Raw genomic sequence first — 144,179 nt, forward strand, 5'->3', positions numbered from 1 at the left:
GGTGTGAGCCACTGCGCCCGGCCTGTTTCACTCTTCTTAAATAAAATTTTCAATTTTTTTTTTTTTTTTCTAAATCTTGCTCACCTTAGGCTTTTTCTCCCGCTGTGGCCATGTGTGTTTACACGCGTGGACTCCGCCTGTGTTCCTCGTCTGCTTCCCTCCCCCGGGGTGTGATGGTCCAGGGTGAGCTGCTCGGCTCCATCAGTAAATGAAGGTTCTCAGTTCTGCTGCTTGGACCATCTGGGTTCCAAGGACAGGCTTCAGGGACTCGAGTGTGGGTGGCTCCGGACAGGTCCTACTTATCTTCAGGCTGGGAGCTGCAGGCATAAAGCTGCCCCTATGAGTGCCAGAGCAGGGAGACACAGCACAGTTTGGGGCGACCTTCCTGAGCCTCCCAACATCAACTTGTTCTGCTTCTGTGTCCTCAGACAGGCGAGTTCAGGGCCAACCCCCTTGGACCTACTGAACTAGACCCTGAGTGCAAGGCCTTGGAGCTGCACTTTGACAGCTTCCTAGGTGGTTCTGATAGGGCAGCAGAAAAAGACAAGCAACAGTTTCACCGAGACTGAGCTGCCTGAGGTTCTAGTTCCCACTATGGGGATTTGTTGCTGGAGCCTTTCTCCCTGTTTTAGGAAAGTCAACTAGAAGCTCAGTTGGGGTTAAACTTCAGAAGAGATCCCTCCCCAGCAGCGGATCAAAGTGGTTTGTGGCACAATGCATCCCAGGTGCAGGCAATAAGAGGAGATGCTGTCTGCAGAGAATTTAGAAACAGAATAAAGCTGAGTGAGAGAATGAGAGTAGTCAGCTTTTTTCTTTTGTTTTTATTTTGTCTTGTTTTCTTTTCTTGTTAGATATGGAGTTTTGCTATGTTGGGCAGGTTTGTCTTGAACACCTGGCCTCAAACGATCCTCCCCCCTTGGCCTCCCAAAGTGTTGGGATTACAGTCAGGTGCCATCGCGCCCAGCTGAGAGTTGGTCAGCTTTCAATTATCACCATGCCCCAGCAATTCTACCCACCCTGGTCAGGGCTAAAATCTCCCTCCCTGGGGACCAACCCCGCCCCTCCACCCCTCCCCACACCACCGCCCCTTCCCAACCACGAGGGAGTCTGATGAACAACTCATTTTTGTTGGTTTCTTTTCAGTGTTTTATTTTTCAAAATATACAATTTTTTATTTCACAACTGTAGTTTTGTATATTTATTCCAAAATCCTTAAATAGCTCTGCAGTAAACAGTACAAATCACAAGGTTTGTCAAACTGCTTCTTTTTAGCCTTTATACTCGGCGAGTTTTTTTTTTTTTTAGGTTTCAAGTAGTAATGGTTTGTGGGTGAGAAAGGAACCAAAAACAGGAGGAAACCATGTTTTTTACATAAACTCAACACGTAGGATTAGAAAGGGCCGTCTGACCAGCTCCTTGGTCTGGGACCAGACTAAGAACACGTGTCTGGTTTATAAATAAGACCGTCCTGGGAGCAGCGAGGGTTTTGGTTATGAGGAGGAAGGGGCAGGAGCCTCATCTGCGGAGGCTGGGAGGCAGGGGGAGGTGAGGCACTGAGGGGAGGCTACTTCTGGGGAGGCCCGAGTGGGGGGCCGAGCCCACCTGTGCAGGGTGGAGGCCAAGAATGGCTGGGGACGGGGTGGGGCTGCCACCAGTGGAGAAGGCTCCTCAGCCTCCCTTGGGGAGAAGGGCTGTGATTCTGGAGGCACGGGAGGGACGGCTAGAGAAGCTGCCAGGTTCTAAAGAAAGCGGCTGGGACTCCTGCCAGCCACCCTGGGCCCAACGGCACAGGTAGCTGGCAGGGCCAGAGGGGCTGCCCCAGGGTCTGGGGTGGACTGTGGGAGGCATCATGCTGTCTCGTCTTGTGAGAGCTCTTTGTCCACCTCAGAGCCACCAAAGCCTCCCCAGAAAGGACAGCAGGGAGGACAGGGCCCACAGGTCCCACAGACCCACTCCTGACTATGAACACAGAGCTGTGCCATGCAGGCAGCTCCTAGGCAGTCCATGACGCTAAGGCACAAGGGTGACACAGGTGGCCACAAGGAGTCAGTTTTCTTCATTTCCCCTTGAGGCTGCTACCTGTGGCCAGGTCCTGAAGCAGTCCTGTGGGCTGAGCTCTAGGCAGGGATGCTCCAGGAAGAAGAGGGTCACCAAGGGCCACCTGGCCACCAAGTGGATGTGACCCTCCTGCTAGGGGTCAGGAGGGTGGTCCTGCCTCAGGGCCCCCTCGGCACCTTCCACTAGGCTGCAGGGCCGGACAGAGCCCATCCCGCCTGGCCAAGTCAACCTTCTTAGTGGGGTCTGGATGGCGGGTGGGGGTTGGGAAGGGGCCAGGGCCGGGCTGAGGGCAGGACAGAGCGGGTGGGAGTTGTCACTGCGTCTTCAGGTGGGGTTTCTCTGGAATGAGGGTGTGGAAACAGTAATCCCACAATTTAGTGCTGATGCCAAATCCTAGAGAGGGAGACAACAGGGGAGACGATGAGGCATTGAAGAAGCAGGCGTGCACTGGCTTGGGAAGGGTGCCAGGGTAGGGATAATAGGTGGAGACAATGTCAATATCTGTCCCCTTGGCCTTCCCAACCCCCAAGGTCATCCTGGCAGAAGTCAAGGGCGGGGAACCTGTGTTTTTTATTGTCTCCAGCATGAAGCTGGAATAAATCCCAATTCCTTATCTGGCCTGCGTTTCTAGGTTACCTGGCCCCCACCCACCCCCCACCTCCATCTTCTTCCCCTTCCTTTTGGACCAAGTTCATTCCTGCCTCAGGGCTTTGCACCAGTCACTCCTGGGATGCCAGATGCTGGTTTCTCTTCATTAGGGTCTCAGCTCTAATGGCACCTCTGCAATGACACCTGGACCATTTAATCTCTCTGCTGTCCAACTAGCCCCTAGCCACACGTGGCTACTGAGCACTAGAAATGTGGCTAGAGCTCCAGAGAAACTGAATTTCTAACTTCATTTAATTCTGATGAATTAACATGTCAATGTAAAAACTGATGCTTGATTCAGTTACTGGAATTTTTAAATTTTTATTTATTTTTAGTTATTTATTTTTGAGACGGAGTTTCGCTCCTGTTGCCCAGGCTGGAGTGCAGTGGCATGATCTTGGCTCACTGCAACCTCCGCCTCCTGGATCCAAGAGATTCTCCTTCCTCAGCCTCCTGAGTAGCTGGGATTACAGGTGCGCACCACCACATCCAGCTAATTTTTTGTATTTTTAGTAGAGAGGGGGTTTCACCATGTTGGCCAGGTTGGTCCTAAACTCCTGACCTCTGGTGATCCGCCCACCTCGGCCTCCTAAAGTGTGTTACTGGACAATTTTTAAGCATGTTTGGAGCAACTTACCTATGTGAACTACTGTTTGCGAATTTATAAAATCTAGATACGGATCTAGTATTTCCAGTGAAACTTTAGTATCTGAATTGATACGGATCTAGTATTTCCAGTGAAACTTTAGCATCTGAATTGAGATGTGCTGTAAGTGCAAAATACACCTTAGATTTCAAAGACATAGTATAAGAGTTGCTAATGACTTTTTTTTTTTTTTTTTTTTTTTGAGACGGAGTCTCGCTCTGTCGCCCAGGCTGGAGTGCAGTGGCGCAATCTCGGCTCACTGCAAGCTCCGCCTCCCGGGTTCACGCCATTCTCCTGCCTCAGCCTCCCGAGTAGCTGGGACTACAGGCGCCCGCCCCTGCGCCTGGCTAATTTTTTCTATTTTTAGTAGAGACGGGGTTTCACCGTGGTCTCGATCTCCCAAAGTGCTGGGATTACAGGCGTGAGCCACCACGCCCGGCCTAGAGTTGCTAATGACTTTTTTTTAAAAAAGAGACTTTACAAAAAGGGTCTCGCTCTGTCACCCAGGCTGGGGTGCGGTGGCATGATCATAGCTCATTATTGCCTCAAACTCCTGGGCTCAAATGATCCTCTTGCCTCAGCCTTCTAGGTAGCTGAGATTACAGGTGCACATCACCACACCCGGATAATTAAAAATTGTTTATGTAGAGACAAGGTCTTGCTGTGTTTCTCAGACTGGTCTGGAACTCCTGGCTTCAAGCAATCCCCTGCCTCAGCCTCCCATAGTGCTGGGATTATAGGCCTGAGCCACTGCGCCCAGCCATTGATGATTTTTTAATGTTGATTACATGTTGAAATAATAATTTGCTTATATTGGGTTAAGTAAATGTTATTAAAATTCTTTTCATCTGTTTATTTTCATGTCTTAGTGTGGCCACTAGAAAATTTAAAATCACTTATGTGGCCCACATAATATTTCAATGGAAATCGCTGGACCCCTCCCACTACCTATGTGATATTCCATCACCTTGATTTATTTTCTTCTTCTTCTTCTTCTTTTTTTTTTTTTTTTTTTTTAAGACAGAGCCTTGCTCTGTCACCCAGCCTGGAGTGCAGTGGTGCAATCTTAGCTCACTGTAGCCTCTGCCTCCTGGATTCAAGCTATTCTCACGCCTCAGCCTCCCAAGTAGCTGAGATTACAGGTGGGCACCACCACACCCTACTAATTTTCGTATTTTTAGTGGAGACAGGTTTCACCATGTTGGCCAGGCTGGTCCCAAACTCCTGACCTCAAGTGATCCACCTGCCTCAGCCTCCCAATCCCCTTGGCTGGGATTACAGGTGTGAGCCACCGCGCCCGGCCCCTTTATTTTCTTTATGGCATTTATCTCAGTTTGAAATCTTTGCCATTTATTGATATCCTTGCCTGTCTCTGCACAGCTGTCTGCACCAGGGAAGAGGGTAGAGGGAACCCTCTGTATATGCCCAGTACACGGAACGGTGCCTCGCCGTTCCCAGGAGCTCAATGGTAGTTGGCAAATAAATCAATGAACACACATAGGGAACTGGGAAACCCAGGCCCGTCCTCACCTGACTTCTGATGTGCAAAGTGGTGCTTGACGTGGTGGGCCTTCAGGTTGTACAGGTAGGAGCCCCTGTGCGGCGAGCCAAAGTGCAGGTAGTAATGGGTCATGTCGTAGAGGACATAGCCCAGAAGGCCCCCCGCAAACACAGTGCCCCCCACCGCCTCGGGCAGGATGAGCTGCAGGCACAAGTAGAAGACGCCGATCACCAGGGAGGCTGGCACAGGGGGGAAGACCAGGCGGGAGCCGTCGAAGGGTGCCTGCAGATGGAGAGGCCTGGGCGTCAGGAGGCAGCCGGGGGCCTTGGCAGCTGGCCAAGCTCGGGCCGCTCCCTGCAGAGGACAGGGACAGAGCGGCCCAGACATTCCACTGCATAGGCTTGGCACTTTTGGTGGCTTTGGGGAGGGCGGGCCACGTCTGCAAGACCTGGAGAGATCGTCTTACTCCCCGTTTGCGAGCCAGGAAGGGACCTGGCAGATTGCAGAGGAACATGGGATGGGCAGGATGGGCGGGGTGTGCTGGCAGCTCAGCACCCATCTCATGCTCTAGAGGCCACTGTGACTCTGGAATTTGTCAGGTGCTAGACAGATATCCCATCCCTAAATACCATGCCCCTGGCTAGAGGGGCATTCTGGAGAAGGCACCTAGACTGAGGCCTGATGTTGTCTGGGTGAGCAAGGCACTGAGGGCGGCTGAGGTTAATGCAGCCTCTGCGGTGGGATGACCCTGAAGTGTCACTAGAGGTGTCCTCCCCACCCCCATGTCCAAACAGGAGGCCTTTTTTGTTCCAAGGGGGTGTCGCCACAGTGAACCAGTGAACACTGCTTTACCATGGCCCTTGAGCTTCAGAAGCCGAGGGCCTGGCATAGAGGTGAGATCTTAGCTATGGCTTGGTCAGGATTCTGAGAAGAGAATCCTGCAGCCTCTCTGGGCTGGAGGAGAGAGAGAGAAAGCAGGTGACAGCGACAGTGAGGTGCTGGCGTGGGCCTCCCTCCCTTCAGACCCAGAACAACAGGACCAGTGGTGTGCTGGAAAACCAGCTCTCAGGAAAAGGAGGAAGGGAGAGAGCTGGGGAACCAGGGAGGGGGAAACGAAGGAGGGGGAACGAAGGAGAGGGGGAGAGCCCTGATTGGTAGTGTTTGCTAATTCCTGCGGTGTAAAACTCCTGCCCTGGTGCTTTCGAGCGCCCAGGTGGCATCACTGGAACGGAAACAGGAAAGGATGTGCACAGGTGCTCTTGTGAGCTGGCATGGGCCAGCTCCAGGTCACAGCTGGATCAGGATCCTTAGATGGATAGGTTTGGGGATCTGAGAACACGTCCCTGATTGGAGCCCACGTGGCTACAGGCCACACAATCTCCTGGGGTCCTTGTGGTGTGGCAGCAGGGGACTGGACAGACTGGGGTGGAAATGTCTCAGGAGAGCGAGCCTGAGACAGCCCCTGGGGCGCCAGAATAGCCTGAGCAGGTCCCCAGAAGGTTCTTGTGCCCCTGTGGGTGGGAAAGACAGCTGACGGGGCAGTGGATCTGAAAAGGCTTCACAAACGGGGCAAGGGACGCAGCAGAGGTGCAGTGAGCTCTGGAGAGCAGAGGCCAGGGGAGGCTGGAGGACACAGGCCAGGCCCGGGTGCGCTACCTCTGACAGTATACCTGAGGATGGGGCACCCACCCCGATTCTGGCCCCTAGGAAAGTCCCCTAGGATGCAGATCAACTCTGGGGAGAGCCGGGGGGACCACAGCCGACCACCCTGAGAACTCCCAGGTGGCCGATTAAACCCTGAATTGGCTCATCGAGATGAACCGGATTAAGTTGCTGCTGGGAAACCAAGATAAAACCCATGTTCAGTTTCAGCAACATCAGGGTCTAAACTGGTGTCCTGAAAGTATCATATCTGCCACATTTTCTGTGATTTACGCCCAGCAGAGAACAGAGTGTGGAGACCAGCCGGGGAACAGCCTGGGACGGGCCAAGGAGAGCACAGTGCAGGGACAGAGAGGCAGTGGGGGGTACAGGGGAGGCAGTGGGGGGTACGGGGGAGGCAGTGGGGGGTACGGGGGAGGCAGTGGGGGGTACGGGGGAGGCAGTGGGGGGTACGGGGGAGGCAGCTTCCTTTGGGCAGACCTGTCTTCTAGGGCCAGCTTCTGGGACTGTCGTGGAGTCCTTGAAGGGCCTCAGGGGAAGGGTGATTGAGAGCGCAGACTCTGGAATCCCCAGAATGGGGTACAATATCCTGGCTGTGCCAAATGTGACCTGGGGCAAGTTCCTTAGTTCCCCTAGGCCTCAGTCTGCTGCTCTGTGGAACAGGGAGAACGATGGGACTGTTTTCAGGACAGGCTCCAGGAGGACAAGGCTTTTTGTTGTTTTGTTCAATGATGTCTAGAACAGTGTCTTGCACACAGGAGGCACTCACTGGGCATTTGCTGAATGAATGAACGAATGAATGAGTTGTTTCGAGGATTAAAGGCGATGCGTAAACAAGGTGCAGAGGGCCTGGGGTCCACACTGTCCCTGCCTGGCTCAGGTTCGGATGCCCAACCCAGTTGCCCCCGTGAATCACATCAAACGTCCTGTCGCTCCCAAACCACAGCCAGACTCCCAGGAGGCTCCGCAGCACCTGAAGCTGCCACCGGCTGCTGGGCCCCCTCGCGCTGCACATGCTAGTTCCAGGCTGGGACCCCACCCCGCTCACCTTGTGGTGCTGGCCATGCATGACGAAGTGCAGCATGATGAGGTAATAGCTGTCGCTGGGGGGCTTCATGTGGAACAGGAAGCGGTGGATGAGGTACTCGATGAGGCTCCAGAGGAATATCCCCAGCATGAAGAGCCCAGGGAACATGGACTTGGGCACTGCCAGCGCGTACTCTGCAGGGTGGCGGGGAGAGCGAGGTGAGGACTGGTGCACAGCAGCCTGTTAGCTCCACGTGTCCCCACCTCACCATCCCCATCAGCTTGGGAGCTGCTGCTCTCTGTTGGACAGCTATGAGGCCAGGCCATACTGCTGGGGCCCTTGGGTCAAAATGGGAAGGAGGCTGCAGGGCTCTGGTCTGGGTCTGGGGGTCCTTTACAGGAGTGATGGACCACTGGTTGGAGGCCTGATGTCCTCTTTACAGAGGCTGTGGGAGGAGTGGCTGTGGCTGGGGCTGGGCTTTACCTGGAAGGGTGACCTTGCCCCAAGGACATTGGAGACGACACTCCTGAGCCAGGGCGTTGTCGTTATTATTTTGAGACAAGGTATCTCTGCCTCCCAGGTTGGAAGACTGGAGCGCTGGAGTGCAGTGGAGTGACTGCAGTTTACTGCAGTCTCCCCTTCCTAGGCTCGAGCGATCCTTCCACCTCAGCCTCTCAAGTAGCTGGGATCATGGGCGCATGCCTCCGCACCCAGCTAATTTTTAATTTATTTTTATTTTTATTTTTTATATTTTTTGTAGAGACAAGATCTTGCTATGTTGCCCAGGCTGGTCTCAAACTCCTGGACTCAAACAATTCTCTCGCCCTGGCCTCCCAAAGTGCTGAGATAACAGGAGTGAGCCACTGTGCCCGGCCTTTAGGGTGTTAATGATGGAAAGTGTGAACCACCAGGGACTGTGGGGTAGGAAGGACAAGAAAAAACAAGCACTGAGATCTCAACAGACAAGACCTGAAATCATAGCACAGGAGGAAGATGTGAGAACGCTGAAGATGATCAGCCTGGGCGGAGAGGAGAAGACTGGAGACAGGGGTACCATCTTCAAGCACAAGTTTCCCACCACCCTCTGGAGACAGCCTGCAGTCCTAGCGGCTTTCAGCTCTTTCCTCCACCTCATTCATTCTTTGACCTCATGGAGATTTCAGCTCTCGTTCCTATTTTCCCCATATTCATCCTCATCCTTTTTTTTTTTGAGATAGAGTCTTGTTCTGTTGCCTAGGCTGGAGTGCCGTGGTGTGATCTGAGCTCACTGCAACTTCCACCTCCCGGGTTCAAGCCATTCTCCTGCCTCAGCTGCCCGAGTAGCTGGGATTACAGGTGTGCGCCACCATACCTGGCTAATTTTTATACTTTTAGTAGAGATGGGGTTTCACCATGCTGTCCAGGCTGGTCTTGAACTCCTGACCTCAAGGGATCTGACCACTTCAGCCTCCCAAATTGCTGGGATTACAGACGTGAGCCACTGTGCCTGGCCCATCCTCATCCTCTTAGCTTTCTTTTCTCCACAAACCATAGCTTTGGCCATATCTTCTCTCTTCTTAAATAACAGCTTTATCAAAATCTAATTCACATCCATATAATTCATCCAAATAAAATACATAATTCAGTGCTTTTGAGTACATTCAGAGTTGTTAAACCATCACCCCAGTCAATTTTACAACATTTTTGTCACTTCCCCCCAAACCCCTGTACCCATTAGCAACCACTCTCCTTTTCTCTCAGACCCTCCCAACCCTAGGAAGCCACAGGTCTACTTTCTCTTTGTTGGATTTGCCTATTCTGGACATTTCACATCAATTGAATCATATGATGTATGGTCTTTTATGACTGGCTTCTCCTACCAAATATATTCAAGGTTCACCCATGTTGTAGCATGTACTAGAACTCCATTCCTTTTTAAGGCTGAATGATATTCAAAATGTATTCATCCATCCATTAGTTGAGGGACACCTGGGCTGTTGGTAGCTCTTGACAATGGTGAATAGTGCTGCTATGCACATTCGTGTAGAGGTTTCGGTGTGAACAGATGTTGTCCTTTCTCTTGGGTACAAGCCCAGGAGTGGTACTGTTGAGTTGTATCATAACTCTATGTTTAACCTTTTGAGGAACAGCCAGACTGTTTTCCAAAGCTAGCCATTCTCTCTTTTTCTTTCTTTGTGAGGCAGAGTTTTGCTCTTGTCACCCAGGCTGGAGTGCAATGGCATGATCTCGGCTCACTGCAACTTCTGCCTCCCAGGTTCAAGTGATTCTCCTGCCTCAGCCTCCCGGGTAGCTGGGATTGTAGGCACCCACCACCATGTCCAGCTAATTTTTGTATTTTTAGTAGAGACGGGGTTTCACCACGTTGGTCAGGCTGGTCTCGAATTCCTGACCTCAAGTGATCCACCCACCTCGGCCTCCGAGAATGCTGGGATTACAGGCGTGAGACACGACACTCGGCCTAGTCATTCTCTTTTAACCCCTACTCCATCTCCCTCACCTGCACCCATGAACCCTCACCCCTGGGTCAGCGCGGGAACCTTTCTCTGTACCCATACCCTAGCTGCTGGGCACGGAGAGTCACACGGCTGTGGGTCTGGCACCTTTGACCTCTGTAAGACCCTAGACCCAGCCTGATGGATGATCCCTGTGCATCTTCAAGTCCAGCTCCCTCCCCACTGCCCTTGGACATTCTCTACTCCCCTTTACCGCCTCTCCTTCCATCCAGCCTCCTACTTCACAGAGAAGAGAGGCCCTGGGGTTGGGGATGAACTATCCCCTCCACATACTCCCCCCAACTTCCAAGCACACCACATTCTGCCGGTACCCTGGTGCATCCTCATTGTTTCTCAGGGCAGAGGCATGCACCGGCACGCGGGCGCTGGATGCTCAGAGCAACAATAACAGCAGATGTGTCCTCACTGATTCCTGTGTGCCAGGCACCCTTCAAGAGTGTTCCATGGATTACTTTCTATTTCATCTCACCACAGCCTTACAAGGGAAGTCCTGCATTGCCTGCATGAGTGAGGATGTGGAGGCCCAAAGTCCATGACTTGCCAGACTCCCCCTGTTTGGCAGTGCAAAGCCCTCAGCCACCTCTTCCCATCCTCCCTCCCAAGGGACTCCTCTAGGCTCCTTCAGTCTCTCCTTTTCTCCTGGCTCTTCTGCTCATCTTTCTGAGCGAGGCAAGACTTTCCCATCATGGATTCAGCCCCTTCTTCATCAAGGCTCTGAAAAAGCCAGGCTAGGCTGAACATGGGGGCTCATGTCTGTAATCTCAAAGTGGCTGAGGTGGGAGGACCGTTTGAGCCCAGGAGTTTGAGGCCGACCTGGGCAACACAGTGAGACCCTGCCTCAACAAAAAGTAAAAAAATTAGCTGCGAGTGGTGGCTCATGCCTGTAGTCCCAGCTACTGAGAAGGCTGAGGCAGGGGGATCACTTGAGCCCGGTAGTTCAAGCCTGCAGTGAGCTGTGACTGCACCACTGCACTCCAGCCTGGATGACAGAGCAAGACCACGTCTCAAAAAGAAAAAAGAAAAAAAGGGTAGTTTGGACTCATGGCTCCACTTTGCCACTTCCCATCGACTTGTCAAGTCCTTAAAAATCTGTCTTCTGGGCCAGGTGCAGTGGGTCATGCCTGTAATTGCAGCACTTTGGGAGGCCAAGGTGGGCGGATCAGCTGAGGCCAGGAGTTCGAGACCAGCCTGACAAACACGGTGAAACCCCGTCCCTAAAAATACAAAAATTAGCTGGGCATGGTGGCGCATGCCTGTAATCTCAGCTTCCCGGGAGGCAGAGGTTGTGGTGAGCCAAGATTGTGCCATTGCACTCCAGCATAGGCAATAAGAGTGAAACTCCATCTCAAAAAAAAAAAAAAAAAAAAAAATCTGTCTTCTGCCCCAAACCACCAGAACTTCAAAGGCTATTCATGATGTCTTTCTTGCCAAATCTAAGCAACTTTTTTAGTCCACCTCTAACCTAGCTGTGGCATAAGACATTAACACTACTCTCTTCTTCAATCTGCAACTGCCTAGGCATTTAACCTAAGGCTTATGAATATCTAAGGGTCCTAAGTTGGATTACAGGGTGTCTGTGAACTTGCTGATATATCAAATTGTACATCTATGGGCATTTTTCCTCTGTAGTGTGTCCACAGTTTCTCAAATTCTCAAAATATCTGGGAGCAATAAGGTCGGAATCCATAGCTCCACCTTCTGCCTGCTGCCACACTTGGCTTTTCTCCTGTTCTCTGGATCCTCCTGCTCAGGCTCCATCTTGGAAACTCTGCCTCTGTCCCCAGGGTCCAAGCCTGGACCCTCTGCCTCTCAGCTCAATCCCTTCCTCTCCCACGTGCTGACGACCGAAGCTCTACACCAACTCCACTGAGCTCTACACCAACTCCACCCTGGGTGGCCACTCCCTACTGGACAGCCCCATGTGGTTGTCCATACCCCCACCTTGAACACCTCCCAAATGAGGCCAACCATCTTCCTCCTTCTTCCCGCCCACCTCCTCTTGGGTTTCCTTTCTGGGGGGCTGGGGTTACTGACATCCACACATTACCAAAGGAGTCAGGTTCAAGTGAGCCCTCTCCCACTGAGTCTTAGCTGGGCTGGGCTGCTTGGTGAGAGACCCTGCTTCCAGGGAAGCTCTGATACCTCTGGGGTCCTTCAGGTCACTTCGGTGAAGTGCAGAGAGCACAGGCATTAAATTTGCAGACCTGGATTCAAATCCTGGCTCGGCACCACCCAGGTGTTACAGTTTTCTCAGGGAAACACCCTACCCATGTTGTAGTTAGGATGGAGGTAACAGAATATCTGATTATATGATGAGTATATATGTCGTATTATATAATAACATTAACATTATATTTTCTTTTCTTTTCCTTTTTTTTTTTTTTTTTTTTTTTTGAGGCAGAATCTCACTCTGTCAGCCAGGCTGGGATGCAGGGGCATGATCTTGGTTCACTGCAACCTCTGCCTCCCGGGTTCAAACGATTCTCCTGCCTCAGCCTCCTGAGTAGCTGGGACTACAGGCATGCACCACCATGCCCAGCTAATTTTTTTATTTTTAGTAGAGACTGGGTTTCACCATGTTGGCCAGGCTTGTTTCAAACTCCTGACCTCAGGTGATCCACCCGCCTAGGTCTCCCAAAGTGCTGAGATTATAGGCGTGAGCTACCGTGCCTGGCCTTAGCTCTCTTATTGGTAAGGAAAGGACTGGACACACAGGAGCACTCTGGCACAGACTCAGGTCCTGGCCTCTGTCGGGCCCTGCACACCACCCCACCAGAGGCCTGCCTGCCCCTCCTCTCCGGGATGCTGCTTGCTCTAACATGCTCTCAGAAGCTGCTCTGGAGCCATCCTGAGTATGCAGCACTGCCCCCTCTCCCCTGTCCCCCCGGCTTTTGAAAGCATTTTCACGTGCGCATCTAGGAATGTCAGCCTTGAACTGGTGTCTTCGTTCAGCTTCCACTGCTTCTTGGCACCCTGACTCTTCTGTATTGATTCCAGCGTGTCCTTTGTCTAGCAGCTGCACTGGGACCCCGCCGAGCCTCTCCTTGCCTTGCTTTGTGAGCTCTTATTTTCTCTGCCTGCGGCTTGTGCCTTGCATGACAAGCTGGGGGCTGAAGGAGGCACGTGGAGACATATCTCTCATGCCCCCATCCCTGGCATCGTGGTCACAGGCTTACTAACCCTCTACACTGGACCTTTATAAGACAGGCACATTTTAGCTCTCTGCCGAGGCCGTGTGGCTGACAGAGCCGTCAAATCATCCTCCTTGCCTCACAGGAAAGTCCTCTCCTATAGGTCAAGCCTCTGCCCGCCCCCTCACCCCAGCATCACCCCTGTCTGCCCATCCGGCCGGAGCTGGTACTGAGTGGCATCTCTGGAGGAATCCGGCAGAGGGACCTGGGCCAAAGCTTCAGCGTCCCCTTCCCCCTCCGGCTGCCAGCCCTGGCGGCCCTGCCACTGTTTGTGATTGTTAGGGGAGTGTTGGGCAGACAGTGGGTGATTCAGCGAGCAGGACTTCTGAGCAACAAGCCCTGTGCTGTGCCTGAGCTATTCAGCGTGGGCAGAACAGGACAACCATGGCTCGAGAGATGCCCGCAGTAACCCTCGGTGACCAGGGGCAGCTCTGGGCTGGATCTGGGGGAACTTTCTGCAACTTGCTCAGCCTTGACTCAGGTGGATAAAAGAAGCTCCTGGTGCCATGACCGCGGCCCCTCTCATCTCAACCATTCAGGCACTTGACTTGCGGACTGCGGGGAAAAGAGGTGCCCCTGGCAGAGTGAGGGCAGCTCAGGAAGCTCATAGCCAGGACAGACAGACCACAGGGCAGGTGGCATGTACCTGGAGGCCCAAGGTAGGCAAGGTGCTTGCCAGGCTGGCTGTCCCAGTGGCCATACCTAAACCCACAGTCATCCTGAAAGACCCAGCTAGAAGCTGGGGTGCACCTGGTATCCACATCCTAGCCACATGACCTTCACCTACTCCCTTGATATATCTGAGGCTCCATTTCCTCAGTTCTAAAAAGGGATAATGACAGGACCCTTCTTATGGGGCTGCTGGGAGGGGTAAATGAGGCAGTCCTGGGAGAGCACATGGCCCTGCACATGGCAAGTGTCCCATAGAGGTTAGTGCGCTGTTACTCCCAGTCTGGGGGTCCGCTGCCTGAACCTTTGCCTTGGACACACTCTAGGACACTCTCAGATCTTTCTCTCCCAAGTTCTCTGCTAATCTGTGCTCGGTTCACAGGCCAGTCTGAGTCTAGCTCTCAGCTGTGTCACCTGACAAAGTGATTTCATTTAGTTTCTTAGCAAAGAATCCCAGATCATGCATTTTTTGGTGTGACACTCAATGAGAAGCACTCTCTGTCTCCCTCTTTTTTTTTTTTTTTTTTTTTTTTTTTTTTTTTTTTTGAGACGGAGTCTCGCTCTGTCGCCCAGGCTGGAGTGCAGTGGCCGGATCTCAGCTCACTGCAAGCTCCGCCTCCCAGGTTCACGCCATTCTCCTGCCTCAGCCCCCCGAGTAGCTGGGACTACAGGCGCCCGCCACCGCGCCCGGCTAGTTTTTTGTATTTTTTAGTAGAGACGGGGTTTCACCGTGTTAGCCAGGATGGTCTTGATCTCCTGACCTCGTGATCCACCCGTCTCGGCCTCCCAAAGTGCTGGGATTACAGGCTTGAGCCACCGCGCCCGGCCTTTTTTTTTTTTTTTATTTCTATGCCACCTGATGATTCCATTTAGTTTTTGCTGATGTGTTGTTGGGTTTTGTATCCATTTGTGGGGGTAGATGGGAGTCTGACAAAATTCTTCTTTGGAAGACTATTTCTACAGAGAGGCTTCACCAAAAAATGTCTGTGATGTGGTTTGGGGTTCTATGCTCTCAGAAACTCTGGGCTAGGGAAAGCACTGAGGTCTCCTTCCTCTAGGATCCTCAGGGCAAGTCAGGAAAGAACCTGGCATTACCTGTTGTAAATGACGTGAAGAGTCGGACGTTCCCCTGGGCAAAGGTTCGGTAGTAGGACCAGCTGAGGTACAGCACCAGGGGCACCCAGATGATGGGGACACTGTACCTGTAGGAAGGCCGTCAGGGTGAGAGAGATACACATACAGGAGCTTGACAGGGTCCAGCTTTCTTTCTTTCTTTTTTTTTTTTTTTTGAGATGGAGTTTCACTCTTGTGGCCCAGGCTGGAGTGCAATGGCGTGATCTTGGCTCACTGCAACCTCTGCCTCCTGGGTTCAAGTGATTCTCCTGCCTCAGCCTCCCAAGTAGCCGGGATTACAGGAATGTGCCACCACACCCAGCTAATTTTATATTTTTAGTAGAGATGGGGTTTCACCATGTTGTCAGGCTGGTCTCGAACTCCAGACCTCAGGTGATCCACCCGCCTTGGCCTCCCAAAGTGATGGGATTACAGGCGTGAGACACTGTGCCTGGCAGGGTCCAGCTTTCTTAGAGAAATATAACTCAACTGGAGGGGGGACAAGATGACAGCAAAGCATATGCAGAATGCCTATGGAGACCTGGGGTCAAAGGGACACTGGTACAGGGAGTGGGGAAGAGAAAAGAGGAGAGAGGCTGTGAGTCCATCTGCCTCCTGTCTCTGAGATGAATTATTGGCAGAAAAGAACTGTGTCCCCAGCGCTACTGACTCTATGCAAATACACAGACGCTGACCTCTTGTGGCAGAGGAGCTAATTGCAGGCAAAATTGTTTCCATGTGCACTGGGGGCAAGAAACTCCTCTTAAGAGTCTGGAATAGACCAGGAGTGGCATTCAACGTAGTTTCTGGCTACATGTTGGGTTGTGACCCACCCAGTGGGCAAAACGATGCATAGGGATGAATTATTCCCATCGTGTGTTCCTCCCTCCCTGAGAGCTTTACAGCATAGACCTGGGCTCTAGGGAGGGACCCAATTGCCCCTTCCCTTTCCATATCTGATTGGCACAATCAGAAGAGAAGGGAAGCCTGCCACAGGCTCAGGGAAGAGCTCACCAGACAGTCTTAGAGAGGCCCTCAATGAGGTCTGAGTGGAAGAGGCGGATGGGCCTGGTCACCGGCTGGTGAACCCACTCATCGTACTTCTCTCCCAAGTGGCCCACCTGCCACAGGAGAGGCTTTTGCCAGTCCACCAGGTCCTGCAAGAGATGAAGCCAAGTGGACATTTGATATTCACGTCTTCCCATATTCCTTCTCTAATTTCCTCGTTACAGCATCCCAATCCCCTGCTCCTACCTCCGCTCATGTGATCTGTGTGGGACCACCCACCCTCCTGCTTCAGTGATCAAGAACTGACCAAGTTGCTCATCCCAGCCCCCAGCCACAGCAATAGGATCCAGTAAAGGTTTACGACCTAAGCTGGTGTGATGAGGCATCAGACACTCCCTCTTTCTGTTGGGCATGCTGAATCGGCAGGGCATGAGCCTGGATTTACTAGCAGAGCCTGCCTGAAGACACCACCAGAACAGAAGATGGCCAAACCAAGAGCTAGAGAGACAGAATCCCAGTGATGATATCTGAGCATCCAGATTCAGCCACATCTGAAGTTTAAAGTCTTGCTTAGGACTCTTGAGGTACAGGAGGCAACACATTTTGTATCAGGAATGAAGTGGGCTCTTTTCCCAGGCTTTCTTCTTGGTGTTGGCCTGGGTAATTAATTCATTCAATCATTTATTCAGCAATTTATTTAATATTTTATATATATTTAAATGCTAGGTGCTGGGAAGAATCAACAGGAATGAAAGAGGCTAACCTTGTTTCATGTAGCTTAGTGCTTAGACTCTGAAGTCAGGCCTGAGTACAAATCCATTTGCCATTTACTGTGTGACTTTAGGAAAATCACTTAACTTCCTTGAGCCTCAGTTTCCCCAGCTATAAAATGGAAGTAATTGTTGGTTGCAGTAGCTCATGCCTGTAAACTCTGCATTTTGGAAGGCTGAGCCAGGATAACTGCTTGAGGCCAGTAGTTCGAGACCAGCCTGGGCAATATTTTGAGACTCCATCTCTACAAAAATAAAAAAATAATAACGGTACCTGCATTAAGTGCTCAGTGAGATGTGGCATGCCAAGTAAGGATAGTTTAGTAGAGACACAAAGCAGACTGAGATCCAGAGGCAGAATGGCTGGCACAAATGCCTGGGTCAGGGTAGGCGAGGAGGGCTTTGCAGAGGACCTGGGGTTTGGGGTGGAGTTCATCAACACAGAGGATTTGACAAGGGGGAGAGAGGAAGGGATGGCGGGGAGTGTGGGCACAGATGTAAAGCTGAATATGGTTGTGGCCTTTCTGGCACCTTAATAGTGCTCTGTGGGCAGCAGGAGGAAAGCTGCTGAAGGCTCAGAGGATGGAACACCCTGTACCACACCCAGGAGTTGCTTATTCTCCAGGCCTGTTGTCTCCAAGGCAAGGATGTACACGTACCCCATTGGTACTCACAGGTTAATCCCCAGAGGCAGGGAGAAAATATTAACCACCCTATTTCTATTTCTATTATTTCTATTTATTTGTGTTTGTAATATATTTATCTCTTTTTTCTTTTTCTTTCTTTCTTTTCTTTTTTTTTTGAGACAGAGTCTCGCTCTGTCGCCAGGCTGGAGTGCAGTGGCATAATCTCGGCTCACTGCAACCTCCGCCTCCCGCGTTCAAGTGATTCTCCTGCCTCAGCCTCCCGAGCAGCTGGGACTACAGGCATGTGCCACCACGCCTAACTGATTTTTGTATTTTTAGTAGAGACGGGGTTTCATCATGTTGGCCAGGATGGTCTCGATCTTTTTTTTTTTGAGACGGAGTCTTACTCTGTCGCCAGGCTGGAGTGCAGTGGCGCGATCTCAGCTCACTGTAACCTCTGCCTCCCGGGTTCAAGTGATTCCCCTGCCTCAGCCTCCCCAGTAGCTAGGATTACAGGCACATGCCACCTCACCCAGCTAATTTTTTGTATTTTAGTAGAGACGGGGTTTCACCATGTTGGCCAAGATAGTCTCGATCTCCTGACCCTCGCGATCCGACCGCCTTGGCCTCCCAAAGTGCTGGGATTACAGACGTGAGCCACCATGCCTGGCCTCTTTTTTGTTTTATTAAGAGGTGGGTCTTGCTATGTTGCTCAGGCTGGACTTGAACTCCTGGGCTCAAGCGATCCTCCTGCCTCAGCCTCTTGGGTAGCTTAGAGTGTGTGTCACTACGCAGGCTTTATCTCACCTTTACACAGCATTTGAATGTTTTCTAACACACAGAATATGAGAGTACGTTAACACATACAAATACTTTAGAAATAATTTAAATGGACACATAATGGAGAGTGTGTGCAGAAAGTGTTACTCATAGGCACACAAGCTCAGAAAAGTTTGCAGGTTTCAGCTCCAGGCAAGGGGAAGCGGTTGGGGATTTCTGACAAGCCAGTGCTAGGTTAATCTGGACCGATTCCAGTAAAGAACAGTGGACCTGGAGTGAGGGGAACTCCATTAAAGCCTGGCTGTGCCTTTGGCCAGTTGTGAGATCATGGACATGCATCTTTTCCTCTCGGGGCCCCTCGGTGCCCTCATCTGTGATGCTGGTGGGCCCCAGTCCACCACCTACAATCGGACTGAGGATGAGGGTGCCGCGGTGGATGCCCAGCCAATCTTCGGCTTGGAGAGTCAGGCAGTCACTGCAGGTGGGAAGTGAGGGAACGATAGGCAGGGAGAGGAAGGGAGAGGAGCAAGGGCTGCACGTGGAAGAGCTTGCAAGCCTGGATGAAACAGCCATCAGTGATTCCAGAAACCCGCCTTCCCCTCACCCTGGCTGCAATCTCATCCTTGTACAGGCCTCTCCACCAAAGCCTGCAGCCCCAGGGGGTCTTCCAGGAACCAGCCCTCACGGGCCCCCAGCTCCTCTGGAGGTGGAGCTAGTCTTGCCATCACAGCCTGGGAGCAGGGGTGTGGGGGTCCCGGGAGCAAGCAGGCAAGGCCACTGGGTTTCTCTCTGTGGCTGTGACCAGGATGAAAGGCCCAAAGAAAGCTGTGGCTTCTGCCATGTGAACTTGGCAGGTCCCAGGTACTGGCTGCCTTCCTGTGGCAGGGGTGGGGGTTGGGAGGTTCACTTCCTGCTTCTCAGGCTGGAAGACAATCCAAGTCAGCCTGGAGCCATCCCGCCCTGGCACTAACAAATCAAGCAATCATCTAAACTGCACCTAGTCGCTGCTCCCTTCCTGACCCCAGTCTCCTTGACCTCAGCCCTGGAGTCTAGCAGCAAGTGGGGTCACTGGAAATGTGCTGTCTCATTCCCTCCAGCCCTCTGCCCTAGGTCTCTAAACACACACACACCCCCCGCACCACCACAACCGCTACCACCACTACCAGGAAAAAGAACTGGAGGAACCAGCTGGTGGCCTGTGTGTACACCTTATCTTGCGGCAGTCTGCAGAGCCCCACCTTAGAAGAAGTTGGACCAGGTTCACGGCGAGAATGCGAGGCTTTGTCCCAGCTGCAGTAGCACTCAGAGCTAATCCCCATGGAGCCCTGCTTATGTGTCAAGCATGGTTCTAAACACCCGACACAGGTTCAGTCACTTGATCCTCGCCATACCCCTAACTAGGTGGGTATTCTAACTATTGTCATTTTGCAGATGGGGAAACTGAGGCTGAGTAATCTGCCCAAGATTGCCCACTTATGTCTCCTTCATGAGTTGGCCCCTTTACCACTGGGAAAGAGCCATCTCGGTCCCTGGAAATACTCCTTGTCCTGAAGTCTGCTTGGGTAGTAATAGAATCACGTTCGTTTCCTGAAGCTTGGTGTGCACAGGATCCATGTTTTCCCATACTTTTCCTTTCAACCTGTGTATGCCTTTACATTTAAGGTGCATCTCTTGCAGACAGAATATAGTTGGATCTTCTTCTTTAATCTAGTCAGACAATCTCTGCCATTTTTTTTTTTTTTTTTTGAGAAGGAGTTTCACTATTTTTGCTTAGGCCAAGATGGCAATGGTGCCATCTCGGCTCACTGCAACCTCTCCCTCCCGGGTTTAAGCAATTCTCCCTGCCTCAGCCTCTGAGTAGCTGGGATTACAGGCACCTGCCACCATGTCTGGCTATTTCTTTTTTCTTTTCTTTTTTTTGTATTTTTAGTAGAGATGGGATTTCACCGTGTTGGCCAGGATAGCCTTGAACTCCTGACCTCAGGTGATCCTACCTGCCTCGGCCTCCCAAAGCGTTGGTATTACAGGCATGAGCCACCACACCTGGCCATCTCTGCCTTTTAATTGAAGCACTAAATCTATTTACATTTAATGTTGGCGTAGCTCTACTCTGGTTTTCTTTTCTCATTCTTTCCTTCTTTTTTTTTTTTTTTTTTTGAGACAGGGCTTGCTCTGTCACCCAGGCTGGAGTGCAGTGGCACGATCTTGGCTCACTACAGCCTTGACCTCTGGAGATCAAATATTCCTCCCGCCTCAGCCTTCCGAGTAGCTAGGATTACAGGTGGGCACCCCCATACCTGGCTGCTATTTTCTATTTGTCTCCTCTGTTCTTCCTTTGTCTTGTTTGAATGAAATATTTTACAATATTCCATACTATCTCCTCTATTGACCTTTCAGCTATGCTTTCGGTATTTTCCTTGCAGTTGTTGCTCCAAAGAGAATAATATACATCTGTAACTCACGACCATCTCTCTCAAATGAATCCCCTGGTCCTTTCCTTTTCTGAGACAGGAGCTTGCTCTGTTGCCCAAGTGAGAGTGTGGTGGCATGGCTATGGCTCACTGCAGCATCAACTTCCTAAGCTCAAGCGATCCTCCCACCTCAGATTCCCGAGTAGCTGGGACTACACGCTCACACCACCATGCCCAGCTAATTTTTTTTTTTTTTTTTTTAGAGACGAAGTATCACTATGTTGCATAGGCTGGTCTCGAATTCCTGGGCTCAAGGACTCAATTGATCCTCCTGCCTCAGCCTCCCAAAATGCTGGGCTTATAAGCATGAGCCACTGTGCCTGGCCAGCGCCCCTGGTTTTTCTATGTCCCACTTTTGCATGCTACACATGACAGAGCCTGCTATCCTGTGATTCAGTGTGCACTTTACACAGACGGAGCCATCTTGAACTATGATCTTTTCCAGCTATAGTACAGGGATATGGCCAGGGGGTCCCTCTCTCAGTCTAGCAGTGGTTTGGGCAAATTTTAATCTATTGATCCATTTTGTCTTTATTTTGTGAAGCAAGTAGAAAATGGCATAGGATTCTTTTCCTTTCTTTTTTCTTTTCTTTTTTTTTTTTTTTGAGATCGAGTCTCACTCTGTCACCCAGGCTGGAGTGGAGTGGCATGATCTCGACTCACTGCAACCTCTGCTTCCCCGGTTGAAGTGATTCTCCTGTCTCAGTCTCCTGAGTAGCTGGGACTACAGGTGTGTATCACCACACCTGGCTAATTGTTTTTGTATTTTTAGTAGAGATGGGGTTTCACCATGTTGGCTAGTTTGGTCTTGAACTCCTGGCTTCAGGTGATCTTGCCTCGGCCTCCCAAAGTGCTGGGATTACAGGTGTGAGCCACTGTGCCCAGCCGAAAATGGCATAGGATTCATACGTTGAATTCAGTTGAACCACAAGAAGAAATGTCTAGGTAAGGGACTTCAGCCTAGCTCTCACACCTGGATGTACAGGAAACAGAACAAAAGCACGGAGCTGGTGTGGAAACCGGAGCTAGACCGTGGAAGATGCGTTTACAGGTGTGGTGGGAACAACCCCAGCACAGGGGTCTGTCGTTTGATTGACTTGATTTCAGTTACTCCCTGGGTAGACACAAGCACTGCCACCTGCACACATGGTGGACTTGTGCTCGAGAGTCAGCCCCAAGCTGCCTCTTGCCTGTCTGGGGCCGTGGAGGGCCTCACACCCGAGCTCTGTATCTAGTCTATGCTGTGTCTCCACAAGGAAGCCCTCCTGGGTGCCCAGGGAAGGTGCGCACTTCACTCTGGGGCTGAAGGACCACCCTGAAGGAATCCCAGGAAGGCCTCGCTCTCCCTTCTGTGAACACTCCCCTCAGTCATCAAAGGCCAACACCTGTAGTTCTACGACTGGGGCCTCAGTCCCGCTATTCCAGGCGAAGCCCCATGAACCTTCCAGAGAAGCTGAGAAATTCAGGCCCGCCAACCCTCGACCCAATTTATAGATCAGGATATTGAGGCCTGAGAGGTCAAGTGACTTTTGAGATAGGATTGGTTGGGCCTGAAGTGGAGGCCTCCCTCCCCCTTCCCCCAGCTTGTAGCAACCTCCATACAGTTTCCCAAGAGCTGGGACTGGCACCCTGTGCACTTGACCTTGATTTAGGTGGTACATGCACTGATAGGGTGTCCTTTCTTAATCGTCTTCCAGTCCTGAGCACTGAAGGAGAAAGGCTCAGCTGGGTGCTGAGAGGTTGGAGACCTCTCACGTGCTGGTTGTTTTCAACATGGCAGCTGGCGGGACCTGGTTTTGAGAAGGGAAGACAACAGAAGATGACAGCTTGGGATCCAATGAGATGGGAAGCGATGCAAGACACATTTCACTTCCTGCTCTGCCTGACCAAACCATTGCCTTCGCTCATCGTCGTGGGGGTGGGCAGTGCCGCTGACACTGAGCAACTATCCCGCCTCCCGCCTGCCCCCACTCACCGCATTCGCCACCTTGGGGAGAAGCAGATTCTGGGCACACCATTCCCCAGGAAAGCATCCTGTGCCACCTGGCCCTGTGCAGCCTGGGAGGAGGGGTCCTGGGGAGGGGGATCCCGGAGGAAAGCAGGGAAGCCCCCTCCTGCCTGGGCACCACACCTTCCGCCCACCCTTTCTACCTGACCAAAGACCCCTCCTACTCCTGCCACATCAGTGGGTCTCTTCCTTCCGGCTCGTTCCCAGTCCTGGCCCCATTTACTCCTTTCTTCCCAAGGCTTGGGGGACAGAGGGAAGGCATGGGCACAGGTTTACGGGCTGTGTTCGTAGCTGGGGTGGGGAGAAGGGGAGATCACGCCACTGATGACGCCTCCACTTCCCAGGCATCTGGGGGCTCCCATGGCTCCCCCTACAGTAACAAGTCCCCTTTTACAGCAGTGGAACTGGACGCCAGAGAGGCATGTCCAGCACTCGGGGCCGCCCAGAGGAAGCTGGCCTGCATGGGCAACAGCACAGTTATGCCCGAAACTGCTCTGGAATGAGCAGCTCATTGGGGTGGAGGGATTTTTTGGTGATTCAAAGACCCGACCAATGGGCCGGGGCCCAGGAAGCGATGCAAGGGAGAGTGGATTTGGCCAAAGCACCTTGTGCCAACTGCGTGGGGTCCATGCCCCACCCCCCAGCCTGCTCTGTTCCCGCCTTAGAGAGACGGGGACGGCCTCTCCCAGGCTATGCCAGGAATGCGGCCCGCAGCAGCATGGGCAGGGGGAAAGGGCAGCCTGCTGCCCAGAAGGTGGGCGGAAGGGCGATGTGCCCGGGTAGGAGGGGGCCTTCCCCGTTTTCCTCCTCTCCATCCCCAGGACCCCTCCTCCGGGCAGCACAGGGCCAGGTGGCATAGGACACTTTCTTGGGGAACGGTGTGCCCAGAATCTGCTTCTCCCCAAGGTGGCAAAGGTGGTGAGCGGGAGTAGGCGGTGGGTGGGGTAGCTGCTCAGGGTCAGCAGCACCGCCCACTCCCACAGCGATAAGCTAAGGCAATTGTTTGAAGAAATGTCCACCCAAACTCAGGGCACATCGTGGAGGGCAGCTTTCTGAGCAGAGAGGTGGAGGACGTGCTTCCAGACAGCCGGGGCCGCGGGAGGGGAGGGGGGCCAGTTTTCTGCAGCCCGGTCGCCGGTCCGCCGGGGCTCAGGCCTCACATCCCTATCCTTCATGAGCCTTAATTCTGGGAGTTGGGGCCGATGATGACCTCCCTTGACAGATGAGAAGACAGGGTCAGATGTTCGGCTGCACGTGCTGTGGCAGGGCCTGGACGCGAGTGCCCCACTCACAGCCCAGGCTCGGCCAGGAGGCCTCCTGCCAGCCAGATCGGGACCCACGGCTGTGACTTCCTCGGCACAGAGGCTGTGAGGAAGCCCAGCGGCGCTCAGTGGGGGCAGCAAGGTGGGGCTTTTGGTGGCGTTGCCGGAGTGACTGCAGGCCCGTCCTGTGCGGTCTAACTGGGACAAGCTCGAGTCCACAGAGGTGGACTTGAGGTTCCGGATCACCTGCCTCCTCCCCCTGAGCCCTGTGACCCTCCCGTGATCCAGGGGATGTGAGGACAGGGAGGTGGCCTCAGGCTCATCCCACGAGGAATCAGGCAGTGGAGAGTGGACAGGGAGCAAAAATGCCAGAGCCGCAGGCAGAAAGGAAACACAGCTTGAGCGCTGGCAGAAAGCAGGCACGACCCTGCCCTTAGGGCTGAAGAGGAGTGAAGGGGGCCTGCCCGGGGCTCCGCCCCAAAACCAGGTAGGGTGGTCTTCCCTTGCAGCACACTTTCTGATATCTCTTAGTACCTTCCACCAGATCCTCCAGATAATCCCACTCAATAATAAGATGCAGGGTTGCAATCCCAGCACCTTGGGAGGCCAAGGTGGGAGGATCACTGAGTCTGCGAGTTTGAGATCAGCCTGGGCAACATAGCGAGACCCTATCTCTACAAAAAAATTTAAGAAAATTAGCCAGGCATGGTGGTATGCACCTGTAGTCCCAGCTACTTAGGAAGCTGAGGTGGGAGGATGGCTTGAGCCTGGGAGGATGGCTTGAGCCTAGGAGGTTGAGGCTGCAGTGAGCTACAATCTTGCCACTGTACTCCAGCCTGGGTGACAGAGTAAGACCCTGTCTCTAAAAAAATTAAAAAGATAGAGGGAAGAGCTTTCTCCATCATACTGGAACACCACGTGGCATCTCTTGCCACCCAGCCTGCCCTGTCTATGCCCTCCTAGGGTGTCCTCTAAGACCACAGAAGCAGAAGGCAGTGCCCAGCCCACCTGCCTGCTTTCTGCCTTGGGGTATTTTTTGAGCACCACTGAGCTCCTCTGAAGAGGGGCCAGGAGCTCTGGGCAAGGAGGCAGGCAGAGAGGAGACTTAGGGACCCTGAGCCCTGTAATGACAGTCTTGGGATGGCCCTTTGGATGTTGGGCCCTCCAGACCCCTACTCTGGCAGGGAGGGATTATAGAGAGAAAGGAGGCCCAAGGGCGCCCAAGGCGACTAGGCAGGCAGGGTGCCTGGAGGAGAGCCAGGCCAGTGCCCACAGTGCCGAGCCTGGTCCCCCTGTGACTGATCTGGGGGTCCTAAACAGGTAAAACACTATGGCCAATATCAATAGCCTTGCCAGGCCCTGGGGACCCTGGTGTCAGGGTGGTGTGTGTTATGCTGGGCAAGGGGCAGGGACAGGGAGTTTGGGGAGCTGACTACTGACACGCCTGCTGGATGGGTCTATCTGTCCCTTGAGGGAAGAGGGTGATCAGACCCATTGGCCAGCCCCAGAGGCTGGAAGGAAGCTGGTTATGCCAGCATCTGGCTTAGCCTGAGGAAGGATGGGGAAGAGGATGTGGCTGGCTTGGGAGACACCACTGGTATCTGCTCAGCTTCCCAGCCCCCCGCCACACCCTCTCCTATTCACGGGTCTTGGGGTCTTATTCATGGTCAGCTGTCAGGGTGGGAAGGTTCTACTACCTTGTGGAGGGGAGGGGCTGCTATCTGGGCTGCTAGTGTGCCCAGAGGTGACTTTGGGCGGGAGATGTAAGCTCTTCCTCATCAGTTAAATGAGGATAATTATAATCCTTATCCCTCGTGCTATCAGCAGGATTAAAGCAGATAACCGATAACACATTTAAAGCGGCTGGCACACAGTGAGGGCTCAGTACAAGGGGTGTGGATTCAGGGCTAACTCCGCTGCTGAGTGTCTGGGCAGGGAACTTCTGCAACCCCCTCAAATCACACCTGTTCTCTACGCTTCCCCAAAGGGAGGCTGGTCCCCAGGGCAGAAAGGGTGGAGAGTGCTCCCAAGGGAGGGCTCCGAAAAAGACATGGCGAAGTGGCAAAGGAGGCTGCTGGACCAGGGGGACAGGTGTGCCCAGGAGCTGAGAGTGGTGGGCAGCTCTGGCCACCTCACCTGGCTGTGTTCTAGAAACGGGGAGGGACGTGGAGGGTGAGAATCCACAGCCTGGCTTCCTGTCCCATAAGGAAGCCTGGGTCCTGCCTGGCTGGGTGACTGAAGGGATGATTTAGAAACTGTTCTGGTAAAATTCCACACAGAGCCCGAAAGTCAGACGATCCCTCACCTCTGAGCAGGGAGGGGCTCCAGGGTTTGCTTCCTGGCTCTTCTCGCTGTCTTTTCAGATCCTTCTAACTCTGCCCTGGCGCCATGGCCTAAGGTCCCCTCACTCTTCCCAGCATGGCCCACTCTGTCCCCACCTTCTAGGGCCAGGGAAACTGGATCCTGGGAGACCAGCACTCCAGTCTTCGGCAGCAAGCACAGTACCGAGCTTGGAGGGTAAGCCAGAAGGGTTAACACCGGCAAGCCCCTCTGCCCCAGGAGCAGGTGTGCAAATCCACCCCAGACCTGGGACCCTCGGCTGAGACAGAGCTGCCGCCTACACGGCCTCTCTCCCAGCTCTTCCATGTCCCGACCCAAAGACCCACCCCAGCACCCCCTGCCGGGGTCAGCAACAGATGGGGGGCTCAGGTTGGAGCGCTGGTGGCTCCCCCCGCCTCTCTGTTCCCACTAACAGAGCTGGGATTGCCCGTGAGGTGAACGAGAGAGCAGCAGCACCCTTTTTTGGAAAGTCAAAAGTTAAAAGAAAAGAAAAAAGCAGAAAAGCACCCTCCACACTCGTGGGAAGCCCCGCTCCTGGTGCTGATTTTCTGGGGTGCTAAGGGGGGTTCCCATGCACACCCGGGGGGGTGGGGGCTCCATCCAGAGTAGGCCTCCACATCCTCCTGGGCCCAGCCCTCACCCTGCTGTCTCAGCCCAGGGACACAGGAGGAAGGGGAGGAAGAGTGAGTGTGTGGAGAGAGAGAATGAGAGAGAGGTGGGGAAGGTGAGTCAGGCTGCCTGGACGGCTGGCCCAGAGCCAAGCAGGGAGCAGGCCATGGGGGAGGAGGGGCCCCTTGTCCTCTTGGGTGTGGTCGTGGTGACAGAACAGGTGATGGTGGCACAGCCCAGGTTAATCCTCCCCTTGCCTCCTGCAGTGATGGGGCCGGGGTCCGCCCTGAACCACAGCTCGGGGAGACTGGGAGGAGCTGGCCGCAGAGCTGGCAACGTGGGCTGGATCTCCCATCCCCAGCCAGCCTCAGACCCCAGCTCCTCCCTCCAGGACAGTTTTGTTCATGTCACTCCACCCTGAGGGCTGCCACATTTGTTCAGTCCCGGTCAGCTCTTTTCAGAATTCAAACCCTAAGCCAAGCTCACAGATGCCTCTCTCTACAGCTCCTTCCGGTACCATCCACTGGTCACTCAGGACAAGACCCTGAGCCAGGACATGCTGTAGCTCACCCTCTGGTCCCTCATCATTCTGCAAACTCTCCCCATTCCCCTGTGATCGCCCCCTGTTCCAGACTGAGGTCCTGACCCTGACAGCGTCCAGGGCCCAAGCTGGGGGTTGAGGCTCAGAAACCAGCTTGCCAGCTGTGTGGCCGGGCGGCCTTTCCTCCGGCTGGCCCCCATCTTCCCCTGGGTTCTGCACCTCTCAGGAGGGGACGTGGCACAGAACAACTTCTTTCGGCCTCTCTGGTTGGATCCCCCAGGCGCCTGTGCTGTGGGCGGATGGGTTCTCCCAGAGGCAGTTGTGATCTCATGTGACAGTTGGGATCTCCATGTTCCCAGCGTCAGGGCCGAGGGGGCCCAGCAGAGTCAGCTTTGTGGGGTCCCTGCCCTACTCTGCTCGCCTGTGTTCCTTGGGCATGCATCCCATGCCGCCTCCTGGGGTAATAACTGTTTACGGCTGTGGTGGGGAGGGGTTACTGTCCCCTCCACCAGGCTGTGAGCTCCCGCGGGGACGGGCCTGTGCTGTTTGTTTCTGTGTCTTTGAGGCCCAGCCTAGGCAGAGGGCACGCAGGGTAGGGGTTTATGGACATGCACATTTGTGTCTGTTCCTAAGCTGGAAAGAAATGGCACCAAACCCGGCTCCCTCCAGTGACCCCCCACCAGGCAACGCTGCTTCTCCCCCGCCACTGAGTGACTCCTTTTCCACCGTGACCGCTCAGCTCCTCCAGGGCTCACCTCACCGGTCTATGGGGTCTGCTCAGCCACAGCAAGGCACTGGCCTCTCAATGCCAAAAGAGGCTTATCCTAAGACTGCAGGCACCTCTGACTCCTCCCAAACACGGAGGATGGCTTTAGTGCTATCTCCTGCTGGACTCAGCAGGCTCCTGTGCCCTGCACTGGCCAATGTCGTTTCCAGATGATTGCAGGTGCCAGGGGCAGCTCTACCTTGCACCCTGGTCAAAGTGAGCATGTCTGGGCCTGCCAACCCTGTCACAGCCCCTTCTCAGCTACAGGGGTCCTGGTGGGAGAATTCTTCTTTTCCAGGGGTGTCTGGGATCTGGCTCCATGCTGAGACCTTGTCTGCTATTTTTCTGAACTTTCCACCAATGAGGCACACCCCTGCCTGAGTTTGCTGCCCCAGGTCACGCCTGTGGGCTGTGGACACCTGTTTCCCCTTCCCTTCTCCCCTGGGCACACGTCATGCCCACTCCCACCTTTGGCTCCACACACCCTCTCCCTCTCCTCATCCCCGCCAGCCCCCAGTCATCACCCCACTCCGTCCTATGCCAGGTACCTTGTCCCAATCCACCACTTTGAACCGTGGTTCCATAGCAGGATCTGTCTTCTGAGTCTCCTCAAGGGCTACAGCCTCGTTCTCCATGGAGCCCTGGAAGGAGAACATATGAGAGGATTATATACAGTGGGTGAGGGAAGAGGGCAGAGCCCCAAGCTGCCCCGAGAAGAGGCAGCCAGGAGTGGTGAGAGCCCCATGGGTGGGGCAGGGTGGTGGAGATCAAGGACGTTGGGTCCTTCTGAAAACAGAGAGACCCTGATGTGAGCATTGTTATTCTCTGTATTTTACATTTCCCTTAAAAAAAAAAAAAACAATTTCCAGCCAGGCACAGTGGCTCACACCTGTAATCTCAGCACTTTGGGAGACCAAGGTGGGTGGATCACCTGAGGTCAGGAGTTTGAGACCAGCCTGGCCAACATGGTGAAAACTCATCTCTACTAAAAATACAAAAAAGTTCACCAGGCGTGGTGGTGTGCGCCTGTAATCCCAGCTACTCAGGAGGCTGAGGCAGGAGAATCGCTTGAATCTGGAAGACAGAGGTTGCAGTGAGCCGAGATCGTGCCACTTCACTCCAGCCTGGGCGACAGAGCGAGACTCCGTCTCAAAATAATAATAATAATAATAATAATAATAAAATTTCTGCATAAACAAAACAGGCAGAAAAATCTGGGAGAGGAAGTGAGCCAGCGGAGAGACTGCAGGGGAAGGAGCTTGCTTAGTGGGAGCCCTCCGGGAAAGGGGTCCCTGCTAGTCCTCCCTCAGGTCCCTGGCAGGTCCCAGGCAAAGAGAGTACCAGGGTAGCACCCAGGGCACCTGGTGGGGCTCACGGGGCCACGCTGATGAGTCACAGGCTGTGGCTTCTAGGGCCACACGCCCACAAGAAAGAAAGGCAGCAGGGAGCGAGGGAGGCTGTCCCTGCAGCAACACCCAAGTGCCAGTCAGTCAGCAGCCACACGTGGGGTGGGATTGGCAGAGCAGTGCCCAAGTGGACTCAAGGTTAAATCGAACTCACAAAAAGGTAAAGTCAGAGGGAAATGGGATGTGCTCGGAAAAGCACACAGCCCCAGCCAGCTCTGATGTCACGCAGGGTGAGCCCAGAGCGAGCAGGGTGAGGCCAGAGCGAGCAGGCTGGCACGTAAAGTGAAACCCACGCTTCCCCGTAGGAGGGGCGGAGAGAGAGCGCTCGCCTTCTCTGTGTCCTTGTGACTGAAGGAAGCCATGGTGCTGGTGGCCATGGCAGGGAGCTGGAAGTTGGGCGCTGGCCGGCGGCCAAGAGGCTACTGTCACGACTTGTACATTTTTGTTTCCAAACGGACCCAAGAGAACCTGATGCTGACAGTATTTGGCATTTTATGGGAAAATCCACATGTAACCTAAAAGTCGGCTTTTGTGGTCCTGTCTTAGTCTGTGTGTCTCAGCGTATTTAGTCTGTATCACCAAGCTAATACCTGAATTTTTTTATTTCTTTGAGACAGGCTCTTGTTCTGTCACTCAAGTTGGAGTGCAATGGCCCACTGCTACCTCTGCCTCCTGGGCCTAGGCCATCCTCCCACTTCAGCCTCCCAAGTAGCTGGAACTACAGGTGCACGTGACCACACCCGGCTAATTTTTGTATTTTTAATAGAGATGGGGTTTGGCCATATTGCCCAGACTGGTCTTGAACTCCTGACCTCACGTGATCCACCCACCTCGGCCTCCCAAAGTGCTGGGATTACAGGTGTGAGCCACCGCGCTGGGCCAACACCTGATTTAAAAAATACGTGTGTGTGTGTGTGTGTATCTATCTCATGCTCTCTTGAGTACAAAGAATAGTGGATTTTATAGCACATCATACATGGAAATACCTCAAATATCCAATAAAAAAGTCCTCCCTCTTCCCATGACAGCAGCTCAATAATCCTGTTCCTTCCAGTTCTATTTAACCTCAAAATACTCCAGGGCATGCCCTCTCCAATCCCTCCCCACCACCCTGCTCCAGTGAGCTATTGACTTCCTTCTTCCTGGGTAGTTTTCTCCAGGTCACTCAAGTCCTTCCTTGAGTAGGATGGTTGACTCCTTCTCTGTACCCCCAGTACCACTCACTGCAACCCCATTTGCCTCTCCTAGAAAACACAAGGCTCATCTGTTTTTTTTTTTTTTTTTTTAAACGGAATCTCATTCTGTCACCCAGGCTGGAATGCAGTGGCACCATCTCAGCTCACTGCAAGCTCCGCCTCTCAGGTTCATGCCATTCTCCTGCCTCAACCTCCCCAGTAGCTGGGACTATAGGCACCTACTACCATGCCTGGCTAATTTCTTTTTTGTATTTTTTTAGTAGAGACAGGGTTTCACCGTGTTAGCCAGGATGGTCTTGATCTCCTGACCAAGTGATCCGCCCGCCTCGGCCTCCCAAAGTGCTGGGATTACAGGCGTGAACCATCGCACCCAGCCACAAGGCTCACCTTAGCAGGGAAGGGCTTACCATACATAGTACTATTAATGTTTTTGTCTATACTACACTTTTCAGACTGCTCGGAGTGGTAGACACAGATCTCTTTTGGGTATATCCACCTGAACCACCACTGCAAGCAGAAGACAAGGCATTTAGGGAGTTGGTATTTCATGAGTGTTTACTATATGCTCAGCCGTCTAATCTTCCTAATAACTGCATGAAGTAGGCACAGTGCTTATTCCCATTCGGCACATGAAGGGACCTGCCCACGGGGCAGTCTCACAGCTAGTGAGGGGTCGAGCCAGCAGTGGGACCTTAGAATATTCTTTTTTTTTTTTTTTTTTTTTTTGAGACGGAGTCTCGCTTTGTGGCCCAGGCTGGAGTGCAGTGGCCGGATCTCAGCTCACTGCAAGCTCCGCCTCCTGGGTTTATGCCATTCTCCTGCCTCAGCCTCTCGAGTAGCTGGGACTACAGTTGCCCGCCACCTCGCCCGGCTAGTTTTTTGTATTTTTTAGTAGAGACGGGGTTTCACCGTGTAAGCCAGGATGGTCTCGATCTCCTGACCTCGTGATCCGCCCGTCTCGGCCTCCCAAAGTGCTGGGATTACAGGCTTGAGCCACCGCGCCCGGCCCAGAATATTCTCTTTACCACCACGATCTTCTTCTCCAATCATTCTAGCAACTGATCTATTCATTTTCCAACTTTATTTTTGAGACAGGGTCTCTTGCTCTGTCACCCAGGGCTGGAGTTCAGCGGAGTGATCTCGGCTCACTGCAACTTCCACCTCCTCGGCCCAAGTGATCCTCCCACCACAGCCTCCTGAGTAGCTGGGGCCACAGGCACACGCCACCACAGCAGGCTCATTTTTGTATTTTTTGTAGAGATAGGGTTTTGCTATGTTGCTCAGGCTGGTCTTACACTCCCGTTCTCTAGTGATTTGCCTGCCTCGGCCTCCCAAAATGCTGGGATTACACGCATGAGCCAATGCACCCAGCCCATTTTCGAACTTTTAAAAAGTCATACTTTCCATCTGTGATTTTTACCCAGTTGGTATTTATAATTTCTTGCCTCCTGTTGTTTGTGAATGTTGGGGGTAATTATCTTTTTTTGTCCAGTGGTGTGATAGGTTCCAATAGGCAGGGACCTTGTGGATTTCTGTTTCCTGTTTTTAGACCCGTGCCTAGCCTGGGTCTTGCAAATACCAGATGCTCCACCCACATTTCCCCAGTGGGCTGTGTTTCAATGCTGGGTCTCTGCAAGCAGCCAACGTCTCCCAAGACTCCTGCCATGTGGTGGGCCTGGCTGTGGGGGCGAAGCCCTGAAACTCTGCAGGGCTCACACTCCTTGGGGATGTGAAACAAATGGAGTGGGTGTATCTGCCCACCCTGCCATGTGGTGGGGTGTCTGCCTGAGGGGGTGGGCCAGGACACAAAACATGAATCTTGCACTCTGGGTTGGATAGGGCAGTGCCCAGATAAAAGGATCAAAATTCCAACAATCTAGATCATAGATTCTCAGTGCCCTTTGGCCGAGTACATAGGAAAGGCATGAGCAGAATGAAAAATATATAAGACTGGTATGAGATTGCTAGTATTTTATTTTGCCAAATAAAAATATTTCAAGGGCAGGCATGGTAGCCAATGCCTGCAATCCCAGCACTTTGGGAGGCTGAGGTGGGAGGATTGCTTGAGGCCAGGAGTTTGAGACAAGCCTGGGCAACAAAATGAGACACTGTCTCTATCACAGAAAAAAAAAAAGCCAGGCATGGTGCTAGTGTGCACCTGTAGTCCTAGCTACTCAGGAGGCTGAGGGAGGAGGATCATTTGAGTCCAGGAGGTTGAGGCTATGAGTGAGCTATGATTGTGCCACTGCACTCCAGCCTGGGCAACAGAGTGAGACTTTGTCTCAAAAAAAAATTTTTTTTTAATTTACTATCAGCAACATTTCATAAACAAGAGGAAATTTCAATACCAAATATATAGGAAGTACATGTTGTCAGGATAACAGGCAGTTATTTCCAAGGAAGGCAGTTGGCAACTTTATACTGACATTTACCAAAAAAGGTTCTATTTTATTATTTTTAAAATTATTTTCTTTTTATAGAGATAGGGTCTCACTATGTTGCCCAGTCTGATCTCGAACTCCTGTACTCCAGTGATCCTCCTGCCTCTGCCTCCCAAAGTGCTGTGATTATTGCTGTGAGCCACCATACCCGGCCTCTATTTTAAAATATTTATTAATGCAGAACAATTATAACAACATTCTGTTTTTATGAGCATTAATTGCACATAATTGCTCTTTGGGCTCAAGATGGTTGATGTGGGGCTCGATGATCTATCCGTAACAGGAAGTAAACCAAATGTTCACCATGTCCTGGTTCTAAGGTTCTACTTCAAAAATTACAGAAATCCAGTTTCTTAGAGAGATGCTAAATAGAAACAGCCGTTGAAAGCTTCCTCATTCAACTGGAAGTATCCTGGGTGACATGAGGAAAGCAGAAGAGTCCCTGCTCTGTGGATTTCTGTCCTGCTCCTGAGAGCCTGGGGAAGGGCAGTGGGTCATACCTCGAGCGGCTCCATCCCCAGCACAGAGCGGCCAGGATTCTCTCTCCAGAATCCCTCTGAATCATGGACCAGAGCCAGTCAAGGGCTAGAAGAGGAGGCACCCTCTCTATGGAGGCTGAGGAAAAGAGGGACAAAGGGGAAGGGGGTGGGCATGGCCTCTTCCTATCCTTCTCCTTCCTGCTTCTGCTCTAGGATCCTGGTGCCACCCCAGGGAGCAATGTCAGGACTGATATGCTTCTGGCAAATAAGCCCCAGACTGACTAAATAAGCAAGGTACTTTCTGGGTGGCTTCATCGGGACCACACCCCTCCCTGGCAGAAGCCCAGGTTCTTATCACAAGGTGGGACACACCTCCAACATGGGAGGAGACTCCAAGGAAAACCAAAGCCAGTGTCACACGGTGTCAGTAGCAGGAATAGTCCTAGGTACAGGGACACGTCCTCCAGTGCATTGTTCATTGATTAATTTTCTCAAGTCTAGTTGTGAGATTCCAGGTCTAAAAACTCTCCCTCCACACAGCTAAGACAAAGACCCTCCTGAAGAAGGTCTCCCGTTCCCACCTGGGGAACACCAGGACTCCCGGAACTGAGTCCTGCCAGGAGCGGCTGCGCTGCACGCACGCCACACACGTTGATCTGGGCCACGTTTTCCAGACTCCCGCCCCAGTGTTTATTTTAGAGTTGAGCCAGCTCACCCTTGAATTCCACAGGTGAACACCATCCGTGAATCACGAGTGTGTAGAGGTCATTCCTGGGAACTAGGGTACAACTCCAGCTTTAAAAGGCTTTTAGAAAAAGTTTCTTGGAAACTTTCACATTCATTATTTAAAAGGCTCTCCTGGTCCTGGAAGCAAGCCAAAGGGTGGTTTTTAAACACTTTAAAATCCAAAAAGTGCCTTAAATGAAGATATGTGTGCTTTTTTTTCCCCCAGTATTTGGAAATTATTCCAGATGATGCCTTTTTTCCAATATTTGGAAATTATTCCAGATTATGCCTTTTTTTTTTTTTTTTTTTTTTTAAATCAAGGTCTCACTCTGTCACCCAGGCTGGAGTGCAGTGGCATGATCTTGGCTCAGTGCAGCCTCAACCTCCCAGGCTCAAGCAATCCTCACACCTCAGCCTCCCAAGTAGCTGGGATGATGGGTATTCACCATCATGCCCAGCTAATTTTTAAATTTTTTGTAGAGATGGGGTCTTGCTTTGTTGCTCAGGCTGCTCTTGAACTCCCACGTTCAAGCAATCCTCCCACCTCAGCCTCCCAAATAGCTGGGACCATAGGTGTGCACCACCATGTCCAGTGAATTTTTTATTTTTTATAGAGACAAGGTCTTGCTATGTTGCCCAGGTTGGTCTCAAACTCCTAAGCTCAAGCAATCTGCTCACTTTAGTCTCCCAGAGTTCTGGGATTACAGGTGTGAACCACCGCACCTGGCTGGTGATGCCTTTGAATTGGGTAGGTTTCAGCATTTGGTAAGGGAAGTGAAGAATTTTGTAGTTAGACTCACACTGGCTTTCACAGGAATGATCAGCACAAGTGTTGATGAGTGTGGCTTGACAGGGGGTGTCCAACCCATCTGTGTCAGGTCACAGCTTTCTTTTTTTTTTTTTTTTTTTTTTTGAGACGGAGTCTCGCTCTGTCGCCCAGCCCAGGCTGGAGTGCAGTGGCGCGATCTCGGCTCACTGCAAGCTCCGCCTCCCGGGTTCACGCCATTCTCCTGCCTCAGCCTCCCGAGTAGCTGGGACTACAGGCGCCCACAACCGCGCCCGGCTAATTTTTTGTAATTTTTAGTAGAGACAGGGTTTCACCGTGGTCTCGATCTCCTGCAGGTCACAGCTTTCTTGTACCCTGAGGCGGACAAGACTATCCCAGGGCAACAGTCCGGTGCTGAGAACGGAAGCCTTCATCCCAGTCCCTCCTGGCCTCTCTGCCTTGGGAAGGCAGGCAGGAGACACAGCTCGACACTCTTGTGTTCAGGCCCAGGGCTGTTGAGTGGCGAGGGGGCACCTGGCTCTCCTGATACCGCATTTACCTGTTGATTGTATTCCAAGCTAGCCTGTAAGCCCTGTGCGGTAGAGACCCCGCTCAATCTTGCTCACTGCTCACTCCCTAGTCCCCAGCACAGTCTTGGCCCGCCAATACCTGCTGAGTGATCCATTAGCGAGCAGGTGGGTGGCTGGGTCGACTCTGAGAGCCCAGGCCTGGAAAGACCACCAATGTGTGGGGAGGGCAGGCAGGAAGAGAGCCGTCCACAGCCCATGTCTACTTGGAGAGAGAAGGATGGGCACAAGCAATGGCCAAGGTGCTCTGCCAAGGAGACGGGGTCGGCAGGCACTGCTCATTCCCAGCCGAGAGCCACTGGACATGCTGGACAATGGAGGGTAGAGAGGGCACTTCAACCTCCTTAGATCCTTCCAGCCATAGTCCAAGGCCACACGAGAGAGAAGCCTTTGAGAAGTACCAACCCTCAATGCTCCCAGCACAACACCAATTCCTGGCTCATCACCAGGCATTATTTCCTCTCTGGTCAGCCCAAGCCACAAGGACAGCATCGAGTCACTGTCAATGGAATTTTTTTTTTTTTTTTTTTTTTTTTGAGACAGAGTCTTGCTCTGTAGCCCTGACTAGAATGCAGTGGCACCATCTTGTCTCGCTGCAGCCTCCGCCTCCTCAGTTCAAGCGATTTTCCTGTCTCAGCCTCCTATGTAGCTGGGACTACAGGCATGTACCACCATGCTTGGCTACTTTTTTGTATTTTTAGCAGAGACAGAGTTTCACCATGTTGCCCAGGCTGGTCTTGAACTCGTGAGCTCAGGCAATCTGCCTGCCTCAGCCTTCTTGGGATTACAGGCATGAGCCATGGTGGTGCCTGGCCTGTCACTGCATCTTCGTATCAGGGAGGCTGCAGGGTATGAGGCAGACTACAGTGAAATAGAGGGGCCACGCCCTGTTATAATAGGGCAGCTCTGACTTAGGTCCAAGTCATAGGAAGATGGGGACCAAGGGTTGTCAGACCTTCTGATTTCTTTTCTTCTCTCTTTTCTTTTCTTTTGACACAGAGTCTCACTCTGTTTCCCAGGCTGGAGTGGAGCGATGTGATCGTGGCTTGCTGCAGCCTTGAACTCCGGGGCTCAATTTTTATTTTTTTAATTTTTTAGTATCAAAGGGGGTCTCGCTATGTGGCCCAGGTTAGTCTCAACCTCCTAGCCTCAAACTCCTGGCCTCAGGTGATCCTCCTACCTTGGCTTCCTAAGGTGCTGGGATTACAGGCATAAGCCACTGCGCCTGGCCCCGATTTCTATGAAAAGCTGGAAAAATACATTTTTATGTAAAATCTCCAGATTTTAAAATGTGACTTGCATTTAAAACAAATGATGTGAGCCAAATCAACATGTATGGATATAAATGTGGCCCTTGGTGTGCCAGTTTGAAACTCCCAGGCAAGTTGCAGGCCTCCTGCTCCCTGGGATGCCCTGTCCACTGAAAAGGATGAGTAGGGACAGACGAGAGCAGGGGTTTTCTCCGCCCTGTCAATTCCTGGAATGGGGAATTCCAATGGGGAGCCTGGGGTATACCCTCATGGGGCAGGCGTTCAGGGCCAGTTGCACCAAGGCCCAGGTGGAGTCGGGGCAGGCAGGCGCCAAAGGGACCAGAGTCCCAGCAAGGTCTGATGAAGGGCAATCTCAGGCAGGGACTGGCTTTTAGAGAAAGCAGTAGGTCAGGGAGCAGAAGTGGGTGTTGGACCTGGTTTTTCCTGGTTCTCTTCACCTTACATCTAGAAAGGTGATAAAATTGGCCGGGCATGGTGGCTCATGCCTGTTATCCCAGTACTTTGGGAGGCCGAGGCAGGTGGATCACCTAAGGTCAGGAGTTTGAGACGAGCCTGGGCAACATGACAAAACCTCATCTCTATTAAAAATACAAAAACTAGCCAGGCATGGTGGCAGGCACCTGTAATCTCAGCTACTTGGGAGGCTGAGGCAGAAGAATCGCTTGAACTCAGGAAGTGGAGGTTGCAGTGAGCTGAGATCTTGCCACTGTACTCCAGCCTGGGTGACAGAGCAAGACTCCATCTCAAAATAAATAAATAAATAAGAAAGAAAGGTGACAAAATCTGTGAGGGGTAAGGAATCACAGTAGAGACTCAGGCCATGCACCAAGGGTGTTAGTTCCAGGGTCTCGCTTCCCAGTGTGGAGGTTGTGGGTTGAGCTATGCCAGTCCTCACAAAGATCTCTATGCTGAAGTTCAAACCCCCAGAGCCTCAGAATGTGACTTTCTTGGGAAACAGGGTCATTGCAGATGTAATTAGTTAAGATGACGTCATTCCAGTGGGCCTTATAAAAGGGGTGATTTGGGCACAGACACACGCGTGTGAAGATGGAGGGAGAGATGGGAGCAATGCCTCTCCAAGCCAAGTATTGTCAAGAGCAGCTGGCAGTCCCCAGCAGCTCAGGGGAGGGCTGGAACAGACTGTCCCTCAATGTCCTCAGAAGGAACCCACCCAGCCAACACCTTGCTCTCAGACTTCCGGCCTCCAGAGCTGTGAGACAATACATTTCTGTTGTTCAACCACCCAGTTTGTGATAGTTTGTTACAGGAGCCTAGAAAACCTGTAACAAGGCCTGAATCAGTTTCACCTGGGATCAAGACGGGTCACCAAAGGAAAGGGAGTTCAAGAAGGAGAGGGGACAACCGAGGGAGGCATCCGAAGTGCTGAGGAGCCAGGAGTCTGCCCCTCACCCTAAGCTGAGGACGCGGCAGAAACCAGGATCCTTCAGTCAGCACAGCGTTGCCACCCGGCCCGCAGGGGCAGGCCACACAGATGGCCCCGGGGGACAGGCATTCAAGTAGGTCCGTTCCTAGCCCACTGCTGCCCACCTGCAGCCAGGGGCGGCCTTGTTCCCCTTCTTTAGGGCCTGAGAGGTCACTTCCTAGTTTTTCCCACATGGAAATGCTGCGCGTGGAGCAGTGGAGCAAACTGCTGCCCTCTTTAGTGCAAATCTTGTTCTATTCTGCACTTCCCCCATCCCCCAGGTGGCAGCTGGGACAGCCCTGCCACCTCCACCACAAGCACCTTCACCACGGCGCACATGCGGCGGCATCTCACCGGGACGGACACAACTCTCCCTGAGAGACTGGCAGGAGGCATTCCGCACACGGGGGAAACTGAGGCACAGGCGGCCCGAGTGACTTATTCAAGATCTCTCAAGTGACTGCTGGAGGGGCGGGGGGAGGGCAGAGAGCAGCCCACTCCCAGGACTGTTCCCGGGAAGGCTCCCCACGTACCCTCCTTTCTCCCCTCCTGGAGGACTCCCTGGGAGGTCCCCAAGCCCCCAGCTTCCTCCAGGGTCCCAGACCCTGTCCTCCCTAGAGAGGGTTTGCTTGGACGGCGCACGGGGGAGAGAACAGAGAAGAACAACAGAACGTCTGCGCTCTGCACCACAAACAAACAAGTCCACCATAGAGGCAGCCTGAAAGGAGGCAGTGTGCGGCGGGCGGGGGCTGCGGGCGGGGGCGCCGGCATAAAGGCATGTTGTTCGGGAAAGCCGGGGCTGGGCACCGCGGGACGGACAGATGGCCTTTTATCCCACAGCCTGGGTTTTGCCTGAAAACCCCTTTACTGAAAGGGAATGGTTGCCTCAGGCCTTGGGTCCAGCTGCCCCCACCCCATGGAGGCCCAGGGGGAAGGTGGGGGGTCCAGGTGTCGCAGCACCCCTGGGTGGTACATGGTCCCTGGCAGCTAGGAAGGGGCAGGCCCCAGAGGGAGATGATGGTGCCAAGGCTGTCCCGAGCCGTATCTGTATCTGCAGCGAGAGTCTTTCTTGGGGAGGAGGCTCTGGCGTTAACAAGCCCACCTCTGCGGCCCCCAGGGAGCAGTCTCCTTGGAGCTGGTGGTTTTTGGTGAAAGCTTTTGGCTGAAATGAAGGCAGCGGATCCGCTTGCTTCCATCTTTAATAAGCTGCCCTCTGCCTTTCTAGATCCAAACCTGGAGTCAGGACCGACCAGCAGCTGAGCTCTAGATGCCTGTGGTGGCCTAAGAAACCGTATCTGGCAAGTGACAAGGGTCAGAACCCCTGAAGCCCACCCACCCCTCGCCCTCCCCACAGTCATTGCAAGGCGATGGGCCCTGCAGGCCACTGTCCCGGTATTCATGGGAGCCAGAGGAAAGGAGGAAAGAAAACCAGCGGGAAACGTGTGCCTGAGCTGTGACCAACTCTCCAGCTCAGGTGTGTGGAGAAGGACAAAAAGACAGTCCTGGGTCCCGGGGCGTCGACTGTTCACCACGGACCCAGCATCCATTCTACTCGTGAAGTGGAGCCCCCTCTAATGCCACTGCCAGCAACCTCGACACCAGAAGCAGAAGCCAGCACAGGTGGGCAGGCAACCCAGGACGTGGGAAAAGGGGCAGAGGCTTGAAAAAATGAAATTACCACTGGGAACGCATTAGGATACCCCCCGTGGGTTTTCAAGCCACTAGCTCCATTTTTTACCAAATGTTGCCACTGACTGTTGGCAGCCACCGGGATCCTCAGCCCTCCAGTCTCTAACCTCCGATTAGGGCAAAGTTTCCAGGAATGCACTGAGTCAGGGAGACACGTGGGTTTTTCCAGTGAATGCGGGACCTGGGGATCTGGAGAGGCCCCCAGGGAAAGTCTCTGTGCTGGGAGCACAGCTGGAGGGGGCGTGGCCAGGGCTTGTCAGGGTAAACAAGAGGGGCTTTTGGAGGCTTCCCTGCTGGGTCCTTCCTTACAAAATCCTGTCCCTCGCTGCAGTGGTAAAATGGGAGAATCTGAGTTTCAACTCCAATGAGCAGCATCAACAGCTCGCAGGACATGAGTTCCTTAAAACGTGTCCTTTTGCAGACTTGCCGAGACCACTTCTGGACCGTACTCTCTCAAGACTGAGACCTCAAGCCACCTCAAGCAGGTTTACAGCATGTGCTATCCACAAGGCACCTAAAATATATTATCTCCTCACTGACCCAACTGGTATAATATAGCAAATTTCAGATCTATTGCATAACACTCCAATCTAAGAATTATCCTGTATTTTGCTATTTTTAAAAGGAGAATCAAGACTACTGATTTACAAACAACCTCATGTGCCATTATTCCAGAAACAATATTTCTAAATGTGTCTTTTATAATCTAATAATTTAAGAAAGAAAAATATTGTTCTTGGCACTGTTTACAAAATGGCAAATGATTATGCTACAAAAAACAATAAAAGTCACTGAACCGTTTTATTAAAAAACCCAAACGACAGCAGCAGCAGCAGCATCAACAACAACAAGACCCTCCCTCATACCTCCTACTTCTTTTTGCTGATTCAAGCGATTCCCTCTCCCCATGCCTGGCCATGCAGTCTCCTCCCTGTGCAGTTAAGGAGGTTTATGCTTGGAAAGATTGGCTGACTTGTCTCAGGTGGCATGGTGTGTTCTAGAAGACAAGTCCATTGGATTCAGGCCTGTGTTCTCTTTTTTTCCACTCTTTGTGTTTGTGTGCCTGTGTGTGTGTGTGTAAAAGACAGGGTCTTGCTCTGTCAGCAGGCTGGAGTGCGGTGGTGCAATCACGGCTCACTGCAACCTCAGCCTCCAGTTCCTGGCTCGAGCGATCCTTCCATCTCAGCCTCCTGAGTAGTTAGGACTATCGGCACATGCCACAATGGCCGGCTAATCTGCTACTTTTTTTTTTAGAGATGAGGTCATGCTATGTTGCCCAGGCTGGTCTCAAACTCCTGGCCTTAGGGGATCCTTCTACCTCAGCTTCCCAAACTTCTGGGATTACAGGCATGAGCTACTCTGCCTGCTCCCACTGTACATTTCTTTCTGTTTGTTTTTTGAGACAGAGTCTCGCTCTGTCACCCAGGCCGGAGTGCAGTGGCACAATCTTGGCTCACTGCAACTCCCAGGTTCAAGCGATTCTCCTGCCTCAGTCTCCCGAGTAGCTGGGATTATAGGCACGCACCACCATGCCTGATTTTTTGTATTTTTAGCAGAGACAGAGTTTTACCATGTTGCCCAGGCTGGTCTTGAACTCCTGACCTCAGGTGACCCACCCGCCTTGGCCTCCCAAAGTGCTGGGATCACAGGTTTGAGCCACCGCACCCGGCCCCATCACACATTTCTTAAATTAGCGAAGTCTACACAGTGAATCCTAGAACTCATGACAACTGGTGACGCCTGGTGGGTACAGCCTCCATTCTATGTGTTATACTCGTCACCAAAATGCTGCTTCAGCCCCAGGAAGTGACTTCCTTAAATAACCACAGGGTAAATTGTCTTTCTAGGAGGTCAGTGCCTGCCTGACATGGCCACACGTAAGGGACCTCACTGAATACACGTTCTGGTGTGGTCAAGCAGAGAGGGCAAGAAAGAGCCATTTGTGAATGACATACGGACAGCAGCTTCCTAGATAGCACCATCAGATTGGGTGCCATTATCCCAGAGAGAAATGCCTATGGTGCTGGGTCACAGCTCTAGACCAGCACCATCTGGCAGGATTTTGTCTGGTGATGGAAATGTTCTATATGTGTGCTGTCTAATATGGCTGGTGGTTCCCACCTTGGACAGCTCAGCTCTGGACTCATATATTCAATCACTATTCGAAATCTCTACTGATATTTCCTTGGCACCTCAAACCTGACCCCAGTGAACTTTGATGGTCCTATCCCAAACATTGGCCCCCACCCCAGTATTAGTCATTTCCATAAATCAAATCACCCAGTTGCTCAGGCCAAAACCTTGGCGTCGTCCTCAACTTCTTCCTTCCCCTCGCTGCTGGCATCCAATGCAGCAGCAAGTTCTTATGGTTCCATGTCCATGAAAATTTCAAATTCCCTTCATCCTCACGGTCACCAATCCAGGCCACCCCCATCTGCCACTTGGACAACAGCAATGGCCTCTTAACTCCCTTGCTGCTTCCACTCTTGACCACCCCCCGACCCCAAGCCCAATCTGCCCTCCACATGGCAGCCAGAGCGATCTGATCAAATGCAGAGCAACGTTGTCAGTCTTCTGCTTAAAATCCTCCAGTGGCTGCCCCTGGTTCTCAGCATAAAATCTAAATCCCTGGCCATGACCCATGAACCCCACCAAGTCAGGGCTCTTGTCCACCTCCTTCCACTTCAGCCCCCACCACACTCCACCCCTCCCCACGCTCCAGTAATGCCAGAGTCTCCTCTCAGTCCTGTGTGCCTCAGAGCCTTTGCACGTGCTGTTCCCTCTGCCTGGAATGTTTCCGACCCAGGATATTGGTCCATACAGAATGTTTCTATTCTACAGAAGCACTTGCTGCCACCTGTAATTATCATGTCTGTCTCACTCCTCTGAGGTAAGCCCCATGAGTGTCTCAGTCAGGTGTCTTTTTGTCTCCAGTAACAAGCAGGATGCCTGGCACAGAGGAAACATTAACATATTTGTGGCTGAATGGAGGAAGGGATGGTGGGGAGCGGGAGGCAGCCCTGTGAGCCCCCGAGACAAACTGGGGCCCTGGCCAGCCTCACCTTTGGGGACTGTCCTTCCCTGACCAGGGTAAGTGTCCTGGGTATAGTGCTGCACCTGTCCAGGTGAAGATGGAGTGACGGTGGGAGGCCATCGCAGATCTCCCTGGCCAGGCCTGGAGGGATGACTGAGACCAGAATGTCACATTCTCCAGCTCCTCCAGGGGTGCACAATCCTGCCCAGGAGGGTCCAAGCACGCAGCAGCTCAGGTTCTGAAAACACGTGTCCCTCACTACCTAGCAGAAACCCACCCCTGCTTAGCAGAAGCTGGAGCTGAAGGGACTCCTCACCCTCCTGCGTGGGTGTGATCCCTGCATCCTGTTTCACAGCTCTCATATTATCTCACTGTAGCCACAGAGAATCCTGTAGGGGAGGCAGGGCATAAGGAAATCACTGCTCAGAGGGGTTGATTAACTTGCCCAAAGTCACACCGCCAGTTAGATACAGAGCCAGAACTAGAGCACCATCTTAGGCTCCAGATCCTGGACTCCCTCCTCTGTCTCAGAGGGCAACAGCATGGGCTGCCCAGTAAGTGTCCACAGCGCAACTGTTCTGCACCAAACGCCATGCACCACAACAGGAGCCTGAGGATGTGGCTTCTTTAATAACCCCATGAAGAGCAGGGCGAGGTGGCTTACGCCTCCCAGCACTTTGGGAGTCTGAAGCGGGCGGATCATGAGGTCAAGAGTTTGAGACCAGCCTGGCCAACATAGTGAAACCCCATCTCTACTAAAAATAGCTGGGTGTGTTGGCGTGCACCTGTAATAATTCCAGCTACTCGGGAGGCTGAGGCAGGAGAATCGCTTGAACCTGGGAGGTGGAGGTTGCAGTGAGCTGAGATTGCGCCTCTGCGCTCCAGCCTGGGCGACAGAGCGAGACTCCAGCTCAAAAAAATAAAAATAAAAATGAAAATAAATAAATAAATAACCCCATGAGCACTGCCTGCCAAGCCATGCCCAGCACCTCCATTTTCTCCATCTCCATTTTCCTTCTGCCCTTACCCTTCTAGGACAATGAGTTACAACAAACTTTATGGTGCTCAAGAGTCACACAGGGTACTTATGAAAAATACAGATTTCTGAGGTCTTGACTCCAGAGATTTACATTTTGTAGGTTTGGAGGGTGACCTTAGAATCTCTTAAAAATATAATCTGTGCACACTAATTCTTTAGTTACACATGGATTTTTTTCGCTCAAGTGAAGCATCAAACTTTTCACATAAGTCTTTGACATTGAAATCTCTGTCTCTATTGGAGTCATTTTTCTGCAATAGACCGTAGTTCTCCAATGAGCATTCATAATCACTTTCATCTGGGTTGTCTGAGCGGCAGAAGTTGTTTAATAGTAACTGTACCGGGGGGAGGAACAGTGGCTCAGGTGTGTAATCCCAGCACTTTGGGAGGCCAAGGCAGGTGGATCACTTGAGGTCGGGAGTTCAAGACCAGCCTGGCCAATATGGCGAAACCCTGTCTCTACTGAAAATACAAAAATTAGCCAGGTGTGGTGGCACATGCCTGTAGTCCCAGCTATGCGGGAGGCTGAGGCAGGAGAATTGCATGAGCCTGGGAGGTGGAGGTTGTAGTGAGCCAAGATTGCGCCACTGCACTCCAGCCTGGATGACAGAACGAGGAGACTCCATCTCAAGAACAAAAAACAAAAAACAACAAAAAAAATGTACTGGGAGGAATAGTGTCCCTTCCCCAATTCCCCCTGCCAACTCATGTCCGTCCAGAGCTTGTGAATATGACTTTGTTTGGAAACAGGATTTTTATTTATTTATTTATTTTGAGACAGGGTCTGGCTCTGTTACCCAGGCTGGAATGCACTGACGTGATCTCAGCTCACTGAGACCTCTGACTCCTGGGCTCAAGCGATCCTCTCACCTCAGCCTCTTGAGTAGCTGAGACTACAGGTGCACACCACCACATCCAGGTAATTTTTGTGTTTTTTACAGACAGGGTCTCCCTATGTTGCCCAGGTTGATCTGAAACTTCCGGGCTCTTCAAGTGACCCTCCTGCCTCGGCCTCCCAAATTGCTGGGATTACACGCCTGAGCGACCACACCTGGTCAGAAATATGATCTTTGATATAATCAATGTAAGATTGGTGGCGTAAGCCCACCCAATCCATGCTAGTCATACTTCAGTATGACTAGCATCCTCCTAAGAGGGGACTTAGGAGACATTGACATAGAGCCATCTGTATGGGAAGAACACCCATAAAGATGGAGGCAGGGATGGGAGTGATGCAACTACAAGCCAAGAAACACCAAAGGACAGCAGCCCCACTAGAAGCCCGGAGAGGGGCTTGAAGTGGTTCTTCCTTGCAGCCTCTAGAGGGAAGTAACCCGGCTGAAATCTTGATGTCTGCTGTCCAGCCTCTAGAAGCATGAGATAATACATTTCTGGGTTTTGCTTTTTTTTTTTTTTTTTTTGGCATGGGGTGGGGAATGGAGTCATGCTCTGTCGCCCAGGCTGGAACGCAGTGGCGCCATCTCAGATCACTGCAACCTCCGCCTCACAGATTTAAGTGATTCTCCCACTTCAGCCTCCAGAGTAGCTGGGACTACATGCATGCGCCACCACACCCAGCTAATTTTTGTATTCTCAGTAGAGACGGGGTTTTGCCATGCTGGCCAGGTTGGTCTCAAACTCCCGACCTCAGGTGATCCACCCACCTTGGCCTCCCAAAGTGCATTGTTTTAAGCCATCCTGTGTATAGTGCTTTGCGATGGCCAACATGATATCACTGGAAATTTGATCCTTTGCTGCATGTAACCATTCATGTGCTGTTATTTTATATTTCTACTCATTCTTTAAGAACACCCCTGGGGGGGAGGGAGGAGGGATTGCATTGGGAGTTATACCTGATGTAAATGATGAGTTGATGGGTGCAGCACACCAACATGGCACAAGTATACATATGTAACAAACCTGCACGTTATGCACATGTACCCTACAACTTAAAGTATAATAATAATAAATAAATTAAAAAAAAAAAAAAAAAAAAAGAACACCCCTGTGAGTGATCTCCACAGGGTAACTACTTAGTATTTTGTCCAACATTTTGTTAGGAAAATTTCAAATATACAGTAAACTGGGAGAATCTCACCAAAAGCACCTGCATCCCCTCTAACCTGGATTTCACCATTCACATTCTACTCTTTCTTTCCAAAGCAGTCTTTGTAAGGCTTGTGTATACCAGCACTAACTCTTGCAAATGTGAGGTCACCTGCTTAGGAGTGACTATGAAGCTGGTGTTAAGTTTATTTGGCTCTCCTTTCCCCCTACTAAGCATAATTTTCATATAGTTAAAAAAAAAATCAACTGTAAGGGTGTAGTTTGACAACGACATGCCTCCTTACAGCCAATGCCCAAATCAAGACACAGACCAGTTCCATCTCTCCAGAAAGTCCTAGGAATCTATTTTAATATGCTCCTCATGCAATTCTGATGAAAGGAACGAGGAAGAAACGGGGAATATGTATCCAGTTCCCTTGGCCAGAGGGAGAGTAAAGTTTGAGATTCACACGGCTTTCCAGGAGAGGTGCATGTTCCCTCGAGCAAACATGGCTGCCCCCCTGCCGTCCTAGCCTTGGTCATCCACGCACACGTGGAATCCGGCCTGCAGGCCTCCCCTCTAACCACAGGCTTTGAACACAAAGCAGGAAGAATAGGCAGGACCCACCTGAATGCTGAGTTCTAGGACAAGCTGCGGCTACCTGCTCCTTCCACACCCCTCCCCATGTCCACATCCCCTGGCTGAAATCACTGCTATTCCATCACTGCTTGGACAGATAACCACTACGGGCCACACACATGCTGCCGAGGGCTGCTGCCTGCAAGCATTTCTCCAAAGTGACTTCTTATCTGCTCCAGCCACATGACCTCAGGGCCCAGGGCAAACCCGGCAGCCCTAGTCTTTGAAAGTCAAACTTGACTGTGTTCGCCAAGGCTGGTGACAGGCTCCAGAATCACTCCCACCTCCTGTTCTTTTTCTTTCTCTAGTGGAGCAGAGTCTTGGCTGCAAGGGAATGCAAGGAGGAAAAACACAAAGGGCTAAAACCTAATACAACAGTAGTGATTTCATTGGTACAGAATATAGTCCGAAAACAGACCTAAATAAATATATATGTAAATGACTGATATGTGAAAAGGGTAGGTTTTTAAAAAAAAAAATCAGTGGAAAAAGACAGATTATTCAATAAATCTACTGGGACAACTGGTAATTTGGAAAAATATAAACCTAAAATAATACCTATCTTTTTCCTTATACCTCATCCCCCCAAAAAAATTCCAGGGAAGCAAGACAACTATCAATAGAAAGATGGATAAAGGACATGAAAAGGCAGTTTGCTAAAAACGAGGAAAAAGTTTAGAAACATGTGGAAAGTCTCAGAACCTCCCTTATCCTTCATATAAATAAGAATTTGAACAGGGAGCAATTTTTTCATCCATTGAAGATGATTAAAAATACTAACACACAGAATTTGTGAAAGTGTGGAGAGGCATTCTCACACGTTTTTGGAGGGAGTTAAAATTGGTACAACTGTTTTGGGGGCAATTTGGCACTATCTATTAAAATATAAGATGTGTATTATTTGGATCCAGAAAATCCAAATCCAGGACTCTGTATTATGGTTGATTTGCATATATATGCAAAGTGATTATGTAAGGATGCTTCTTGTGGCACTGATGTAACAGGAAAAAGCATCAATAGGAACAGCTGTTAAAAAAAATGGAGTAAACCTATATTGCTGATATGGAAAGAGGTACAAAATATGTCATTGGGTGAAAAAGACAGCAAGTTGTCAAGCAGTCTGTGTCACACGATTCCTTTATGTGAGAAATAAAAAGAATAATATATGCATGGCTGGGCATGGTGGCATACACCTGTAATCCTGTCACTTTGGGAGGCTGAAGTGGGTGGATCATTTCAGCCCAGGAGTTTGAGACCAGCCTGGGCAACATGGCAAAACTCTGTCTTTACAAAAAAAAAAAAAAATACAAAGATTAGCTGGGAGTGGTGGCATGTGCCTACAGGCACATGCTACAGTCCTAGCTATTTGGGAGGCTAAGGTGGGAGGATCACCTGAGCCCGGGAGTTCAAGGCTGCAGTGAGCCGAGATAGCACCACTGTACTCCAGTCTGGGTGATAGAGTGAGAGCCTGTTTTTAAATAAATAAATAAATAAATAGTGTGTGTGTGTGTATATATACATATATATATATGTATATGGGTAGAATATATGTGTGTGTGTATATATATATGTAGAGTCTCTGTGAGAGTACACAAAAAATCAGGGTATTTATAGAGGGACTAGAGCAAGAGGGAAACAATTCTTTTATTTTTTTGAGACGAAGTCTTGGACCGTCACCTGGGCTGAAGTGCAATGGTGCGATCTTGGCTCACTGCAACCTCAGCCTTCTGGGTTCAAGCAATTCTCCTGCCTCGGCCTCCTGAGTAGCTGGGATTATAGGCACACAAACCACACCCGGCTAATTTTTTGTATTTTTAGTAGAGACAGGGTTTCACTATGTTGGCCAGACTGGTCTCGAACTCCTAACCTCGTGATCTGCCTGCCTCGGCCTCCCAAAGTGCTGGGATTACAGGCATGAGCCACCGAGCCCGGCCAGAAACAATTCTTTTTCGCATATTCCTCTTAACTATTTAAATTTTTATGAACTATATTAATATGTAATTATGATAGAAAAAATCTACAGTCTAATTTTAATCAAATATGCTATCCATCCCCTGAACAAACAGAACACTGCAGAATGTGATAAATCTTTGACATCTATCCTAATGAAATGCCATTAGTGAGTATTAATTAATGTCAATTAGAATGAGAGTTTCCAGGCCAGGCACGGTGGCTCATGCCTGCAATCCCAGCACTTTGGGAGGCTGAGGTGTGTGGATCACTTGAGGCCAGCAGCTCGAGACTAGCCTGGGCCACAGAGCAAGACCCCCATCTCTACAAAATATTTAAAAATAATTTTTAAAAATGCAAGTGTCTAGGACACAGTGGATTTGAAACAGTCCAGGAAAAAGCTCCTTCCCAGCCCTTTCAGCAGGTACCGCTTCCTGTATCTAGAACATTCCAGGGGAGCCCTCCTGAAGGCCTCAGGATCTTGGCTGCATGCAAGGCTCAAAGCCAGGTAGCTGCCTACAAACTCTGCTCTCATCATGTCTGCCTGGCTCTGCACTAAACTTCATGAGTCACCTTGGTCCCCTGCCTTATCAGGTCATGTCCCACTCTGTTGTACCTGGCAGGTTCTCCCTTAACACGGGTCTAGACTCATGACATCTAGTCTGGGACATTCTTTATATTTTTATCCTGACAGAGAAGATACTTAGGTGGGACCAGCAATTAGAACTCCAGGATTCATTTATTTCTATAAGGGAACTTCAATGTCAGTCTTTAATGTCTTTAAATGCGCACCAACATACTACACACATTTCATTCATGACACATCTATCTTCCTCCCTTTTCCCAAGTCAGACCAGCCACTGCTGTAGAGAAGGTCTGATGTGGAGGCCCCAGGTCTTACTGCTGAGAGGGGCTTTTTCTGGCAATGAGGGAGCAACATGTCATCGGCTAATTGGCTGGGATCAGCTCCAACCCACAGAGGGTGCAAGGCGAACTCACCTTTGTGGGCAAGATCAAGAGTGGTGGAGGAAGTAAGAGTTTCCCACTCCTTATTCCATTCTTCCTACTAAAGACCCTTCTTAAACGTGTTTGATGAGCTCACCTGTGTCACCCACATGTACTTCCATGTTTTCTAAACAAGAGAAACCTAGATAGAAGGAACATTTAAAATTCCCTCACTTTCCCCGGGAAGGCCACCTCTGCCAGCAAGACACTCCAGAGGTAACCGCAGTCCTGGACTGCTTAGGGAGTCACAGCCATGCTGGCTGGAAGGCGCAGTGCTGGCCTGAGGCTCTGCCTGCCTATGGGCTATGGTCTGGCAGTGCAGCCAGGGCCTCGACTGGGAACTGCCCTATTTCACCCAGACAGGACTTGCATCTTGGAAAGAAGCAGCAGCAGCCACCTCCTAGGGGTCCCTCTTCCTCTCCTGGAGTCTGCTGGAGCACTGATGAACATGGCACATTGCAACCCCACGGCAAGGTTTTTAGGAAGGAGGTGAGGATCTACAAAATTACCTCATCCTGGACAGCCCCTCCTCCGGCATGCAAGGACAAAGTGACAAGAACCTTAGCTTAGCAGCTTCCTTTCCTGACCTAGCAACTCCTCTTCCATGTGTGATGGAACAGATGAAATCCCTCTACAGGGATCGTCGTCATTCAAGTGTTCTTTATGTGAGTTCCTGAAGATTCAAAATGCAAAAGACAGGAGAATTGCTTGTCCACTCCCCTGGACACCCCCTACGCCGCCGCTACAGCTAAGCCACACACCAGTGACCTCCAGGCAAGTCAGACCAGCCTCCAGGACACCAGGCCCCCGAGGGAGCGTGCTGGGAGCCACAAATCATTATCATTTCAGGTCTCCCATGTATTTGGGGTCTTTCACAGGCCCTATTGCTCATAAAGGAAGTATTTCTCTAGCCTGGCTAAGCTAAAATTGTCTAAATTAAAGGCTTCGGGATACAACTGCAGCAACCAAGCATTTCCTCAGTGCCCGTGACGCCAGGTAAAGTTTTTGAAGCCAACACACCATCCCAGCTCCCACTTTGACCTGCACTCCCTCACCCCATGAAAGGGCAGCTGGCAGGAAGCCGGAGTGATCCGCGGATTAATCAGTAACTGAGCATGCAGGGAGTCAATGACACGTCAGAGGAAGATATGCCTGCTCCCCCCAGGAAACCCCTATCACATGAGTATATGCATTGCCTCACATCATCCTAGAAGACAGGTTTATGAGGTCTAGAAAGCAAACAGCTTCAGCCTTAGGATCCTTCTCCTTCTGTCTTCAGAGGCCTGACTTCAGCCCAGTCAGAAGGATCAGAGGGGACCTTGGATGGTACCTCATCCCTCCTAGATCTGAAAGAAATGCATTTGGTACCCCTCAGCTTAATCTCATGACTAAGATTTGTCCCTAATGAGTATGCACTGAAAATACTGGGCACTTGGAGACCCATATTGCAGGATCTCTCTGAACTACAGCTTCCTACATCTACTCCACCCACTTTAAGAGTTCAAGTAGAAATCTATGGGATGGGGTGGGAGGAGGGAGAGCGTCAGGAAAGACAGAGAATGGATGCTGGGCTTAACATCTAGGTGATGGGATGATCTGGGCAGCAAACCACCGTGGCACACGTTTACCTATGTAACAAACCTGCACATCCTGCACATGTACCCCTAAAGTTAAAATAAAAGTTGGAAGGGAAAAAAGTCTATTGAAAAATATTTTGAAAAATGTAGATAGGGCCAGGTGCAGTGGCTCACGCCTGTAATCCCAGCACTTTGGGAGGCTGAGGCGGGCGGATCACCTGAGGTCAGGAGTTCGAGACCAGCCTGGTCAACATGGTGAAACCCCATCTCTACTTAAAATACAAAAATTAGGCATGGTGGCACACACCTGAAATCCCAGCTACTCAGGAGGCTGAGACAGGAGAATCACTTGAACCAGGGAGGCGGAGGTTGCAGCGACCCAAGATCACGGCACTGCACTCTAGCCTGGGCGACAGAGCAAGACTCCGTCTCAAAAAAAAAGAAAAACGTAGATCAATGTAGATCACTATATACACTTAAGGTGTGTTACCATTAGCTCTACAGGGATCATCATTATCCAAGTGTTCTTTATCTGAGTTCCTGTAGATTCAAGTTGCAAAAGACAGCAAAAATCATGTAGATATTTATGAGTCAATAAATTTATGAGTTCAATAAACTTTTATTAGTCAATAAATTTATGAGTTCAATATATATTTATGAGTTCAATAAATTTGGCCCTTGCTCAAATACTGACCACCTCCTCCCCCAACTTTGCCCTGCCCATCTAGGCAAAGTGTTCTCTCTTTGATGGTTAGAGGGTGCTATCATCCAACAATATGCAATGTAACAAAATGCAAAGTAAGATAAACATCCATGCAGAAAAAAAAATAGAAAACTTCATGAAGTCACTGAAAGCAATGGAGAACTGTTTGACTCCAACTCCATTGCCAAATAAGGAGGCCAGTGTTGAAAGAGAGGCAATGAACGAAGGAAGAAGCCTTTCAAAAGAGATAGACCTGTTTGTCAAAGGATAAAGACAGACCCTTAGCCCTTAAATACCCTTGTTAATAAGATGCCCCATTTAGGAGTATGCTGTGAATGTTCAAACTGGAGTTTTGAACATTACATGTTACATTGTGCTTCCACACAATTTTTTTTTTTTTTTTTTTTTTTTTTTTTTTTTTTTTTTGAGACAGGGTCTCACTCTGTCACCCAAGCTGGAGTGCAGTGGCGTGATCTTGGCTCACTGCAACCTCCACCTCCCAGGTTCAAGCAATTCTCCTGCCTCAGCCTCCCGAGTAGCTGGGACTATAGGCATCCGCCACCATGCCTGGCTAATTTTTGTATTTTTGTAGAAATGGCGTTTCACCAAGTTGTCCAGGCTGGTCTCGAACTCCTGACCTCAAGTGACCTGCCCACCTTGGCCTTCCAAAGTGCTGGGATTACAGGCATGAGCCACCACGCCCAGCCCATACAATTTTGTTGGAAAAACCACACAGATGCACAAAACCAACATGATTTGACTCATTATTTGCTCAACTTAAGAATCGGGGCAACACTGTGATCTTTAAGTCCTTTTCAGTTTCTTTTTTAAAGATAATAAATTTCCCTCCCCCAACCTCTTGTCCTATGTCTATGAAATTTTGGTTTTCATTTAGAATAGAGTAACTTTTTTTTTTTCTTTCTTTTTTTTTTTGAGATGCAGTCTTGCTGTTGCCCAGGCTGGAGTGTAGTGGCATGATCTTGTCTCACTGCAACATCCGCCTCCCTGGTTCAATCAGTTTTCCTGCTTTAGCCTCCCGAGTAGCTGGGACTACAGGTGCACGCCATTATGCTCAGCTAATTTTTGTATTTTTAGTAGAGATGGGGTTTCACCATGTTGGTCAGGCTGGTCTTGAACTCCTGACCTCGTGATCTGCCCACCTCGGCCTCCGAAAGTGCTGGGATTACAGGCATGAGTCACTGCGCCCAGCCTAGAATACAGTAACTTTAAAAAGTGACTTTTTATTAGGATTCAAGGACTCTTCTACTTGGGTCTAAGGAACAACTGAATTTTTTATAGCACTTTGTCTCCAACCAGCATAAGCCATTATGGTTGGTTCCAGAAGGCTTTGCCTGGCACAGGAGAAAGCAACCATGAAACCAAGCTCATCTGTCCTTTTCCCTGTTTGGGGGCAACACAGGATCATAGAAGTTGGATTTATTTAGTCCAGTGAGGTGCTCCTTATTGCTCCACAGCAGAGTCTCAAAGTGCAGGCCTTCGTCAAACTGACTTTAAACTTTGAGGTCTTTCTTTGATCTTTGTGAGTAAATGATGCCATTTCATAGATTTTCATTATTACAGAAGACTAGGGGCTACTTATGAGCACCTAAGTGGGTTATTATGAGTTATTAACATTTGGATTTTTTTTTTGAGACAGAGTCTCATTCTGTCACCCAGGCTGGAGTGCAGTGGCGTGAACGCCGCTCACTGCAACCTCTGCCTCCCAGGTTCAAGTAATTCTCGTATCTCAGCCTCCTGAGTAGCTGGGATTATAGGCATGCACCACCACACCCGGCTAGTTTTTGTATTTTTAGTAGAGACGAGGTCTCACTGTGTTGGCCAGGCTGTTCTTGAACTCCTGGCCTCAAGCCATCTGCCTGCCTCGGCCTCCCAAAGTGCTGGGATTACAGGCGTGAGCCACCGTGCCCAGTCTGAAATTTATAAACTAAAACCAGCCATTTCTAGAGATCCCTAAAAACTCTGATTCCATTTCTCATTAGGTAATCTGAACATCGTTCAATGCTAAGCAACATTGGAAAGGTTCTACTGGGCATAAAAGAATGTAGAGAACTAGAATTTTACTCTCCCTCTTAAAGGAGAAATTATAACTAATTTACTTAGGTAATTTTCAACCAAGTTTATTGTAGGTTGCATGGTTCACTCTAAGTATGTAATGACATACTTGTATGAATGAAATTGGTGGCTACTAGCTTTACTCTAAACAGGACTTTAAAAATACTTTGTATGCAACATATTTCAAATACGTTAAAGCAAATCCCGCCACCTTCAAATTTGCTTATCTGGTATTGCTATTTAAATACTTTGCAATGTACCATCAAGGTAAGAAACTGAAGTTATTTGGATAATAGTGTTTTGGGGACAGTGTTTCACAATATAAAGTACTGAGTTTAAGGTTCATATTTCCCAGTTATAAGCTTTACGAGTGTTGCTAGCATCAAGTTTGTTGTTCTCGATTTTTGTTATGGCTGAGCTCTTTTTCTGTCAGAGAGAAAGAGCAGGTCATTAGAGTCTTCTGCCCCTCTTACAAATACCATGTGACCCAGCAATCCAGTTACTGGGTATATACCCAAAGGAATATAAGTCGATCCATCATAAAGACACATGTACGGGTATGTTCATTGCAGCACTGTTCACAATAGCAAAGACATGGAATCAACCCAAATGCCCATCAATGGTAGACTGGATAAATAAAATGTGGTGCATATATACCATGGAATACTATGCAGCCATAAAAAAGAATGGGATCATGCCCCTTGAGGGAATATGGATGGAGCTGGAAGCCATTATCCTTAGCAAACTAAGGCAGGAACAGAAAACCAAATACCACATGTTCTCATTTATAAGTGGGAGCTAAATGATGAGAACTTATGGACACAAAGAAGGAAACAACAGATACCTGAGGCCTCCACCTGAGGATGGAGGGTGGGAGGAGGGAGAGGAGCAGGAAAAATAAGTAATGGGTACTAGGCCTAACACCCGGGTGACAAAATAATCTGTACTACAAACCCCCATGACATGAGTTTACCTATTTAACAAACCTGCACATGTATCGCTGAACTTAGAAGTTAAAAAAAAAAAAAAAGAATAGGAGCAATTAGAGAAGACGGAGAACCACTGTTCTGAGTCTATGTGCTTTAGAGAATGTTGCATGAAAAGACACCAGACAGAGTAAACAGGACTAGAAACCCAGGCAACCTGGGACATGCCTATGAGTGTCACCCAGGTACTTATAGCTACATGGGGACTGGGGGGTCACAACCCTGAAAGCAATGTGGGTCTCGATTGAGATTTTCTGTGGTTAACTTCACTTCTAACCCTTGAAGGAGACTCATGGGACGGGTGGACTGTAAGAGCCTGCTAAGAGACAGGTTTTGCTAACTGTCTCTGGCTGCAAAGAACCGAGGACAAATGAGTGACTTGCTTGATGGTTCTCTGTCCTTTCCATCAACTCCCAACCCTTTAGCTAACAAGACACAGAACAGAGATTTTTCTTAATCTTTCATTCAATTTTTTTTTTTTTTTTTTTTTTTTGTGGGATCAAGTCCCCCAGGCTGGAGTGCAATGGCACGATCTTGGCTCACTTCAACCTCCACCTCCCAGGTTCAAGCAATTCTCCTGCCTCAGCCTCCCGAGTAGCTGGGATTATAGTCACGCACCACCACATCTGGCTAATTTTTGTGTTTTTAGTAGAGACGGGGTTTCACCATGTTGACTAGGCTGGTCTCGAACTCCTGACCTCAGTTGATCCACCCGCCTTGGCCTCCCAAAGTGCTGGGATTACAGGCATGAGCCACCGCGCCTGGCTGTGTTTCATTCTTAAAGTGTCTTGCATATGCTAATATTTCCTTTTCAATTATGCATATACCTCAGTTTTCCAAGCAACTCATTCATTCACTTATTCAAACATTTATTTATTCATTCAGTCATTTTTTGAGACAGAGTCTCACTCTGCTGCCCAGACTGGAGTACAATGGTGTGATCATGGCTCACTGCAGCCTTGACCTCCTGGGCTCAAGCAATCCCCCCATTGTAGCCTCCCAACTAGCTGGGACTATAGGTACACGACCATGCCTGGTTATGTTAAAAAGTTTTTTTGTAGACATAGAGTCTCACTATATTGCCCAGGCTGGCCTTGAACTCCTGGTCTCAAGCTTTCCTTCTGCCTTGGCCTCCCAAAGTGCTGGGATTACAGGTATGAGCCCATACCCAGACCATTCAAATATTTATTAGTACCTGTTGGTATGTACCAGTGTGCCTGTGCGTGTTAGAGAAATCCAGATGAATCAGACAAGTCCAGTCCTTGGGGAGTTTACAGATTAGTAGACAAAATAATAGGGAAGACAAGAGCCATAGTGAAAATATGTTAAATAAGAAAGAATGTTATCTGCCGGGTGTGGTGGCTCACACCCAACACTTTGGGAGGCCGAGGCACGTGAGGTCAGGAGTTCAAGACCAGCCTGGCCAACGTGGTGAAACCCTGTGTCTACTAAAAATATAAAAATTAGCCGGGCATGGTGGTGGGCACCTGTAATCCCAGCTACTCAGGATGCGGAGGCAGGAGAATCACTTGAACCTGGGAGGCAGGATTGCCGGGAGCTGAGATCATGCCATTGCACTCCAGCCTGGGGCCTAGGGAACACAGCAAGACTTTGTCTCAAAAAAAAAAAAAAAATTATGAATGCTGTAAGATAGGTTCAGGTGAAGAGCTATGAGAGTCTGATTGAAGGGGAAAAAAACAGGTATAGGTGAGGAGGTAAGGAGACTCTGTGGAAGAAAGAGCATTCAAGCTGGACTTAAAGGATATGGCAATAGGGAGCCATTGAATACTTAGGAGCACTGCCGTAACACGATCAAGCTCTCTTTAGAAAGGTTCAGAGACAATGGGGAACAGAGGAAGACCTGCCCAAGAGACTGATAGTGAGTGTAACGCAATAGTGACTGTAAAGAGGCTATAGCCAAAGTAGGGCAGTAGTGGGGGAAATGTTCTGGAAGGAAGACTAAGCGGGGGCTCCTGAAGATTAACAGGTGGTCTAAGTCATTGGCTCTTCTTGCTCCAGTTACTCCCCATTTTCTCCCTCTGCCTATGGATTCTCTAGGACAGAGTAGGCAATGGAAACGGTTACTGTTAAGAGTAAGAAAAACATCAATAATACCCCAGACATAATACCGAGTGAAAGCGGCCATCAACAGAGTGCACAATTCCCATATAAAGATGAGGGATTCACAAAACTGTCCCAGGGAGATTAGAACAGTGGCTGCCTCTGGGAGGCGCTGTTGCCTGGAAGGAGGCAGGAGCCTGTGCTAGGTGCTGGAAGAGTTCTAGGTCTTCATCTGGATGGTGGCAACAGAGATGTTTACCTAGGTTAAAAAAAAAAAATTGGCCGGGCACGGTGGCTCACGCCTGTAATCTCAGCACTTTGGGAGTCCGAGGCAGTCAAATCACGAGGTCAGGAGATCGAGACCATCCTGGCCAACATGGTGAAACCCCATCTCTACTAAAAATACAAAAATTAGCTGGGCGTGGTGGCACGTGCCTGTGATCCCAGCTGCTTGGGAGGCTGAGGCAGGAGAATCCCTTGAACCTGGGAGGCGAAGGTTGCAGTGAGCTGAGATTGTGCCGTTGCACTCCAGCCTGGTGACAGAGGGAGACTCAAAAAAAAAAAAAAAAAAAAAAAAAAAAAATCCCTGAGCTGTATGTTCAAGCTTTGTGCACTTTTCTGGGAAATGAGAAGTGAGAGAAACTAACAATGGAGACTGAGAAGTCACAACTGGGGTCTGGGTGGGGTGGGAGGCACAGTCTGTGAATATGCTACCTGACTTTTCAAAAGGGACTTTGCAGATGTCATTAAGTGAAGGATCTGGAGATGAGGAGATTATCCTGGATCATCTAGGTGGGTTCACTGTGATCCCGAGTGTACTTGTAAGTGGAAGATGGATTCAAGAGCATCAGTCGTAGAAGGAGACGCAGTGACAGAGGCAGAGGCCAGCATGATGAGATTGCTGGCTGGGCCATGAGCCAAGGAATGCAGGCAGACTCCAGTAACTGGAAAAGGCAGGAAAAAAGAATTTCCCCTAGAGCCTCCAGAAGGAATACTTCCCTGCAGACTCATTTTTTACTTCGGAACTGTAAGAGAGTAAATGTGTGTTGCTTTAAGTCACCGAGTTTGTGGTAATTTGTCAGAGAAGCAATAACAAATGAATTCAGGTGGAAAACCAAAAGGGTATAGCATCCAGCAGCCAGGTGAAGAAAGTGTACTGGGATGGAGGAGGGGTGATCAGTGGTGTCACTAGTTGCTGCCAGGCCATGTAAGATAAGGTGAGCACTGACCACCGGGTGGAGGAAGGCGAAGGTCCTGGTAACGCCAAGGGCTGTTTCCGTGGTGTGGTGGGTTTCAGAGCGCATGGGGTGCTTATCACCTGTCTAAATAAATGAAGACTACATAGGGACCAATGAGGAGTGTGTGTCATAAGAAAAAAAATAAGTGAAGATGATGAATGCTATTGCCAAATCATCAGTTCGGGTTACTTCCTGGGAATACTTCCAAAGACAATTATTCTCATGTATTTCTAGGATTCCTGTTTGTTTCTTTTTATTTCCTCCAGAGAATCCTAATTTTTGACCTTCTTCCCAATTCTGGGTCTGGAAGCCTCTTTCTTCACTGAATTGTGGGGTGACACCAGAGAGCACTCCTGGAGCCTGTGCTGACCCTGGGGTGGCCATGGAAGTGTAGTGACCTGGGCCCTGGATGCCCCACCTGCTGGCCCTAGTTTCGTCCTCCAGGTGAGACTCACCTGGCACCACAGCAGGCCAGAGTGTAGAAGTCCCGGCAGGTGGTGGAGGGCCGTGACCGTTAATTGGTCAGGCAGGCTCCCCTGGGATGCCCCCTTAGAGGCCAAGCGATCTCAACCCCTTCATTAAGTTGACTTCTCAGCTGTACTCTTCTCAGAAGGTGGCGGCAGTTCAGCAAATTCCCCAAGCATCAGTTTTTATCAGACCGGCTTTCCAAGATGGGCTGAGCTCAAGATGTTCCCGGACCTGGGTAGGGTGGGAAACCCAAGTCTTCCTGCACTTAGATCTCCTCCTTATTGTCCCTCCCCATTTAATTATTCAAGCCCTGAAGCTCTGAATGGCCAGAGCCCAAAGTCTTACAGACCCATGTGTGGTTGAATCTGTGGACTTCTCAGCCACGTTGAGACAGAGACAAACCCTGTGGGATTCAAACATGGCATCAAGGCCTTCAGACATCAAGGTTACCCCAACACTAGTGGCTGAGGAGTCAGGTTTGCTTTCCTCCAGGGGCTTCGCAAGCACAGGGCATGGTCAGCTGGCATGGTCAGATATCTGCCCACGGGAGGACCTCTCCAGGATTGGCGGGGCATGGGGGAGTATGAGCCACCTTCTGCCAGTTATCATCCCTCTGGGTGGCAGGCTTGGGGCTCAGGAAAAACCCCAGTTCCATATTCACTTTATTTATTTATTGAGAAGGGGTCTCCTGTCACTGAGGCTGGAGTGCAGTGGCGTGATCACAGCTTATTGCAGGCTTAACTTCCCAGGCTCAGGTGATCCCCTCACCTCAGCCTCCCAAGTGGCTGGGACCACAGGTGCATGCCACCATGCCCAGCTAATTTTTGTAATTTTTTCTTGTAGAGATAGTTTTTCACCATGTTGCCCAGGCTGGTCTTGAACTCCTGGGCTCTGGCGACCCGCCCACCTCAGCCTCCCAAAGTGCTGGGATTACAGGCATGAGCCACCATGCCTGGCCCCCATTCCCTTTAAAGTGCATGTAAAACCTTTGATCTTATTATCGCCAAGCATGAGTACGTGGGAAAATAAAGTGGGTCAATTTAAAGATAAATATTAAATATGATAGTTCAAGTGGTACACCAAGTTGGTAAAAGGCGAAAGACATACAATCTGAAGAGTAACCAGAGTATAATACACCCAACTGGAGGGAAAAATACCTGGGGTGGTGAGTTATGGATGCCCAGAGTCTGGGAAACACGGTAATATAGCCTGGGAAGGAGATTTAGATCTAAAGTCCTTTTCTTGTCTATTTTGTGAAAAATGCCAGTCACGCTCAATAAGTGGACTTCATACTCTGCTAACATGTGGCTGCAGCTGGAAGAGCACTGCTGTTGCCTGAGCTTGGGGTGAGGCTCTTGACCCCACTGCCCCAAGGACCTTCCCTGCTCAGCCATGGCTCTGTCCCTTGCTCAAGGTGGGCACCTTGGCTTCCCCATGTCCAAGGCTGTGGCAGACAGCATGGTGGCTCAAACAAGTTGGACTTGTTTTGTGAATGTGCCTTCACGTGAGCGTGAATGTGTGTACATAGAGAGGGTGCATCAAAGTTAGGTGCAGGGGGAACAAACGGGACCAGGTCTTCTCCCTGGAGGAAGGGCCAGGATGCTCCCATCCAAGGGCTAAACCAGCAGGACAGGTCCCTCGGAGGGGCACCATTCAGAAACGAGCCCCAGGCCGGGCGCGGTGGCTCAAGCCTGTAATCCCAGCACTTTGGGAGGCCGAGACGGGCGGATCACGAGGTCAGGAGATCGAGACCATCCTGGCTAACACGGTGAAACCCCGTCTCTACTAAAAAATACAAAAAAATAGCCAGGCGAGGTGGCGGGCGCCTGTAGACCCAGCTACTCAGGAGGCTGAGACAGGAGAATGGCCCAAACCCAGGAGGCGGAGCTTGCAGTGAGCTGAGATCCGGCCACTGCACTCCAGCCTGGGCGACAGAGCGAGACTCCGTCTCAAAAAAAAAAAAAAAAAGAAACGAGCCCCAAACAACAGAGTTGGTTCATGGCACTCCCCTTCCCCAGCAAAATCCTCCGGCTCCTCCAGAGACAGAGGGCTCTACCCACAAGGGTGTCAGCATCCCTGGTCCAGCAGGAGAGATGGGAAGTGCAAAAGGCAGCTTGGGGCTTGCTAGAAGGGCTTAGCTAGGGAGAAGAACAGAAAGTGTCTCCATCCAGGCATCTCTTTGAAAGGATATCCCACCCCCAGATTTCTCCTTTGACAACCTCTCCCACAAATTTTTTTTCTTTTTTTCTTTTTTTTTTGTGACAGGGTCTTGCTCTGTCACCTAGGCTGGAGTACAGTGGTGTGATCTGACTCACTGCAACTTCCGCCTCCTGGGCTCCAGTGATCCTCCCACCTCAGTCTCCTGAGTAGCTGGGACTGCAGGCACAAGCCACCACACCCAGCTAATTTTTTGTAGAGACGCGGTTTCACCATGTTGCCTAGGCTGGTCTCAAACTCCTGGGCTCAAGTGATCCACCCACCTCGGCCTCCCAAAGTGCTAGGATTATGGGCATGAGCCACTGTGCCAAGTCTTCCTCTTTCTCAATTTAAAGACAACCCTGTACTAGTTCTTAGAACTCTGAAGGCAGAAGCTGGCAGCCCAGTGGAGTGCTGGGCTAGTGTGACCATTGTTAAGCTTGGGCCATGTGTCTGCAGGTGCGTTGTTTTGAGTTTTGTTCCACATGCTCAGGTTGGGGCCCAGAAATAAGGATGTCTGCAGCATGGCCCGCACTGGGGATCTTAGCTAACAGACGAGCATGCAGGTCAGAAGCACGTGTGAGACTGGGTCCCTGGGCCCCTCTCTGAGGGTCAGACAAGGCAAACCATGGTGCTAGGTGGTTAGCAGAGCCGGGAGGTGGGGCCATCCAGGGCAGCTGGCCAGGGGTGGCTGTAAGAATACTCAGGATGGTGTTGGGAGGATGAGCCACACCCTAAGGTTCCTGTCCAGAGGATACAGTGACAACACAGGTCGGGCCCCATGAGCCACCGCAAACCTGTCAGTCTCAACCTCTCTTATTTCCTGCACTCAGTTTTTCTTTTCTTTTTCCTTTCCTTTCCTTTCCTTTCCTTTTTCTTTCTCTTTTCTTCTTTTTCTTTTTTTGTGACAAAGTCTCACTCTGTCGCCCAGGCTGGAATACAGTAGTGCAATCTCGGCTCACTGCAACCTCTGCCTCCCGGGTTCAAACAGTTCTCCTACCTCAGCCTCCTGAGCAGCTGGGATTACAGGCGTGCACCACCACACCCAGCTAGTTTTTTGTATTTTTAGCAGAGGGAAGATTTTACCATTTACCCAAGCAGATCTTGAACTCCCGACTTCAAGTGATCCACATGCCTCAGCCTCCCAAGTAGCTGAGAGTGCACCACCACGCCCAGCGCACTACCACACCCAGCTAATTTTTAGTATTTTTAGTAGAGAGAGGGTTTCACCATGTTGGCCAGGCTGGTCTCAAACCCCTGACCTCAAGTGATCTGCCCACCTCACCCTCCCAAATTCCTGGGATTACAGGTGGGAGCCACCACGCTCGGCCTCCTGCATTCAGTTTTTCTTATATCTTCTTCTAAACCCTTCAGCACAACCTGACACCAAACACCAACTTCTAAGATTAAACTGGGCTCTCACCACAGAATGCTGTCCCAGCATATTGTCTAGAGACTCTCCCATCTTCATCCCCCTTCTCCCCGTGGTCACAGCCACTGCAGTGGCAGCCATGCCGGAGCGTCCTGCCCGATCTCCTCATACCCACTTAGGCTCTCTCCGTTCCCCCTTGACACTGCAGCCAGGGTCCTCTTCCAAAGATGCAAATCTGACCACGAACCCTGCCTGAACCTCTTCTCTGGCTTCCCTTTTTTTTTTTTTTTTTCTGAGATGGAGTCTTGCTCTGTCGCCCAGGCTGAAGTGCAGTGGCGCGATCTTGGCTCACTGCAACCTCCACCTCCCAGGCTCACCTGGCTTCCCATTTTTGTTAGAGTCAAGTCCCAAATCCTGACCACAGCCTATGAAGCCCTGTGTGATGTGGCCCCGGCTGACTTTTGGCCTGCCCCCCACATCCCTGTCCTTGCCCGTCATCCTCTGGCCACATTGGTTTTATTTCCAGTCTTTTACTATGTCAAGCTCTTCCTGCCAGAGCCCTCACACATGCTGTCTGTCCCCTTTGTCTGAAATATTCTTCCTGCTACACATCACCTGGTTAAACCCAGCCTATCAGTCAGCTCTCAGTGTCAATGTGACTTTCTCAAGAAGGCTCTCTCTATGCTCCTCCCCTCTAGATCCATACTCTGATACACCATTAACTAAGCAACTACTATGTGATCTGTATGTTCCCTCTCCCTCCTGTTAGCTGCATGAAGACAGGAACCGAATTGATTTTGTTCATTGATATCTCCCCACACCTAGCACAGTGCTGTCAACCCATTAAGGAACCAGTTACATGACTGAATAAATGATGGAGAAATTAGGCAGGATGGCCCAATGAAAAGCCACCTGAAACAGTGGATGCTAAGTCCTTTCAACCAAAAATCTAAGAATAGTTGCTGGGCTCATCTTGAAAGCAAGAGCTAGAAGCAGGGGACAACTGTTGGTTTTCAGGAGTCCCCCTTATCCATGGTTTCACTTTCCTTGATTTCAGTAACCCACGGTCAACCTGGGCCCAAAAACATAACTAAATGGAAAATTCCAGAAATAATTTATAAGTTTTAAATTAGTTTTCAATAGTAGCCAATGCCACATCACCATACCTGTCATTCACCTCACTCCAACCCATCATGTAGGCATCTTATCATCTTTTTTTTTTTTGAGGTGGGGTCTCACTCTGTTGCTCAGGCTGGAGTGCAGTGGCACGATCATGGCTCACTGCAGCCTCCACCTCTCAGGTGATCCTCCCACCTTAGCCTCCCAAGTAGCTAGAATTATAGGCACGTGCCACCACACCCGGCTAATTTTGGTATTTTTTGTAGAACAGGGTCTCCCTATGTTGCCCAGGCTGGTCTTGAACTCCTGGGCTCAAGTGATCCTCTTACCTCGGCCTACCAAAGTGCTAGAATTACAAATGTCAGTCACCATGCCCTGCCTCATGTTACATCTTACATCATCACAGTACAGTACAATAAGATGTTTTGAGAGAAAGGGACCACATTCAAATAGCTCTTATTACAGCATATTGTTATAACTGTCATTTTATTATTGGTGTTAATCTCTTCCTATTCTTAATTTATAAATTTAACTTTATCATAGGTATGTATATATGGGGAAAACATAGCATATATAGGATTCGGTACTATCCGTGGTTTTAGGGATCCACGGAGGGTCTTGAAATGTATCCCCTTGGACAAGGGGAAACTACTGTATATCTAGGCATGACGGCCCCATAGTCACCAGTCCAAGAACCAGGCCTGGGAACACCCAGAGAGTCACTTTGCTTCTGGCCTGAGTCTACCTGGAATCCTGTGTACTAGGTCTGTCTCCCCCACCCGAAGATTTTTGGGATGGAGCCAGCATTGATTTTGGAGTCAGATACATGTGGCTTTCCCACTATTTAGCTATTTGACCTTAGGCGCATTAATCAGAGCCTCCCTAAGCCTCAGATTCCATATCCTGAAATGGGAATAACAATACCTGCCCCAGGTTCAGTTACGGACTTAAGTATCACTGGGAGCTGGTACTGCACAGCAGCGTGCAGCTCAGCACACAGTCTGGTTCAAAGTGCTAGTCCCTTCTCCTTGGCAAAACTGGCTCATGCCTTTCATTTCACTCTTTTGGACTCCCAAGCCAGTGTTTAGGACAATGATATAAGGGAAGGTCTGAGAGGTTGGAGGACACAGTACACCCCAGACATGGCCCAGGCTTCTCCACCCACCCAGGGGAGCCCTGGTGCAAGGCTAGGGTGGCACCAGGAAACCCAAACTAGTGAGAAGAGCTGTGCCTGATCTGTGCCTCTTTGAAGCAGAAGTGAGGTGGGATGGGGAGGTGGGAACAGGTGAGCCCATTATCCAAACAGAAACGGAGAGTGGTTGCAAAGAGGGAGAGGCCGGTAAGTGAAGAGGAAGGAAAGCCGGGGCGTGTGGGAGGGCTGGGGCCAGAAACAGGAATCCAGGTTGTCGGAGGGCAGGGGCTGCAGAAGGAACACTCTGGAAGGAGGGGTGTTGGGGAAGTGGGAGAGCTGGCACGGAGGCGGGCCAGGCGGTAAGGGTGGAAGGGAACAGCAAGTTCCTGGAGAAAGGAAGGAGGGGTTGGGGGAGACGACAATGACCTGTTGCCTGGAAAGAAGAGAGAGGAAGCGAGGGAAAGGAGGCAGAGGCTGGCACCTTGGGTCCTCCTAGAGGGCAGGTGAACGGGGCTCGCCCGGGAGTGGAAGGCTGCGGGAGGCCTGGGTTGGGGTGGGGGGCCCCGGCCCGGCTGTACCTGCTGCTCCCCGCGCAGCTCTCCCACGTAGTACTGCTCCAACCAGCGGCGCGCGTTGGCCGAGTGCCTGTGCGGCGGCCCGTCCAGGTCGGCGCTGATGTCCTGGCCCGCCCTGGCCCGCAGCAGCTGCTCGCCCCCCGGGTGGTGCCGCACGAAGCTGGAGAGGTCGTAGAGGCGGGCCCCGCGGCGGACCCAGCATGCGCCGGCCGCCAGGCGCCGCTGGACCTCGGAGGGCGAGAAGGAGGCGGCGGGGGGCGGAGCGGGGGCCATGGCCGGAGACCGCAGCTCCCAGCGCGCAGCCCGGCGTCTGCTCTGCTGCCGCCCTGAGCGCCTCTAACATCCCGGGAGCCCCGGGGCCGTTCCGGGCGGGCCGCCACCGCACCTGCTCATTTGCATGCCGCGCTCCCATTGGCCGGCAGGGAGCCCCCGGCAGAGGCGCGAGGGGCGGGCCCGGCGCCGGGAGCTGCGCGCCAGGTGGCCCCCGGCAGGGAAAGGCGCGCCCGCCAGGTGTGTCCCGCGCGGGAGGACGGCGGGCGGACACAGGCGGAGCGAGTCTCCCCGTCGCGGGTGGTTGTCTGGGCGGACGTCTTCGGTGGCCTGATCGCCGCTGGAATAACTTCAATCGCTTCCAGGGAGGAGCTGGCCACGTGAGACCCTCTGGCTCCAGGAGGTGCCCGAGAGAGCGAGAGGAATGAGGTGCTCGCCTGGGGTGCAAATGCTTGTTTTGTTTTTAACATTTTTAAAATGTCAGTAGCTTTTGGGTTACCAGTGGTTTTTGGTTACGTGGAGGAATTGTATAGTTGTGAATCCTGAGATTTTAGTCCACCTGTCCCCCGAGTAGTGTACATTATACCCAATGTGTAGTTGTTGTTGTTGTTTTTGTCTCACACCCCCTCCCATTCTCCCTAGGGTCCATTATATCACTCTGTATGCCTTTGCGTCCTCATAGCTTAGTTCCTACTTATGAGTGAGAACATACAGTGTTTGGTTTTCCATTCCTGAGTCACTACACTTAGAATAATGGCCTCCAGCTCCATGCAAGTTGCTGCAAAAGACATCATTTTGTTCCTTTTAATGGCTGAGTAGTAGTCCATGGTGTATATCAACTACATTTTCTTTATCCACTCATTGGTTCATGGTTATTTAAGTTGGTTCCATATCTTTTCAATTGTGAATTGGCTGCAAAAAACAAACATTCGTGTGCAAGTGTCTTTTTCATATAATGACTCTCTTTTCCTTTGGGTAGATACTCAGTGGTGGGATTGCTGGACCGTATGGTAAATCTACTTTCCTTCCCTACCTCCCTCCCTCCCTCCCTCCCTCCCTCCCTCCCTCCCTTCCTCCCTTCCTTCCTTCCTTCCTACCTTTTGTGACAAGGTCTCACTCTATCACCCAGGCTGGAGAGTAGTGGCACAGTCTTGGTTCACTGCAGCCTCGACCTCCCGGGCTCAAGCAATCCTCTTACCCCAGCCTCCCAAGTAGCTGGGACTACAGGCATGCACCACTACACCTGGTTAATTTTTGTATTTTTTTATAGAGACAAGGTTTCACCATACTGCCCAGGATGGTCTCATACTCCTGGACTCAAGCGATTTGCCTGCCATGGCCTCCCATAGTGCACTGTTTGTTTGTTTGTTTGTTTGTTTGTTTTTGAGACAGAGTCTCACTCTGTTGTCCAGGCTGGAGTGCAGTGGCGCGATCTCAGCTCACTGCTACCTCCGCCTGCCGGGTTCAAACGATTCTTCTGCCTCAGCCTCCAGAGTAGCTGGGACTATAGGCGCGTGCCACCATGCCTGGCTACTTTTTTTGTAGTTTTAGTAGAGACGGGGTTTCACCATGTTGGCCAGGCTGGTCTCGAAATCCTGACCTCAAGTGATCCGCCCGTCTCAGCCTCCCAGAATGCTGGGATCACAGGCGTGAGCCACTGCGCCAAGGCCCAAAGTGTACTTTTAGTTTGTTAAGGAATCTCTATACTGTTTTCCAAACAGGTTGTACTAATTTACATTCCCTCCAGCAATGTATACGCATCCCCCTTCCATTGCATCCATGCAAACATCTACTGTTTCTTGACTTTTTAATAATATTCAAGGGCAAAATTTAATGGGGCACCCCAGAACTCAGTCATTACTATATCTAAAACCTGAATGTAATATTTAAAAATTATATTGTTAGCCGGACATAGTGGCTCACACCTGTAATCCCAGCACTTTGGGAGGCTGAGGTGGGTGAATCACGAGGACAAGAGATCGAGACCATTCTGGTCAACTTGGTGAACCCCTGTCTCTACTAAAACTACAAAAATCAGCTGAGCATGGAGGCATGCATCTGTAGTCATAGTTACTTGGGAGGCTGAGGCAGGGGAATCGCTTGAACCCGGGAGTCGGAGGTTGCCGTGAACTGAGATCGCCCCACTACACTCCAGCCTGGCAACAAAGTGAAACTCTGTCTCAAAAAAAAAAAGAAAAAAAAATTTTGTTTCACAATGTGAATGTTGTTAATGTCTCTGAACTGTACACTGAAAATGGTTGAAGTGGTAAATTTATATTATGTATATTTTACCCCAACACAAAATATTTAAGAATGTTTTAAAAAATCATATTGGCAAATGACAGGGTGAGGGGTGGGGTTGGGGGGCGTGGCATTGGCCACCTGTTTTTGTAAATAAGGTTTTATTGGAACCAGGGCCAGGGATTCATGAGACATGGATGTGAAAGTGCAGGGTTAGCTCCTGTTTTTATTTAAAATTTTGATATTTTGTCCATCGTGGATTTTTTTGCATTAATTTTGAAGTTTTAAAATACTGCATTAAAATATTATTTATCTTGGTTATTGTTTTTTTGTTTGTTTGTTTTTTGGCGTGCCTGTAAATTTTGCACTCAGGGCTAGTGCCTCACTCCCTCACTCTAATCCTGGGCCCTGGGGAAGGACCCGAGGGGAGAACAGAGAACACTGTCTCCATTACAGAAGGGGAAGTAGGGGCCCACAGGAGTAAAGGCTGGGGGTGATGCTGTATGGAAAGGAGGACTGAGTTTGTTCATCACAGTTTTGTTTAGAACAGGAAACCTTGGCTGGACATGGTGGCTCATGTCTGTAATCCCAACACTTTGGGAGGCCAAGGCAGGAGGATCGCTTGAGCCCAGGAGTTCAAGACCAGCCTGGGCAACAAAGCAATACCTTGTCTCTACAAAAAAAAATATATATATATATATAAATTGAGGCCAGGCCAGGCACGGTGGCTCATGCCTATAGTCCCAGCACTTTGGGAGGCTGAGGTGGGTGGATCACCTGAGGTTGGGAGTTTGAGACCAGCCTGACCAACATGGAGAAACCCCTTCTCTACTAAAAATACAAAATTAGCTGGGCGTGGTGGCACATGCCTGTAATCTCAGCTACTCAGGAAGGCTGAGGCAAGAGAATCATTTGAACCCGGAAGGTGGAGGTTGCAGTGAGCCGAGATTGTGCCATTGCACTCCAGCCTGGGAAACAAGAGCGAAACTCCGTCTCAAAAAAAAAAAAAGAAAAAATTGAGGCCAGGCGCAGTGGCTCATACCTGTAATCCTAGCAGTTTGGGAGGCCAAGGCAGGCAGATCCCCTGAGGTCAGGAGTTTGAGACCAGCCTGGCCAACATGGTGGAACCCCATCTCTACTAAAAATACAAGAAAATTAGTCAGGCGCAGTGGCATGACCCTGTAGTCCCAGCTACTTGGGAGACTGAGGCTGCAGAATCGCTTGAACCCAGGTGGCAGATGTTGCAGTGAGTGGAGTTTGCACCACTGCACTCCATCCTGAGTGACAGAGCGAGGCTCCATCTCAAAAATAATTAGATAAATGAATACTTTTTAAAATTAGCCAGTTGTAGTGACGTGGGACTATCGTCCCAGCTACTGGGGAAGCCGAGGCCAGAGGATCTCTTGAGTCCAGGAGTTTGAGGCTGCAGTATCCTATGACTGCACCACTGCACTCCAGCCTGGGCAACAGAGTGAGCTCCGTCTCTTAAACAGAAAACAAAAAGGGAAAAGCCGCACAGTTTTACTTGCCCAGCCACAGGGGATCCCACTTGAACTCATGATTTGTAATCAAATGCTCCTGGTACAGAGGCTAACTCATCTAGCTGGCTTTTGTCTCTTTCAGGAAAGATATTTTAAGGATCACCCCTTCTGGGGCCAGGCATCTGTGCTGGGTCAGTTTAAGTATGGGAAGCCTGGCCCTGATGCCTCAGGGGCCCCCAGGTCAGAAGAGCCGCCCCTCTCCCCTCTCCCTTCTCTTTGGACTGACCCTCAGGGAGTAGGCAAGAGTTCTGCTATCTGTGGGTCTATGGAGCACCTGCCCATCAGGCCTAGAGGCCTTACATCACCAGAGTTGTTGCTTTTCTCAAGCGTTGAACGCATAAGTAGTCACCCTTACCCAACTCCCACACCTCCTCTGCTCCAAATCCCCTGCACGTGCCAGAGCAGCCAAGCACACAGTCACAGGTGTACTCAGGCACTTCTCGCTGACAATATCTGAGGGTACTCCCATTTGGATTTCTCACCATGGCCGTAAACTCCCAGTGTTTAAAGTTGAACAAACGATTGGGTCATCTGTTCAGAATTGTAACACTCACACTTCTTGCCCTAGTTATTCCACTTCTAGAGATTTGATCTTATAGATATACTATACCAAGATGCAAGAACAGTAACATTAATCGCAACCTCATTTATAGACAGAAATGATCAAATGTTCATCATTAGGGAGGACTGATTAAATAAATTATGGTATATTCAGACAGTGAAATACTATGTAGCCATTAGAAAAAATGAGGTAGATCTATGTGTACTAATTTAGAATAATCTCCAGAGTATTGCAGGGGAAAACAACAGGAATGGTGTGTATGGCATGCTAAAAACTAGTTGGCTATTTTTAATTAATCTTTAAGATATTTTTATGCAAACAAAAACATATGTAATTTTTAAAGCAAAAAGTTTCATTAACTCATTGAATCTCCCTCCTAACTCAAGAGCTAGGACATTACCAAAAACTTGTACCTACTACTGTACCCTAAACCTTTCACCTCTTTGCCTATTGGTTACATACAAAGAGGTAACCTCTGCCCTGATGTTAATGCTCATCTTTCCTTTGACACAGAGTCGAGTTCTGTCCCCAGGCTGCAGTGCAGTGCTATGATCTTGGCTCACTGCAACCTCTGCCTTCAAGTGATTCTCATACCTCAGCCTCCCAAGTAACTGGGATTACTGGCGTCTGCCATCACGCCCAGCTAATTTTTGTATTTTTGTAGAGATGGGGTTTTACCATGTAGGCCAGGCTGGTCTTGAACTCCTGACCTCAGGTGATATGTTCACCTCGGCCTCCCAAAGTGCTAGGATTACAGGCGTGAGCCACTGTGCCCAGTCTGCTTTATATTTTTAATATTTTTAGCACACCTATGTGTGTGCCTATGGAATGTATTATTTAGATCAGCTTGTTTTTGAGTTTTATGAAAATCATGTGATACTCTGTTTAGCTTCATGTGGCCTTGCATGCTTTATTCAATTTTATATTAAGATTCATCCAAAACTCCATCCAGTGTTGAGGGTCACTTTTTTTTTTTTTTTTTTTTTTTTTGAGACAGAGTCTTACTGTGTCACCCAGGCTGGAGTGCAGAGGTGCAATCTGAGCTCGTTTCAACCTCTGTCTCCTGGATTCAACCAATTCTTCTGCCTCAGCCTCCTGAGTAGCTGGGATGACAGGCATATGCCACCACACCAGTTTTCACTGCTGTGTCATATTCCACTATATTAATTTATTCATTTCCTTTTTCCTCTTCAAAGGAATTTTAATTGTTTCTTTATTTTTTCTATTGTGAAATTTCTTGTACCTATGGGCAAGACTTTCTATAGCCCATGTACCTAGGAGTACATCCTAGAGTACGCAAGAGTTCAAATTTGCAAGAGAACGTAAATTAACTTCTAGGTGGATATACTATTTTACATCTCCATGAAAGACGCATGAAAATCTCTAGCCCTAATATTAGGAACAAGGCAAGGATGGCCAGTCTTATCACTTATATTCAACATTAGCAATGCTAGACAGTGATGTAAGGCAAACAAAAAAAATGAAAGCCATAAAAAGAAGAAATGAAGGAGGAAAACTTTCTACTTGCAGAGGCCATGATTGTTTACATAGAAAATCTCAACCAATTTGCAAAACAACTAGAACTAATGAGTAAATTTAGCAAGTCCATAGGATCCAAGGTCAAAATACAAAAATCAGTCATATTTTAATTACTAGCAACAAACAATTGGAAAATAATATTTTAGAATTTCATTTATCATAGTGTCAAAATCCATAAAGTATGCAAGGATAAATTTGACAAAAATTATCTAAAACCTCTAAGTGAAAACTATAAAAATGCTGCTGAGAGAAATGAAAGAATATCTTAACAAATGGAATTCATAGATATACCAAATTCCAAGTTCATATATTGCATAACTCAATATTAAGATCTCAATTATCTTCCAACTGATCTAATGATTCAACGCAATTCCAATCATAATCCCACTAGCCACTAGTTTTGTGGGGTTTTTTGTTTGTTTGTTTGTTTGTTTTTTGAGACAGAGTCTTACTCTGTCACCCAGGCTGGAGTGCAGTGGTGCAATCTGAGCTCATTGCAACCTCTGTCTCCAGCGGTTCAAGTGATTCTCCTGCCTCAGCCTCCCAAGTAGCTGGGATGACAGGCACACGCCACCACACCTGGCTAATTTTCGTATGTTTAGTAGAGGCGGGGTTTCACTATGTTGGCCAGGCTGATCTCGAACTCCTGACCTCAGGTAATCCGCTCGCCTTGGCCTCCCAAAGTGCTGGGATTTACAGGCGTGGGCCATCGTGCTAGCCCAATAGTTGTTGTTGTTGTTGTTTAGAACTTTAACTTGCTTTTAAAATTTTTATGGAAATGTAAAGGACCCAGAATATTGAAAGCAATCTTGAGAAAGAAGAACAAATTTGTGGGACTTACACTTCCTGACTTCAAGCCTTGGTATAAAGCTACCTATTCAAGATAGTGTAGTACTTGCATAAGAAGCAACAAATAGATCAATGGAACAAAAAGGAACAGAAAGAGACCCAAACATATGAGGTCATTTTGTTCTTTAATTGAGATAACTTACATACGATAAAATTTGGCCTTTTTAGTGTACAAGTGGGGCATCTTCTATATCCTTTTTCTTCTATATCCTTCTAAAGGTCCGATTTATCTCTCCCTTTGCTAATACAACATTGTCTTCATTATTGTAGCTTTAGTAATAAGTCTTGGTATCTGATAAGGCTGATACACACACCCTGTTCTTCTTTAAGACTCTGTGTTTAGGGTCAGATTTTTCTTTTTTTTCATATAAACTTTAGAATCATTTTGTCAATGTCCATGAATAAGCCTATTGGGATTGTGAAAACAATTGCATTGAATCCATAAATTAATTTGGAGAGGATTAACATATTTGAGGCCAGGCTCGGTGACTCACACCTGTAATATCAGCACTTTGGGAGGCCGAGGCAGGAGGATCGCTTGAGCCCAGGAGTTCAAGACCAGCCTGGGCAACATGCAAGACCCCATCTCTACAAAAAAGAAAAAATTAGTTGGGTGTGATGGTGATGCACCTGTGGTCCCAGCTACTCAGGAGGCTGAGGCAGGAAGATCGCTTGAGCCTGAGAAGTCGAGGCTGCAGTGAGCTATGATCATGCCACTGCACTCCAGCCTGGGTGACAGAGTAAGATTCTGTCTCAAAATAAAAGTTCGCAATACAGAGACTTCCTATTTATGTACCTGAGCTATATCTCCACTTATTCATCCAGGCCATATGTAATTTAATTCCATAAAGGTTAAGGTTTCTGCATATAGAACTTTCACACATATGTTAAATGAATTCCTAAGTACCCTATATTGTTTTTCTATTATAAATAATTTCTTTTTTTTTTTTTCTGAGGTGGAGTCTCACTCTGTCACCCAGGCTGGAGTGCAGTGGTGCGATCACGACTCATTGCAACATCCGCCTCCTGGGCTTAAGCAATTCTCTGCCTTAGCCTGCGAGTAGCTGGGATTACAGGCACGTGCCACCACACCCAGCTCATTTTTGTATTTTTAGCAGAGACGGGGTTTCACCATGTTGGCCAGGCTGGTCTTGAACTCCTGACTTCGTGATCCACCTGCCTCGGCCTCCCAAAGTGTTGGGATTACAGGCATGAGCCATCGTGCCTGGCCAATAATTTCTTTTTAAATAAGCTTTTTGTTGATGTATGACATCCATAGAGAAAAGTACACAAATCATAAGTGTACAGCTCAATGAATTTTCACAAAGTGAGCATACACTTCTCAGGAAATAGAACACTAACAGCCTCACAGAAGTCTCCCTCAAGCCTTTCCACAGTTACTGCCTCTTTCCCAGAGAAAACCACCATGTTGATTTCCAACCTCATACATGAATTTTGTCTGCTTTAGAATTTTATATAAATAGGACCATACAGTGTATATTCTGTTTAACTACCTTCTTTCACTTATTCTTAGGTTTGTGAGATCCGTTTATGTTGTTTGGTATAGTAGTAATTTGCACATTCTTATATCTGTATAGTATTCCAGTATATGAACATGCCACACTTAATTTATCTATTCTATTATTAATGGACTTTTGGGTTCTTTACAGCTTGGGGCTATTAAGTGATGCTATAAATATGCTTGTACATTTCTTTTTTAATTTGAATGCATTTCTGTTAGGTAGATACCCAGGAGAGAACTTGTCTGTGTTCAACTTGAGTAGGTAATATATCAAATTATATTCCCATCAGCAGTATATGAGAGTTCCAATTTTCCCACATCCTTGCCACACTCAGTTTTATTAGCCTTAAAACAATTTTTTAGCCATCCTTGTGGGTAAATATTGGTATCTCATTGTGATTTAAATGTGCGTATCCTCAGTGACTGGGACTGAATACTTGTATTTAATTGGTTATCCCCATTGTCCATTTTTCTATCAAAAAAAATTTTTTTTTGAGATGGAGTCTTGCTCTGTCACCCAGGCTGGAGTGCAATGGCACGATCTCGGCTCACTGCAACCTACGCCTCCCTGGTTCAAGCGATTCTCCTGCCTCAGCCTCCTGAGTATCTGGGATTACAGGTGCACACCACCATGACCAGCTAATTTTTTGTGTTTTTAGTAGAGACGGGGTTTCACCTTGTTGGCCAGGCTGGTCTCGAACTCCTGACTTCATAACCCACCCGCCTCAGCCTTCCAAAGTGCTGGGATTACAGGCGTGAGCCACCGCGCCCGGCCCCCCAACTTTTTTTTTTTTTTTTTTTTTTTTTGAGATGGAGTCTTGCTCTGTCATCCAGGTTGGAGTGCAATGGCATGATCTAGACTCACTGCAACCTCCGCCTCCTGGGTTCAAGTGATTTTCCTGCTTCAGCCTCCCAAGTAGCTGGGATTACAGGCACCAGTCACCACACCCAGCTAATTTTTGTATTTTTGCAGAGACAGGGTTTTGCCATGTTTGGCCAAGCTGGTCTTGAACTCCTGACCTCAGGTGATCCGCCCATCTTGACCTCCCAAAGTGTTGGGATTATAGACATGAGCCACCGCGCCCAGCTGAAGAACACTTTTTTTTTTTTTTGAGACAGTTTTTGCTCTTGTTGCCCAGGCTGGAGTGCAATGGCGCGATCTCGGCTCACCACAACCTCCGCCTCCCGGGTTCAAGCGATTCTCCTGCTTCAGCCTCCCAAGTAGCTGGGATTATACGCATGTGTCACCACGCCCGGTTAATTTTTTGTATTTTTAATAGAGACGGGGTTTCACCATGTTGGTCAGGCTGGTCTTGAATTCCTGATCTCAGGTGATCCGCCCACCTCAGCCTCCCAAAGTGCTAGGATTACAGGCGTAAGCCACTGCGCCTGGCCTTTAAAATTTAAAGTAGTTTATCAGTCTTTTATTTTCTGATTATGGCTTTTCGTGTCTTGTTTAAGAAATATTTGACTACCCCCAAATTGTAAATATATTCTTCTATATATTATTTTCTTCTGGAAGCTTTATTGTTTCACTTTTCATATTTAGATCTAAACTCAACTTGGGATTGATTTTTTTAGTATGGTCTAAGATATGGATCAAGACTAGTATTTTTTTCCATGTATATATCCAGTCTATTCAGCAACACTTGTTGAAAAGACCACTTTTTTCTACACGGCTCTGAGGTATCACTTTCACATAAATCAAATGTGTACAGTCATGTGTCACTTAATGACAGGTATACATACAGTTTAAGCAATGCATCATTAGGCTATTTCATCATTATATGAACATCATAGAATGTGTGTACCTGAACTCGGTGTGGTGGCTCACGCCTGTAATCCCAGCACTTTGGGAGGCCAAGGCAGGTGGATTGCTTGAGTCCAGTAATTCAAGACCCGCCTGGGCAACATAGCGAAGGCCTGTCTCTACAAAAGTTAGCTGAGCCTGGTGGTATACGCTTGTAGTTCCAGCTACTCAGGAGGCTGAGGTAGGAGGATTGCTGGAGTCTGTAAGGTGGAGGTTGCAGTGAGCCGAGATCATACCACTACACTCCAGCCTGAACAACAGAGCCAGACCTTGCCTCAAAAACAACAACCAAAACTTGCATTAAAGTTCATATAACATAAAATTCCTGATTTTAACTATTTTGATACATACAATTCAAGGGCATTAGTACATTTACAGTGCTGTGCAATTATCATCTCCAAATATTTTCACCACCCCAAAAGGAAACCCAAATCCACTGGCAGTCCTTCTCCATCCTGTTCTTCTCCCAGCTCCTGGCAACTACTCATCTGTTCTCTGTCTTCATGGATTGGCCTATTCTGGATATTTCATATAAAAGGATATACAACATGCGACTTTTAGCTGACTTCTTTTACTTAGCACAGTGTTTTAGAAGTTCATCCATGTGGCAGCAGGTGTCAGTACTTCATTCCTTTTCATGGCCGAATAGTGTTCCATTCTATGGATATGACCCATTTTGTTTAACCATTCATCGGGTGATTGACTTTTGGGTTGTTTTTACCTTAGGCTGTTATGAACAGTGCTGCTATGAATATTCAGTATCTTTCCGTATAAAATAAGGATCAAAAACTTTTGTCCTGGCTGAGGCAAAGGCTGTCAGGAAACTCAAATGAGATAGCACAGAAGAAGGATTTCTGTGAGCTGCCTGGCCTCGTGCAAGTGTAGCTTGGAAGTTGGTGGTGCTGTTATGGTTAAGGTCATGATTATGGTTACGGACACGTTCAGCTATCCTGGTATCAGGGAGGGAGAGGAAGGGTCCAAGGCCTGAGCTCTCCCTCAATGCCAGCTTGTCACCCAGTGCCCAGTGTTGGTCCGTCTGGCAGAGGCCAGCTGCTCATAAGTTATATTAGTCCATTTTCACACCAGTGATAAAGACATACGGCTGGGTGCGGTGGCTCATGCCTGTAATCCCCGCACATTGGGAGGCCTAGGCAGGTGGATCACTTGAGGTCAGGAGTTCGAGACCAGCCTGGCCAATATGGTGAAACCCAATCTCTACTAAAAATACAAAAATTAGCCAGATGTGGTAGCAGGTGCCTGTAATCCCAGCTACTTGGGAGGTTGAGGCAGGAGAATCCCTTGAACCTCATAGGCAGAGGTTGCAGTGAGCCAAGATCATGCCACTGTACTCCAGCCTGGGCAACAGAGTGAGACTCTGTCTCAAAAAAAAAAAAAAGAAAGAAAGAAAGAAAAAAAAAAAAGACATACCCAAGACAGGGTAATTTACAAAGAAAAAGAGATTTAATGGACTCACAGTTCCATGTGACTGGCGAGGCCTCAGAATCATGGTGGAAGGTGAAAGGTACTTTTTACATGGCGGCAGCAAGAGAGAAACGAGAGCCAAGCAAAAGGGGTTTCCCTTTGTAAAGCCATCAGATCTTGCGAGACTGATTCACTACCACGAGAACAGTATGGGGAAAACCGCCCCATGGTTCAGTTATCTCCCACCAGGTCCCTCCCACAACACATGGGAATTATGAGATACCATTCAGGGTGAGATTTGGATGGGGACACAGCCAAACCAGACCACAAGTACATCTAGATATCAGTGCTTGGCCATTCAGATATAGCAATCACGGCAAAGGGCCAGTTAACAATAACTTGCCTTGGAGTTCTGCATCATTATTTGGTCTTGTTGCCTGTGGACCTGCATTGGATGGAATAACTTTTGAACAAATCTGCTGGGTGAGGTGCATTTAGACAGGTAAGATAGGCAGTGATTGGAGTTATTGAGAAACTCTCTAGTGCTCTAGGCTAGCTAGAACCACAGTGCAGAGTAGTTTCACTTATTTACTCCCTCCATCTTTTTCAAATGTCTGCTCTCTCTGTCTTAAGCTGGGAACATAAAGGAAAGGGAAGACATCATTTATATGCCCCAGATTGAGGAAAAGAAAATGTGAAGCTGGAGGGCATTTGTAAAGCAACTCACTCCAAAAAATTATCTAAACTGCCATGGTGCAGAGAGGCAGAGGGAATATACACATATTTAAAAAGAGAGGGTTTAGTGAAATTAATAGAAAAGGCTCCTGGGAAGTGAGTGCTCAGACGACTGTTAGAAAAGGGAAGTCTGGGCCAGGGGTGGTGGCTCAAGCCTGTAATTCTAGCACTTTGGGAGGCTGAGGCAGGTGGATCACTTGAAGTCAGGAGTTCGAGACCAGCCTGGCCAACACGGTAAAACACCCATCTTTACTAAAAATACAAAAATTAGCCAGGTGTGGTGGTGCACACCTGTAATCCTAGCTACCTGGGAGGCTGAGGCAGTAGAATCGCTTCAACCTGGGAGGCCAAGGTTGCAATGAGCCGAGATCATGCCACTGCACTCCAGCCTGGGCAACAGAGTGAGACACCATATCAAAAAAAAAAAAGAAAAAGAAAAAGAAAAGGGAGGACTGGAGATGGGTATATATTACTCCAACAATCTCAGAGTCTCTGCTTGGGGAGTCAGGGCCCACATCCCATCTTTTGTGACATCTACTCACTGGGACATACTATGGTGTGTGGGGTTGGAGTGTTGCTCCCTGTCTGCCAAATGGCAGTCCCATCTGCACAGCCAAACACTACTATACAACCCTAGCGCCTTCTTCCCCCTGTTACCACTCCCACCCCTAGACCACATGGAAGACAGCAAGCGAGGCCAGAGCTACAGAGTCTCGGGTCCTTGCAGAGAGTTGGGGGTTGCTATATTTTCACTTCTTGCTTTGACCAGCTCTGGTCCCAATGTGTTAATGGGAGTATATTCAACGGCATCTTAATTATCTGGGCTGTCATTGCTCTTAGGTTGTTGAATACAACATACAACTTCCTTGTGGATCCTGATTCTCACTGCCCTAAATTGTTGCCAGGCTTTGATGGCACCTTCTTCTTTTCATCACTAGCATATTTTCTTTTTCCTTCCTCTAAAGAGGAGATATTTCCCAAGGTCACCCACGACACTCCACTCTTCTGCCTGTATTCTTCCCCTTGGTGACAGTATACACTTCCTCTACCTCAACAACCATCTCCAGTTGTTGAAGTATACGTCCCTAGCTCCCTCTCTGACCCTCTTTCAAGCTCCAGAGAGGTATTTCTGATCACCGTATGACAACCATATCCCAAGCTCAACCTGGCGCATCCAAACCCATTATCTTCTTCCTAAAAACGAGCTTTTCTATTTCTGCATTGTAGAACTTTAGATACTCAGCAAGGAACCTCAGAATCCTCTTTTATTTCTCCTCTCCCACCTTCCCCAAACCAATCCACCACCCATGTGTGTCAATTCTACCTCTGAGATGATGCTCGTGTTCACCCCAACCATCAGCTATAGATCCTTAACAGCTATGAGGACCATAGACCTCATGTGATTTCATTCAGCAAAGAGTGTTTTCTTTTTATTTATTTATTTATTTATTATTATTATACTTTAAGTTGTAGGGTACATGTGCATAACGTGCAGGTTTGTTACATATGTATACTTGTGCCATGTTGCTGTGCTGCACCCATCAACTCGTCATTTACATCAGGTATAACTCCCAGTGCAATCCCTCCCCCCTCCCCCCTCCCCATGATAGGCCCCGGTGTGTGATGTTCCCCTTCCTGAGTCCGAGTGATCTCATTGTTCAGTTCCCACCTATGAGTGAGAACGTGCGGTGTTTGGTTTTCTGTTCTTGTGATAGTTTGCTAAGAATGATGGATTCCAGCTGCATCCAAGTCCCTACAAAGGACTCAAACTCATCCTTTTTTATGGCTGCATAGTATTCCATGGTGTATATGTGCCACATTTTCTTAATCCAGTCTGTCACTGATGGACATGTGGGTTGATTCCAAGTCTTTGCTATTGTGAATAGTGCTGCAATAAACATACGTGTGCATGTGTCTTTATAGCAGCATAATTTATAATCCTTTGGGTATATACCCAGTAATGGGATGGCTGGGTCATATGGTACATCTAGTTCTAGATCCTTGAGGAATCGCCATACTGTTTTCCATAATGGTTGAACTAGTTTACAATCCCACCAACAGTGTAAAAGTGTTCCTATTTCTCCACATCCTCTCCAGCACCTGTTGTTTCCTGACTTTTTAATGATTGCCATTCTAACTGGTGTGAGATGGTATCTCATTGTGGTTTTGATTTGCATTTCTCTGATGGCCAGTGATGATGAGCATTTTTTCATGTGTCTGTTGGCTGTATGAATGTCTTCTTTTGAGAAATGTCTGTTCATATCCTTTGCCCACTTTTTGATGGGGTTGTTTGTTTTTTTCTTGTAAATTTGTTTGAGTTCTTCAGCAAAGAGTGTTTAGTTACCTCATTGATTACCAGGACAAATTAGAGTATGTAATACAGTCAGTCTGACTCTGACTCACCATGAATTCCCATATTGGGAGGACTACTTGAGCCCGGGAGGTTGAGGTTACAGTGAGCTATGATCATGCCATTGCGCTCCAGCCTGGGCGACAGTGAGACTCTGTCTCAAAAAAAATTTTTCTTTTGGCTGGCCATAGTGGTTCACGCCTATAATCCCAGCACTTTGGGATGTTGAGGTGGGCGGATCACTTGAGGTCAGGAGTTCGTGACCAGCCTGCCCAACATGGTGAAACCGCATCTCTACTAAAAATACAAAAATTAGCCAGGCCTGGTGGTGCACACCTGTAATCCCAGCTACTCAGGAGGCTGAGACCAGAGAATCACTTGAAGCCAGGAGGTGGAGTTTGCAGTGAGCCAAGATGGTGCCACTGCACTGCAGTCTGGGCAACAGAGCGAGACTCCATCTAAACAACAACAACAACAACAACAACAACAAAAGTGTCCCACACTATTCTCTGAGAACAGAGAACGTTCTAGTTGTCCTGGACATTCTTCTCCCTTTTTAACCTGTCTTCAATTGGAGAAGTAGGAAGCAAACATACTAGAGAAACATGTCAGGGCTGCCTGGTTCATCCGAGTATCTATTTGAGAAAGCTGGAAGAATTTGCACCAAGATGTTATTGGAATTCACCTTCCTTTTCCATACCTGTATTTCCTGCTTTTTTTCCCCCATAATGAGCATGTGTGGTGAGTTCTCACGAGATCTGGTTGTTTGAAAGCGTATGGCACCTCCCCCTTCACTATCTCTCTGTTGTCTGCCATGTGAAGGCTGCCTGCTTCTCCTTTTGCCTTCCGCTATGATTGTAAGTTTCCTGAGGCCTCCCCAGCCCTGCTTCCTGTGCAGCCTGTGGAACCATGAGCCAGTTAAACCTCTTTTCTTTATAAATTACCCAGTCTCAGGTAGTTCTTTACAGCAATGCGAGATCTGACTAATACAACCACTATACCTAATACCTTTTCGTTTTCAACAAAAACTCTGCACCCATTAAGTAACAACTCCCCCTTCTCCCTCTTCCAAGCCCCTTGCAACCCCTATTCTCCTTTCTGCTTCCATGAATTTGCATATTCTAGGTACATAATATAAGTGGAGTCATACGATATTTGTCCTTCTGTGTCTGGCTTATTTCACTAAGCATAATGATTTCGAGGTCCATTCATGCTGTAGCACACATCAAAACTTTATTCCTTTTCATGGCTAAATAATATTCCATGTATGACTATGCCACATTTTGTTGATCCATTCATCTGTTAATGGACACTTGCATTGTTTCCACTTTTTGGCTATTGTGACTAATGCTGCTATGAACATTGGTGTACAAGAGTTTGTTGAAGTCCTTGCTTTTGATTCTTTTGGATGTGTGTCTGAGAGTGAAATTGCTGGGTCAGTAGTCCTATGTTTAACCTTCTGAGAAACTGCCTGTTTTCTACAGTGGCTGCACCATTTTACATTCCCACCAGCAGTGCAGAAGGGTTCCAATTTCTGCACATCTTCACCAATAACTGTTATTTCTGTTTTAAAAATCATAACCATCCTAGTGTCTCTTCTGATGTTAAAGAAAGTAAAATTGGCTGGGCACAGTGGCTCATGCCTGTAATCCCAGCACTTTGGAAGGCCAAGGCGGGTGGATCACCTGAGGTCAGGAGTTCAAGACCAGCCTCACCAACAGGGTGAAACCCTGTCTCTACTACAAATACAAAAATTAGCTGGGCGTGGTGGTAGATGCCTGTAATCCCAGCTACTTGGGAGGCTGAGGCGGAAGAATCACTTGAATCCAGGAGGCAGAGGATGCTGAGAGCTGAGATCACTCCACTGCAGTCCAGCCTGGGCAACGAGAGTAAAACTCCGTCAAAAAAAAAAGCAACAGAAAGAAAGTAAAATTAATACCTGTTTGTGGCTCTTAAAAGTATTGTGAATTGGGGCCTGGCACGGTGGCTCATGCCTGTAATACCAGTACTTGGGGAGGCCGAGGCGGGCGGATCACGAGGTCAGGAGATGGAGACCATCCTTGCTAACACGGTGAAACCCCATCTCTACTAAAAAAAAATACAAAAAAATTAGCCAGGCATGGTGGCAGACACCTGTAGTCCCAGCTACTCGGGAGGCTGAGGCAGGAGAATGGTGTGAACCCAGGAGACAGAGATTGCAGTGAGCCGAGATCGCGCCTCTGCACTCCAGCCTGTCTCAAAAAAAAAGGTATTGTGAATTGAACTCGGTGGTGCATGCCTGTAGTCCCAGCTACTGGGGAGGCACAGGTGACAGGAATTCTTGAGGCCAGGAGTTTGAGTCCAGCTTGGGCAAATGGCAAGACACCCAATTCCCCTGCCAAAAAAAAAGTTATCATGGGACCTGCCTGATGAAGTTAGTCCTACATCTCACTGACAGTACCTGATAAAGTACAGTGCTCAAAGCAAATGCTGATTCACTCTTTCTTCAGTGTGGTTGTCATCAGTTTGATATACATACAGTCCTGTGTTGCTTAACAATCCAAATACATTCTGAGAAATGCATTGTTAGGTAATTTCGTCACTGTGTGAACATCATAGTATGTACTTACACAAACCTCGATGGTGTAGCCCACTTTACTGTACTGAATGCTATATGCAATTGGAATACAGTGATAATTATTTGTGTATCTAAACATAGAAAAGATACAGTAAAAATGTGGTATAATCTTATGGGACCACTGTCATACATGCAGCCTGTGGTTGACCAAAATACGTCAACTTCCATATGCAGTACAAGACTATGCTTAGTTTCCATCGCTTCTGTTGTATTCAGTTTTAGGGATTTCCTTCTTATTCTTGTGAATTCAATATTATTATTATTGTTTTTTTTTTCTTTTTTTTTTTTTTTGAGATAGAATCTCTCTGTGTTGCCCAGGCTGGAGTGCAATGGCGTGATCTCAGCTCACTGCAACCTCTGCCTCCTGGGTTTAAGCGATTCTCTTGCCTCAGCCTCCTGAGTAGCTGGGATTACAGGTGTGCAGCATCATGCCTGACTAAGTTTCATATTTTTAGTAGAGACAGGATTTCACCATGTTGGCCAGGCTGGTCACGAACTCCTGACCTCAAGTGATCTGCCCGCCTTGGCTTCCCAAAGTGCAATATTATTTTTAAGTATGTAAAGAATTAATCTGGTTCAAGACTATATTTAAAAATCCCCTCAGCAAAGCCCATTCACTTCACCTCCCTATACCTTCCACCTTGTTCCATTTCCCATCGTAGTTAAACTGAATTCCTTAGTTTCTGGCTTATATTCCCTGTGTTTCTTCTTGTTATGTATTTGTTATGCAATTATATGCTAATAATAAGCATATGTATATGCTTATTATTATATATATGTTTATATATATATATATATGCTTTTCCCTCTGAATGAGTTAGATTGTAAGTTATTCCATGTTAATTCATTTTCTCTCATAGCTTCATGGTATTTCATTGTGTGAAATACACCATAGTTTATTAAACCAATCTCCTCCCTGTGCATGTACATTTAGATTAGTACTGGTATTTTGTAATTATAAATTATTCCAGAAAAAAATGTCATATGCACATGATTTTCATATGACTTTGATGAGTATCTTCAGGGAAAATTCCTAAAAATGAAATTCCTGGATTAAGGGGTAAATGCATGTATAGTGTTGTTAGACAGGGCCACATACCCTTCCATAGAGGTAGTACCCTTTTGTATTCCTGCTGGTAACATATGAGAGTCTACAGAGTATGTGGTTAAGCTTTAGAATGCTTGTCCATCTGATAGGGAAGAAATCGTGTTGTCTTAATTTGCACTTCTTTTATTATGAATCAGGTTTTAATCTTTTAAAAGCCTTCCTGCTGTGAGTCTCTTCCTACTTAAATACATCCTTCATCCTGACTGTTGCCAAGTTAAACATCTTTTAGCATTTTCCTAAAGCTTTCTGTATCCCTCCTTCTAGGATCAATTTCCTCTGCCATCTGTCACAATCCATATCTCGACTGTATCTCCAACTCTTGTCCACATTTCAGAAGAGCAGACTGATTGAATTCATTACCCCTAAATACACTCCACCTTTTCTTGCCTCTGAGGTTTTGCCCCTTTGTGGTAATGCCATCTTTGTGGGATGGCAAATATTCTATTTTCATGGGTTGATATTTTCTCTATTTTTCTCTACGTTTCAGGGTCCAGCTCAAACATCCACCCTGATTTTCCCATTGATATTTGTTTTATTTTTGTATAAGCTGTACTCCCTACTCCCTATGAGACTTTAGATGCTATACCAGTGACTTTCTCTAGGGGAAAGGGGACATATTAAATCATTTGAAGAGGACTTTTCTTTTAACATACATGCTCGTCAGTTTGGCTCATCTCTCAACCCCAGGTGTATAAATGTTTCTGGAGCAATTTGGCATGTTCTAGGGGATGTGGTGAGGAAAACAGATAAATTCTCTTCTAAGGAGCTTAAATTCTTGGGGAGGCAACTGATAAATAAATTAGTAAATAAACAGGAACTCAGAGAGTGAAAATCACCAATCAGAGAATTTAAGCAGGGTAAGATGGAGACTTTCTTTTCCATTCAAGATGGAAGAGAACAAAGTTATCTTTCTGCATGAAACAGCCAAAATACTGGACAAAATGCATGAAACAATGGCTTCAAGACTTTGGACATCAGGCAGCCAAAAGCAGTGATCCCTGAGAAGTGGGGTATTAAATGAGGTGAACTTCTTGATTGACCCAGTTTACTGCCTGGAAAGAGCTTCCAGGTCATAGTGCATGGGTGGGGAAGTGAGGTTTGGGATGGAGAATATAGGCAGAGCTGAGTGGTCATCCTCAGTTGAAGAGATGGAGCTGGGAGTTGGGGGACACCCAGGTGACTGGAGTTATCAGGGGAAAATACCAGAGAGGAGAGAGATGCACAGAGAACTCCAGAGATCTACAGAGTATTTCTCTCAAGTATTTAGCTGATATTGATGAACACATGTGTGTGAAGAAACTACTGAGAGTCAGTAAAAACCAACTGAAAGTGTTAGAGGGAACAATCCTTGAAGCTCACACTACCCAGCCTTCCACTGATCAGACTGGAAAATCTTTTAATTCTCAGGACATTGGGTTGAATACTCAGAGTGCTTTTACCTTAGTTGTGGAGAATAATTAGCTTATCTTGTCTCTACTAAAAAACTTTAAAGGCAAGACCCCCAAAGGAAAAAGAAGCAGAAAAATACTTCCTCTTTGGAAGTATTTTAACAGGATATTGGTAAATAATTATGAGAAAAATTACAAACTGTCCCACAAATGACAAATGACAAAGCTGATAGAATCAGTAGAAAAGAGTGTTAAAACAGTTATTGTAAGTGTTCTTATATGCTCAAGAAACTAGAAGAAAGACAACGTCTTAAGTAGATGTACTGAATACAGAAAAAAAATCCAAATCAAACTTCTGAGAGGAAATCTACAACGTCTGAGATGACAAATACACTGGAGAGGACGAAGGACTGTTTAGAAATTGCAGAAGAAAAAAGCAGTGTTCACTGAAGATATATGCTTCACTATGAAGCTATAGCAATAGAAATTATCTAAAATGAAATACAAAGAGAAAGAAGACAGAAACAAAATCAACAGAGTGTCAGTGAGCTGTGAGACAAATTCTAGCAGGCTAATATATGTGTAATTGAAATCCCAGAGGGAGGGAGGGAAACAAAAATATTTGAGGATATAAAGTCTGATAGTTTTCCAAATATGATGAAAACTATATATTCCCAGACCCAAGAATTTCAACAAACCCCAAGCACAAGGGGCATGAAGAAAATTATATTAAAGAACATTATAGGCACATTGCTTAAAACTGGGAATAATGCGAAATATCCTAAAAGTAGCTGGGGAGGGGAATGGGCAGGGGAACCCATCACATACTAAAGCAGCAGTCCCCAACCTTTTTGGCACCAGGGACTGGTTTTGTGGAAGACAATTTTTCCATGGACAGGAGTTAGAAGGATGGTTTTGGAATGAAACTGTTCCACCTCAGATCAACAGGCACCAGCTAGATTCTCACAAGGAGTGTGCCACTTAGATCCCTCACATGCACATTTCACAATAGGGTTCAAGCTCCCATGAGAATCTAATGCTGCCACTGATCTGACGGAAGGAGGAGCTCAGGAAGTAATGCTCGCTCACCCACTCATCTCCTGCTGTGTGGCCTGGCTCCTAACAGGCCACAGACCAGTACCGGTCTGCAGCCCAGGGGTTGGGGACCCTTCTCTAAAAAACAAAGATAAGGATGACAACAGATTGCTCATTGAAAACAATGGAAGCCAGAAGACAATGGAGCAACATATTTAAAGTACTAAAAGGATAAAGCTTATCAACCTAGAATTCATACTCAGTGAAGATATATTTAGAGAACAAAAGCGAGTAAAACAAAGACCTTTTCAGACATACAAAAACTGAAGGAATACACTTATAGAAGACATATACTATAAGAAATGAAGTCTTTCAGACAGAAGACAAATGATACCATATGGTAATACTGATCTATTTAAAGAAATGAACACCAGACATGATAACTATGTTGGAAAATTTTAAAAAGTTATTATTATTTAAATGTATTTTTAAAATATTGTCATACAAGAAAAATAGCAATGTATGTTGGGGATTATAACATATATATAAGTAAAATATATGATAAAATGAATGTTACAAAGGCAGGAAGAGGAGAAATAGAAAGATACTATTGTACGGTTCTCATAGTATATGTGAAGGTTCATAATATCACTTGAAAGTAGACAGTTGGCTGGGCGCGGTGGCTCAAGCCTGTAATCCCAGCACTTTGGGAGGCCGAGACGGGTGGATCACGAGGTCAGGAGATCGAGACCATCCTGGCTAACACGGTGAAACCCCGTCTCTACTAAAAAACACAAAAAAACTAGCCGGGCGAGGTGGCGGGCGCCTGTAGTCCCAGCTACTCGGGAGGCTGAGGCAGGAGAATGGCGTGAACCCGGGAGGCGGAGCTTGCAGTGAGCTGAGATCCGGCCACTGCACTCCAGCCTGGGCGACAGAGCGAGACTCCGTCTCAAAAAAAAAAAAAAAAAAAAAAAAAGAAAGTAGACAGTTAAGGCCGGGCGCGGTGGCTCAAGCCTGTAATCCCAGCACTTTGGGAGGCCGAGACGGGTAGATCACGAGGTCAGGAGATCGAGACCATCCTGGCTAACACTGTGAAACCCCGTCTCTACTAAAAAACACAAAAAACCTAGCCGGGTGAGGTGGCGAGCGCCTGTAGTCCCAGCTACTCGGGAGGCTGAGGCAGGAGAATGGCGTGAACCCAGGAGGCGGAGCTTGCAGTGAGCTGAGATCCGGCCACTGCACTCCAGCCTGGGCGACAGAGCAAGACTCCGTCTCAAAAACAAACAAACAAACAACAAAAAAAAAAAAAAAAAAGAAAGTAGACAGTTAAATATGTATTCCGCAAATTGTAAAGCAACCACTAAAATAACAAAATGAAGAGTTATAGCTAATAAGCTTAAAAATGGGATAGGTGGAACCATAAAAAACAATTAGCTAGGTGTGATGACTCACGCTTGTAATTTCAGCACTTTGGGAGGCCAAGGCGGATGGATTATTTGAGGTCAGATGTTTAAGACCAGCCTGGCCAACATGGTGGAACCTCGTCTCTACTAAAAATACAAAAATTAGCCAGGCGTGGTAGTGCATGCCTCTAATCCCAGCTATTTGGGAGGCTGAGGTGGGAGGATCACTTGAACCTGGGAGGCAGAGGTTGCAGTGAGTCAAGATGGTACCACTGTACTCCAGCCTGGGTAAGAGTGAGACTGTCTCAAAAACAAAAAACAAAACACTCAATCCAAAAAAAGTCAGTAAAATAACAAAACGAGAACAACAAGCAAATAGGACAAATAGAAAACAAGGAGCAAAATGGTAAGTCTAAACCTAACCATATCAATAACCACATTAAGTGTAAATTTCGGCTGGGTACAGTGACATAGTTGTAATCCTAGCACTTTGGGAGTCTGAGGTGGGAGGATCACTGGAAGCCAGGAGTTTGAGACCAGCCTAGGCAACATGTTTTTCTGTTTTTATTATTTTCTGCTATCTAGACTGAATTCTAATCTTTCCTGGCTACAAATCTCCAAAATAATGTTTTCATTTTTTTCTTTCTTTTCCTTTTCCCCCCATTTTTCCTAATTTGAAATCACTGGAAACTAAGCTGTGCTTTCTTAAAGGCCTGCAAACTGAAACTAGACAACTTAAACTTCGGAAGAAAATAACAGCATCCTTTGACATACATAAGCCACTTTTATACCTGCCTACTGATGTATGGACTTCAGAGTAAGGTGGCGTATATCAATTTTGCAGGATTGTTCTTTCGTTTGTTGTTGTTTCTCTTCCTTCTTCCTCCTATTTTCTCTTCATACGACATTAGACTTCACAACCTGCTAAAAATGAGCTTTCCTAATAACTTGGAACTTATCTGTCTAAGCTGTTCTGAGAGAGCAGATGAAACCTGAGACCAGAGACTCATTTTCTTCCAAAAATGCTTTCTCCAAAAGATTTTAAAAACAAAAGGGGGGAAATGTAAAAGGGAAATAAATCTTATGACCCCAAAATCACTAAGCTAAAGGGAAAAGTTAAGCTGGGAACTACTTAGGGCAAACCTGCCTCCCACTCTATTCAAAGTCACGCCTCTGCTCACTGAGATAAATGCGTATCTGATTGCCTCCTTTGGAGAGGCTAGTCAGAAACTCAAAAGAATGCAACCATTTGTCTCTCACCTACCTGTGACCTGGAAGCCCCCTCCTTGCTTTGAGTTGTCCCGCCTTTTTGGGAGGAACTAATGTTTATCTTACATATACTGATTGATGTCTCATGTCTCTCTAAAATGTATAAAACCAAGCTGTCCCCTGATCGCCTTGGGCACATGTCAGGATCTCCTGAGGCTGTGTAATGGGTGCATGTCCTCAACCTTGGCAAAATAAACTTCCCAAAGTAACTGAGACCTGTCTCAGATATTTGGGATTCACAGTGTACAATATATTTTGACATGTGTGTAGATTGTGGACTGACCCATTTATATTACAAAATGTCCTTCTTTATCTCTAGTAACATCCTAGGGACACAGCATTATGCTGTTAGAAGCCATGCTAGTATTTCACTTAGATGCTCTGCATTATTTAGTGCAGAGGTTTGTACAAAGTTATTATGTGGGAAGTGTTCTGTAGTTCTCAACACACACACACATGCTCGCATTCTCACTTATTATCTTGGCTTGCCCTCTAAGCTACCATATCTGTATTCAAATTCTTTCTGTCCTTTGGGAATCCTATGGGTAAGTCTTAACCAGAGCAACATATAACCCTGAGGGCCAAATCCTGGCCCAGACCTCAAGCAGGAGCCCGCTGAGGAAAGATCTTGGCCACACAATGAACTTGTGGGCAGGATGCCCAGTACCCAGCCAGGATCATGGCTTTGCTCCTTCTATCTGCTGCCACACCCAGCTCTGTAGCTTCCCTGAGCCCAACTACAAAAATAATCTGCCACGTATGCAGGGGGTGCACCAAGTGGCCTCCCAACTGAAGCTGAGGAAGGGGAATCTCCAGATCTACTTAGAGGAAAGGAGAAGTCCTCCAAAACGCCCACTGATAGTAGAGCCTATGAATAACCCATCCCTCCAGCATCCAGAACACCTACCCCAGGGCCTGGCCTGCATTGCTAGCCTCCCGATGTGCAGTTGTTGAGTACTGAGAAGCCACCAAGGACTCAGCCTCGTCTCCCTCAGCATTCTCTAAATGGTGGGATGATCTTCCTGTAATAACTTTGAATGCCAAAGTTTTAAAAAGCCATCCCCTTTTCCTTTTTTTCCCCAAGTCATTCCAATCATGTCAAACAGAAAGTCTTTGTTTGATGCTACTAAGTCTTTAAGCCTAGCTGGAATTGATTAGCAGTAACAATTGTTTTGTCTTTGTTGTATTTGTCTTTATAGTTACCTTTTATTTGTGGCAAAGTATACTGGGTTTTCCATTTGTGATAGGGATGTAAACTTTTCATTTTATATACATTAATTTTGGTTAAAAGTAAGTCCTTTAAGGAAAGTAATTGCATATTTAAATAATAACGGTGTTGCAAAATTCATGAGGGTGGTGTTAACTGTGCTCAGAAATCAAAGGCAAGGCCCAGCTGGGTGCAGTGGCTCACGTCTGCAATCCCGGCACTTTGAGAGGCTGAGGTGGGAGGATCGCTTGAGGCCGGGAGTTTGAGAGCAGCTTGGGTAACACAGCGGGACTCCATCTCTATATTTATATTAAAAGAAAAAAAAAAGGAACACTCCTATACATGACATGGGCGAATAGTTCCCCCCAAGTAATCCTGGCCATGTATGCCCAAAGCCAAAGGGGCTTGCAGAGGAGGACATTTAAATTTGGGGCTCTACCAATGTTCCTCAGTTTGGGGGGGCTTGGGAGCAGGTGTTGGAGTGAGGGCACAGGAACAGCAGCCCGCTGTGACACCTGGGCTGGGTGACACCTGGGCTGGGTGACACCTGGGCCAGGCATGGGCCTGGCCAAGGATGCGGAGTGCAGCGCCGTGCTTCACCACTAGGTGGTGGACGCATGCTCCCAGTATGAGCGGGAGCAGCGTGGCCCCTTGCAGCCCAAGCAGCTGGAACAGGCTGGGACACGCCTGCCCTCTCGTGGCCCCCCGCCCTGGGGTCCCTGCACACCTGGGGCAGGGCTTGGCAAAGTCAGTCTCAGCCCCCTTCAAAACCAAATCTCAGAGCTGCTTGAGCCACAAGGAAATGAAAATAACCCCTAATGGAGATTCTTAACCTTACTTTGTACAAAGCCTGGTTAGGCTGTGGCGCTCCTCTCAGAATAATCTTTTGAAATTCATGAACTAGATAGGAATAAATAAAAAGATCTAGGAATTTGGAAAAACTGAGCACAAGTGACTTTTCCAGATCACTGTAATGACTGTAATATGACATGAACATACCTTCCATTTCTATTGGCACTGCTAATACCACTATGGTTTATTTGCTGCCTGCTTTATAATTGAAGAAAATCCCAAGTATCACTTAGAGGTGGGTGAGAATAACGATGTAATTATTTTCCTTTGCAAGTTCAGGGACCCCATAAACTCTATGGCCACAGTTAAGAAACCTTTAGTGTCTGGCAGTTTCCAGTCAGGGTGAAAAAAAAAAAGAAATAGAAAAAACAACAACAACGACAACAAAAAAAAATCTCTTCGTGAAAATCGAGGCAAGATGAAAGAAATTTAAACTGAGCACAACAGACTTCCCTGTCCATTTCCTGTTTTGCCCCAGCTTTAGTGCTCAGGGCCTCCTCAGTATCCACTCTCTGCCTTGACCGTCAGGACCTATGAGCAGTACAGGGCATGCATGATCCTAGGGTAAGTGGGGACTGGGAGGGGGCTGAGATATCATCCAGGCTCAATTGTTCAGCCTCCAGACACTGAGACAGAGAAGGGAGTCGGCACCTAGCATCTCCTAGTCATTCAGGTCAGAGCTAAAGATCCACACTCCATACCCATTTCCCCATTTCAGCCTGGGGGACAATTGGGAGGGGACAGGTAAGCCTCCCCAAGAAAGTGACACGAGCTGAGACTTGGAGGAGCCATGAAGATCTCAGGGGAAGAGCATTTCCCTCTTCCCCTGAGAAGAGGAGGCATGGTGGGAACCATTCACTCAGGTCACATGTAAAGGCCTTGCTTTTTTTCGTTTTATATAAATATAGAGATGAAGTCCTGCTAAGTTGCCCAGCCTGGTCTCAAACTCCCAGCCTCAAGCAATTCTCCCACATTAGCCTCTGACAGTACTGGGATTGCAGGTGTGAGCCACCATGCCCAGATGGACATTGCTTTTGGTTGGGAGCAAGCCCCCCAAAATCTGGCCATAAACTGACCCCAAGACTGGCTATAAACAAAATCTCTGCAGCATTGTAACATGTTCATAATGGCCCTAATGCCCGCACTGGAAGATTGTGGGTTTACAAGAATGAGGGCAAGGAAAACCTGGCCCACCAGGGTAGAAAACCGCTTAAAGGCATTCTTAAGCCACAAACAATAGCATAAGCGATCTGTGTCTTAAGGGCGTGTTCCTGCTGCAGTTACCTAGCCTGACCTATTCCTTTAATTCCGCCCATCCCTTTGTTTCCCATAAGGGATACTTTTAGTTAATTTAATACCTATAGAAACAATGTTAATGACTGGTTTGCTGTTAATATGTGGGTAAATCTCTGTTTTGGGCTCTCAGCTCTGAAGACTGTGAGACCCCTGACTTCCCACTTCACACCTCTATATTTCTGTGTGTGTGTCTTTAATTCCTCTAGCGCCACTGGGTTAGGGTCTCCCCGACTGAGCTGGTCTCAGCAAGTGACGTCCATCGTGGGGGCTCGAATCCAGGTCAAAGGGTCACCAGAGCAACAGTTGGAACAGAAAACTAGCTGGAGGACACCCGAGTACTCTTAAAGCAATCCCCGTGGTGAGTAAGAAGGGGAGCTTGGAAGCATCAGGGTAACAATGGGACAGGTATGGGGTCTGATTCGTTTCACCTTGGAACTTTTTCACACTGATAATGAGGAGGAACAAGAGTATAGCGAAGTAACAGAAGAGGTTACAGAGCATGTTTATTTACTAGCTAAAGCTAAAGTGGCAAAGGAAGGAGAAGTTCATCCCTACCCTTCTGCACCCCCTCCTTATTATTTTGAAGAAAATGACCCCCCAGATCTTTCTTTTCCAGAGGACAATGGGAGAAAAAGTAGTTGACCCAGTGACTGTTTGAGCAGCGCCTCAAGCAACCGCTCTTAGGTCTATTCAGGCAGGAATTCAGCAAGCTAGACAAGAGGGTGATATAGAGGCTTGGCTATACACTAATGTACCCTGCTAGAATACACTCCCCAGATCAACAGGGAAATATTACAGCTACTTTTGAGCCTTTTCCTTTTAAATTACTCAAAGAATTAAAACAAGCTATAAATGAGTATGGACCAAGTTCTCCTTTTGTAATGGGACTGTTAAAGAATGTTACTGTTTCCTGTTGGATGAGTCCTACTGACTGGGACGTTCTTACTTGAGCTTATCTAACTCCTGCTCAGTTCTTACAATTTAAAACTTGGTAGGCAGATGAAGCTGCCATTCGGGCTGCTCCCAATGCCCAGGCCCAACCTCAAATTAATATAACTGCAGACCAACTTTTGGGGGTTGGCGGCTGGGCTGGTTTAGATACACAAGTGGTCATGCAGGATGATGCCATACAACGGCTTAGAGGAGTGTGCATTAAAGCTTGGGAAAAAATCACTTCAGGTGGAGAACAATACCCTTCCTTTAGTGCTATAAAACAGGGACCAAGAGAACCATACATTAATTTTACAGCTCAGTTACAGAAGTCCTTTAAAAAGATGATTGCAGATTTGGCTGCTCAGGATATAGTGTTGCAGTTATTAGCTTTCGACAATGCTAATCCCGATTGCCAGGCCGCTCTGTGACCTATCAGAGGGAAAGCACATTTAGTTAATTATGTCAAGGCCTGTGATGGTATTGGAGGTAATCTGCATAAAGTTATTTTGTTGGCACAGGCAATGGCAGGACTGAGAGTGGATAACGGAAATACTCCATTTCCTGGAGCTTGTTTTAACTGTGGGAAGCATGGTCATACTAAAAAAGAATGTAGAAAAAATTAGCGAGTCAGACCACCAGATAGGGGAAAAGAGAAAACTGTTGAGCCTGAAATATGTCCAAAATGTAAAAAAGGAAAACATTGGGCTAGTCAGTGTCACTCTAAGTTTAACAAAGAAGGGAACCCAATTTCGGGAAATGCCATGAGGGGCCCATCCGGGCCCAATTCTAAACCGAGGCATTTCCAGCTCAGGCCATTCCCTCACCCCTGTACAATGTCTGTCCCCCGCCACAGCCGGCAGTGCCACAGTAGATTTATGCTGCACAAAAGCTGTGAGCCTTCTGCCTGGAGAACCCCTGCAAAAGGTCCCAACAGGAGTCTGTGGACCCTTCCCAGCAGGGACAATAGGATTACTTTTAGGAAGGTCTAGTGTAAGTTTAAAAGGCATACAAATACATACAGGAGTCATTGATTCAGATTATAATGGGGAAATTCAGATTGTTACATCTACTTCTGTTCCCTGGAAAGCAGAGCCAGGAGAGCGCATAGCACAGCTCCTGATTGTGCCGTATGTGAGAATGGGAAAAAGTGAAATTAAACGAACAGGAGGATTTGGAAGCACAAATAAACAAGGCAAAGCAGCTTATTGGGTAAATCAAATTACTGATAAACATCCTATCTGTTAAATAACTATTCAATGAAAGAAATTTAAAGGTTTGGTAGATACAGAGTGGACATTTCAATCATTTCTCTACAGCACTGGCCGTCCACGTGGCCAATTCAACCTGCTCAATTTAACATAGTTGGAGTTGGTAAAGCCTCTGAAGTATTTCAAAGTAGTTATATTTTGCATTGTAAAGGGCCCGATGGACAATCTGGGACTATTCAACCAATTATAACTTCTGTACCTATAAATTTATGGGGAAGAGATTTATTACAACAATGGGGAGCACAAGTTCTAATTCCAGAACAATTAGATAGCCCTCAAAGTCAACATACGATGCTTGAAATGGGGTATGTCCCTGGTATGGGACTAGAAAAAAGTTTGCAAGGTTTAAAAGAACCTCTTCAAGTGGAAAAACAAAGTTCCCGCCAAAGATTAAGAAATAATTTTTGATGGCGGCCATTGTTAAGCCTCCAGAACCTATACCTTTAAAAGGGTTAACAGATAAGCCAATTTGGATAGAACAATGGCCGCTAAGTAAAGAAAAACTGGAGACTTTAGAGAAATTAGTTACTGAACAATTAGAAAATGGGCACATAGCTCCAACATTTTCTCCTTGGAATTCTCCAGTTTTCATAATTAAGAAAAAATCAGGAAAATGGAGAATGTTAACTGACTTAAGAGCCATCAGCTCAGTTATACAACCTATGGGAGCAGTACAGCCAGGATTGTCTTCTCCTGCTACAATTCCAAAAAATTGGCCTTTAATAGTCATAGATTTAAAAGACTGTTTCTTTACTATCCCTTTAGCTGAGCAAGACTGTGAACAGTTTGCATTTACAATTCTTGCAGTAAACAACCTGCAGCCTGCTAAGCGTTTTCATTGTCTTACAGATCGTTCTAGTAAGGGTAAAGCTTCTTATTCTGGATGAAAAAGGAAAGTTTTCCGGATGTCCTATACTTCAGCTCAAAAAACGGAGCTTGAATCTGTAATTGAGGTATTGACTGCTTTTGATATGCCTATTAATGTGATTTCTGATTCTTCATACGTGGTTCATTCCACACAGTTAAATGAAAATGCTCAGTTACAATTTTATACAGATGAACAACTGATGACTTTATTTACCCAATTGCAAACAGCAGTTAGGAGTAAAATGCATCCTTTTTACATCACTCACATTAGAGCTCATACACCTCTTCCAGGACCTTTGACTGAAGGGAATCAAATGGCCGATCACCTAGTTGCTAATGCAATATCTAATGCTAGACACTTTCACAATTTGACCCATGTTAATGCTTCTGTTCTCAAACGCAGATACAGCATTGCCTGGAAAGAAGCTAAAGCTATTATCCAGCGATGCCCAACTTGCCAAATGTTATGTTCCTCATCTTTTACAGGAGGAGTTAATCCTCGAGGACTGGAACCTAACTCTCTTTGGCAAATGGATGTCACACATATTCCCTCGTTTGGGAGACTAGCTTATGTACATGTATGTGTGGACACCTTGTCTCACTTTGTCTGGGCTACCTGCCAATCAGGAAAGTCTTCTGCCTATGTTAAATGTCATCTTTCGCAGTGTTTTGCGGTGATGGGCATTCCAGCTTCTGTTAAAACAGATAATGCCCCAGCTATACTAGCCAAGCTCTAGCTACATTTTTCTCTATGTGGAATATTAAACACATTAGTGGTATCCCATACAGTTCTCAAGGACAAGCCACAGTGGAAAGAATGAATCTCTCCCTAAAACAGCAGTTGCAAAAGCAGAAGGGAGACAGAGAATATAGAACCCCACAGATGCAACTGAACCCAGCATTATTAATTTAAAATTTTTTGAGCCTGCCCAAAGACCAGATGTTATCAGCAGCTGAACAGCATCTACAGAAACCAGCTGCAAAGACAGAAACAGAACAACTGATTTGATGGAGAGATCCAACAACAAAAAATTGGGAGATAGGTGAAATAATAACTTGGGGTAGAGGTTATGCTTGTATTTCTCCAGGCCAAAATCAACAGCCAATCTGGATACCATCAAGACATCTCAAACCTTATCACAAGCCAGATGCCAAGGGAGAGACTCCGGGAAGATCCCAAGGACCCCCCCGTTGCAGCCATGTCGAGACTGACACTGAGGAGGACCCCAACTGTCACGAGCAACACCCGTCGAACACAGTCACCCACCTGGGGACAGATCAAGAAGATGTCACAGATGGCAGAAGAAAACCTGAGGAAAGCGGGACAGCCAGTCACAATGAATAATGTAATGGTAGCTATAATAGCAGTTATCACCACTGCCATGAGTATTCCTTCAATAAGGGCTGGTAAGAGTGCCTGGATGCAATCACTATATGACACAGTTACACATGCTTTCTGATCTCAGTATTTACCATAATAAATCTGCTCGTATAATTGAGGCATGCTGCCCTCAAAAACCTATTTGTAAACAGGATTGGACCCAGTTAGAAAAAATGAACATACTTGTTTAGGAAGATTGCTTTGCAGAACAGGCAGAGGTGCTGCGCAACGATTCCTATGGAATCATTATTAATTGGTCCCCTAAGAGGATGTTTAGCTTGAATTGCACCTCTCAGTCTGTGTGCCACGGTCACACTATGTTCAGATGATCTGAACAAAACAGTCAGATGGTAGAAATGATAAGAAGTACGGCAAAAGTTCCTATTTTCTGGAACCATGGCAGTATAGTGGCACCTCAATCTCAAATGATATGGCCCGCTCTAGGAGCTAAACATAAGGATTTGTGGAAACTATTAAATGCTCTTAATAAGATCAAATTTTGGAAAAGAATAAAAAAGCCTCTAGAAGGACACTCTACAAACTTGTTTTTGGATATAGCAAAATTAAAAGAACAAATATTTAAAGCATCCCAGGCACACCTGACCTTAATGCCAGGAACTGGAGTGCCTAAAGAAGCTGCAGACAAATTAGCAACTAGTAACCCATTAAAATGGTTAGAACACTTGGAAGCTCTATGATTTCAATGATGATTGTGCTTTTAATCTATGTTGTTTGTCTTTGTATAGTCTGCAGATGTGGATCCTGACTCCTGTGAGAAGTAGCTCACCATGACAAAGCTGCCCTTGCTTTTATCGATTTGCAAATCAGAGAAGGGAGACATGTTGGGAGCAGCACCCCCCCCAAAATCTGGCCATAAACTGGCCCCAAGACTGGCCATGAACTAAATCTCTGCAGCACTGTAACATGTTCATAATGGCCCTAACGCCCACGCTGGAAGTTCGTGGGTTTATGGGAATGAGGGCAAGGAACACCTGGCCCGCCCAGGGCGGAAAACCACTTAAAGGCATTCTTAAGCCACAAATAATAGCATGAGCGATCTGTGCCTTAAGGGCATGTTCCTGCTACAGTTAACTAGCCCAATCTATTCCTTTAATTCGGCCTATCCCTTCGTTTCTCATAAGGGATACTTTTAGTTAATTTAATATCTATAGAAACAATGCTAATGGCTGGTTTGCTGTTAATAAATATGTGGGTAAATCTCTCTTTGGGGTTCTCAGCTCTGAAGGCTGTGAGACCTCTGATTTCCCACTTCACACCTCTGTATTTCTGTGTGTGTGTCTTTAATTCCTCTAGCGCTGCAGGGTTAGGGTCTCCCGGACCGAGCTGGTCTCAGCAGTTTTTGATTTCTGAGAACAGTCAACACCACCCTCATGAATTTTGCCACCCTATTATTTTTATTTATCATCATTATTTTATTTGAAACCAAATTTCACTCTGTTGCCCAGGCTGGAGTGCAATAGTGTGATCTCAGCTCACTGCAACCTCCGCCTCCTACGTTCAAGTGATTCTCATGCCTCAGCCTCCCGAGTACCTGGGATTATAGGCGCCCACCACCACGCCTGGCTAATTTTTGCATTTTTAGTAGAGACGGGGTTTCACCATGTTGGCCAGGCTAGTCTCGAACTCCTGACCCCAGGTGATCCACCTGCCTTGGCCTCCCAAGGTGCTGGGATTACAGGCTAGAGCCACTGCGCCTGGCCCCATTATTATTTAAATATGCAATAACTTTAAGAAGAGGAAACAGCTGGTGCAGCAGCCCTGGTGGATAGGCCTGGCATGCTTCCAGAAGGAAGCCATGTAGCTGAGGCGGAGTGAAGGGTAAATGAGGTCAGAGAGGTGGCCGGAGACCCAATCTGGAAAATCATCCTCTTATAAGAACTTCGGCTTTTATGCTGTGTGAAACGTGGACCTGGCATAGAGTTACTAGTGTTTGAATGTGTCTCCCAAAAGTCCATGTGTTAGAAACTGTGCCCTCATGAATGGGTTCATGAATTAATGAAGATTCTGCCCTCATGAATGGATTCATGTTGTCACTGTCAGGGGACTGGGTAATCATGAGAATGCCTTTGTTGCCAAAGTGAGCTCTCTCTTGCACATGCTTTGTTTTGCCCTCTTGCCATGCGATGCCCTCTGCCATGTTAGGATGAAAGTAAAAGGCTCTCACCAGATGCTGGCACCACATCCTTGGAATTCTTAGCCTCCAGAATTGTTAGCTAAATACACTTCTTTTGTTTATAGATTACCCACTCTGTGTTATTCTGTTACAGCAACAGAAAATAGACTAAAAGAGGGTTTTGAGCAGAGGAGGAACGAAATCTGATTTAGTTTTAATCAAGGTGATCACATGTTCTGGTTTGCCAGGGCCAGTACTGGCTTACTCCTGTTATCCATTGTAATTATCAATAGCATTTCTTTTTGCTCTCAAAGAAGGGGTCAATTATGGTTGCTTTAACAGTATGGCCTGGCTGCTGTGCTGAGAATGGACTGAAGGGGGCAAAGATGGAAAGAGGGAGACTAGTCAGGATGCCATGGCAAATGATTCAGGCAAGAGACAACAGCAGCTTTGACCAGGGTGGCCACAGTGGAAGTGGTGAGAAATGGAGAGAGTGCCCGAATTTAGCTTTTGAGATGTGAATTCAAGACATCGATTAGACTTTGAAGTCGTAGCCATTGGCAGATGCTGATTGTCCATGGTGAGCCCTGGTTCCTGTGCTCTGTCCCTTCTGCCTGTTACTGCCTGGCCCCCACAATTGTTGAGGAGGCAGTTGGATGTAGGGGAGAAATGATGCTTCAATCTGGAGATGATGGGGACAGCCCTGGCTGTCCTACCTAGAGCCTGGACCAGAGACTCTCATGTCTAATAGTGACCCAGCTCCAGGGAGCTGTACTCCCCCAGCATTTTCCTGTCCCAAGCAGAAGCCCAGGGTTTAGAGCAAAGAGTATGTGGGGCAAGTTGTGTTCATAGTTCAATATGCAAATGTTCTCTATTGCCTTTTGCTGGGATTTCACATACCCTATATCTAGGATCAGCTACGTAATTTGCAGTTACATAATTCCAGTGCAAAATGAAATTGCAGGACCCTTTCTTCAAAAATGATTCAGAATTTCAAGATGGGGACAGCAGAGCATTAAATCAAGCACAGGGACCTATGTGATTGACACAGGTCACACATCCACAAACTCAGCCCTGCCTATAACTGAAAGATGTTTCATCATCACTTCTGGAGCTTAGGAGTGAAGCTCCTGCCGTCTGTGAGAAAGAAGAGGACATAATCCTGGATTAACAGAACCCTAAATGACAATTTCCCCTTCTGCCACCTGAATTGGAAATATTTACTTGTCTGGTGGACACCCTGATGAAAGTGGGTGTTACAATAAGAGGCTGCCAGAGCCTTCCAGGTGATCTTGAAATCTGGGTCAAGCAGGATTCCCGGATAGGGTGCCTGCAGAAACCCTGGGGCAATGCATGAGGAAACCGCTGGAAGGAAAGTTCTTTGTGGCAACCCAGGGACAAATCAAGAGAAGTAACTGGGTGGTGTGCCAGGGAGTAGTGTTGCAGCAAACGAAGAAAGTGCCAGCAGCCCCCGCACTGAGCTAACCTAGTCTGATATGGTGACCATAAGTCCTGTGAGGCCTGAGGGTGGGAGGAGATGAACAGTGACACAGGTGTGCAGAAATGAGGACAAGACAGGGTCTTGCCACAGGTGAAGGGGTGGGGTTGAACGGATGCTGCCTAGGAAGGGGCTGGAGGGACAAGATGAGTTTGCGGGTCTTGTAGAGGATTTGATGTTGAAAAAAACTCTTAAGAGATAATAATCCTAAGAGATAGTAATCTTAAGAGATAGTAATCCTTTCAGATGCCTCCCACAGTCCACATGGGACTTCTCTCTCCCAGCCAGTCAAGTCTAGACTGACCCTCTCCATTTTTTGCTTATGATCTTTGCCCTCGCCTCTCCCATTTGATCTGAAGTCCTCCAGAAGCCATCCATGGCCCCACTGAGCCCCAGGAAGCTTTGAAATGTTTAGTAAGCATATCAATCATGGTTCATTCAGGAAAACAGCAACCACAATATTTATCTTAACAGAGAGAATGTAATAGAGAGAATTAACAAATACTGGAGGAAAGGACAAAAAACAGACATTGGAACTTCAGGAAGTAACTCCCACCCCAAGGACCAGGAGAACAAGAGGGAGAGGTGGACTTATTAGAACCTAGGAATAGATAGGGGAGTCTGGGGAAACCGCAGCTCAGGCTTCCGAGGAGACGGCACTGCCAGGCGGGTGCTGGTGCCTTGGAAGGTGGATGGATGGTCCTGAGAGCCAGGACCCAGATCCCTATGGAGTGGGCACTGCCTGGCTGCTGCTGCTGTCTCTGACGGGGGTGATGAAGCTGGCTTGGGGAGCATACAAAGTGTCACTCTGAGGGCCAGGCATGATGGCTCATGCCTCTAATCCCAGCACTGTTGGAGGCTGAGGCAGGTGGGTCGCTTGAGTCCAGGAGTTCAAGACCAGCCTGGCCAACTTGGCAGAACCCTGTCTCTACGAAAAAGCAAAAACAAAAATTAGCCAGGCGCGGTAGATTGGGCCTGTGATCCCAGCTACTTGGGAGGCTGAGGTGGGAGGATCGCTTGAGTCCGGGAGGTGGCTATAACCGATATAGCACCACTACACTCCAGCCTGGGCAACAGAGCCAGACCCTGTCTCAAAAAAAAAAAAAAAAAAAAAAGTGTCACTCTCAGGGTAAAGAACAGGTGCTGTGGTGATGCTGGCAGGAATGGAGAGCAGAACGAGATGAAGCTGCTCCCTTCTTCCTTCTTCCAGCATTTCAGTCTCCCTTTAGCACCACTTAGTGGTGCTTGGACTCTGCCAAGAACCCAAGATGGAGCCAGCTGGCAGGGCAGAAATGTGGATTCCAGAGTCCCTTCATCTTGATCTGAATGTGCCCCATGCCCCTAGCTGAATGCACATCCTCTTGTCCTCTCTGATAGCCAGGGCCACACAGCCACTGGCTCCCTGTCCCCCACCCCCAAGAACTCCAAGCATTACTGCCTTTCCTGCTTCCAGAAGTAGCACACCCAAGAAATTCAAGCGAGAGCCCCTATCTCTAACAGACCCCGCTCTGCCCCTACTGTGGAGCAGTGAGAGTTTTTCTATTCCTCCACCTGTTCCTTCTAAACCAAAGAAGTTCATGGTCTTGTTGAAAAGCCCATTTCCCTAAGAAACTTCCTCTACTCTATATACACACATTGGTCCTGACTTCATAGTCTAGCAATCTCAAGATGAAGTTTCCCCTTCATCTTTTTAAAATTAATACATAATAATCATATTTATGAGGTACATAGTGATGTTTCAAACATGTAATATGTAGTGATCAGATTATGATAATTCCATATTTCACATATCCATCATCTCAAGCATTTATCATTTATTTGTGTTGGGAATATTCAATATCCTCCTGGCTATTTGAAACTACATATTCTTGTTAACTATAGTCATCTTACAGTGGTATATTCAGAAAACTGATGAACTTTCCCTCCTATCTAGCTGTAATTTTGTATCCTTTAACAAAGGTCTCCTTTTGCCACCCTTTCCCCACGCTTCCCAGCCTCTAGTATCCTCTGTTTTACTTTCGACTTCCATGAGATCAACATTTTTTTAGCTTCCACATGAGTGAGAAAATGCAGTGTTTAACTTTCTGTCCCTGGCTTGTTTCACTTAACGTAATGTCCTCCAGTTCCATCCATGTTGCCATGAATGACAAGATTTCATTCTTTTTATGGCTGAATAACATTTCATTGCGTATATACCACATTTTCTTTATCCATTAATCTGTTGATGGACACCTAGGTTGATTTCATATCTTGGCTATTGTGAATAGTCTTGCAATAAACATGGGGATGTAGATCTTCACAATAGACTGATTTCCTTCCTTCTGGATAAATGTCCAGTAGTGGGATTGCTGGATCTTATGGTAGCTCTACTTATGGTTTTTTGAGGAACCTCCATACTGGTCTCCATACTGGCTTTACTGGTTTACATTCTCTCTTTTTTTTTTTTTTTTGAGATGGAGTCTCATTCTGTCACCCAGGCTGGAGTGCAGTGGCGCGATCTCAGCTCACTGCAACCTCCGCCTCCCAGGTTCAAGCGATTCTCCTGCCTCAGCCTCCCAAGTAGCTAGGGTTACAGGCTCCCGCCACCAGGCCCGGCAATTTTTTATATTTTTAGTAGAGATGGGATTTCACCATGTTGGCCAGGCTGGTCTCAAACTCCTTACCTCAGGTGATCTGCCCGCTGTGGCCTCCCAAAGTGTTGGAATTACAGGCATAAGCCACCGTGCCCAGCCTTACTGGTTTACATTTTCACCAGCTGTGTATAAGAGTTCCCTTTTCCCCACATCCTTGCCAGCACTTTTTTTTTTTTTTTTTTTTTTTTTTTTGGTCTTTTTGATAACAGTCATTCTAGCTGGGGGGAGATGATACTCCACTGTGGTTTCGATTTGCATTTCCTGGGTGATTAGTTATGTGGAGCAGTTTTTTCATCTATTTGTTGGCCCATTTGTATGTCTTCTTTTGAGAAATATCTGTTCAAATTGCCATTTTAAGATTTTATTTTTTTTGCTGTTGAGATGTTTAAATTCCTTGTATATTCCTTGTATATTCTGAATATGAATCTCCTGTCAGATGAATAGTTTGCAAATATCTTCTCCCATTCTGTAGGTTGTCTTTTCACTCTGTTGTTTCCTTTGCTATGCAGAAGTTTTTTAGTTTGATGTAATCCCATTTGTTTATTTTTGCTTTTGTTGCCTGTGTTTTTGAGGTCTTATTCATAAAATATTTCCCCAGACTAATGTCCTAAAGCATTTCCCCTATGTTTTCTTCTAGTAGTTTTATAGTCTTGGGTCTTACCTTTAGTTCTTTGATCCACTTTGAGTTGATTTTTGTATAGCATGAGAGATGAGTGTCTAGTTTTGTTCTTCTGCATATGGATATCCAGTTTTCCTGGCACTATTTATTGAAGAGATTGTCCTTTCCCCAGTGAGTGATCTTGGCACCTTTGTCAAAAATCAGTTGGCTATAGATACATGGATTAATTTCTGCATTCCCTGTTCCACTAGTTTATGTCTATTTTTATGCCACTATTGTGCTGTTTTGGTTACTATAGCTTTGTAGTATGTTTTAAAGTCTGGTAGTGTGATACCTCCAGTTTTGTTCCTTTTGCTCAGGATTGCTTTGGCTATTTGGGGTCTTTTGTGATTTCATACAAATTTTAGGATTTTTTTTCTATTTCATTGAAGAATGTCTTTGGTATTTTAATAAGAATGGCATGAATCTGTAGATTGCTTTGAGTGGTATGGTCATTCTAACAATATTGATTCTTCTATCTATGAACATGAGAGGTCTTTCTGCCTGTTTTTATCCTCTTCAATTTCTTTCATCAGTGTTTTGTAGTTTCCCTTGTAGATGTCTTTCACTCCCTTGGTTAAATTTATTCCTAAATATTTTAATTTTTGTAGCTACTGTAAATGGGATTGTCTTCTTGATTTATTTTTCAGATAGTTTGTTGTTTGTGTATAGAAACGCTACTTGTTTTTGTGTGTTGATTTTTTATCCTGCAGCTTTAGTGAATTTATTTATCAGTTCTAAGAGTCTTTTGGTAGAGTCTTTAAGTTTTTCTATATATAAGATTACATTGTCTGCAAACAGGGATAATTTGACTTCATCCTTTCCAATCTGGATGCCCTTTATTTCATTATCTTACCTAATTGCTCTGAATCCTCTTCATCTTGATAAGGTCTCTCCAAGATCATTTCTCTCTACCTTAGAGATAATGAAAATGGGACATGAGAACAGCCAGATGAATATTTGTCCAAAGAGTAGTCTGATTCTTATGTAGCCTTGGGGAGAAGCCATAGATAGGACTGAGGTGCCATGTTGTTTTTCACAAAGTGTGACTGTAGCAGACCTGGTGCCCTGCCCATATCTTCTTTCCTGGGCTGGTACACCTTGCCCTCTAGCTCCTGGGTGTTGCCACTGCTCACACCTACCTCTTTCTCTTGCTCTTGGTGGACAGAGCTGCCTTGCCTGGAGATGCCTGGAAAATTATGTACCATCTTCAGGGGGCAGCCTGTGGCCAATGACTAATGGAGGTGGATATGTAACAGCCCAGCCCCCTTATCTGGGCAGGGGTACAGGGGCAACCCCTGTAGTAGAGTTTATTATACTCCAGTGCTCCCTGTGGGGTTGGGCTAAGGCCAAACTTAGCCTGAACTTGCATCATTGCTTGGCTTATTCCCTGCCTTATATAAGTTTCTCCAGAGACCCCTCCCTCAAAAATCATGTACACAAGAATCACCATTTCAGGTCTTGCTTCTGGAAAACCCAACCTATAACAGTGTCCCACCCAACACCAGTCCTCTGAGATGATGAGAAATAAATTTAATGGCCAAGTAAATTTGAGCAACTGCAATTTTATTCTTCTCCTGGAGAGTCAAAATGCCTATTAAAGGTCCTGAAAAATACTGTAGTGAAGAAACCTGCTTACCCTTGCTCCATCCTACCAATATCAGACACTTTAGGGAGACTCATCCAGGCCATGTGCCTCAAGGAGCCAGTCAAGCTCAGGAGCAGGAGAGGGGATGGGAAAGGGGTATTGGGCAGAATCACTATTCTAGAGTATTCTAAGAAAACAGTCTATTCTAAGGCTGGCTTTAAGGTTTGGATTGGGTTTGGTTGAGGATTAGAGAGAGGGTTTGTTCTGTGGCTAGCCTGTAACCCTGGGGAAGCTTCCAGACCAGTAGTCTCTCATGTCTAACCCTGAACACAAATGATGAAGTTAGAACAAGCCCAAACCCCAGCATATGGGTGAGGAAGCCTCATGTGTCCTGCCCTGCTGGCTTCACTGTTAACCGTTGTCATGACTCCCTCGGACCTCACTCTGCCCAAAGACTACACAGCATGAACACCTCTCCTCCTTTCACTGCCAAGCTGGAAGAATGTTGTTTGACTAGAGAAAATTGGTAACTTTTTGTTAACTGACAAAGTCCCAGATCCAAATTCAGTCTAGGAGACCGGTTTATCATAATCCAGCTTCTCTTTTCTCTGCTCTATGAGGATGTGTGGGACTTAGTGTCTGTTAACGAAGAGGGTTGACAGGTCCGCGGTGATGGGGAAAAGTCATACCAACACAAACATGGCGGATCTGTTCACTGTGGTAATCATGTCACAATGTACACAAATATCAACACATCATGTTGTATGCTTTAAATAAATATATATAATTTTTATTTGTCAGTTACACCTCAAGAAAGCTGGGGTGGCTGGGCATGGTGGCTCACGCCTGTAATCCCAGCACTCTGGGAGGCCGAGGTGGGTGGATCACTCAAGCCCAGAAGTTCGAGACCAGCCTGGCCAACATGACAAAACCCCGTCTCTATAAAAAATTACAAATATTAGCCAGGCATGGTAGCAGGTGCCTGTGATCCCAGCTACTTGGGAGGCTGAGGTGGGAGGATTGCTTAAGCCATAGAGGCAGAGGCAGAGGTTGCAGTGAGCTTAGATCGCAGCACTGCACTCCAGCCTGGGTGACAGAGTGAGAACCTGTCTCAAAAAAGAAAAAAAAGAAAAAAAGAAAAGAAAAAGAAGATAGCAAGCTGGGGAAAGAATTTCACAGCTCCACTTAAGATTATAAATCACATATGAAGCTTGCTTGACTAAGCCAGCTTATACTTCACAAATAGTTGAATTATCCCCAGATATTTTTTTTAAAAAAGCCATGAGAATCAGTGGCTTGGATATAGAAAAAAAATGTCCAGAAAGAAAAAAATAAAGGCCAGGCACAGTGGCTCACACCTGTAATCCCAGCACTTTAGGAGGCCAAGGTGGGTGGGTTGAGGTCAGGAGTTTGAGACCAGCCTGGACAACATGGTAAAACCCTGTCTCTACTAAAAATACAAAAAATTAGCATGCACCTGTAGGCCCAGCTACTCTGGAGGCTGAGGCACAAGAATTGCTTGAACCCAGGAGGCATAGGTCGCAGTGATCCAAGATTGCACCAGAGTACTCCTTACTCCACCCTGGGTGACAGAGTGAGACTCTGCTTCAAAAAAAAAAATAAATAAAAGAAAGAAAAAAATAAAAATATACTTGATGAGAATATCAGCCCGTGTTGACTGATGCACTCGCACAGTGAACTTGAATCATCCTGATTTTTGTAAGTATGAGATGACTGATTGCCTAGGGCAGTGCTTTCAGAGGCCTGAGACCAAGAAGATGAGTACAAGAGGAAACCTGTGGTGTGGACATGGAGGCCTGTACGTACTTGAGAAGACTTATTGCACGGACACGGAAAGCTTTGTGTACTTGAGAAGACGTGTGGCATGGGTGTGTCAACCTTGGGGACCAGTGGTATGGACAGGGAAGGCTGTGTGCTTCTGAGGGAACATGTGGTTTGTTTCCAGAAGGCTGTATAGAAAAAAGGAGACTTGTGATGTGGACATGATATTTGTCTGTGACCCGGAGACCTCACAGTGTGGACATAGAAGGCTGTGAGCCCCTAGGGGACTGGTGGTGTGGACATTGATGGTTAGTGTGCGGAGGGCCACACTTGTGCTGTGGCCACAGAAGACAGCCTGTCTTGGAGGACTTGTGGTGTGGGCGGAGGTGCCCTTGTATCCCTGAGGGAACTTCTGGAGTGGAGGTAGGAGGCTGTGTGTCCCTAAAAGGACTTGTGGTTGTGAAAGTAGAAAGCTGTCCATATGTGATATGACTTGGCCGGGCGCAGTGGCTCACACCTGTAATCCCAGCACTTTGGGAGGCTGAGGCAGGCGGATCACGAGGTCAGGAGATCAAGACCATCCTGGCCAACATGATGAAACCCCGTCCTAATAAAAATACAAAAATAAGCTGGGTGTGGTGGTGGGCACCTGTAATCCCAGCTACTTGGGAGGCTGAGGCAGGAGAATCACTTGAACCCAGGAGGCGGAGGTTGCAGTGAGCCGAGATTGTGCCACCGCCCTCCAGCCTGGTGACAGAGTCAGACGCCATCAAAAAAAAAAAAACCAAAGCTGTCCATATGCGATGTGACTTGTGGTGCAGACACTGAAAATCGTGTTCCTGAGGGGACTTGTGATGAGGACAGAGGACATAGAAGGCTGCGTAATTCAAGAGTACCAGGGACGTGGGAGTTTAAAAAACAAGGCTGTGTGAACTTGAAGGGACTTCTGGTGTGGACACTGGATGTCGACCAAGGCGGTAGTATATACCTGCGAGGGCTCGTGGTGTGGACCAAGAAGGTGGCATATACCTGTGAGGGCTCGTGGTGTGGACACTGGATGTGGACCAAGAAGGAGGTATATACCTGCGAGGGGTCGTGACATGCACACCGAGGTATGTAGATTTAAGACAACTTGTGGAATGGAGTAGAAAGCTGTTTATTCCCAGCAAGACTTCTAATGTAGACACAGGGAGAGGTTATACACGAGGACATGTGTGATGTGGCACAAAGGCTATATGTACCTGAGGAGACTTCTTATGTGGATAAAAGGCTGTGTATGCCTTAGAGGCTTGTGGTGTGGACATAGCAGTTTTGTGACACTAAGGAAACTTGTGGTGTAGACCAAAAAAAAAAAAGAAAAGAAAAAGAAAAGGCTGTGTTCATCTGAGGGGACTTTTCATGTCCAGGGGAATTGTGGTGTGTGTGGATTGGGTAGGGAGGCTCTATGCAACTGAGGCCTCATCTGTGTTAGACGAGAAGGCTGTGTGTATTGGACACAACTTGTAGTGGGAGCTAGAGCTCCTGTGTACCTAAGGTACCTGGCGGGGTTGGTGTGGAAGATTCCATATACCTGGGAGCGTTTGTGCTGTGGACACAAGAAGCTGTGTTAACCCAAGGGACTGGTGGTGTGGACCCAAAGGCTGTGAGGAAGTTAAAATCATGAGGGAACTTGTGGTATGGACACAGGTCTTTGGGTTTGTTGTTGTTGTTGTTTTTTTTTTTTTTTGGAAACAAGGTCTCACTCTGTCACCCAGGCTGGAGTGCAGTGGCACAAACATGGCTCACTGCAGCCTTAACCTCCCAGGCTCAGGCAATCCTCTCACCTCAGCCTCCCAGAGTGCTGAGATTACAGGCATGAGCCACAACACCCAGCCTGGATATAGTTCTAATAAAAAGACAGATAATAACAAGTGTTGGTAAGGATGTGGAGAAACGGGCACCTCTTATGCTGCTGGTGGGAATGTCAAATGGGAAAACAGTCTAGAAGTTCCTTAAAATGTTAAGCATAGGGTTACCATAGGATCCAGCAATTCTACTCCTAGGTGTCCCCAAAAGAAATGAAAATGTATGTCCACACCAAAACTTATCCATAAATGTTCATAACAGCATTATTTATAATAACCAAAAAGTGCAAGCAACCCACATGTCCATCAACCAATGAAAGGACAAACAAAACATGGCACAGTAGCGCCCCCTTATCTGTGGTTTCGCTTTCTGCAGTTTCAGTTACCCATGGTCAACCATGGTCCAAAAATAGGTGAGTACAGTACAATAGCATATTTTGAGAGCGAGGCGAGAGACCACACTCACTCTAAGTTTATTACAGTATATTGTTATAATTGTTGTATTTTACTTTTATTGTCATCAGTCTCTTTGTGTGCCTAATTTATAAAGTAAACCTTATCATAGATATATACAGATAAGAAAAACATAGTGTATGTAGGGTCCAGTACTATTCATGGTTCCAGGCATCCACTGGGGTTCTCGGAACGTACCTCCTGCAGATAAGCGGGGACTGCTATATATCTGTAAAATGCTAGCAACCCTTCGTGCCGCATGCCTTGGGTTTCATAAGTCTCATCTCAGCTTCTGTTTTCATGTTGCCTTCTGTCTATGTCTCTGCGTTTTCTTTTCTGTCTTTTATAAAGACACCCATCATTGCATTTAGGGTCCACCCTAATCCAGGATGATCTCATCTCAAGCTCCTTACCTTAATTACATCTGCAAAGACCCTTATTCGAAATAAGGTCACATTCTAAGATTCCACATGGACAAAGATTTAGGGGACCACAATTCAACCCGCTACTAGGCGTGATGGCTACATAATACAGGGTTTCTTTTGGGGTGATCAAAATGTTCTACAATTGATGGTGGTAATAGCCGTACAACTTTGTGAACAGGTTGCAAGCCATCAAATGGTATACTTTAAATGGGTAAGTCATAGGACATGTGAAGAATAAAGCTATTATTAGAAAAACAAATGACAGCCCAGGCATGGTGGCTTCCCACCTGTATCCCAGCACTTCGGGAGACTGAGGCGGGTCAATTGCTTGAGCCCAGGAGTTTGAGACCAGTCTGGGCAACATGGCAAAACTCCATTTCTACCAAAAATATAAAAATTAGCCAGTCTCTTATAAATCATGCTGCTATAAAGACACATGCACACGTATGTTTATTGCAGCACTATTCACAATAGCAAAGACTTGGAATCAACCCAAATGTCCATCAGTGACAGACTGGATTAAGAAAATGTGGCACATATACACCATGGAATACTATGCAGCCATCAAAAAGGATGAGTTTGTGTCCTTTGTAGGGACATGGATGCAGCTGGAAACCATCGTTCTTAGCAAACTATCACAAGAACAAAAAACCAAACACCGCATGTTCTCACTCATAGGTAGGAACTGAACAATGAGATCACTTGGACTCGGGAAGGGGAACATCACACACCGGGGCCTATCATGGGGAGGGGGGAGGGGGGAGGGATTGCATTGGGAGTTATAACTGATATAAACGACGAGTTGATGGGTGCTGACGAGTTGATGGGTGCAGCACACCAACATGGCACAAGTATACATATGTAACAAACCTGCACGTTATGCACATGTACCCTAGAACTTAAAGTATAAAAAAAAAAAAATTAGCCAGTCTCATAGCCTGGTGTCAAAATAAATAAACAGATAACTTTAAAATTAAAAATTAAATTTAAAAAATTTTTAAATAAATTTGTAAAGTGGTAAGAACAGATACTACACTTCATCTTAGCCAAAAGCTCTGAGAAGTGATAATAAATTTTAAAAAAGCAGAAAAACATTCACAGCATCTTCTTGCACCCTCTATTGCTCACGCAGCCACGCCTGGTAGAAATGAACAAAGCATTGCCTCTTTTCCAGCATCTTCAACACGGTAGGACTCCCTGAACACAGAGTCATTGAATATCCCACTCATGACGTTGTTTTTGAAACAACTCCAAACTTTCAACTGTTTTTGAAAGATGGAAAATTGGCGAGTTAGCAGGGCCTTTTCTTCTTTTTCAAGACAGAATACCGCTCCGTTGCCCAGGCTGGTGTGCAGTGGCATGATCATGGCTCACTGTAGCCTCTACTTCCCCAGCTCAAGTGCTCCTCCCCTCTCAGCCTCCTGAGTAGCAGGGACCACAGGCACACACCACAACACTTGGCTAATTTTTTTTTTTTTTTTTTTGGTAGAAATGAGGTATTACAGGCTGCTCTTAAACTCCTGGGCTCAAGCGATCCACTTGCACTGGCTTCCCAAAGTGTTGGGATTACAGGTGTGAGCCACTGCGCCTGACATAGGGCCTCAAAGTGCCTTAGACCTCAAGATTATCACAGCAGAAGCTGAGCACTGACTTCCCAAGCCTTCACTTGGCTTCACTTGGCACTGTATTTCTAAAAATCATTACTATACTTGGATGTTCTCACAAGGAAAAAAAAAAAATTTCCAGCAATGTTTATCCACTCCTCACTAACTGGACAAACAAGTACATGAGGCCAAATGGTAAGATGAAGGTTCAAGTATCAAAATATCCCAGACATTGACCTGGCCCTTTGCTGGGCTTGTCTGGCTATTGGATTTTTGTAGGGTAGGGAAGTTCATGGTGTCTTCCACGCCTCTGAAATGTAATTGAACATTCCGAAGGGAGCAAACCCACAGCAAATCAGCACCTTTGAATTTCCTGCTGATCTCCAGAGAGAGAAGGACACAGCTCAGACATCACCTCCTCCATGAAGACCTCCCTGATGCCTGGGACCAGCCTTTCCTTCTGTGTACCCCTGTGGCACGTGACACATTCCCCTGTTAGACCACCTCCACATGGCCTGATTCATAGCAGACATTCAATAAATTGGTTGGATGTAAATCTAATAAAGTATATTGCACCAGAAATTAGGTGGGAGCCACAAAACACAAGCCTCCCATAGAAATTTAAATTTTCTTGTAACTACATTTAAAAAGGTAAGAAGACAGGTGAAATTAATTTTAATACTATATTTCATTTAACCCAACATACTCCAAATATGATGAAGGCAATATGTAATCAATATAGAAACTTTATTTCACCTGACTTGGAGCTCGCCCTATGGGCTAGGGTAGGGGGAGCCTTTCCCCAAGTGCATTTGTCAATAACATTTAGAAGCAATTGTTTGATTTCATGGCTGCCTGAGATCATGGTGAGATTTTTTTTTTTTTTTTTTTTTAATGAAGACTTTTTTTTTTTCCTTAAGATGGAGTCTCACTGTTGCCCAGGCTGGAGTGCAGTGGCACGATCTCAGCTCACTGCAACCTCCACCTCCCGAGTTCAAGTGATTCTCCTACCTCAGCCTCCTGAGTAGCTGGGATCACAGGCCAAATCCATCACGCCAGGCTAATTTTTGTATTTTTTAGCAGAAACGGGGTTTTGCCATGTTGGTCAGGCTGGTCTCAAACTCCACCCGCCTTGGCCTCCCAAAGTGCTGGGTTTACAGGCATAAGCCACCACGCCCGGCCTTAAATGTAGTAAGTCTTTAGAACCCACTGTATGTTTTCTTTTATGCTTACAGCACATCTCAATCCAGATAAGCCACATCTCTAATGCTCAGTAGCCACATGTGGCTACCATATTGAGCAGCACAGATTTAGGGCATCTGAATCATACAGTAGTTATTATGCTGAGCCTTTTATACCCACATCCCTGTGACACAAATGATTAGGATCAGCCTGCTCCGCCTGCCTCATGCTTCTGCTACCCTAGGTGATCTGCTAAAGGGCTCGCTTGGATTATTGTGTTTAATCTTCCCAGCAGTCCTGTAAATAAACACCATTATGACACTCACTTTCCCCATGAAGACACTGAGTATTACAGATACTAGGAAACTAGCCCAAAGCTGCATAGCCACTGAGTGAGGTAGCCAAGCCAGGAAGCCTCAGGCAGAAGCTGTCCCCACAAACAGCCTCCACATGGTCTCCCCAAAGCCCCACATACACCACCTAAAGCAGGTTCCTATTACAGGGCATTTTGAAATAGAAGCCTATCTGTACACTCTATCAGGCTGAGTTAATAAAGATTTAGCTCTAAACATGCATGCCTTTTGGCCAACTGAATTCTCACCACCACCACATCATTGACTGCTTAAATGTTTTTAAGAAATCAGGGGTGAGCTTGATTGCATCCATCTATCCACTTTTAGTTCAGAAGTTAAAAGGTTGTAATTTACTTTCCTATTGATTTATGATTTCCAGTTATGCAGGCTGTTGTTTTTCAAGCAGAGATCAGAACAGGAAATGGCTGCTTTGACTTCTATCCATGTTTTGCAATGTGATTTAAATTGTTCTGAATTTTTGGCTTAGATGTGCCAAACTGCATTACCTTCAACCTTCTCCGGTAGCTTGCAGGGTGCTATAGAACTAGCTACAAGCAGCGTCATTCAGAAGTAGTCTAAGGAAAGCAAGGACCCCAAGTTCTTGTGGCAATTTCTACACTATCTGGACATGGGGTTCCTAAGATTAGTATGTTTTCTGTTTGCTTTGGGAAGGGGTAGAGAAAGCAAGGAAAAAAGTGATGTGATCTTTGTCTGCAGACTCTAAAAGCCTTACAATTTCTGGTATCATGTAAATTCTGTTGTTTTGCTGGCTCAGTAAGGTTGACTTTTTAAATGTGGTGACCAAACAATGACTCTAAGTAGCAGTTTCTCAAATTTTAGGGTTTGGTACAAATCACTTGGATGCTTATAAAAATGCAGAGTTTCACTCTAACCCTCTGGAATGTTGTTTCAGTATATTTGGGGTGGGGCCCAAGAATCTACAGAACTTCCGAAAATTCTGTCCTCCACAGGGCAGAGAGAAAACTGGCAAAAATAATCAGGATCAACTTTTTTTGGAATTCTAGACATTAACCACATGGTTTCAGGAATCCAGGAAGCATTTATTCAAGAAAAATGGCTCTTGGTAAGAACAGCTAGCATTGCGGTGTTTTTATTTATTCCAGTCCTAACCCCTTCTATCCAGCTCCATGGTAACTTTGACAACCAACAGACTGACTCATGAGGAAATCCAGTGGTCTGGAAGCCACCAGAAGGGGCTGGGGTTGGAGCACCTTCGAAGTCTGTTTTCCAGGGAATTCTCGTTATTTGATCCATCTAGTGTTTCCCTGGAAAACCACTTGCAAAGCTTTCTTTATTTCCCCTGACTTGGAGCTCGCCCCATGGGGTAGTGTAGGAGGGTCCTTTTCCCCAAGTGCATTTGTCAATAACATTTAGAAGCAATTGTTTGATTTCATGGCTGCCTGACATCATGGATAACAGCCAGGGCAAACAATAGACTTAACAAAAAGGCTTAAGAGGAAAAGCTTGGGAATGAGATTTTCACAGAGCTTTGATAAGCTCTGATATATTCCCAGGAATCTAGAAGGCCATGCATATGTAGAGTTTTGTCCATGCTCAAGAATGACATGAGAAATCCCTAGGCTCTCACTTCTGACTGACTTTGAGGCTCTGCACAAATGGGAAGTGAAGGCTAAGGTAGAGTTGTCAATTGTACACTCCATTGCTTATTGAAAGCACACTCCAACATGCACACAAAGCCCCTTAACAAAGACTTATTGATTCCACTTATTTAAGGAAATCTCTGTCCAATCACTAGTTAACCACTAAACAAATCACACAGAGACTTCAGTGGCTAACACAACCAAGGAATACAGACTTTATAAAATTACTTTAGAAATGTCATTAAACAAATGAACAACAACAACAAATAGCAGCAACAACAAAATCTGGTGGGAGGGTAAAGAAAGATCTTATTCCCAGAGTTGCCATATTATATTAGTTAAAATATCCAGTTTTCACTTAAAGATGAGACACATAAACAAAGAAGTATAATCCAAACATAAGAAAAAATAATCAATAGAAACTGTCCCTGAGGAATTCCAGATGTTGATTTACTAAAGATTTCCAATTAGTTACCTTCAATATGTTCAAATAAATGAAGGTATTTACAATGAACTAAAGAAAAGTTTGAGAATAATGTCTCATCAAATAGATAATATCAAAAGATAGAATTATGAAAAGAACCAAATACAAATTCTGAAGTGGAAAAGCACAATAACTGAAATGAAAAATTTACTAGAGGAGCTCAACAGCAGATTTGAGTAGTCAGAAGAAAGAATCAGACAACCTGAAGATAGATCAATTGAGACTATCCAGCCTGAGGACAAGCAAGAAAAATGAATGGAAAGAAAAATGAGCAGAGTCTCAGAGACCTGTAGAACAATCCCAACAAACACGTAATAAGACCCAGAAAAAAAGGATACAAAGGAACAAAAAGAATATTGCAGCCTGGGCAACATGGCAAAACCTCATCTCTAAAAACAAAATACAAAAATCAGCTGGATGTGGTAGTGCACACTTGGGGTCCCAGCTACTTGGAAGACTGAGGTGGGAGGATTGCTTGAGCTCAGGAAGTGAAGATTGCAGTGAGCCAAGATGGCACCACTGCACTCCAGCCTGGGTGACAGTAAGACCTTGTCTTAAAAATATCTTTTCTAAAGAATAGCTGAAAACTCCCCAGTTTTTTAAATTTACATATCCAAGCCCAACAAACTCCAACTGGAATAAATAGAAAGAGAACCACACCAAGACACATCATAATCACATTGTTGAAAGTCAAAGAGAGAATCTCAAAAGTAGCAAGAGAAAATTGACTGTTTATATTCACAAGAGCCTTGTAAGATTAATAGCTGATTTCTCATTAGAAACCACAGAGGCCAGAAGACAAAAGAAAAACCATTGTCAACTAAGAATTCTGTATCTGACAAAACTATCTTTTAAAAATGAAGGAGAAGCTGGACTCTGTGGCTCACACTTGTAATCCCAGCACTTTGGCAGGCTGAGGTGGGCAGATCACGAGGTCAGGAGATCAAGACCATCCTGGCTAACACAGTGAAACCCCATCTCTACTAAAAATACAAAAAATTAGCCAGGTGAGGTGGCAGGCGCCTGTAGTCCCAGCTACTCAGGAGGCTGAGGCAGGAGAATGGCGTGAACCCAGGAGGCAGAGCTTGCAGTGAACGGAGATCGCACCACTGCACTGTAGCCTGGGCAACAGAGATTCCATCTAAAAAAAAAAAAAAAGAAGGAGAAATTAAGATGTTCTCAGATAAACAAAACCTGAAAGGATTCATTACTAGCAATCCCACCATATAACAAATATTAAAAGAGAGTCTTTTAGCCTGAAATGAAAAGACTCTAGACAGTAGTAACTTCAATTCATATGAAGAAATAAAGAGCATTTGTAAAGATAACTGCATAGGTAAACATAAAAGACAGTATTAATGTATTTTTGTTGTAACTCTTTTATCTCCTATCTGATTTAAAAGGCAATTGCATAAAGCAAAATTATAAATCAGTGTTAATGTACACATAATCTATAAAGATATAATCTGTAAGACGATAATAACACAAAGGAGGAAGGGGAGAATAAAGATTTTGTGTAATACTGACATAAAGATGTATTAATCAGAACTAGATTCCTATAAGATGTTCATTATAATTACCATGGCAACCAACTCAGAACATATAGAAGAAGCGACAAAGGAATTGAAATGGCACATTAGAAAATATCTATTTAACACAAACAAAGGCAGTAATGGAGACGTGTTTGAGTAAACAGACCAAGGGTCTTGGGGAAGCGAACATGCAGTGTGAGATGATAAGTAGGAGATTTGGGCAACATCCTAATAAGTCAGACCCAGCCTTGTTAGCTAAGGCAGGGAGTTTGGAGTCTGTTCAAAGGGCAAAAGTGCGGTGGATTCTGTTGTCTCTATCTTTGTGTCTCTCTCTAATCAAGAGAATGAACAGCAGGCAGAGTCTTGAGTGTATCTCCTGTCTTCTAGGGACTCCCAACTGATGCAAGCATATTTCTTAATGTTATTTTTTAAATCATTTCATTTTATTTTTTGAGACAGGGTCTTGCTCTGTTGCCCAAGCTGGAGTACAATGGCACAATCACAGCTCACTGCAGCCTCAACTTCCTGGCCTCAGGTGATCCTCCCACTTCAGCCTTCCGACTAGCTGGGACTACAGGCACACACCACCACGGCTTGCTAATTTTTTGTAGAAACGGAGTTTTGTCATGTTGCCCAGGCTGGTCTCCAACTCTTGGGCTCAAGCAATCTGCCCGCCTCAGCCTCCCAAAGTGCTGGGATTACAGGTGTGAGCCACCACACCTGGCTAATTTTCAAAGAGATGGGGTTTCATCATGTTGCCCAGGTTGGTCTTGAACTCCTGGGCTGAAGCAATCCCCCCATCTTGGCCTCTCAAAGTGTCGGAATTACAGGCATCAGTCACTGAGCTCGGGTCTGATGCAAGTATAAACAAACAGTGTGTAGAACCAAACTAAGAAAGTCCAGCTTGGTTTGGACCGCCAAATAATTATTCAAGGAAGAACAACTTCTTTGAATGCATAAGAATAATTTATAATGAGCTACTGTGGTACATTTTTAGAGAGGTAAACCTTTTGTTTCTGTGTAAGTTTCAATGATTTTCCTGCATTCTTGCTCACACTGTTCACTTATTGATTTGCATTTTGTGTCAAGTCAAATGTCTACTTGGATTTCTTCTGGATTATCACAGTGCTGAATTAATGAAGCTTAACTTCATAAATACATCTTGCTGATGTCCTGACCCAGGATTTACCCTTTCTTCATCTCTTGGTGTGACTCATGAAAGACGGAACCCCACTAATCCTTGCTCTTCATCCATGTTGCCAGAAGCAGGGACACGGGGCAGGTTCCTGCAGGCATGTCACCCTGAGTGCTGAATGACTAATGATCTCGACAGGGACAGGATTACCATGCTTGAAAAGCAGTTGTGGAAGGACTCGCTGTGGAATTCACAGGAAGCTCCAGAGAGAGTTGAAGGCTTGCACCTCACATTTCACAGAGGGATATCCCTTCCTTTAATCGCACTTCTAAGAATGAAATTTCATTTCCCATGCACTGAATTTGCCAGAGCTGCTTCTTCTTCTTTTTTTTTTTTTTTGAGACAGGGTCTCACTGTGTTGCCCAGGCTGGAGTGCAGTGGTGCGATCCTGGCTCACTGTAGCCTTAACTGCCTGGGCTCAAGCAATTCTCCCACCTCAGCCCCGTGAGTAGTTGGGACCACAGGAACACACTACCATGCCCAGCTAATTAACGTCGTTTTTTTGTTTGTTTTGTTTTGTTTTGTTTGTAGAGAAAGAGTTTCGCCATGTTGCCCAGGCTGGTCTCAAACTCCTGGGCTCAAGAGATCCCTCTGCCTTGGCCTCCCAAAGTGCTGAGATTACAGCTGTGAGCCACCATGCCTTGTCTATCAGAGCTTCTTACAAGCATAGCTAGCAAGTGACAAGGAGAAACATTTAATGGGAAACATCCTCTCCACTCCACTTTCTACAATTCTAACATATTCATTCTCATCCTGTTTCCCAAAATTCCTTCTATAAAAGGTATATTGACACTTAAAAGTTTTCATTTATTTATTCCTTCAACAAGCATTTACTAATGCGCCACCCCATCCTTTGGGTATGCAAAGATGACTATGTTAGTCATAATTCTTGGTTTCAAGCTGCAGAAAACAACTCTACACAGAAAGGGAATATTCTGGAAGAAGCAGATGGGAGGCAAGGGCTTAGAAAATGATCAGGAAACAGGACTACGGCAGAGGGCTAGGGAACAGGAAGATAACCACTATTTTTCAGTAGAAGCCATTTGGTCAGGATGCTACTACCAATGCCACCACAAGGTACCACTGCTGGACACCACCATCCCTGTGAATGATGCCCAACTGTTGGTCTTTGTTGGTCTTGAGCCACTTGCTCAAGATTCTGTGCCTCAGGAAGGAGAAAGTGATTGGCCAAGCCAAGTCCCATGTCCATGCCCTGGTCACTTGACACAGGGAAAGGGTATTTCTTACCCTTTCATACTTCCAAGGTGAGAGGGAAAACATACAGTGGTTGGGGAGCTCAACTTTAGGAAGGGAGGCCGGGCGCGGTGACTCACGCCTGTAATCCCAGCACTTTGGGAGGCAAGCAGATCGCCTGAGCCCGGGAGTTCAAGACCAGACCAACCTTGGCAACAGAACGAGACCCTATCTCTACAAAAAATACGAAAATGAGCTGAGCGTGGTGGTATGCGCCTGTAGCTCCAGCTACTCCAGAGGCTAAGGTAGGAGGATCATTTGGGCCCAGGAAGATAGAGGCACTGACCTTGTCCTTGAAAAGTGCCCCATCTTGAAGGAGAGAAAGACAGTAAATAAATCAAAACCCAATAATAAACGCTGTGCTAGGGACATAATCAAGACAAAGTTCCCCGGAGTCAGACGAGCAGGAGATAATCTTGGTTCTACGAGATGTAAGCTGTGTGAGCTTGAAAAGGCGTTTAACCTCTAGTTGCCTCCTCACTTGTAAAGAGAAGTTAATAGTAATGCCTTCAGAGGCTGTTATGAAATGAAGTATGGCAAGTAGACAACATCACACCTGAAACACCAGATCACCCCAATCAATGTTAGCAATGATGGGTACCTCAGAGGGCCATGGGCACTCTAGAGATTTTGCTAAAACGTCTTTTGGTTTTTGTTTTTGTTTTTTGAGACGGAGTCTTGCTCTGTTGTCCAGGCTGGAGTGCAGTGGCTTCATCTTGGCTCACTGCAACCTCTGCGTCCCAGTCCACATCCTGGGTTCAAGTGATTCTCCCACCTCAGCCTCCTGAGTAGCTGGGATTACAGGCGCCCACCACCATGCCCAGATAATTTTTGGGTTTTTTTGTTTTTTTTTTTTTGAGACGGAGTCTCGCTCTGTCGCCCAGGCTGGAGTGCAGTGGCCGGATCTCAGCTCACTGCAAGCTCCGCCTCCCGGGTTTACACCATTCTTCTGCCTCAGCCTCCCCAGTAGCTGGGACTACAGGCACCCGCCACCTCGCCCGGCTAGTTTTTGTATTTTTTTAGTAGAGACGGGGTTTCACCGTGTTAGCCAGGCTAGTCTCGATCTCCTGACCTCGTGATCCGCCCGTCTCGGCCTCCCAAAGTGCTGGGATTACAGGCTTGAGCCACCGTGCCCGGCTGTTTTTTGTTTTTTTGATACAGAGTCTCGCTCTGTTGCCCAGGCTGGAGTGCAGTGGCACGATCTCGGCTCACTGCAGCCTCCACCTGCTAGGTTCAAGCGATTCTCCTGCCTCAGCCTCCCGAGTAGCTGGGACTACAGGTGCGTGCTACCACGCCCAGCTAATGTTTTGCATTTTTAGTAGAGGTGGGGTTTCACTGTGTTAGCCAGGATGGTCTCAATCTCCTGACCTCATGATCTGCCCACCTTGGCCTCCCTAATTTTTGTATTTTTAGTAGAGATGAGGTTTTACCGTGTTGGCCAGGCTGGTCTCGAACTCCTGACTACAAGCGATCAGCCTGTCTCAGCCTCCCAAAGTGCTGGGATTACAGGCGTGAGCCACTGCGCCCGGCCTTGCTGAAAGGTCTTTTGTTCACTCACACATAACTGAGGCTCTGGGGCTCTGTCTACTCACATTTTCCTACAAAACAGATTCATTTGAACTTGATTTGCTTTTGGAAGTGGATAAGTGACTCTGTCTAAAAGCGAAGGCATAACTACAGTCATCTCTTCCAGATTTCTTCCCAGTTCCTTGTTTAATTCAGAGAGAAGTGGAGTGGGTGCGGTGGCAGCTGGTCATGATACTTGCATCAGATTCTCAGAAGGTTGGGCAACTTCAAAAACAAAGTCGGAGCCCAGGCGATATCCTGAGTCCTCATCTCTACAAAAAATGTTTAAAAAGTGATTTGGGGCTGGATGCGGTGCCTCACGCCTATAATCCCAGCACTTTGGGAGGCCAAGGAGGGAGGATCACGAGGTCAGGAGATCAAGACCATCCTGGCTAACACGGTGAAACCCCATCTCTACTAAAAATACAAACAAACAAAAAAAAATTAGCCGGGCATCGTGGCGGGTGCCTGTAGTCCCAGCTACTCGGGAGGCTGAGGCAGGAGAATGGCATGAACCTGGGAGGCAGAACTTGCAGTAAGCCGGGATCGTGCCACTGCACTCCAGCCTGGGCAACAGAGTGAAACTTCGTCTCATAAAAAAGAAGAAAAAAAAAAAGTTATTTGGGTGTGGTAACACGTGCTTGTAGTTCCAGCTATTGGGGAGCCTGAGTGGGGAGGATCACTTGAGTCCAGGAGTTCGAGGCTCCAGTGAGCTGTGATCACACCACTGTATTCCAGCCTGGGTGACAGCGGCAAGACTGTCCCAAAAAAAAAAAAAAAAAAAAAAAAAGCTGGTTGCCTCTGCATTCTGCAGTAGAAGGAAGCTGTGCAGAAGAAGGCTTCAAGAATCAGGATGTCAGGAGAGGACCTGGACTGGCAGGCACATACCCAAATACAGACGTCCAAAGAAACCAGCCAAAGTTGAAGGATATTGCCACACCCCCGCCCCCGGCCCTCTACCACCCAGTCATTATCTAATATTCTGGGGTTGTTTAGGGAAAATGTTTCCCTCCGTTTCCACTGACTTGTCTTGTGATCTCTACTAAATCAGAATCACTTCACATCTTGGTTTTGCCTTCCAAAGCAGCACCGTCCAGTAGAACTTTCCAGTAGATTATTTGGAAATATTTTATATGTGTGCTATCCAGATATGGTAACCACGATTATTATTAGTTTTTGAGACAGGATCTCACTTTGTCACCCAGGCTGGAGTACAGTGGAGCAATCACAGCTCACTGCAACCTCGACCTCCAGGGTTCAAGTGATCCTCCCACCTCAGCCTCCCAAGTAGCTGGGACTACGGCTGCATGCCACCATAACTGACTGATTTTTTTTTTTGTATTTTTTTGTAGAAATGGGGTTTTGCCATGGTGCCTAGGCTGATCTTGCTCAAACTCCTGAGCTCAAGTGATCCTCCTGACTCAGTCTCCCTGAGTGCTGTGATTACGGGCATGTACCACTGTGCCCAGCTGACACTGATAATTAAGAACTTGAAATGTGCCTTCTGTGACTAAGAAACTGAATTTTAAATGAAATTAAATTTAACTTAATGTAATTTTGTTTTTATTTTTAGAGACAGGGCCTCCCTCTGTCGCCCAGGCATTGTCGCCAATGCAGTGGCACAGTGACAGTTCACTGCAGCCTCAAACTCCTAGGCTCAAGTGATTCTCCCCCCTCAACCTTCCGAGTAGCTGGGACTACAGGCACGTGCCATCATACCCATTTGATTTTTTCATTTTTATCTCATTTTGTTGCCTGGGCTGGTCTTGAACTCCTGGGCTCAACTGATCCTCCCACCTTGGCCTCCCAAAGTGCTGGGATTACAGGCACAGGCCACTGCGCCCGGCAAAACAGGCCATTCACCCTCTGTGGAGTCCACACTTTCTTGCTGTCTTGTTCTTTGCCTCATTGACTTTACGCTATATTTTCTGGGCCAGAGGAAAGAGCTACAATAATGCCTTTTGCTTTTTTGGCTTAACACAACACAAATTTGTTTATCTCAGAAGTCCAAAGTGGGTCTCTGAGGCTAAACTTAGCAGAGCTGGTTTTCTTCCAGAGGCTTGGGGAGAATTTGTTTTTTTGCCTGTTCCAACATCTAGAGGCCACCCACGTTTCTTTGTGGGTTTCCAGCTCTGTCACCCAGGCTGGAGTGCAGTGGCATGATCTTGGTTCACTGCAACCTCCGCCTCCCCGATTCAAGTGATTCTCCTGCCTCAGCCTCCTGAGTAGCTGGGACGACAGGTGCCACCAAACCTGGTTAATTTGGCGACAAAGTGAGATCCTGTCTCAAAAAGTAGTAATTTTTTAGTAGAGACAGGGTCTCAAATGTTGACCAGGCTGGTCTGGAACTCCTGACCACAGGTGATCTGCCCACCTTGGACTCCCAAAGTGCCGTGATTACAGGTATGAGCCACCGCACCTGGCCTCCTGCCTCCTTCTTATAAGGACTCTTATGATTACACTGGCCCCACTCACTTAATCCAGGATAACCTCTCCGTCTTAAGATCCTTAATTTAACCGCATCTGCAAAGCCTTTCCTACCATGTAAGGTGACACGAATTCACGGGTTGCTGGTATGAGGCTGTGAGTATCTTTGGGGGAAGGGGGGTGCATGACCATTGTCCAGGTGGCCTTGGACCAATTCAGTTACTCCATCTTTCTCACTTCTAGTTCTCAAGAACAATTGTAGAATGTGCTGAGAACGCAATACCCTCAGATAGAGAGGAACCAGCACAACAGCCCAGGCTCTGTTTCTGTTCCTCCTAGAACAGGATGCCCTTCACTCCTTAGCCCAACAAGTCTCATGACTCCCAAAGTTTAAAACCCAGGACAGCCTCCTTTCCAGGGTCCCTCAGCTGTGGTGCAAGCAGGTTCCATCCACCCCAGGAAGCTCTCCTGAGCCTCAGGGGACTGGCTCTCCATGAATCCTAGGCTTCTGCCATCCCTTGCTGCCTATCTGTGAATAATAAAGTTGCTTTGTGGCCAGGTACAGTGGCTCATGCCCGTAATCCCAGCACTTTGGGAGGCTGAGACTGGCGGATCACTTGAGGTCAGGAGTTCAAGACCAGCCTGGCCAACAAGGCAAAACCCAGTCTCTACTAAAAATATAAAAATTAGCCAGGCAGCGGGGTGGTGGCAGGTGCCTGTAATCCCAGTTACTCGGGAGGCTGAGGCAGGAGAATCGCTTGAACCCGGGAGGCAGAGGTTGCAGTGAGCTGAGATCGTGCCACTGTACTCCAGCCTGAGTGACAGACTGAGACTCCATCCCCTCCCAAAAAAAAAATTGTTTTGTAAGTTGTGTGAGTGTTCTGTCTCACTGGACTCACGCAAGTAGCAGATATTGCAGCTGAAATGCAGTGGGCTAACATGGTGCTAGTGCATAGGGAATCTGCCTTACAGGGGGATTGTTTAGCCTACCAGAGTAAGATCTTCTATGGTAAGGTGCCTACAACAAGGCTTTTACAAATTAATAGAAAATAGAATTTTAATTCTGGTCTTGATTTTTTTCGCTCAGCTCTTGTTTACCAACTTGGCATCTTGTGGCCAGAGCCAGACAGCATGGGAACTTCAGAGAGTTTGCAAAAATCCCTTTAAGACTGAGCTGCATAAATGTCATTTGAAAAGGTTAGAGACAATGGGTGCTTATGGCCTCTCTTCTCTGTGGGCTTGCCAAGGCATGGCTGGTTTTACTCCTTTGGGATGTTTCCAACTACAAAGTACTTTTCCACTCCCAAGATCACACAGTCTTCCAAATGAAATATTAAAACAAAAAAAAAAAAAGAAAAAAATCAGAGTCTGCGAGAAAAAAGAAAGCTATTACAATCAGGAAGAAAAATAACAGTCCTTTTTATAGTCACCCCATACATAATAATCAATGTGCCAAACTAGAATGTCATCATGTAAATTCTATCTGGCATTTTCTTTTTAAACAAGCATCTAGAATGTTTTTAGCCAGGCATGCTAGTGTGAGTCTATAGTCCCAGCTACTCGGGAGGCTGAAATGGGAGGATCACTTGAGCCCAGGAGGTGGAAGCTGCAGTGAGCTGAGATTGTACCACTGCACTCCAGCCTGGGTAACAGAGCGAGACCCTGTCTCAAAAATAATAAGATAAAATAATAACATAAAATTAATAATATAAATTTTTTAAAAAATTAACTACTGTACAGAATTGGATCATATACATATTTTAATTGACTCCAAACTTTATAAATTAAGTTGTGTATATATATATGTATGTGTATATGTATATATTTATTTACATTTAGGTATTTGCAGAGATTTTTATTTCAGATATAATAGAAACTCATGCTTTCGTATAACATATGGACAGATCAACAATAAGCATGGGCTAAATGAGCTGAGGCAACAGTAATCTTTAATCTGTGTCTTTAGATTGGAATGTGTTAATAGTAAAGGGAGTGATATAGGATAATTTAAACAATATATTTGCCTGAAAGCCCAAGGCCTGTTCTAATAAGACAGTGGATGTCAGTTTTTTATATCACTTAGTGAACAATGACTGTAAGATACTTTTTTGCGTTTGTGGTACACAGATGTCACAGTCAATTTGTTGCATCATAGTATTTTGTAAATTTTTTCCCATGATCTTTCACCTATAGAGGTATGAAGAAATAGAAGAGTAGAGGCAGGCAGTTGAAGGGTGAACGAGACCATCACCTGCAGATGCCCAGGAGCAGCCAACTCACATGTTGTCTACTCTTGACCTAGTCAGTACGCAGCGCTGATTATAGCCCTGGCCTTTCAACTGAAATCTCGTAATGAGAGACACTTGCTTCATTTCTCAGTGGCTATTTCTTTACCTGAAAAAAATACCAACAGGGAAGAGAAACTTAGCAAGGGGGCACTTTTCACATTTTGTTAGAAGTTCTGAGTTTAGTTTGTCAACACTGCAGGATGGCGGCTAATGGGTGGATGTCCTCGACATAAGGAGAGTGCAGAATTCAGCTCACTCTTTTTTTTTTTTTTTTTTTTTTTTATGAGACGGAGTCTCGCTCTGTCGCCCAGGCTGGAGTGCAGTGGCCGGATCTCAGCTCACTGCAAGCTCCGCCTCCCGGGTTTACGCCATTCTCCTGCCTCAGCCTCCCGAGTAGCTGGGACTACAGGCGCCCGCCACCTCGCCCGGCTAGTTTTTTGTATTTTTTTTTTTTTTTTTTAGTAGAGACGGGGTTTCACCGTGTTAGCCAGGATGGTCTCGATCTCCTGACCTCGTGATCTGCCTCCCAAAGTGCTGGGATTACAGGCTTGAGCCACCGCGCCCGGCCAGAATTCAGCCCACTCTTAACACGCAGCAGGAAGAAACCCCAGTTGGGGGCATGAGGAGAGTTGCTGAATTCCATCTACTGAAATCTGAAAAGCAAAATTGGTAAGAATGACATTTGAAAGATCATTGGAATGTATGATGCACTGGGTCGAGAAATTTACAATTAACTCGTTTGAAGATGTGACCTCTAGAACCACATACTGAGAATGGATTTCGCTGGTCTGCCTCCAGTTTGTTGAACCCAGGTTCCTGTGTTCCAGCTGCCTTTAGCCAGTAGCCCTGAGTCACCTCACCCTTTATCTGTCAAAGAACAAACAGGTTTTCTTCATTCAATGAGGAAATAAACTATTGTTTCCTTGCAATTTATTTCTTGAATTGTGAAGAACATTTGTCCTGTAGAGTTTTCTGTATTCTAGACCTTTCTGGTTGCATCCCTACGCACTTCCTGTGAACTGGTGTTTACAGTACAAGCTTGAGATACTCACTCAGATCTGCTTAAGCGGATTCATGAATTTGTAATCCTAGAAAGTCATAATAAATAAGCATAGGCCGGGCATGGTGGCTCACGCCTATAATCCCAACACTTTGGGAGGCCGAGGCAGGAAGATCACTTGAGCTCAGGAGTTTGAGACCAGCCTAGGCAACATAGCAAAACCCTGTCTCTAAAAACTAAAAATTTTAAAATTTTAAAAATAAAAAACAAAAAAAGAAATAACCATATAGGTGACAAAGAAAATAAATTGCAACACAAACTATATCAATCCTGGTGTGAAAAGTTTTGTAATCATTGTGTTTCTTTTTATATGCTTTCTTCAGTTTTCAGTGGTTTGAAACATTTCAAGCCTGACACACTAGAGAATTTAACATACAATTTTAATTGTAATCCTTAGCAAGCTTTAGCTATTTAAGTGTGCAATCAACGTTTAAATGCTAGAGTTCTGACTTTCTAAATAGATAAGTATGATTTTCAACATCTAGAAACACTTTAAGATTTTCATCTTACTAAAGGTAAATTTTGATTAATGTATATTTGACTTATAAGAGTTATCTAAATCCCTATCAAAATTTTATTCTTCGATATGGTGCCTGCAAAAATCAGATTGAAAGAAAGAGCTGAACTTTCCTATGTGAACTGCAGGGTAAGGTCTTCTTTTGGAAGAATATAGACTAATGAGTGCAGGAGTGAATGCCTTGGAGTATCATCATTCCACAAATACTAAGAAAGTAATGATTCTAGACCCTCAGCGGCCAAAACTATCAGGTAAAAAGCCAAGGGGACACTCTCACAACACACGCATCCGGGAGTGTCCCGTTGGCTGTTCATCTGATGGTTTTGGCAGCTGAGGGTCTAGAATCACTACTTTCTTAGTATTTGTGGAATGATGATATGTATTATATATATACACACACATATATATACATATATACACATATATACATATACATATATACATATATATATATATATATATATATTTTTTTTTTTTGAGGCAGAGTCTCACTCTGTCACCCAGGCTGCAGTGCAGGGGCACAATCTCAGCTCACTGCGGCCTCTGCCTCCTGGGTTCAAGCAATTCTCCTGCCTCAGCCTCCCAAGTAGTTGGAATTACAGACGTGCACCACCACACCTAGCTAATTTTTGTATTTTTAGTAGAGACAGGATTTCGCCATGTTGGCCGGGCTGGTATCGAACTCCTGGCCTCAAGGGGTCCACCCGCCTCAGCTTCCCAAAGTGCTGGAATTGCAGGCGTGAGCCACTGCACCCAGTCTATCTGGTTGATATTAATAAAACCTGAATCCATTCATCTCCACATCACATCACATCACATCACATCACATCACATCACATCACATCACATCACATCACAAAAAGAGGAATAGCCAGACTTTCGTCTCCTGCTGGAAGTACACACCACCACCTAGAACACAGTCCTGCCAAAAAACCACTCCTGAGTGTGATCACTTCTCTAGGTTACAGTTGTCAAATTTAGCAAACAAAAATGCAGAATGATTAAAAAAAATACAGGGGCCAAGCGCAGGGGCTCACGCCTATAATCCCAGCACTTTGGGAGGCTCAGGTGGGCATACTGCTTGAGCTTAGGAGTTCAAGACTAGCCTGGGCAACATGGCGAAACCTGTCTCTACAAAAAATACAAAAATTAGCCAAGCATGGTAGCATGTGCCTGTAATCCCAGATACCTGGGAGGCTGAAGTGGGAGGACCACTTGAGCCCAGGAGGTTGAGGCTGCAGTGAGCCGAGATTCCATCACTGCACTGTAGCCTGGGTGACAAAGTGAGACCCTGTCTCAAAAGAAAAAAATACAGGATGTCCAAATATTACAGGGGGCATACTTACACTAATAAAATTATTCATTGTTCAGCTGAAATTCAAATTTAACTGAGCAAGCTGCATTTTATCTGTAAAACCTACTCTAAATCTAAACAGCAGTTCACAGGAAATACAGAGACACAGCCAGAAAAGCCTACAATGTAGAAAATGCTACAGGACAAATGTTCTTCAAAAAATAAACTGCAAGGAAACAATAGTTTATTTGCTCATTGAAAGGAAAAAAACCAATTTGTTCTTTGACAAATAAGTTGCAGGAATGAAAGAGGGAGAAAAATCAATAGATTCTTTAGATTAAAAGAGACTTGGGCCAGTCACGGTGGCTCACCCGTGTAATCCCAGCACTTTGGGAGGCCAAGGTGAGGCAGGGCGGATCACTTGAGGTCAGGAGTTCCAGATCAGCCTGGCCAACATGGCGAAACTGTCTCTACTAAAAATACAAAAATTAGCCTGGTGTGGTGGCGTGCACCTGTAGTGTCAGCTACTCGGGAGGCTAAGGCATGAGAATTGCTTGAACCTGGGAGGCAGAGGTTGCAGTGAGCCAAGATCACTCTACTGCACTCCAGCCTGGGCAACAGTGTGAGAGGGAAGGAGAGGAGAGGAGAGGAGAGGGGAGGAGAGGAGAGGAGAGGGGAGGAGAGGAGAGATGAGGTGAGGAGAGGAGAGGAGAGGGGAGGGGAGGAGAGGAGAGGGGAGGGGAGGGGAGGAGAGGGGAGGGGAGGGGAGGAGAGGAGAGGGGAGGGGAGGGGAGGGGAGGGGAGGGGAGGGGAGGGAAGGGAGAAAGAAAAAGAAAGAAAGAGAGAGAGAAAGAAAGAAACAAAGAAGAGAAAGAAGGAGAAACAAAGAAAAGAAAGAAAAAAGAAAAAGAAGAGAGGCTTGGCAATAAATTTAATTGTGGACTTTATTTGGACTTAATAAACATTTATGATACAATTAGGAAATTCGAAGACCAGTAGATATTTAGGAGTTATTGTTAAACATTTAAAGTATCATGGTTGTGTTTTACAAAAGAATTTCTGTCTCTTAAAGATATACCCTGACGTATTATAAATGAAATGATACAATGCCTGAGATTTGCTTCAAAACAATGCTGTGACAAGGTGGGAGGGAAGAGAACAGAGATGAAACGAGATTAGCCAGCGCTGCCGGGCACGGTGGCTCACACCTCTAATTCTAGCTCTTTGGGAGGATTGCTGGAGCCTAGGATTTCAAGGCCAACCTGGGCAACACAGTAAGACCCCATCCCTACAAAAAAAATTAAAAATAAACCAGGCATGCTGGCACGTGCCTGTAGTCTCAGCTTCAAGGCTAATCATGCCACTGCAACCCAGCCTAGACAACAGAGTGAAACTTCGTCTCAAAAAAAAAAAATTAGCAGGTGTTGATAATTTCTGAAGCTGGGGGAGATAGGAGTTCACTATGTTAGCCTATCTTTGCACATATGTGAAAAATTTTTAAAGTTTTTAAAAGGGAGGTTAAGAAAAACTAAGATCTAACTGTAAAACTTAAAAAATTGAATATTAAGACACTATCATCTGTAAGTTTGCATGCCTTCATAATTGAAATAAATGAAAATTTAAATTAGAATTCACTGGGAAAAAAAAATGCTATTTTTCCCATCTGTTTACAGACCACTTGAATCTAGCCAGTGATTCCTCTGAAAACCTGGGGGTGCGTGAGGACACCGCCCTACAGAAAGTGAAGCATGGCCGGAGCTGCCTGGAGCCCTGCCTGCGCCAGCTCGTCTCCTGCCCGGAGTCCTTGAGTCCTTTGCAGTGGGAAGCGTGAAACTGTCGTACCAACTTATGCTTTGGTGTTTTGTTTCATTTCTTTCTCCTAAAATCATGGATTTTCTGGTTTTGTAATGCTGGGTCTTTATTTTGTAATTCAGCTTTAAGACAGGTTGTGGATTTTTTTTTTTTTTTTTTTTTTTTGAGATGGAGTCTTGCAGTCTTGCACTGTTGCCCAAACTGTAGTGCAGTGGTGTGATCTTGGCTCACTGCAAGCTCTGCCTCCCAGGTTCAAGCGATTCTCCTGCCTCAGCCTCCTGAGTAGCTGGGATTACAGGCACCTGCCACCATGCCCAGCTAATTTTTGTATTTTTAGTAGAGACGGGTTTTGCCATGGTGGCCAGGCTGTTCTTGAACTTCTGACCTCAGGTGATCCACCCACCTCGGCCTCCCAAAGTGCCGGGATTACAGGCGTGAACCACTGCGCCCGGCCTAGTTTGTGGATTTTTAAATTTCAGAACCAGGAAGACAGCACTTCCAGCAACCTATGTGCGCTCCCCAACTCTGTCACACCCCCCTTACTGACATTTATGCGGGTGACCACGGCCTACGGGTTGTACCAGGATGCCAACATTCCCTTTCCTAGGACTTCTGGGGCCAGGTTCTGTGGAGCAGGTGGGTCTCTTTGGTTCTCTGATTCTAGATTTTGAGAGGGAGCAGCTAAGAATGCCATAGATTCTGTATAAACATCTTGAGCAACAAATATTTGCTTTTACTCCCAGAGAACTCCAACGAGACTTTCATAGTAGCGTGGCAGGGTGTGAGGCCCAGTCGGTGTCTCTGGACTTATCCTAAGAGTGTACACCAGAATGCTGGTCTTAACTTTCTTCATTCTGATGAGCTTGGGTTTGAGTCTTTACTCAGAGCCCTGAATCTTAGCAGGGGACAGTCCCCTGGTAGGGAGGCTTAGAGTCCCGCTGATGACTCTGCCTCGTCCACCTACATCCTCTCTCCTGGACTCTGGAGTGCTGACCTTTGTTCTTGGTAAGGGTCACCGCAGTCGTGAGTCTTGCAGCTTATGAAAATGTGTCTTACCCTCAGGTATACAGAGATAGAAGACTGGCCAGTCCTGCCTCAGGATTTCCCACGTCCAGCTTGTTGACACTGACGGCTCATGTGATGTCTTCTTCTTTAGGTTACCTGGTGTATTTCACAAGGCCCATGACGATGCATCGGGCGGTGTCTCCCACAGAGCCTACTCCGAGGTGAGTGCGGGAGATGCAGAAGCCACTCTATGTTCCCGTGGCCAGAGGTGCCCAGAGACCTGGGAAGGACCACGGAGTTTGTCTTTGGACAATGCGTTTTAGTTCTTCAGTAAACTCCCATTACAAGATTTATTTGAGAAAGATGGAAGTTTATTAAATTATAAAAAAGCTGAGATTTCTGCTATAAGGTTTCTATCAAACCATTTGAAGTAGCTTGACAAACGCTATTGTCAAAACAAGGCAAATTCTCTTTAAATGTGCTTTTCTCCTATTTTTTGTTTGTTTGTGATAGGGTCTCACTCTGTTGCCCAGGCTGGAGTGCGGTGGCACAGCCACAGCTCACAGCAGCCTCGAACTCCCTGGGCTCAGGTTATCCTCCCACCTCAGCCTCCTGAGTGGCTGGGACTACAGGTGTGCATCACCATGCCCAGCTAATTTCTTTTTTTTTTTTTTTTGGAGAGACAGGGTTTTACCATGTTGCCCAGGCTGTCCTACTGTTAAAGTATTATTTATTTTTACAAATTTTTTTAATGTTATTATTTAATTAATATTAAATACAACTGAAAAAATAACAGAATGATCATCTATAGTTCCATGACACTAATATGCCACTTCTAACCTTACCAAGACATGTAATTTTTAAAAATTACATAAGTAGGCCAGGCGCAGTGGCTTCTACCTTTAATCTCAGCGCTTTGGGAGACTGAGGCAGGTGGATAGCCTGAGGTCAGGAGTTTGAGACCATCTAGCTCACATTGTTAAAAACCACTAAAAATACAAAAAATGAGCCGGGTATGGTGGCGGGTGCCTGTAATCCCAGCTACACGGGAGGCTGAGGCAGGGGAACTGCTTGAACTGCTTGGAGGTTGCAGTGAGCCAAGATCGTGCCACTGCACTCCAGCCTGGGTGATAGAGTGAGACTCCACCTAAAAAAAAAAAAAATTACATAAGAAGTATGTTGAGAAAACTTAAACAATGCGGCAGTTTTAAATTAAAATGTGAAAGCCCTTCTTTACCTTTTCCATGTCTCTGAGAGAGCCATGTTTAATAATGGAACATATTTCTGTCCAGTTGTCATTATTTTTCTGTGCTTTATTTTCTTTCTTTGTTTTTTTACAGATAATATAGTACAGCAGATAGGAGTGTGGACTTGAGAGCCAGACTGCTGGGTCCAGGTTTTGGCCCTGTCATTTTATGACCTTGAGCAAGTTATCTCAACTTCAACTTCAGTTTCTTCAACAGTAACATGGGATGATCATAGCACCTACCACCTGCAGTTGCTGCGAAGATTAAGTCCCTCTAAAAACATTTAAAAGGCCGGGTGCAGTGTCTCACACCTGTAATCCCAGCATTTTGGGAGGCCGAGGTGGGAGGATCACTTGAGGTCAGGAGTTCAAGATCAGCCTGGCCAACATGGTGAAACCCGTCTGTATCAAAAATACCAAAAAAAAGTAGCCGGGTGTGGTGGCACATGCCTGTAATCCAAGAGGCTGAGGCAGGAGAATCGCTTGAACCCGGGAGGCAGAGGTTGCAGTGAGCTGAGATCGCGCCACTGCAGTCCAGCCTGGGTGACGGAGCAAGACTCTGCATCAAAATGAAATAGATAAATAAATAAATAAATAAATAATAAAATAATAAGAAGAAAAGCATTTAAAACACCACCAGGCACATTGGAGGTGCTCCATGTTTCCTGTTATCATTACTGGCTTTTAAAACTTTAGGGTTATACAGTAGACTTCTGGTTCTGCAGTCTGGTGACCAAGATATAATAACTTGCAAAGCTCCCTGCTGCAAACCCCTGAACGCACTGGAAACAGTATAATCAACATAGTTGTGAACGATGAGCTAACAAGAAAGAAAGGGGACTGGGTGAGGTGTATGAGCAAATACTGCTGCTTTACCGAGAGGCAGCCAGTCTCTGCAGTAACCCGGGCAGATGACACCTGGGCCCCGTGAGAACTAGGGTTCAGTACTAGGGAACACTTGCATCATGCCCGATTCCTTATTGGAGTAGAAAACAGTCCCCTTTTCTCAAAGGAAAACAAGGAATATCTATATCTGGACTTTGGAATAGAGGGGAAAATTGTTCCTATTAGAATGTTTTTCAACTGACAGTCCTTTACTGAGGTATAGTTTACAGTACACAAATCTGAAGTGTATGGCTCGGTGACCAACACTCACATTAAGATATAGAACATTGTCCTCACCCCCAAAGGTTCCCAGTCCCTTTTCCCAGCCCTTCAGCACCCAGAGGACACCACTATCTTGACTTCTGTCATCGTAGTTTTGCCTGTTCTCGAACTTCATTGAAGTGGAATCGTGAGGCATGACCTGTTTTATGTCTGGCTTACTTTGCTCAACTTAATGTTACTGACATTGATCCACATTGCCGCATCAGTAGGTCAGTGTCAGTAGGTCCATCATATGAATATAACACAGTTTATCCATTGTCTTATTGATAGATATTTGCATCGTTTCTAGTTTTTGGCTGTCATGGGCAAACCAGGACACATATGTTCATAAAAAGACTTGTATGTTAATTTCTACACCTGAGAAGAATTCCTCAGTCATTGGATAGCTATGTTTAATTTGAGAAATTGCCAAAAAGTTTGTGCCCAGCAGTTGTGCCATTTATCCTGTCACCGGCAATGTTTCAGAGCACTGGTTGCCACACATTCTTTGCAAAACGTGGTACTGCCCATCTTTTTACACTTGATCTTGGCCAAATGGCCGAGAAGAGATTGCTAATCTTTTCAACGTTAGCCACCGTGGTGATGAGAGAAAGAGCACGCAAACTGGAAGCAACAGTGTGTTTATAACCCAATCTCAGAAGTGAGATGGTATCACTTCCGCCATATTGTATTAGTAACAGGGATCAAAACAAAAGAATACAGACACTCAGCTCAAACAGATACTTGTACACCAATGCTCATGGCAGCTTTATTCCCAATAGCCAAAAGGTGGGAACAGCTCAAGTGTCTATCAACAGATGAATGGACAAACAGAATGTGGTGTATCCATGCAATGGAATATGATTCCTCTATATAAAGGAATGAGGTTCTGATACACGCTACCACACGGATGCACCTGCAAAGCCTCATGCTGAGTGAAATAAGCTACACACAAAAGGACAAATATTATGATTTCACTAGGTATAGGAAAGAACTCAGAACAGGCAAATTCATAAATACAGAAAGTAGAGGTTACCAAGGGCTGGGCAGTGCAGAGAGTGGGGGGTTCTTATTGAACGGGTATGGACTTTCTGTTTGGGAAGATACAGTCCTGGATTTGGATAGTGGTGATGGTTGCACAGCATCATCAATGTACTGAACGCCACTGAACTGGTAAAATACCATTTTAAAATGGTAAAAATGGGGGAAAATGTTTAAAATGGTAAATGTTTATGTTATATATATTTTACCACAATAAAAAAAAAAAAGCATCTATTCACCAAGTGGATCTGAACTATGCACGAATTAAGGTCCATTTGATAGAAATGCTCTTTTTATAATTAATTTTTAAATTCTTTTTTCTTTGGATTTATTTTGTTTTTACCACAATAATGACTAAGAATGCCTTTTTTTTTTTTTTTTTTATTGGCTTCCTCAAATGCTGGGGAGCAAATGCCGACTCCTTTTTCCAGAACGCCTGCACTCTCGTTGCCTGTGAACAGTAATGACAAATGCTTATATCTGGTCTCTTGGATGTCAACTTGGAAAAGCTAAATGATTTTTCAGAATTATTACCAAGGCTTTCTTGTTGCTGCCTAAGAAATTCCCGTAAGCCCAAAACTATCATTTCTGAAATCTTAGAACCAGGAGATAAAAATCACGATACATTTGCCAAAGTCTACCCCCAGGTTTTTGCTGTAACTCGGCTACTGGTCATTCAAGGCATAAAGGGAAGAGCAGGGGGGAGGCTGGAGCCCTCAGCCACAGGTCCACTGTGTGTGCATGTCAGTTACACTACCAGGGAAACAAGAAACGAGTATCCTACACGAGGGAGAAACAAGTTTATATGGCTTTTTTTTTTTTTTTTTTTTTTTTTTTTTTTTTTTGAGACGGAGTCTTGCTCTGTAGCCCGGGCTGGAGTGCAGTGGCCGGATCTCAGCTCACTGCAAGCTCCGCCTCCCAGGTTTAGGCCATTCTCCTGCCTCAGCCTCCGGAGTAGCTGGGACTACAGGCGCCCGCCACCTCGCCCGGCTAGTTTTTTGTATTTTTAGTAGAGACGGGGTTTCACGGTGTTAGCCAGGATGGTCTCGATCTCCTGACCTCGTGATCCGCCCGTCTCGGCCTCCCAAAGTGCTGGGATTACAGGCTTGAGCCACCGCGCCCGGCCTATATGGCTTTTATAGTAAAGGAAATGTTAAAACTTAAACCAGCCTGGGCACAGTGGCTCATGTCTGTAATCCTAACACTTTGGGAGGCCGAGGCAGGTAGATCACTTGAGGTCGGGAGTTCGAGACCAGCCTGGCCAACATGGAGATACCTCATCTCTACTAAAAATACAAAAATTACCTGAATGTGGTGGCGCATGCCTGTAGTCCCAGCTACACGGGAGGCTGAGGCAGGAGGATCACTTAAACCCCAGAGGCAGAGGTTGCAGTGAGCTGAGATTGCCCCACTGCACTCCAGCCTGGGCAACACAGCAACACTCCATTTCAAAAAATAATAATAAATTAAACATTGTGATTGTCTAATCCAGATGGAGAGGCCTTACATTACAGTAGGCAGATTAGAGGTGGTGAGTGATATAAGCGGTAAAGGGTAGGCTTCCAGGAGCTGCTCAAATTTGTGGGGCCTGAAAACCACACACAGGAAGCCCCAACAAAGCCCCTCTAAGCACAAGAGGCATTGGTCATCTCCTGTGTCAGACTGTGGCCCTGTGGCCAGTGGGTCAGCAGCACACCACAGGGTCCATTCACAGGTGGGTCACCAGCCAATGGGTGGGAGCTGGGAAAGAGGGGTCCATGCCAAGGCCAACCTAGGTTTTCAGAATGAAAGAAGAATGGGTTCGGGAATCTGACCATGTACCTCTGACTCCAGCATTGCCACATACTAGCCTAATGGCCCTGGGCACCGCTCTTAACTGGGTCTATTTCCTCACGTGTAAATGTGGGAAGAAAATACCTCCCGTTCAGGACTGCTATAAGGATTAAAGGTAATGAACTATTTATAAAGTGCCTGTTGTTTGGGGTGCTCAGATGAATGGGGGCCACCATGATGAAGTCTGCCTTTGTTATTTAAAATAGTTTTAATGATATGCTCTATGGGAACTCTGTCCTTTCTGCTCAACTTGCAGTGAGCCTAAAACTGCTCTAAAACATAGTCTATTTTTTAAAAAAGCAAGGTTCCCTTTGAGCATCACTGCCAACCTTGGTCTCCCTGCTGCTCTGAGGTAACCAGTTATCGGTTTGGTGTCTCCTTCCAGAACATTCTCTGTGAATTTAGATATATACATGTACCACAGCAGACATAAGGCATCATTTTGTTTTTTTGTTTGTTTGTTTTGTTTTTTGAGATGGAGACTGTCTCTGTTGCCCAGGCTGGAGTGCAGTAACGCAGTCTCGGCTCACTGCAACCTCTGCCTCCCAGGTTTGAGCAATTCTCCTGCCTCAGCCTCCCAAGTAGCTGGGGCTACAGGCATGTGCCACCATGCCTGGCTAATTTTTTTGTATTTTTAGTAGAGATGGGGTTTTGCCATATTGGTCAGGCTGGTCTCAAACTCCTGACCTCAAGTGATTAGCCTGCCCCAGCCTCCCGAAGTGCTGAGATTACAGGCACTGCACCTGGCCCATTTTGTGTATTTCTGTGTGCTTGTTGATACAGTTTGGCTCTGTGTCCCCATCCAAATCCCATGTTGAATTGTAATCCCCAGTGTTGGGGGAGGGACCTGGTGGGAGGTGATTGGATCATGGGGGCAGATTTCCCCCTTGCTGTTCTCGTGACAGTGAGTGAGAAGAGACAGCGCGAAGGTGGGCGGGAGGAGGGTGTTACACACTTACAAACAACTAGATCTTTGCGCTCTCTCTCCTGACACCATGTGAAGACATGCCTTGCTTCTCCTTTGCCTCTCACCGTGATTGTAAGTTTCCTGAGGCCTCTGCAGCCATGCAGAACTGTGAGCCAATTAAAACTGTTTATAAATTACCCAGTCTCAGGTATGTCTTTACAGCAGAGTGAGAACAGACTAATACATTCGTCTCCATCTCCTTCCTTGCTGTCATCTGACTGTTCTATGAATCTCGATTAAAAGTATGTGATCATTAAGAAACAGACTTATACATCATTCGTTGGAAGGAAGAAAGAAAAGAAGGAAGAGAGGAAGAGACTAAAACACTGGAGAATAAGCAAAGCTACCGAGATGCTAAGGATTTGGCTGAGTAGATAAAAACTGGGTTTGTTACTTTGAAAGTGGAGTTGGTCTGACAAAATCTGTCATAATTGCGTGTGGGATAGAGGAAGGCAACCCTGACGCCCTTAGCTGTGTGTCGCTGTTCTGCTGGTGAGCACACACAATTTCACACAGCATCTACATCAGACAAGCATCTCCACGATGGTGACAGATCAAGACAAAAACCAAGACCACTTGGGTATGGTGTTCGAACACAGACAAAACCTGAACATTTTCGAAGTCACAAATACCAACCATTGCCCCGCCTTCTCCCAGTCAGTATGAGGGATGGCTACTTCTTTACCAATTACAGCTGTAGCCTCACTCTCATCCACCCTTCCTATGATTAAGCTTTAGTAAGATATCCAATCATAGAATTATCCTTGCTTCCAACAGCAACATCTAACCCTGAGCAAATCTCCACTTCCATAAACCCACCCCCAAATCACCAGCCAGAAGTGCAAATCCTGCAACAAGGCCCTCAGAGCACTTTCCTTCTGAAATGCCCCAGGTTTCCATGGTGTGAGGTTTTCCTTCCCTGAAATGAGCAATAAACCCAACTTGCTTAACTGCAGGTGTGTTCCTGGTGGTCTTTGGCTGGAGGTATTCACAGAGATTTTCTTTAAAACTTGAAAAACGGTGGATCCAGTGGCTCACGCCTGTAATCCCAGCACTTTGGGAGGCTGAGACAGGCAGATTCTCTGAGATAGGGAGTTCTAGACCAGCTGGCCAAAATAGTGAAACCCTGTCTCTACTAAAAATACAAAAATTAGCTGGGCATGGTGGTACGTGCTTGTAATCCCAGCTAATCGGGAAGTTGAGGCAGGAGAATCGCTTGAACCCAGGAGGCGGAGGTTACTGTGAGCTGAGATTGTGCCACTGCACTGCAGCCTGAGTGACAGAGCAAGACTCCATCTCAAAAAAAAAAAAAAGAAAGAAAAAAGAAAGAAAGAAAAACAATGAATCCTGACCTAAATACTCATAGGCCAACCCTCATTAAAAACTGCTTCCCACAGTGGATTTAATGACCACCTTCCCGATATCCATTTCCCATTTCTCTTGGTAACCACCACTAACCCCACTTTTCAAGTAACCTCTCCCACTCAGCCTACCTGTCCAACAAGTTGACTTCCAGGAGCCCCCAAGACCCAGGCACTCAGAGACGAAGCCAGAGTAGATCTGCTTTCACAGGACCCAGGAAACTTCCAGGCCCACCTGCAGGGCCCCGAGCTGACTGGCAAGCACTTAAACCCTGCTAGTGGGCGGCCCAAGGCCTCACTACACCTGTCAGCCCCTAGACCTCAGCAGCCGGTTGGTATAGGAAAAGCAGATGGATGGACTGGAATTGTGAATGGGATAATTTTTCCATGATTTAAAAGGTGTATATGTGCAGAATTTTGTTTGGTTTTAAACAAAAACTACTAACATAAATATAAGTGCTTTGTCATATCTTTTTTACTTAATATATTATCATTATTTGCTCCAAATTGTTCCAAACCCCTTGCATTCAAGTCTCTGAGAACTGACTTCAGCTGGCCTGTTTGAGTTATTAACAAAACCTCTCTTTCCTTCACTCCCTGCAATCGGCTTTTGAGACTATTGGGAAGAAGAGTCAAGTTTTCTTGGGTGACACTATTATTTCCATGGACTATGTAATATTCAGAATGCCAAAACTCTTTGGGGAGGGACTTTTCCAATATAATTTTAATTGTCACTATCTATTAAGTCAGCTATTAACCTTAATGTCAGGCTGATGACTTCAGGCCATATTGGCATAACATCTGAAATATCAAACACACCCATGAAAGCTGCCTTGTAATAAATCTGTTGATAAGCACACATTCTTTGGGTGTGTGCTTTATTTGACCCATATAAACATTTGGCTCCAGGTATAGCCATCCCAATTAAAACAAAGTGTAGGAATGACAGTGGTTTGCACCCAACAATGGGTGCTGAGTGCTGCCTCCAACACGTGTCATTCTCAAGAAAAAAAAAGAAAAGACTAATAATAAAATACATGTCATTCTTCTTAGCCACGCACTGAGCAGCCTGCAAAAACTTCCCTTTTTATATTTAAAAAAGTTTTGTTTTGGGTTTTTGTGGCAAGAAAACCTTACAATATTTAACTAGCTTTTGTTTTGTTTTGTTTTGTTTTTGCTTGAAGACACGGTCTCACACTTTCCCTCCGTCACCCAGGCTGGAGTGCAGTTGTGCAATCACAGCTCACTGCAGCCTCAAACTCCTGGGCTCAAGGGATCCTCCTGCCTCAGCCTCCCAAAGTGTCAACTAGCTTTTGTTTACATGTAAAAACTCAAAGAAACATTAAAAAATCAAACAGGGCCAGGCGCGGTGGCTCATGCCTGTAATCTCAGCACTTAGGAGGCCAAGGCAGGCGGATGACTTGAACTCAGGAGTTCAAGATCAGCGTGGGCAACACGGTGAAACCACGTCTCTACAAAAAATACAAAAAAATTAGCTGGGTGTGGTGTTATGCGCCTGTAGTCCCAGCTACTTGCGGGGCTGAGGCAGAAGGATTGCTTGAACCTGGGAGGTCGAGGCTGCAGTGAGCCAAGATTGTGCCACTGCACTCCAGCCTAGGTGACAAAGTCAGACCCTGTCTCAAAAAAAAATAAATAAAATAAAATCAAACAGTACAAAACATTAAAAATATAAAAGTAAAATTCTGTTCCCATCCCAACTCCCTCAGGCCGATTCACCAGAGAAAATTCCCATTAACAATGTGGCCTTCCAGAAATTGTCTATGTATTTATAAATACATTTAGAATGTACATTTATATATAATTTATATATTATATATATCACATATATATTTAAATATTGATATAGTTTATATATCATATATCATTTTTAAGAAATAGAATCATACTGGCTGGGTGCGGTGGCTCACCTGTAATCCCAGTGCTTTGGGAGGCTGAGGCGGACGGGTCACGAGGTCAGCAGTTCGAGACCAGCCTGGCCAACATGGTGAAACCCCGTCTCTACTAAAAATACAAAAATTAGCCAGGTATGGTGGCGGGCACCTGTAATCCCAGCTACTTGGGAAGCTGAGGCAGGAGAATGGCTTGAACCTGGGAGGTGGAGCTTGCAGTGAGCCGAGATTGTGCCACTGCACTCCAGCCTGGGAGTCAGAGCGAGACTCTATCTCAAAAAAAAAAAAAAAAGAAAAGAAAAGAAATAGAAGCACGTTTGATATGTAATTTCTCTGTGTGTTCTTTGAACAATATTTACGGCAGCATATATGATCCGGATCCATGTTTTCCCAGTGTTTTGTAGTATTCCATTGTATGAATATATCCACAATTTCTTTTATCAGTTTCCTGTTGATGAACATGTATTTAGGCTGCTTCCCCTTTTTCTCACTGTAATGAACAAAGTGAAAGTAAACATTCTGGCCAGGTCCAGTGGCTCTCATCTATAATCCTAGCACTTTGGGAGGCCGAGGTGGGAGGATTACTTGAGCCCAGGAGTTCAAGACCAGCCAGAGCAACATAAATAACACTCCCCCATCTTTACAAAAAAAAAATAAAAAAAAAAAATTAGCTGGGCACAGTGGATCATGTCTGTGGTCTCAGCTACTTAGGAGGCTAAAGTAGGAGGATCGCCTGAGCCCAGGAGTTCAAGGCTGCGATAATCTCGCCACTGCACTCCAGCCTGGGCAACAGAGTGAGAAAGAAAAACATTCTCACACAAACATTTTTGTGCATTTGTGTAAGCACACCGATGGGGTCAATTCCCTCTAATGAAGTTGAATGAAAGGACTGAGTATTGAACATTGAGAGCACTGTTGCCAAAGTGTTTTTCAAGAAGGCTTCATCAATTCACACTCCTCTCAGCAGCGTACAGCTCTGCATGCTTCCCCATGCACTTGCAAACACTGTGTTTTCTTAGCTTTTAATCCTGCCAGCCAGAGAGGTAGGAATTGCCTATGTACGTGTGTGTGCTTTTAGCCAGTACACAACGAGTTCAAGGTTGCTGCCGTTTCTGAATACAGGAGCCCAGTTAAATAAATGCAGAGTAGTAAGAGGTATAAATGCTATTTCAAAAGTTTATCTTTTTGGTTTTTGGCTTTTTGTTTGTTTGTTTCGAGATAAGGTCTTGCTCTGTCACCCAGGCTGGAGTGCAGTGGCACGAACATAGCTCACTGTAGCATTGATCTCTTGGGCTCAAGCAAACCTCCCGCCTCAGCCTCCCTGAGTAGCCCTGAGGCATGCACCACCACACCTGGCTAATTTTCAAATTTTTTTGTAGAGAACAAGTCTCACTGTGTTGCCCAGGCTGGTCTCGAACGCCTGGCCTCAAGCAATCCTCCTACTTTGGCTTCCCAAAATGTTGGGATTACTGGCGTTAGCCACCATGCCCGGCCTATCCTTATTTCTAAGCATGATTAATTGGCTTTGCAGCCTAAATTGGAAAGATTTTCAGGGACTAAGTAGCACTTTTGTGCCACTTTCTGATTACTCCTTGATCTCAAAATGTCAAGCTAAGAATCAAGACAACCTCAAGATAACATAAAGAGTAATTACAATTTTGATTCAATTATTTAGAAAGGTCACCTCATGTACAGGCATGGTGGCTCACACTTGTAATCCTAGCACTTTGGGAGGCTGAGGCAGGAGGATTACTTGAGCTCAAGAGTTCAAGACCAGCCTGGACAACTTAGTGAGACACTGACTCCATTTAAAAAAAGTCAGGCCGGGCGTGGTGGCTCACACCTGTAATCCCAGCACTTTGGGAGGCCGAGGTAGGTGGATCACAAGATTAGGAGATCGAGACCATTCTGGCTAACATAGTAAAACCCCATATCTACCAAAAATACAAAAATTAGCCAGGCGTGGTGGCATGCACCTGTAGTCCCAGCTACTTGGGAGGCTGAGGCAGGAGAAACACTTGAACCCGGGAGGCAGAGGTTGCAGTGAGCCAAGATCGCACCACTGCACTCCAGCCTGGGTGACAGAGAAAGACTCCATTTCAAAGAAAAGAAAAGAAAAAATTTAGCACAAGTCATTTGAAATCATGGTAATGGTAACAATTCATAGGGGTCACCATATTGTATGTTTATACAAACATTCTCAAGGATATACTAAATATAAATCAAGTATAAGTATGGTAAATCTCACACCTTTTCTTTACCTCTAATGAACAGCTTTGGAAGAAAGTAATTACTGCCGTTATGAGGTCTTAAAACCCTTACTGGCTGGGCGCGGTGGCTCACGCCTGTAATCCCAGCACTTTGGGAGGCCAAGGTGGGCGGATCACCTGAGGTCAGGAGTTCAAGAACAGCCTGGCCAACATGGTGAAACCCCATCTCTACTAAAAACACAAAAATTAGCTGGGTGTGGTGGTGGGCGCCTGTAATCCCAGCTACTGGAGGCTGAGGCAAGGGAATCGCTTAAACCCAGGAGGCAGACATTGCAGTGAGCGGAGATCGTGCCATTGCACTCCAGCCTGGGTGACAGAGTGGGAGACAGAGCAAGACCATGTCTCAAACAAACAAACAAACAACAACAACAAAAACCACAAACCTACCAATAAGGTTTTTATTTTAGAAGATTTTTATTTGTAGCAAAATTGCAAAGATGTACAGAGTTCCTACATCCCGTGCCCAGGTTACGCTATTTATTAATATCATACATTAGCGTGGTATATTTGTCATCATGAATGAACCAGTGTTGGAACATTATTACTAAGTCCCACACTTTACTCAGATTTCTTTAGTTTTCACCTCATGGCCCTTTTCGGTTCCAGGGTCCCATCCAGGATCCCACACGACATTTAGTTTTCTTCTCTCCCTCCGTAGGCTCCTCCTGGCTGTAACACTTTCTCAGATTTTCCTTGGTCTTGATGATCTTGACAGTTTTGAGGAGTGCCAGTCAAGCATTTTGTAGACTGTCCCTCGGATGGGATTTCTTTCTCTCAGTTTCTTTCTCACGAACCTGGCCTGAGGTTCTGGTTTTAGACGAGAATGGCCACAGCAGCAAAATGCCATCTTCACTGCATCATACCAATAACATATCTTACTACCGACATGACTGTCATCACCGTTGGTGTTGGCCTTGATGGCCTGAGTGAAATGCATTTCTAAACTTTTCCTGTTGGCATAAACAAGGATATAGGGCGTGATGGGTTGAGTCCTGATGGTTTCCAACATAAATCATGGTGGCGAGGCTGAGTATTAAGAGGCAGGAAGGGCACGTCCTTTCCAGGAGGCCCCACCAGGAAAGCAGGCAGAACTCCACGCCAGAGCATAGAAACTTCAAAGCGCTGGCACAGCGGCTCACACCTGTAATCCCAACTCTTTGGGAGGCCGAAGCAGGTGGATCCCCTGAGGTCAGGAGTATGAGACCAGCGTGACCAACATGGAGAAACCCCGTCTCTACTAAAAATACAAAATTAGCCAAGCGTGATGGTGCATGCCTGTAATCCCAGCCACTTGGGAGGCTGAGCTAGGAGAATCACTTGAAC

General features: G+C 46.9%; 1 protein-coding gene and 1 long non-coding RNA gene across 3 annotated transcripts; one reads left to right on the plus strand and one right to left on the minus strand.

Annotated features, from left to right (window-relative positions):
- Window positions 1–1,122: 1,122 nt before the first annotated feature.
- FA2H (fatty acid 2-hydroxylase) lies at window positions 1,123–65,757 on the minus strand. Its single transcript, NM_001194422.3, is given in 7 exon segments — window positions 1,123–2,451; window positions 4,883–5,135; window positions 7,564–7,736; window positions 15,011–15,117; window positions 16,043–16,185; window positions 28,758–28,850; window positions 65,411–65,757. Coding segments are annotated over 7 exon segments (1,119 nt in total). The 5' UTR covers window positions 65,681–65,757; the 3' UTR covers window positions 1,123–2,371.
- Window positions 64,780–98,154, plus strand: LOC114674277 (uncharacterized). 2 transcript variants are annotated; one of them, XR_013411213.1, is made up of 6 exons: window positions 64,780–65,039; window positions 66,043–66,106; window positions 92,630–92,781; window positions 95,474–95,577; window positions 96,580–96,898; window positions 97,619–98,154. It is a non-coding gene; the product is annotated as an uncharacterized LOC114674277 (long non-coding RNA). The 2 variants fall into 2 exon arrangements; XR_013411214.1 differs by lacking the exon at window positions 66,043–66,106 and having other exon boundaries at window positions 64,804–65,039.
- The last annotated feature ends 46,025 nt before the right edge of the window (window positions 98,155–144,179 follow it).

This window comes from Macaca mulatta, chromosome 20, assembly GCF_049350105.2.
Source record: "Macaca mulatta isolate MMU2019108-1 chromosome 20, T2T-MMU8v2.0, whole genome shotgun sequence".
Lineage (NCBI taxonomy): Eukaryota > Metazoa > Chordata > Mammalia > Primates > Cercopithecidae > Macaca > Macaca mulatta.